Genomic DNA, 144179 nt, shown 5'->3' with positions numbered 1-144179 from the left:
AGAATAGAACAGAGCAGAACAGAACAGAGCAGACTAGAACAGAGCAGAATAGAACAGAGCAGACTACAACAGAGCAGACTAGAAAAGAACAGAGCAGACTAGAACAGAGCAGACTAGAACAGAGCAGACTGGAACAGAGCAGACTAGGACAGAGAAGACTATAACAAAGCAGACAACAACAGAACAGAGCAGACTAGAACAGAGCAGAAGAGACTAGAACAGAGCAGATTAGAACAGAACAGAGCAGACTAGAACAGAGCAGAGCAGAGCAGACTAGAAAATAACAGAGCAGACTAGAAAATAACAGAGCAGACTAGAACAGAGCAGACTAGAACAGAGCAGACTAGAACAGAGCAGACTAGAAAAAACAGAGCAGACTAGAATAGAACAGATTAGAACAGAGCAGACTAGAACAGAGCAGACTAGAACAGAGCAGAGTAGAACAGAGCAGACTAGAACAGAGAAGACTATAACAAAGCAGACTACAACAGAGCAGAGCAGACTAGAACAGAGCAGATTAAAACAGAATAGAGTAGACTAGAACAGAGCAGAGCAGAGCAGACTAGAACAGAGCAGAATAGAACAGAGCAGACTAGAACAGAGCAGACTAGAACTGAACAGACTAGAGCAGACTAGAACAGAGCAGACTAGAACAGAACAGACTAGAACAGAGCAGACTAGAACAGAGAAGAACAAAGCAGAGCAGACTAGAACAGAGCTAGTTACACCAGGAACGCACAATTCCTCCATCAGTGCTCAGACTGTCCGCAGTAGGCTGAGAGAGGCTGGACTGGGGGCTTGTAGGCCTGTTGTAAGGCAGGTCCTCACCAGACATCACTGGCAGCAGATGGGCACAAACCCACCGTCGCTGGACCAGACAGGACTGGCAAAAAGTGCTCTTCACTGACGAGTTGTGTTTTTTTTCTCACCAGGGTTGATGGTCGGATTCGCGTTTATCGTCAAAGGAATGAGCGTTACACCGAGGCCTGTACTCTGGAGCGGGATCAATTTGAAGGTGGAGGGTCCGTCATGGTCTGGGGCAGTGTGTCACAGCATCATCGGACTGAGCTTGTTATCATTGCCTGCAATCTCAAAGCTGTGCATTACATGTCATCCTGACATGACCCTCCAGCATGACAATGCCACCAGAAATCTGTATTAAGAATATTGGTAGCAGTAATAGTTTGTCATAAATTATTTATTGTGACTGGATTTCCTGAATCAGAAATGCCATAAACTAAACTGTTGTTCTGGTCTCTCCTCTATGGCGAAAGTGACCACAGATGGTGTCTAGATGCATGGAAGGTATAATTTGACCAAGAACAGTGTGAACCCCCCCCCTCCAACCAGCTGAAGCAATGACGTTCAGGATGGTCCTTCACCACTTCTACCGTGAGACCGTAGTCCGAGCCAGCATGTACACAGCATCCAGTCGAAGCTATCAACTGCCTTTTCTCTCAGGAGTGAGACATGGGTCCACGTGGAGTGAGCATGGAGAAATATCCCATCCAAACTTGCTGGTGTGTACTTGTAGGAAAATGGACAAGACTGTAAAGGACACTGGCGGCTCAGGTGAGAGACATTATCAAGGTCCATCCACTTTGAACACGTGCCATTGGGAGGACAGTTATTTGGATTTTTAAGAATTTCCTTTGAAAGACAGGGTCCTGAAAAAGGGATGTTTCTTTTTTTGCTGAGTTTAGATACTTTTGTACCTGTTTCCTCCAGCATCTTCACAAGTTCCTTTGCTGTTGTTCTGGGATTGATTTGCAAATTTCGCACCAATGTACGTTCATCTCTAGGAGACAGAACGCGTCTCCTTCCTGAGCGGTTTGATGGCTGCGTGGTCCCATGGTGTTTATACTTGTGTACTATTGTTGACTTCTGACCCACTGGAAGTGTAATACAGTGAATTATAAGTGAAATAATCTGTCTGTAAACAATTTTTGGAAAAATGACTTGTGTCATGCACAAAGAAGATGTCCTAACCGACTTGCCAAAACTATAGTTTGTTAACAAGAAATTTGTGGAGTGGTTGAAAAATGAGTTTTAATGACTCCAACCTAAGTGTATGTAAACTTCTGACTTCAACTGTATGTGTCCTATTTCACACATGTACAGGTGTGTATCGTACGCATGCATGAATTGGAAATGTGTTTTTTGCAGATCACAACTCTCCCCGAGGCACCCTCGGAAAGTGGGGCACGGCCAGGGTCTCTCTCTCTCTCTCTCTCTCTCTACCTTGTTGTTTCTCATGCTCCTTCTTTCAACCCTTCTCTCCCTTCTCTCTGTCCAGGGTATGTGTTATAATTGGTCTCCCCCGTGTGTCTCCTAGAGTTCTTCATCTGGAACATTCCCTGGTCTCATTGGGAAGTTTTTCTCCCGACTACTGGACACTCCAATAACAGAGGAAGTAGGGGGCACATTTGGGTAACTGGGGGGCCCTGTCTTGTTTGGGTAATTGATTAATAAAAATAAAAAAATTAACTGCATAATAAATAAATGTGACTGGTCAATTGTGTGAGTCAGGTGCTAGGCCCGGACACACAATTGACTCACAAATATTTTTTATACAACCATAGTTTCCAGCTCTCAATGTTCAAAATACACCAGAAAGCATAATTTAGCCACAGATCAATAATTTCAAAAAAATTACATTACATTACATTTTATCACAAGTATTCAGGTAACTGCCAAAATAAAGGAAATCTTTCCTGCACTGGCAGTCAAATGACCAAAGCGCCCCCTAGTGGCCTCATGGGTGGAACGTAATGCATCTTTTTCATCATTTCATAATTAGGAAACATTATTATTTTAAAAAGCAGAAAATCTGGTTTCTCTGTAAAATGGTTTTGTTATACTTGCGTCTTCTGAGATGTATATAAAGTGTAAAATTGGGGTGCAAACTCAAAATTGAATATATTTCAACTCTATATCTGACATGGTACATGTGTCTTCTTTTTTGTGCTCCCATAACCATGTGTGTGAGGTGTAAACTTTTTTTCAACGTAGATTTGTTTAAGACTACCAATAAAAATGGTGTTTGACCCTGGTTTAGCCAACTGCAGTAAAAAAAATTGAAAAGGGTGTTTGGCCACCACAAGCTGCCAGAACAGCTTCAATGCACCTTGGCATAGATTCTACAAGTGGACTTATGCCAGGAAAATGCACCCTACACCATAACATTTTATTTGTTTCCCCCATTTACTTAAGTGTTTCCTTTATTTTGGCAGTCACCAGTTGCCTGCTGTTGGCAGTGGTAGAAAAAGTACCCAACTGTCATATTTGAGTAAAAGTAAAGGTACCTTAACAGAAAAGTCACCCAGTAAAATTCTACTTGAGTAAAAGTCTAAAAGTATTTGGTTTAAAACATACTTAAGTATCAAAAGTAAAAATAATAAATCATTTCAAATTCCTTATATTAAGCAAACCAGATGGCACCATTTTCTAGTTTTTTTAATTTAGGGAAAGCCACAGACACACTCCAACATTCAGACATAATTTACAAACAAAGCATGTGTGTTTAGTGAGTCCGCCAGATAGAGGCAGTAGGGATGACCAGGGATGTTCAGTTGATAAGTTTGTGAATTGGACTATTTTCCTGTCCTGATAAGCATTCAAAATGTAACGAGTACTTTCGGGTGTCAAGGAAAATGTATGGAGTAAAAAGTACAATATTTTCTTAGGGGAATGTAGTGAAGTAAAAGTAAAAGTAGTCAAAAATATAAATAGTAAAGTAAAGTACAGATACCCCAAAAAACGACTTAAGTAGTACTTTAAAGTATTTTTACTTAAGTACTTTACACCACTGACAGTTGGTAAGGCCGCAATTTGGCCAACATGCACGCCAAATATACAGCTTGTTGAACTGTGGCCGTAGACATATTATCCATAGAAGGGTTATGAAACATCTTACCCTGACAACTCCCATTTCTTTTGCGAACAGCAGCACTGTTTTTCAAAGGGGCTCATCTTGAGATAGTCTATTGCCAAGACGCATGCATCAGCCAACACGGTGAGTAGTAGCCTATGGCTTCATCTTCATCATTAGGTGAGTCAGTGTGCCACTGGAAATATTATTTAGTAGCCTGCTGTTGCCTATAATATACAGTACCAGACAAAAGTTTGGCGTTTTCAATGGGTTTTCTTTATTTTTACTCTTTTCTACATTGTAGAATAATAGTGAAGACATCAAAACAATGAAATAACACAAATGGAATAATTTAGTAACCCAAAAAGTGTTAAACAAATCAAAATATATTTTATGCTTGAGATTCTTCAAAGTAGCCACCCTTTGCCTTGATTACAGCTTTGCACACTCTTGGCATTCTCTCAACCAGCTTCATGAGGCAGTCACCTGGAATGCATTTCAATTAACAGTATGCCTTGTTAAAAGTTAATTTGTGGAATTTCTTTCTTAATGCGTTTGCGCCAATCAGTTGTGTTGTGACAAGGTAGAGTAGTATACAGAAGATACAGAAGATAGAATTCATGCCAACGTTTTGACGGGATGTCTTGTTCTGAGGGATAATCCTGTGTGGAGAATGAAGGATGATATTTTTGTTTTCGGCAATAAACACTCCAGATAAGGTTTGAATGACAGTCAACAGAAACCCAGGAGATAGGGTTTGGCACAGAGGCATGTGGATAACAGTGACAAATAACACTTCATATACTGTAGATGGTATTATCGGTTGACGCTTTATGGCTGACTGACATTGGTGATGGGCCTCTCTACCTAGAACTCTTAAAGCCTTGTGAATAGAAAGAATAGAAAGCCACATTTCTGACGTCAAAGGATGCAGCCTGAAAACCCCGTTGAGCTTTCATTTCCAGGATGAGAAGTATTCAGAGGAATCTTCAAAAGGACAGAAGGGCTTAATAAAACATGAGTAAACAGAACTGGGGGGAATCTGAATAGAATCTGCTGCTTCAGTACAGAACAGCACATCAGGGTACACAGGCCACAGAGGAAACAGCAGAAGAGGTGGGGAGGGGGGGGGGGGGGGGTGTAATCTCACAGAAATGTACCTGTGCATAGACATACATATCATAATCACACACAAGTCTCTCTCACTGCGTTGATCGCCTTCTCTTCTCACTCACTCACTCTCTCTTTCTGCCGTTCTCTCGCTCTATCTTGTGGAAGGAGCACCAGCTGCGGTGCATCACCTCATATGGTTTTCCTAGCTACAGTATGGTTCTTCTCTATATGCTATTCAGTAGAAAGATGCCCAGACAGCTCTTACAGACTATGTCTCCTCTCTCCCTCCAAGGCCTCTTGCATTAACAGGGCCTGCTCCCATGCTAACAAGAGCCCTCCTCAATTACACTCCATCAAGCAACAGTCTGCACTAACCACTGAGCTCTCCCCTCACCACCACCCTGACGCTTTATTATTTAAAACACGAGGATCCGAGTTGCCATAGAGGCCCCTTGGTCGTCACGGCTACAAACAACTGCGTAGATGTAAGGAGCAGGAGGACGGGTGAGGAGGTGCTTGAGGGCCTCGGAGAGAGGTTAACCTCTGCAGGGCTGAACTTTCCATCTTCATAAAGAGGTCACTGGCCTCTGAATAAGAGGTTAAAGAAGAGAGGTCAGCTTTAAATGTTGTTTAAAAGACACTGGAAGGTCAAACTGTAATGTCAGAAGCAGTGATAAGGGTTAAGATGAACATTTCTGTCATTCTAGCTGCACGTCTCCTTCCGAAGTCACTGGTCTCTAAGAGACAGGCCAGGTCAGAACCTTGGACAGGGCTATGTGCTTTGCTGGACTCAGCGGAGCCACCAAGACCAGAATGTATCCTCTCTGTTTTTCTACAGCAATTGAAGTGACTGAAGACTATGCTTCGATGTGCAGGCTTGAAGGCCAAAGGGTGATTTACATAGGACAGATAAGTCTACAGTTCTACCAAGGAACAACACAAGCTGACTAAATTACTGAGGAGACTCCAAAGTAGATCCCCTCTATCCCATGGCCACATCGATAGAATCTTGCAGATCTATTCCAAAGTCCTAATTCTATAAAGCATTCCAGTCAACCCATGATTCCTCTCACTACTGCACTGCGCTGCAAATTATCTGATCATTGCAGCTGACCTGACCTGAGTTGAGCTGAGGTGAGTTAAGGGAAAATATCGATCCATTATATGGCTGTTTCCTGTGATCTAGGATCAGTGTCCCTGATAAAGACGGGGTTGTTCCTGCCCTGCAGCGGAAGCAGAGGAGGATCTAACACCGGATCACTGATCAATACTGGATCGATAGCTGTGATCTGATGCTGGAAACCGTGTTTTAACCCTAAATCGGAGGGAAGGGAGAAGCTGGTGGTTAAAGAGAGAATGTGTCCTGATAGCTCTTTGTCCTTCATTGGACAAGTAGGGTCCTATCAACCATTCATGGATTTTAAAAAGAGAAACAAACCGAGCACCTACATTTCATGTACAGTGCTAGAAAAAGGATACTGTGATTCAGATTAGGTTTGGAAGATGATGGAAGCAATTCCTGCCTGTTACATTTTTGCTGATGACAAGGTACACCACCCATTGAAAACACACTTTCCATATAAAATAGCTAATAGCCCCATCTGGTGGTCAAATGTTCCATAGCAACATCTCTGTGTGTGTGTGTGTGTGTGTGTGTGTGTGTGTGTGTGTGTGTGTGTGTGTGTGTGTGTGTAGGTGGCCATGGCTTACCTCCAGAACTCAGCTCTCTAGCCTGCAGTGAGTAAGGTGCATTAACACAAACTGTACTAAAAGCTTTCAGTTCTAATTAAATGTTTCACTTTGCCAATGTTTAAGTGACTCATAATAGGGAAGCTGTATCTCTCTGCCTCTGTCTCCAACCTCCTCATCTCTCTCTCTGGTTAAAAACTGTAAAATAACCTCTTCTTATCACATTTTCACCATGCAGTAAGCCAACCTCTCAGTCTATATTCCCTCTCTCCCACTGTGTACTCAGGGTAAAAGCTATAGTCTAGGAGTTGTGACCCTATGATTAGTTTCCTGTACGGTAGGTTGGTAGCTGCCCACTGGTTCTGAGTCCGCTCTGTGTGAGTACGTGCGTGCGTGTGAGTACTCTCCATAGATCCGCTGAATGGCCTGGGCTAAACTGTGGGGTGACTGACCACCATCACTCTCTTCACACTGTTAAATGCGCCTGACACTTGGTTCACTGCATCCCACAGCATTAGCATGGACAGGTGCCATAAACCAAGAGAGTGTGGGAGAGAGAAAGGGGGAGGGGATAGAGAGATAAACAAACGGGAAGTAGAAACAGATTGACTGAGATAGAGAAACTACAATATCTATTGGGTGAAATACCACCGTGTGCAATCACAGCAGCAAGATTTGTGACCTGTTGCCACATGAAAAGGGGAAAGGGGAACTGAGTGTCAATTGACACGGTGACGTGTAAGTCAGGCCAGAAGTGTGCCAGCATTTGTGCCATTGTACCCCTGTAAAGGGGAGCGTCTAACCCTGTATGCTCCAATCAGGAAGCATTGCCTGGCAACCACTTTCATTCCTCTCCGGTGTCGGGGGGTTTATTGCAGTGTGTGTGTCCGCATACAGTATCTATTTTTGTGGTTGTAGCTAGTTCTGAATGTGTGTGTCTTCAGGAATGAGCCAGGCTGAGTTACACTCTGGTCACTCCCTCAGGAGCTGTTATGGTGCAACAGCTGAAGTCAGGGCTGCTTAAAGACACAAACATGCACGGACGCACACACACACACACACACACACGCACGCAATTCCACACAGCTGCTGAGTGAGAGCTGCAGTCCTTTCCTCAGACGGGCACAGTACTCCTGCTACCTGCCGTCCACCAGCCGCGTCAAGGACACCGAGGAGAACCAGGCAGGGGGTCCTACACACACTTCCCTCCCAAGGACACGGCACTCCTTCCAGGGGACAGCCAGCAGGGACCCTCCCTTACACCTCCAGACAGACTTACAACCAGACTTCAGACGTCTCCTTGACTAAACTGACAGCAGAGCAAGGTGTCACTACTGCACCCCTCGAACCCTCAGCACCCCCCCCCCCTCAACGTGCCGGACCCCCCTAGGGTGAGGTAGTGACATGGAGCTACCCTGCCTGCCCACCGAAACCCCCACCACAGCCAGCTCCTGCTCCACCGACCCCCTGTACGACAACTGTCTACCCCATGCCGGGAGAGGGAGGGATAGAGGGTTTAGGGAGATGGAGAGAAAAAGGGAAAGTGGGGGACTTTGCAACCCTGCTGTAACCGGAATCCTTCACCCCTCCTCCCTCCCTGGCCTGGCCCCAGCTGCAGCTGTGGTTCCCACACTGGGAATGGGGAGAGATGGAAGAGGAGGGGAGAGAGGGGCTGGCGTGCTGCCAGCTCACAGTCACTGCAGCTGGGGAGGCCTGGGAAGGCAGGGCTGGGACATGGGGACAAACAGAGGAGAGAGAGGACGAGGGAATAAGGGAGTGCAGGAGGTGGAGAGCGTTCGGCATCAGCAGAGCCCCAGCCCGAGCCACAGCGACACACACGAGAGCGCTCTTTCCGTCTACGACAACCTTCACGCTGTGACCCCTACCGAGGACGCTGCCATGGAAACCACTGTGACCTTCCCCACGCCCCAGCGCTTCCTGAGGGCCCCGGTGCCGGTCTCGGGGTTGATGGAGGATGGAGGGGTCAGCGGGGAGAGTAGCTCCTGGTCTTCCTGTGAAATCCTCCTTGCAGGGAGCAGTGCCAGCAATGTACCAGACCAGTACCAAGACCTTGACCCAGAACCAGAACTGGACTTTAACCAGGACGAGCCCATGTTCCAACTCCAGCCATTGATCCAACCACAACCCCATCGACCAGATAACTTCTCCCATCTCCAGCCCCTTGTCCCACCTCTACAGGCTTCTGCCGCCCATCCAGTAGAGCCTCTCCAGCCTTCTGGTCCTATCACTGTACCTGTCCCTGGGGCCCGGGTTCCCCCTCCCCTGCCCTTGGCAGACCCCTCAGCCAGCGCCCTCCGCAGCCTCCTCACCAGCCTCCAGCAGCAGATAGCCAGGCAGAGAGAGGAGTATGAGGAACGCATACACAGGTAAGAACATCATCATCTAATGTGCACACACTAATAATAATAATAATAAACATGTTGACAAGCACATTTTGGCTTGCTTTTGGAGTGACATGGTTTCTCTGTGTACTTTCAGTGATAAAGGAGTTGCAAAGCTTTTCTATCCAGACGTGTGTGTCCACTCTGCTGTTTCCCGTGAACCCCCCCACCCCCCCCCCCCATCCTGTTTACTGACAGATATCAGTCATGGAATATTCCACAAGCACTTTTCCTGCCTTCTCTTCGATATTTATTTGACATGTCATTTATTACGCACACAAGGAATGAATGCCATGACTGGCATATTAAACACCGGAATTCAAAAACCGACAATTACACACTTCATGAAATTGTTTTCTTCGGGTGGAGTAATATTATGCCTAAAAACATAGAAATAGTGTTTGTGTCGCGGTGGATGGAAAAAAAAGAGCTATATAAAAGGGTCTGTGCTAACCTAGACACTGACACATACCTCACTACTACTGATACAGACAGGGGATGCCTGGTCAGATTGAGACTAACTGGCCATACAGCTAAAATTAGGAGCATACAGCACACAGGGACAATGATGTCGGACTGTCACATAGGCTAATTCACCATCAATAACCCTAACCGATGGATGCCCCCAAAAAGGGTACTCGATCGAAGTGTTGGCTCAGGACCTCTCGCTCTTCCTTACCCTTTTCGCTCTCCTCCTTCTCACTCTGTCCCCCTTACCCACTCTCTCCTTCGAGCACTTAAGGAAATGCAATTGTGATTCTCCCTGATTCCTCCCCTCCCTTTTTTACTACGGGAGAGGACGCAATGAACCAAGGAAAATGCAATTGAGATTCTCACCAACAGTCTGGAACAGAGGAGCGAGGTCCTACAGGGAGAGGTGTTTGACCTGAGGGCTAACCCGGCTCAGCAGTTACTGTGCCCCCCCCCCCCCCCATTTTCCTAACCTCTCTCTCTCTCTCCCACCACCCTTTTTCCCCCCCCCTCCCCCTCTTTCCCAGTCTGGAAGAGAGGAACGAGGCTCTCCAGGTAGAGGTGTTTGACCTCAGGGCCAGCCTGGCTCAGCAGAGGCGGTGGTACTCTGTGGTCCAGGCTAAGATCTTGGAGTCAGAGAGGGGCCGTGCTGCAGCAGACCTCCGAAACGCAGCCCTGCAGAGGGAGATGGAGCAGTTCTTTGACACCTTCGGAGAGCTCAACAACGAGGCCAAGAAGACGGAGAAAATTGTCAGGAGTTTCTGAGACTGACCTTTGGCCGAGGGGTGTGTACTGTATGTGCTGAGGAAGTGAAGTATGTATGATGAGATTGGAAGTGATAAGACACTGTCTTTGAACTAAGACTATTTACACAATCTTTAAGGCCAGCTGGAGAGGAACCATTTGAGTATGAAGCGCTGAAGCCTTCAGGAATTCTAATGGATTATGGAAAGGTTAATTATCAGAAATGTGCATATTCATGAGCTACAGTATATTGTCCATGGATTCAGACCACGGGCTCATACACCTTTATCTTGCGTCATGTTTACCTCATCTTTGATGATTATACCACACCTCTATTAGCACTTTCTAGTGCTGGGTCGGGATCTGGAACAGCCGATTTGCCAGTTCGGTGGGGAAGCGCAAGAGGCGCTCACACACATCTAGAAGGTTCTGAACTGGTATCGATGTACAGCACCCTCTGCATTCACAGCAATTAACATCACATTCTTTGAGTTGTCCACTTTTAATTGATGGAGAAGGACAACATGAAAGCAAAGTGGTATTGTGAAAGAGCATGTCATTGCAGACAATACATTATAAAAATGACAAAATAAAAGGAAATGAACAAGATAAAACATGAGATGTACAGTTTGTACACAGTGAATGTTTTAAACATGGTACACACACACCTCAGTCCTAAAGAAATAGGATGTAAAGAGTGAGCCAGACACTCCTCCGGTCGTTTAAGGCATGATGAATGAATAAGGCCGTCATGGTTTGAAAGGAAAACAAACATGGGGTACAGTCCTCCTCTGACTACATTATGTCTGCTTGTGCATATCCATCATTCAACAGAGTTACTTTTCGTCAAAATCTGTTTAGTTCTAAGGTTCTATCTATGCTCAGAGTTCTGCTCCAGAATCACACGCTCCAGAATCACACTAGGCATTGTACAGTTATGTGACATGTCCACATTCCAAACCAACAGCCGTGCTCCACCACTGTGTGACTGTCCTGCCGTCCATAGGCATTAACCTACCGATGTGGTTGTCCTCGTCTTGAAGAAGCTAAATCCATTAGAGGAGCGATGAGAGGACAGCATGGTAGCGATATAGCACACACACACACGAGACAAGTACAGTGTATGCACCACCATGCAAGTTGAACAACAATTGTTAAGTTGCTACATCTCTAGATCCTCAATTACAATATATGTTTTATGTCATGATTTCTCCCAAAGGATTTCCAGTACTGATGGAATGGTTTAGAATAAGATGCCCCGTGCATTTGATCATCAATAAAAACGTTTCACAAGGGTCTTGTTTTGTATGGGTCAAACGTCGTCAGTGGTGTGCAACATTTAGCAAAGAATTCAAACTCATGGACCTTTTTTTGTACTCAAATGTACAGGATAATGATATTTCAATATACACATTGTACCTTATGGCATATGGGTTGATTGTACTATAAGAAGATGTTTCTATGGGTACATTGAATGTCTAACAAACAAATATGCCTAGCTACATATCTACGTGCATTATCAGAGCTTTAGCTTGATACTATTACATACAGTACATTTATAAGGAAATAAAACCTCAACATTGCAACCACAGCCACCCCTGGAGGTCAGGAGGAGTAACAGCTCCAAACCACATCACTCAAGACAATTAAAACACTATACTCAAAGCAGGCACCACTCTCACTTGTTCTCAACACTGCTACCTAACTAAAACAATCTAAAAATGTGATTAGTGGTTGATCATCAGATGAACATTTGATTATGTGATTAGAGTTTGTCGCTGTAGCATGCAGAAAGCAGCTGTTCAAATCTAATGATACTCCTGTCTTTAGGTTAAAATCTTTATAACCTTAATTGAAAACAAAAACAATAAAATAAAAAAAAGGTAGGCAAAGTAAATATTAAGTCCCTTGCCAAGATTTCTCACGACAGATATTCAAAATGGAAGAATATATTACAGAATACTTTAAATACTAATAAAAAGGCTATTAACCCAATATAGATATTGTAACTTGCACCTCTTACACACAGTCAGAAAAATAAGGCTTAGGATAGAAGTGAAACACTGCTCTGGGGTTACAGCTAAACTATACGTGTCCAAGATCGCACAATTCTTCTTTAGAAAAATAGACCTATGCATGGAAGTTAGAGAAAAAAAAGGAGATGGAAAGAAATATAAAGGAGGTAAGCGAGACAAAGTAAGCTAGAATAGAGAGAAACATATACACTTCCTGGTGTGATCTCATTGGCTCTCGTCCAGGTGTCCAGTGAGTGTGTCAATGCTGCTGCTGTCAGTGTCTGAGGCCAGGGTTTGCTCTGTTGACATGGACGAGATGTCATTGGCCGAGGACGACTGGGAGGCCAACCCCCTCACTGCATCTATCACAAAGACGGACAGACAGCAAGAGAGAGAGAAAATATAATAGGGTTTATACTGTATATGTCTAATGCAGTGGTCACCTTTTCCGAGTCAAGATCACTTTTGCAGTCAAATCAAGCCGAGATCTACTGTTCAGCTTAAAAAAAAAAAAAAAAAAAAAAAAAAGCTTACATTTTTTTTTAAACTACCTAATAAAAACAGTTCTGTAGGAACAGTAGGCCTAATACATCACAACATATTGGCTAAATGCTTAGCAATATTGTTCTTCTCAGACCATATTATATTTCAAAACTCAAGCTTTGATAATAAAATAGATCAGTTGTTGGAGCACTTGCGAGGCACAGCTGAGCATTGATTGAAATAATTTGCTTTTTTAGTTTACTGGGGGGGGGGGGGGGGGGGGGGGGGGGGCGCAAATTACGACGTCAGTGATCTTCAGGCCGGAGCTCTAGAAAAGATGCCCGAGTTTCCGAATTGAAATTCAGAGTTGGATGACCGTTCAAAACTATTTTTCCCCAGATGGATCAGATTATTTTCCCCGGCTTCCCAATTGTCTTGAATGCACTGAAGTCAGAAGTAGGAGATTTCCGAGTTCCCAGTTGTTTTGAACACATCATTAGTCTCAGCGGAGGGAGGGAGAGAGCAGCAGAGGGTCCGCCTCTCACGGTCCCTGCTCTCTCCTTCCTTTCCTCTGGTGAGACAGACCAGAGAGAGGGGACACAGTCTTCCACCTGATGGCGAAACTCGAGTCGCACCTCATGTGACAAACATTTTATTTGATCTGCCTCATGCACAAATTCATGTTGTTCCTATGAGCAGAGAAAGTGAAATATTCCTCGATATAAAAATAGACACGACGAGCTGCTAATAATAATTTTTAAAAGCATGGCTATCGATAGACTTGGCTAATAATTCATTGCAGCTGCAGCGCGAGTGGACATAGGGAGAAGCGCATTTTATGTTTTGTAATAGTGTTGAATAAAAACTTAAAGACATTAACTGACAAAAAAAACAAATTGACAGTCTCTCTCTGGTCATGGTTTTAAAAGTCATGAAATGTCACTTAGGCTAGTATCAAACTTTGTGGCTGGGGAAGCTGTTGGCACGGTGATTTAAGCTATCCGATTGGCCAGCGCAGTAGGCGTACTCGCTTTAGCCGGTCCACTGGGAAGGCGGAGTTTGTCTTTTTAGACAAATGAAATCGTTCCAAATGGGTAAACTTTGCCTACCCAGTGTGCAGGGCTTCTGAATCAAGTACACCTACCGCCAAAAGCACAACATAAAATAAATAAAAGAACGCAACCTTTTGTCTTTGGCTTTTCTACAGAAATGTTTGGTGATCGATGAGGAATGCCTTGAAGAGCAACGAGTCGATCGCGATCCACCGGTTAGTGACCACTGGTCTACTATATACACACACCAGGTAGGGATGGACATTTTTAAAATATCACTATTCAAATAATACCATGAGCCAATTTTTTTTAAAATCGAAAATAAGTTAGACTCTAGACCAATCAGAATGACGCATAATGCCACAACAGCAGTTGATTTCAGGGTGCTATTCTCCAGTGTTTTTGGCTAACAGTAGCCTAGGCTAACAGCAACAGTGAAAGAGAAGTCTGATGTTCACCATAATAGAACGGATTCTGTTTCAAAAGGTGTTTTGCATTGATCTGTGTCAGGTCTTCTGTTGGTGCGCGACTATAGGCTAACTGCTATTTGAAGTGAGGAAAATAGCATACCATTGTCAGAGCCAACCAGTGGGCTAAATGCACTATGATAGTAAAATGCTTTTTCATGTAAATGCAACCCATAGCCCATGAGAGAAAATTTGCTTTAAATTCAAACAAAATAATTTTATGCATCCTCAGAACTGTAGGCTACATTTACCGGTCGCAACGGTAGACAATTTACTTTCAAAACCATCTGAAACAGCAGTAGCTCAATGCATGTACATAAAGAAGTTTGTGGTTATATTTAATTAAGATTTTCAAATGTCATTGTATATCCTTGTGTGTAACAATTTTTCATTGTTAAAATAGGCCCAATTTTTTTGATGTTTTGAATACTAACATTCATTTGGATATTAGAATATGCGAATCACCATGCCCATCCCTAATACCTGGCAGGGTCCACCAAGGGTTGGGGTCAAACCCATTTTAATTTGAAATTTCAATTCAATTCTTGAAGTGGAGAAGTTACGTTGAATTCAAATTTGAATTTCAACAACCTTCACGTTACGGAATTTAATTGGAATTAGACTGTTAGAATTTCGAATTTTTTGATCTTGGAATTCAATATTTGTACATTTCCCAGTTGATGGAATCAACGTAATTAGCATTAAAAAAAATGGACAGCAGGATTGGTTTAAAAAATTAAATTGTATTTCCATTATAGCTAGGCTGGCTGAACAGTGACATGATCAGCCTGAAAGCCTGAGGGATTTGAATTCTAATTGGAATTATTGGGGATAATTTTGAATTGGGAATGTCATTCTTGGAATTTACTTAACATTAGAATTGAGAGGAGTTAAATTCTCTCTGAATTCAAAGACTGAACTGGAATTTGAATTACAAATCGAATTTGTGCAATTAACCCCAACCCTGGGGCCCGGTCCACTAACATTCACCACTGTGTCACAGACACAACAGACCTAGAGGACTTGTTATCACATCTTAATGTACTATATCTTGTAGCTGTGTATTGTGTAAAGAGTTACCGGACTCTTCTTTCATCACTCCATTCTTGTTCCTCTCCTCCCAGTCTATCAATTCTTCATAAATGAGCTCTGAGGAGAAAGAGTGATTCATTTCATCCCTGTACAGTCATCTACACTGTGTGTGTGTGTGGTAATGTACTGTATCAGAACAGGTGAGAGAGTGCTGTCCCTAGAGGGAGCCACCCCCTACCTTTCCACTGTTCGATGCTGTGCTCTCTCTCCTCTAGCTGCTTGTCACAGATCTGTGGGGGAGGCTATTAGATACGACATAGACAACACAGTGACGCACATATCAGACCAAACAAATGTGTTCCCCATACATACATACACATTAACCAAATACATTTAAACTCAGTTCGCATTTAATCCTAGTAAAAATTCCCCGTCTTAAGTCAGTTAGGATCACCACTTTATTTTAAGAATATGAAATGTCAGAATAATAGTACAGCAAATTATTTATTTCATCACATTCCCAGTGGGTCAGACGTTTACAGACTCAATAAGTATTTGGTAGCATTGCCTTTAAATTGTTTAACTTGGATCAAACGTTACAGGTAGCCTTCCACATTCCTTTTGGCCCATTCCTCCTGACAGAGCTGGTGTAACTGAGTCAGGTTTGTAGGCCTCCTTGCTCACACACACTTTTTCAGTTCTGCCCACAAATGTTCTATATGATTGAGCTCAGGGATTGTGATGGCCACTCCAATACCTTGACTTTGTTGTGCTTAAGCCATTTTGCCACAACTTTGGAAGTATGCTTGGGGTCATTGTCCATTTTGAAGACCCATTTACGACCAAGCTTTAACTTCCTGACTGATGTCTTGAGATGTTGCTTCAATATATCCACATAATTTTCCTGCCTCATGATGCCATCTATTTTGTGAAGTGGACCAGTCCCTCCTGCAGCAAAGCACCATCACAACATGATGCTGCCACCCCCGTGCTTCACAGTTGGGATGGTGTTCTTCAGCTTGCAAGCCTCTCCCTTTTTCCTCCAAACACAACGATGGTCATTATGGCCAAACAGTTCTATTTTGTTTCATCAGACCAGAGGACATTCCTCCAAAAAGTACAATCTTTGTCCTCATGTGCAGTTGCAAACCGTAGCCTGGCTTTAAGGCGGTTTTGAAGCAGTAGCTTCTTCCTTGCTGAGCGGCCTTTCAGGTTATGTCGATATGGGACTTGTTTTACTGTGGATATAGATACTGTTGTACCCGTTTCCTCCAGCATCTTCACAAGGTCCTTTGCTGTTGTTCTGGGATTGATTTGCACTTTTCGCACCACAGTATGTTCATCTCTAGGAGACAGAACACGTCTCCTTCCTGAGCGGTATGACGGCTGTGTGATCCCATGGTGTTTGTACTTGCGTACTATTGTTTGTACAGATGAACTTGGTACCTTCAGGCATTTGGAAATTGCTCCCAAGGATGAACCAGACTTGTGGAGGTCTACATTTTTTTCTCTGAGGTCTTTGCTGATTTCTTTTGATTTTCCCATGATGTCACGCAAAGAGGCACTGAGTTTGAAGGTAGGCCTTGAAATACATCCACAGGTACACCAATTGACTCAAATTATGTCAATCAGAACTTCTAAAGCCATTACATTGTTTTGGGGAATTTTCCAAGCTGTTTAAAGGCACAGTCAACTTAGTGTATGTAAACTTCTGACCCACTGGAATTGTGATACAGTATAAGTGAAATAATCTGTCTGTAAACAATTGTTGGAAAAATTACTTGCGTCATGCACAAAGTAGATGTCCTAACCGACTTGCCAAAACTATTGTTTGTTAACAAGACATTTCTGGAGTGGTTGAAAAACAAGTTAATGACTCCAACCTAAGTGTATGTAAATTTCCGACTTCAACTGTTATACATCTCCTCTCTCAAAAATGTGGAACAGTCCACTCACCGCATCTGCCTCTCCTGGATCGTACCACACATGGATATACGGGTGATTCAGGGCCTCTTCCACTGAGATGCGGCTCTCGGGATCGATCACCAGCATTTTGGACAGCAGGTCCCGAGCTTGACCCGCTGTCATGGAAATGAGAGAATGGCACATTCACTGCACTGTTTCTACAGCAACCAAGACTATCTTGACATCATTTCATTAAGATAGACCCCACGGGGTCTATGGGACCGCTTAAGCCCACACAAGGTGTTAGATAAGAATACTGATCCAGCTTTCAACTAGATCGATTTGATACAGCAACACACATATTGCTGGATAGTGTTCTTCACTCCTGCTCTACAATGTGAGCGAGATTTTATTCCAGCCCAGCACAAACACACCGGCTTCAGCGCATTCATTCATCACTATGGCCTTGGTCAGCTGAATCTGGTGTCTCAGTGATGGGCTAGAGCAAAAGCCTGCGATACTAGAGCCGTCCAGGACCAAGAACTAAAAGAAAAGTCAAAACAACGAGGTCAGAGGGGAGATATCTTACTCTTGAGTCTGTCGTGTTCGGAATCAGAGGGGAAGGCCCAGTCAGGAAATAGTTCAGCGAAGTTGACCCCTGGGTATTGAGGCTTGTTCATCACATAGTTCCTCACAGTCTCCATCAGCCGGTTCATAAACTCCATGGAGGGAGTACCCAGCACCTCAATCACCTTGTTCCACTGGTCTATGTCTGGACGGGCACCACAGTTAAGGAGAACATGGGTGTGTGTATTACATCAATTAAAAATGTGTGAAGAAAATACAGTCTGTCCGAAAGAGAGAGGGGGGGAGAAAGGGCCCATTCCCATTAGAAAAGGTGAAACAGGCAGCCAGTATAAATGCTAAATCGGAGTCATCCCGGTTCTTTTTCAATGGATGTGACGTATACTGGTTGGAGGAAAAACACAATGAGGTAGTCTCAATCGTCCATGTGGATCTAACCAAACAGCAAGCCAAAGTATAAATACTTATGGAGACAATGGCAGAATCAAGTGTCAGAGAGAAGTGGAGATGGAGGGATGAGGAAAGGGATGAGGAGTGAGATATTGAAAAAAAAGAGTGGGAGAGAGAGGTGGATGAAGGATACGGTCGGTGCCCTGGAAGATAACGTTGCCCTTCACCATTTCTCCCATGATGCACCCCACTGACCAGATGTCCACTGGGAACAGGAAGAAAACGAAAAACACAATGTTCAAACATATGGTTGGTTGTCTTTATAAACACAAATCATCAAAATCATAGAAAGACATATGGCAGTGGTTAAATTATTATATGTTAATGGCAGAATAATGCGTTAGAGTTATGAAATGTTTCAAATGCAGAATTAGGGACGTACTCCAGGCTGTTTCCAGTCAGAGAGCACTCATTAGGATGGGAAGGACAGACTAACTAACTTCAAACACAGCCTTTCAGGCTCCTCTCACATGCTTAGGAGCGCCGCTTATCAGTTTACACAGCCGTTTTCGGTTTCTCGATTTGCAAGTCGAGGATGCAATAACGCGCGTCCTTACTGGACACTTTGAAGATGTTAGAATAACGGTCCACGTTTACTTTTCCTCAGCCAACAAGACGAGTAACGAACAGCAAAATCACCAGCCTGTGCATAGGCGGCGTTTGAGTTTCAGCACATTTTTACCAGAAAAATGCACCTTTATAATAAAGCATTGAATGCATCGTCGCATTTACAGACTTATGTAAGATATCTACTCATCACATTATGCATAGTAGGCTTGGACAATCATAATTTAGGCTAATAATATAACTCGGTCACAGTTCGCAAAAAAAAAAAAAAATGCACGTGTATATCGGCGAGTCCTGGGTTACAGGCTATATCAGATACGTTTATTCTTTCTTTGCAAGGGAAAAACACATTTCATGCAATTCCACTACACTTTATATAACTGGAGACATAAGCAGAATCTTTTTTAATACAACAAATTACAGGGTAGCCTACTCTGCTGACACTGAAACGGATAAATGAAAACAACGTTGTCCATATAATAAGGTCTATGAGAAGGGGGAGACGCAAATAGAACATGACGTCCATCTAAACCGGAGGAGGAAATTATTGTCCAAAAACAAACTGAAGTGGCGCTGACCGAACAACGATAAAGAGTGAACATGCGCAGTGCGCGCTCTCCGCTGGTGCTAATAAGATAAGCTATAGGCCTACTGTTCAATTAGGTTGAGAATTTGGTTACTAAAAGACAGATGTTCATTGTCTTCCCTTTACAGCAATAGCCTTTTGTTATCCAAACTATGTTTTATTTCGGTATAGACAGGAGTAGGCTAATTAGGCTATATAATTTAAGTTACTTAGGGAAAGCGTCGATTCCCCTAGCCTTATGGATGTGTCACCTATGAGCCATGTCAATCTACTATTCCCCATAGTAGAAAAGTTTACTATGTTGTGGGAAGATAGATCCCAAATTCATACAACCAGTAGGCCTAGGCTACATAAAAAAATAATGTTGAAAAGCAATGAATAGATGAAACAGATCATAACGTTTAGCTTAAAATGTAAAGTATTATTTCTTAACATAATTAGCGTCGTAATGTGCACAAGGCATTTGGCTACCGGACAATGAAAGGAAATTTAAAACCAATAGAACATGATAGACTTCTGGTTTCAATGGCATATGCCCATGCTAATTTGAAGTAAGGTAAAACATGCCTCATAATATGTAGTAAAATGTTAAGGTTTTAAACAATTAAGTAGCTATACATTTTCAAAATGCATACGGATTCCAGCTCATTGCAAAGTGGTGTGTGACGCGTTGATGAGGCCTGACTTCCGTTGCCGATGCATTTAAATAGTGAATGGGAAGCGCGCTTCAATTACCAGTTGAGGACTAAAAATAGCTATTTTTAAATCGTGGCCAAAACTATTTTTAACACATGACTGCTTTTAGAATTGTTAGCAATAATTGGGATAATAAAAGTGCTGTCCGACAGATTTTCCGCTCAAAGGCCCTGTATCTATAACGAATATACAAATGTGCCAATTAAATTATGCAAATTAACCCATAGACCGATAAGCATGACTGGTCAAATGTATTTACATCAAATAGGCAGTGGCGTAAAGTACTTAAGTAGTACTTTAAAGTATTTTTAGTTAAGTCGTTTTTTTTTTTTTTACTTTACTATTTATATTTTTTGACAACTTTTACTTCACTACATTATTTTCTTTAGTAATGTACTTTTTACTCCACACATTTTCCCTGGCACCCAAAAGTACTCGTTACATTATGAACACAGGAAAATGGTGCAATTCACACACATCAAGAGAACCATCCCTACTGCATCTTATCTGACATACTCACCGAACACAAATGCTTCGTTTGTAAATTATGTCTGAGTGTTGGAGTGTGCCCCTGACTATCCGTAAATGAATATGTTTGGTTAGCTTAATATAAGGAATGTAAAATGATTTATATATTTTTGATACTTAAGTATATTTTAGCAATAACATTTACTTTTGATACTTGAGTAAAAGTATTTGGTTTTAAATATACTTAAGTAATGTTCTATTAAGGCATCTTTACTTTTACTCAAGTATGACAATTGTGTACTTTTCCCACCACAGCGAATAAGCAAAAAAATAAATAAAAATGCATTCTTTCGCAATTAGATTTTTTTCTCCCAGACAATAGCCTGGCGCCAATTGTGATTACCATTTTTTATTTATTTAAATAAAATTCAAAAAGGCCAAAAGCCAGATATTTCTGGCTAACGCAAACCTCGCTGTGTACGAGTGTGTGTGTGTGTGTAGCTGGTACAATAGGATGTGATCAGGGCGTGGATAGTATTTGCTTTAGACTGTGTGCCTTTAACAAATGTTCTTAAACCCCTCCCCTTTCCTGTATTTCAGCCCTGATGACGACTTAGAGGTATTTTCCTTTGATCAAAGGCCAATTGGAAACTTTTAATGCACTGGAAAAATGTGCCTTAACTTCCTACACAGGAAGTAGGTTCGACTACTATACATCGATAACAAAAACATAAATGGAATACCATTCACTACGTAACACTGCTACATACAAATTCTCATATCAGAGTGATGTGTCATAAGTGGAACGAACACGCACGCACAAAGGATACAGTCTTTTCCAGGGAAGAGGATTTTGTGTGCAATCATCTCAGCCATGATGCAGCCAACAGACCACAGGTCAACTGCAGAGCAGCACAGAACCATCAGCATTCAACAACCATCATCAATATAAACATGATCAAGCAGTATGATCAGAACGGCATGATCAGTCACTGTTCGTTCTCTAACCTTGATCAGCCACCACAATAGTTTAGTAGAATCACTAACTATGGTCAATTAAAAAGATTCATCCAACCCTTCAAGGTCCTTGGATACACCAAACATGACCAACAGCACTCCATTTTAAAACCAACCCACTGATGGACATTTTTTATGTTTGTTCTTTTTTAATATCCAATTTCTGTGTTCATGCAAGTGACTGATTGAACAAATCCTCACTATCAGTATCTGCAATTTGGCAGTACACCCAGAACCTTGTTTTACAGAAAGGGATCTCTCAGTTTCAAGGTCTCAGCTTAGAGAGAAGCAGCCTTGTGAGGTTTTGGTCTGTCACATGCATGACCCAGTATTGGTCGTCACATGAATGAAGCAAACATTAATTATGAATAAGCTAAATCATGCAAATATAACTTGTCAGTATATACGGGAACTAAATGGGACTGCCCAGTTAATGCACCAAGTACACATGTCGATTAGGAGCTCTAAGTTTCTTGGAACATCTCCAGCGCGCTGATAATAAACAATGATTCATTTAAAGATTGACTTAGTGTCTGTGTAAGAATTTCCAGTGGGGGTCTGCGAGGCAAACCGGTGGCGCATTTTAAGAAGCCTGAGGGTAAATTCCCATTTGACCAAAAGATGACCCGCCCAGACCCTTACTGTGAGCTACCCAGGAGACATCAGCGAACAAATGAGGGACGGCAACTGATTTCAGTAAGTCCATTTAAATGAATCTGAATAAAAATATGATGAAAATTAAAATCAAGGTGAGTAACGCATAAAAAAGGTACCCATAGTCTTAGAGAGAAGGATATTCACTAGTTTTATGAGAAGACTAGCGTGAGGGCATAACGGTACCATGGAAAGCCCCGCTGACAGCTGTCTTTCGGCATTTATAAGAAAATTCTACGTGGTCTGCAGCCACTACAAATAACATGGTGTTTTTGAATAAGTGGTGTTATTAAATATGTACGGAAGATACATATGGTGCAAAGCAAGTAAAAAGAGAATCGTTGAAGATGTACAAGAGTAAATACGCAAATTGATTTTCTTCACATGCCTGTCTGTAAAAAGGGAAAAAAGATGTTGGAAATGGTTGACAGTTAACCTCAATCCGTTTGGATTTTCCCCACATCAAGTGATCTGTATTGCTGTTGTCTTCATTGTTTTCGTCTTGCGTCAATAACACATATCACCAGATTGGGTCTGTTGGATGGTTGGGATTTCTCCCTTAGGATTAGCCCTGTGCTGCCATCCTGTTAGAAGGTAACAGATAATTTTATTACAATGGTTAAGATGGATTTTCATTGTGTTCCATGGTGTTACTCGCCCCCTAGTGGAGCTTTCTGGTACTTAGAAAGACTGTACGCAAACAGGAAGTAGAGAATTCGTTCCGCACGCATAGAAGCAGCTAAAAACAACGCTACGGTGCAGGTCTTTCAGTGTAGTTATTTCTTGTCACGCTTCAACCTCGGAATTTTTTTTTTGTAAGTTCGATTCAAGCATTTAGCTAGTGATAAGCTTGTTATTGATAGAGCTGCTTACCTATCAATGTTGGTTGGTTGCATTTACTCACACAAATTGCCTTGCATGTATGCCGTCAGCTGTATTACTTTGCTCATGCAAACTATTTGTAAAATACACAACACTGTAGTTTTGTTTCTAGTGTAAAATGCTTTGTTATTCTACAGAGATGGTTGTACATTATTAGGGTAATGAAAGGAGTTAGCCAATTACCATATGAGTAACAATTAGCTATATGGTTTGGCGTCATGCCAGATGCATGGTACCTTGGCACGTGCTTTGTATTTTCATGCAACTTGAAAGGTATAATGTACAGCTACAATATGTCGATTGGAATACTAAAGTATATCCTTTTCTGTATTTTGCAGTTTCACAACAAACATTTTCAATATATTCATTCAAGAAAAGTCACGCTTTGGGAGTTTTATTGAAGATTTAGTTGTTGGCCATCTGTCTGATTTTGCATGGGAACGCAATTCAAGGGCAGAATAAGCCCTCTAACTCCCTGACCTGTAACTCTGCAGTGAGTTCGCCAAGATGATAGGGGAGTATAAGCCAATTTAAAAACATATAACTCAACAAAAAAAACGCAAAAAAAGAAAACGTTCTCTCACCGTCAACTGCGTTTATTTTCAGCAAACTTAACATGTGTAAATATTTGTATGAACATAACATTCAAGAACTGAGACAAACTGAACAAGTTCCACAGATATGTGACTAACAGAAATGGAATAATGTGTCCCTGAACAAAGGGAGGATCAAAATCAAAAGTAACAGTCAGTATCTGGTGTGGCCACCAGCTGCATTAAGTGCATCTCCTCCTCATGGACTGCACCAGATTTGCCAGTTCTTGCTGTGAGATGTTACCCCACTATTCCACCAAGGCACCTGCGAGTTCCCAGACATTACTGGGGGGAATGGCCTTAGCCCTCACCCTCCGATCCAACAGGTCCCAGACATGCTCAATGGGATTGAGATCCGGGCTCTTTGCTGGCCATGGCAGAACACCGACATTCCTGTCTTGCAGGAAATCAGCCATACTGCTCGTTCTGTGCGTGGTGGCATTGTCATGCTGGAGGGTCATGTCGGGATGAGCCTGCAGGAAGGGTAACACATGAGGGAGGAGGTCTTCCCTGTAACGCACAGCATTGAGATAGCAGGTAATGGCAACAAGCTCAGTCCGACGATGCTGTGACACACCGCCCCAGACCATGACGGACCCTCCAACTCCAACCCGTTCCAGAGTACATGCCTCAGCGTAACGCTCATTCCGTCGACGATAAACGCGAATCCAACCATCACCCTTGGTGAGACAAAACCGCAACTAGTCAGTGAAGAGCACTTTTTGCCAGTCCTGTCTGGTCCAGCGACGGTGGGTTTGTGCCCATAGACGACGTTGTTGCCGGTGATGTCTGGTGAGGACCTGCCTTACAACAGGCCTACAAGCCCTCAGTCCAGCCTCTCTCAGCCTACTGCGGACAGTCTGAGCACTGATGTAGGGATTGTGCATTCCTGGTGTAACTCAGGCAGTTGTTGCCATCCTGTACCTGTCCTGCAGGTGTGATGTTCGGATGTACCAATCCTGTGCAGCCGTTACACGTGTTCTGCCACTGCGAGGATGATCAGCTGTCCGCCCTGTAGCAATGTCTTAGGCGTCTCATAGTACAGACATTGCAATTTCTTGCCATGGCCACATCTGCAGTCCTCAATGCCTCCTTGCAGCATGCCTAAGGCATGTTCACGCAGATGAGCAGGGACCCTGGGAATCTTTCTTTGTGTTTTTCAGAGTCAGTAGAAAGGTTTCTTTAGTGTCCTAAGTTTTCATAACTGTGACCTTAATTGCCTACCGTCTAAGCTGTTAGTGTCTTAACGACTGTTCCACAGGTGCATGTTCATTAATTATGGTTCATTGAACAAGCATGGGAAACAGTGTTTAAACTCTTTACAATTAAGATCTGTAAAGTTATTTGGATTTTTACAAATTATCTTTGAAAGACAGGGTCGTTTCTTTTTTTGCTGATATATATAAAAAATAATGGTTTCAACTGTGTTGTTATTCTCTAACATTTGTTTTAGAAATCTGTATTAAGAATATTGGTAGCAGTAATAGTTTGTCATACAATAAATAAATTTGTCTGGATTTCCTGAATCAGAAATGCCCTGAACTAAAAACTGTTGTTCTGGTCTCTCCTCTATGGCAAAAGTGACCACAGATGGTGTCTAGATGCATGGAAGGGATAATTTGACCAAGAATAGTGTGAACTAAATTGAGGGTCTTAAATTAAAGGGATAGTGCTTCAAGTTGATTCTAAGGACTGCCATTCGAAATTTGGGTTGGACAATTAATCAATAGTTATAATTATGGTTTGGAAAGTCGAGGCTTCTAGAGACAGAGCTATACACCTAAAATGTGAGGAGAGCCACTAGATTGGGGCAAGGTTAGCCCAAGCTGCAATCTCATTCTTATCAAGGTTGGTGTGAAACTGTTATAACATGTTCTCTCTCTTCCCTGTGAAAGTCAATATGCATGTACCCTAGACCAAATATGGGAGATCTCTAGAGACGTAGAGAAAATTGGCAATGCCTAAAGAATTGCGTAAATTGGCTCTGCAAACAGAGAGGCTCCTGACTATCTCTTGGTAGGTCAAGGAGGCACTTGTGCAATCATTTGTATTTATTATGGATCCCCATTAGCTGCTGTTACTCTTCCTGGAGTCCAGCAAAATTAAGGCAGTTTATACAATTTAAAAAACATTACAATAGATTCACAACACACTGTGTGCCCTCAGGCCCCTACTCCACCACTACCGTACTAAATCCATGTGCATGTATAGTGCGTTCGTGTGTATATCGGCGATGAATGTTGTACTTTTGTCCCAGATCACTCTTCTAATATGACTGATCTCGCCGAACACATTGCCACTGTTGCTAAGAATAATTCCCCACAACCAGAGGGGACGCCTGCAACTTGGTTGGAATCCCTGTTTGGAAGTTGGGGATCCCAAATTGCCAAAATGTGCTGCAGCAAGTTCTCTTTTCTTAGTTTGTCTAAATTGGGGTTATTGAACATGCTGTGTATGTTTGATAAATGAATTGCCGTTAATAGAAGTATAACCTTTATTATGATGATAATATTACCATACTAATTAGATTGTATAATACAGAACGAAGGGCTTGAAGTGTCTGGTTTTATGTGTCGACTTCCCTTACTTTAAAATTCAAAAGGCACTCGCACATCTGAGCAAACTTTTTGCAGGTGCATGGCAACAGTTGAATAAGATGAATGAAGAAGGAAACCGCACACTGCTCTTGATAGTATCACTGATCTTTAATAAGCTTTACGTATCGCCTCACGGCCTTCAGAGCTTTCCCTTAATTTAAGAGAAATATGATAGAGAAGAAAACTAAATGCAATGATTATCATCACACAGGTGATAAGATGAATGTGATGGACATTTAACGTTTGTTCTTTTCTAATAACCAATTTCTGTGTGTGCTTTTCTCTAAACCAATTTCTGTGTTCATGCAAGTGACTGATTGAACGAATCCTCACTATCAGCATCTGCAATTTGGCAGTACACCCAGAACCTTGTTTAGAGAAGGGGATCTCAGTTTCAAGGTCTCAGCTTAGAGAGAAGAAGTCTTGTGATGTTTTGGTCCGTCACATGCATGACCCAGTATTGGTCGTCACATGAATGAGCAAACATTATGAATAAGCTAAATCATGCAAATATAATTTGTCAGTATATAAAGGGAACTAACGGGACTGCCAAGTTAGAGCTCCTAATCGACATGTGTACTTGATGCATTAACTTGGTTGGAACCTCTCCAGCACGCTGATTATAAACCATTATTAATTTAAGATTAAATTCAAGTGGGCCCGTGTAAGAATTTCCACGACACTCCTTTCAAATTCTTATGCAATTTGTTATTGCAGGTTGTAACCAGGCACTGAGGAATTCCAATCACTCTAACACATCAGTACCTTTTGGAATGGGACAACTCTGTTCAGTGGTACACAATACACACAGAACCTAGGACTTGTTAGTGGGTTAGTCAGATTAGTAGCATGCAGACACAAAAATATACTGTATATTAGGCTGTGTCCTAATTGACACCATTTCCCAAGTTCAATACTTTTAACCAAAAACAGAGTGTCAAGGGTAGTGCATTACAGGGGAATTAGGGTGTGGTTTGAGACACAACAATAGCCTTGTTCCAACTTACCATTCTCCTTGTACTTCATGCCCAGGATGACCTCTGGGGCCCTGTAGTACCTAGTCACCACATAAGGGGTCATCATGAAGTTGGTGCAGGCCGTTCTGGCCAATCCAAAGTCCAGGATCTTCAGAGTACAGTCTGACTTGACCACTATGTTACTGGGCTTCAGATCCTATAGGGAGAGAGGGATAGAGCATACAGCGCATTCGGAAAGTATACAATTTTAAAATGGTCATATACACATGGTTAGCAGATGTTAACGCGAGTGTAGCGGAATGCGACACTCGCATTCAGACCCCTTGACTTATTCCACATCGTTACAGCCCTATTCTAAAATTGATTAAATTAACCCCCCCATCAATCTACACACAATACCACATAATGACAAAGTAAAAACAAGTTTGACATTTTTTGCAAATGTATTCAAAATAAAATACTGAAATATCACATTTACTTAAGTATTCAGAACCTTTACTCAGTACTTTGGTGAAGCACCATTGGCAGCGATTACACCCTCAAGTCTTCTTGGGTATGACGCTACAAGCTTGGCACACCTGTATTTGGGGAGTTCCTCTTCATTCTTCACTGCAGATCCTCTCAAGCTCTGTCGCGTTGGAGAACATAGCTGCACAGCTATTTTCAGGTCTTTCCAGAGATGTTCGATCGGGTTCAAGTCCAGGCTATGGCAGGGCCACTCAAGGACATTCAGAGACTTGTCCCGAAGCCACTCTTGCATTCTTGGCTGTGTGCTTAGGGTCATTGTCCTGTTGGAAGGTGAACCCTCGCCCCAGTCTGAGTTCCTGAGCAGGTTTTCATCAAGGATCTCTGTACTTTGCTCCGTACACCTTTTCCTCAATCCTGACTAGTCTCCCAGTCACTGCCGCTGAAAACCCATCCCCACAGCACGATGCTGTCCCGACCATGCTTCACCGTAGGGATGGTGCCAGGTTTCCTCCAGACATGATGCTTGGCATTCAGGCCAAAGAGTTCAATCTTGTTTCTCATGGTCTGAGAATCCTTTAGGTGCCTTTTGGCAAACTCCAAGCGAGCTGTCATGTGCCTTTTACTGAAGAGTGGCTTCCGTCTGGCCACTAACATAAAGGCCTGATTGGTGGAGTGCTGCAGAGATGGTTGTCCTTCTGGAAGGTTCTTCCATCTCCACAGAGGAACTCTGGAGCTCTGTCAGAGTGACCATCAGGTTCTTGGTTACCTCCCTAACCAAGGACCTTCTCCCCCGATTGCGCAGTTTGGCACGCTCTAGGAAGAGTCTTGGTGGTTCCAAATTTCATCCATTTAAGAATGGAGGATTCTGTGCTTTTGGGGACCTTCAATGCTGCAGAAATGTTTTGGTACCCTTCCCCAGATCTGTGCCTCGGAGCTGTACGGACAACTCCTTCGACCTCATGGCTTGGTTTTTGCTCTGACATGAACTGTCAACTGTAGAACCTTATATAGACAGGTGTGTGCCTTTCCAAATCATGTCCAATCAATTGAATTTACCACAAGTGGACTAAAATCAAGTTGCAGAAACATCTCAAGGATGATCAATGGAAACAGGATACACCGGAGATCAATTGAGTCTCATAGCAAAGGGTCTGAAAATGTAAATAAGGTATTTCGTTTTTTTCTATTTGTTATAAATTATCAAAAAAAAAACATTTTCGCTTTGTCATTATGGGGTATTGAGTTTAGTTTGCTGAGAAAATAAATATTTAATCAATTTTAGAAATAGGCTGCAACGTAACAAAATGTGGAAAAAGTCAAGGTGTCTGAATACTATCTGAAGGCACTGTATGTAGTCAGTGTTTATGCTGATGTGTGCACACGTGCTGCATTCATGCAGGTGTGTGAGCGTGCGCAGGTGTGTGTGTGTGCTCCTCACCCTGTGGATGATGCCAGCGGAGTGCAGGTGTCTGATGCCACAGAGGATCTGGTAGAGCAGGTAGGACATCCTCTCATGGTCCAGGTCCATGTGGATCACCTGGCACAGACTGGCATCCATTAGCTCCATCACTAAGTAGCTGGCACAGAGACCGGGAGAGGAAAGGAGAAGGACATAAGAACAAGCAGAGATTGATACAGTGATACCCATAGGTTTGCTGATAGACGTTCTCGCCAATCTTTTACTATTCAAACTGGATTTGAGTTGAAGACTAGGGCCCTGTTTCAATGTCCACACTCGTAGAGTACATGTAGAATTACGTCACGCATTGGAATGTAGCGCAGAACTACTCAACAATAAAAGAAAGATCACAGGTACAAGAAGACTCACAGGTCCTGAAACTCCTCCAGTGACTTCTGAGGCGTGAACACATTGATCAACCTGATAATCTGGAGGACAGACAAACGCCACTCATCAGCTGAACAGATTATTAATAGAATATAGGTTATAAACAGGTAATATCAAGGTATTGCTTTATTGTATCTATTAGGTCATTCTTTTTGCATCATACGGCATGTGTCAGTTTAAAATAGACAATCAGCTCAGTAGGCAGGGCAGAGGGCATTCAAACAGTAGCTTGTTAACAATCGGGTGCCATACGTTTTTGTGGTCGACACATTTGAGCAGCACCAGTTCCCTGTAGGCCCGCTTGGCATGAGTCTGGTTCTGGAATGGCCGACACAGCTTCTTTACTGCCACGGGAAAACCTAACACTGAGTCTAGAGCAGAGCTGGAGAGAAAGAGAAGGGTGAAAAAGGAAGAAAGAGTGGTGGGGGTAAAGGGAGGATGGAGAGAAAAATATGTGCCATGACTCATGCTAGAGCAAGGCTAAGAGACACTCATAGAACCTTTCATTCTTGTAGAATAGAGAACAGTAGCTAGCCTAGTTCTAGGACTACCCAACCTATGGCCCAATCCCAAATGGAATGCACTTGTGGAGATACGAGGATTTGACTGGTATAAAAAATTAAGTGAAACTCACTGAACCTATTAGAGGGCATATTTCTCGTCTACATAACGGTCGTCTTACCAGACAATGCCCTGTGCCCCGGAGCCGATGGCCCTGAGCTCCTGGTAGCGCTTCAGAACAGTGAAGGTGGAGTCACCCACCTGCACACTGTAGAACTGGCCCTCACCCACACTCATACTGCTGCTGCCTCAGTCAGAGGCCTCTGTGCTGCCTCAGGGTCCGGAACCAGTCTAGGAGACAGAGATCGATATAGTAAGACTTGTTTTAATATAATTCATAATGTATGTCTCAAGTGAAGTTTGCAAAGCATCCTTCCAGCCATCCAAGTCCTGTTAATCTAAGCAGAGTGTGTGTGTGTGTGTGTTTAAATGCAGTAGAGGACAGAAGCAGTGAGAGGCTAGCTGACAGATTGGGAGAGCCTAGGGCCTTTGTCTAAACACTGCTGTGCCTGCTCTAACCCAGTTACACAACATTACTCCCTTGCAACCTCTGGCAAAACAAATGCAGCGTGACGCATACATTTTTGGAGGGATCTGACCAAATTCACATAGAAATTAGTCATTCGCATGGCGCACATGCTTTCAATTTCTATGCTTCGTTCTTGCGTCTTTTCCTTTTGAACACCGGTATCAAGCAGCTGAAAACACAATATTTTTGGTTATGGGAAATATATTTCACAATGGTTTAGATGGTACAATGATTCTCTATATTATACGTGTTTTGTCAAACTGAAATTAGCCTATTAGAATTTTAGCAACCAGGAAATGGCGGATCAATTTCTGCATAGTGCATCTTAAAAAAAAAAAAAAAGCATGTATACATAAACTGACAAAACGGTTAATCCATGCTAATGGAGATCCATGTCTGCCTGTTAGTGTGGTGTGTGTTTCAGGACCTCAGAGATAATGTGTGGGCATGCTATAGCTGATGCTTCTGGCAGGAAGAAAGAGGAATGTTATTATTGGCTGTGTATGTGGGGGAGGCGTGTTTGTGTCTGATTGCAGATGCCCACACTGTTGTAGCAGTGTGTGGGTACCATGACAAATCCCCACAGGGGAATTGGACTAGGCTACATTACAGGCTTTCAGTCAGGCAAATTTCCAAAAGAAAGAAGGCAAGGTACAGGGGAGATCATATCCCTTTATTAAAAATAAATAAAAACCTCACTGTGACAGCACTCAGACAATGACACTAAACACAGAGGAAGACATGCACTCATGTTATGCATCTACAATCACATGTGAAACCACAGGAGCTGTTGGCGCACACACACACGCGTTGTGCGTGCGCACATACAAGGTTAGGGAGAAACGGATTACATGTTTCAGAGTAACAGATTATAAAAATAGTTACGTTACCAGCTAAAATATTGTAATCAGATGACAGATACTTTTGAATTAAAATAAAGACACCGTTCTACACAGAACAAAAATATAAAAACGCAATGTGAAGTGTTGGTCCCATGTTTCAGGAGTTGAAATAAAAGATCAAAAAAAATGTCCATATACACAAGCATTTCTCCTTTGCCAAGATAATCCAACAAGAGCTGTTGCCAGAGAATTGAATGTTCATTTCTCTACCAATGTCGTTTTAGAGAATTTGGCAGTACGTCCAATCGGCCTCACAACCGTAGACCATGTATAACCACGCCAGCCCAGGACCTCCACATCCGGCTTCTTCACCTGCAGGATCGTCTGAGACCAGCCAGCCAGACAGCTGATGATCTGTGGGTTTGCACAACAAAATAATTTCTGCACAAACTGTCAGAAACAGTTTCAGGGAAGCTCATCTGCGTGCTCAGCATCCTCACCAAGGTCTTGACCGGACTAGTTTGGCAGGTAGCCTAGTGGTTAGGGCGTTGGACTAGTAACCGAAAGTTTGCAAGATCGAATCCCCGAGGTGACTAGGTTAAAAAAAATAAAAAAAGTCATTCTGCCCCTGAACAAGGCAGTTAACTTTTTAGGGGTAGGGGGCAGCAATTTCACTTTGGATGAATCACGTGCCGAGTGTGAACTGCCTCCTACTCTGTCCCAGATGCTAATATATGCATAGTATTATTCCTATTGGATAGAAAACACTCTGAAGTTTCTAAAATTGTTTGAATTATGTCTGTGAGTACAACAGAACTCATATGGCAGGCAAACTTCCAAACAGGAAGTGGAAATTCTGGGGCTGGTTAATGTTAAACTCATCGTCTATTCACATCCCAGTAAGATATGGATGTTCGCACTTCCTACGCCTTCCACTAGATGTCAACAGTCAGTAGAACGTGGAATGAAGCCTCTAGTGTGATGTGGGGCCAGATGGCAGCTATTTGAGTCAGTGGTCTGGCAGAATGCTAGTTCCTGGTCACGCGCGCTAGTCATGATATGGCCATGTGTTCCATTACTCTGTAGACAAAAACAAATGCTCCGGTTGGAACGTTATTGGATATTTATGATAACATCCTGAAGATTAATTCTCTACTTAATTTGACCAGTTTATTCGACCTGGAATATAACTTTGAAGTTTGTCCGGCGCCAGCCTTTGGACATGTGAACTAAACGTGCTAGCAAAAGTAGCTAATTGGACATTATCGAACAAAACGATTTATTGTGGAACTAGGATTCCTGGCACTGCATTCTGATGAAAGATCAAAGGTAAGGGAATACTTATGATGTAATTTCGCATTTCTGTTGACTCCAACATGGCGGAGAAATGTTGTGTATTTGAGCGCCGTCTCAGATTGCATGGTATGCTTTTTCCGTAAAGTTTATGACACAGCGGTTGCATTAAGAACAAGTGTATCTTTAATTATATATGTAAAACATGTATCTTTCATCAAAGTTTATGATGAGTATTTCTGTTATTTGACGTGGCTCTAATTACTCCGGATATTTTGGAGGCATTTCTGAACATGGCGCCAATGTAAACCGAGATTTGTGGATATAAATATGCACATTATCGAACAAAACAAATGTATTGTGTAACAAGATGTCCTATGAGTGTCATCTGATGAAGATTATCAAAGGTTAGTGATTTTCTCTATTTCTGCTTCTGACTATCTTTGGCTGGGAAAAATGGCTGTGTGTTTTTGGGATTTGGTGGTGATCTAACATAAATATATGTTGTGTTTTCGCTGTAAAACATTATTATTTTTATTAAATCGGACACAATGGGTAGATTAACAAGATGTTTAGCTTTCATTTGCTGTATTGGACTTGTTAATGTGTGAAAGTTACATATTTCAAAAAAATATTTTTGAATTTCGCACGCTGCCTTTTCAGAGGAATGTTGTGCTCGCCAGAGGTAGCCTGACTGCCAATAGGTACCGAGATGAGATCCTCAGACCCCTTGTGAGACCATATGCTGACACATGCACATTTGTGGCCTGCTGGAGGTCATTTTGCAGGGCGCTGGCAGTGCACCTCCTTGCACAAAGGCGGAGGTAGCGGTCCTGCTGCTGGGTTGTTGCCCTCCTACGGCCTCCTCCACGTCTCCTGATGTACTGGCCTGTCTCCTGGTAGCGCCTCCATGCTCTGGACACTACGCTGACAGACACAGCAAACCTTTTTGCCACAGCTCGCATTGATGTGCCATCCTGGATGAACTGCACTACCTGAGCCACTTGTGTGGGTTGTAGACTCCGTCTCATGCTACCACTAGAGTGAAAGCACCGCCAGCATTCAAAAGTGACCAAAACATCAGCCAGGAAGCATAGGAACTGAGAAGTGGTCTGTGATCACCACCTGCAGAATCACTCCTTTTTTGGGGGTGTCTTGCTAATTGCCTATAATTTCCACCTTTTGTCTATTCCATTTGCACAACAGCATGTGAAATTTATTGTCAATCAGTGTTGCTTCCTAAGTGGACAGTTTGATTTCACAGAAGTGTGATTGACTTGGAGTTACATTGTGTTGTTTAAGTGTTCCCTTTATTTTTTTGAGCAGTGTATATATATTAGCCACCCTTTGCACTCTCAACCAGCTTCACCTGGGATGCTTTTCCAACAGTCTTGAAGGAGTTCCCACATATGCTGAGCACTTGTTGGCTGCTTTTCCTTCACTCTGCGGTCCAACTCATCCCAAACCATCTAAACTGGGTTGAGGTCGGGTGATATGATGCAGCACTCCATCACTCTCCATCTTGGTCAAATAGCCCTTACACAGCCTGGAGGTGTGTTGGGTCATTGTCCTGTTGACAAACGACCATCCCATCTGGTTGGCACTCAGTGGGACTGCAGAATGCTGTGGTAGCCATGCTGGTTAAGTGTGCCTTGAATTCTAAATAACTCACTGACAGTGTCACCAGCAAAGCACCCCCACACCATCTCTTCCATGCTTCAGTGGGAACCACACATCCCTTCACCTACTCTGCGTCTCACAAAGGCACGGCAGTTGAAACCAAAAATATTAAATTTGGACTCATCAGAACAGACTTCCACCGGTCTAATGTCCATTACTCTGGTTTCTTCGCCCAAGCCTCTTCTTTTTATTGGTGTCCTTTAGTGGTTTCTTTGCAGCAATTGGATCAGAGGAGACTGCGTGAGTCAGGCCTTCACGAACAGTTGATGTTGAGATGTGTCTGTTACTTGAACTCTGAAGCATTTATTGGGGCTGCAATCTGAGGTGCAGTTAACTAATGGAACTTATCCTCTGCAGCAGAGGTAACTGTGCGTATTCCTTTGCTGTGGTGGTCCTCATGAAACAGTTATCATAGCGATTGATGGTTTTTGCGACTTTCCGGATTGACTGCCCTTCAAGTTTTAAAGTAATGGACTGCCGTTTCTCTTTAACTATTTGAGCTGTTCTTGACGTAATATGGACTTGGTCTTATACCAAATAGTGCTATGTATACCACCCTTACCTTGTCACAACACAACTGATTGGCTCAAACGCATTGAGGAAAGAAATCCACGATTTCTCTTTTAACAAGGCACACCTGTTAATTTAAATGGATTCCAGGTGACTACCTCATGAAACTGGTTGAGAGAATGCCAAGCATGTGCAAAGCTGTCATCAAGGCAAAGGGTGGGTACTTCGAAGAATATTGTTTAACACCTTTTTGGTTGCAACGTGATTCCAGGTTTTATTTCATAGTTTTGAAGTCTTCACTATTATTCTACAATGTATAAAATAGTAAAAATAAAGTAGCCCTTGAATGTCCAAACTTGACTGGTACAGTATGTGTGTACTTTAACCCAATAATAGTTGAATTGAAGAAGTAAAACTGCCTATGAATCATCATTTACTACCAGTGGACAGCCAGTAAAAAAGCAATATTTTGTTTTCCACTCCCTTTCTCTCCCCGATATCCAATTACGATCTTGTCTCATCGCTGCAACTCCCCAATGGGGTCGGAAGAGGCAAAGGTTGAGTCATGCATCCTCGGAAACATGATCTGCCAACCTCGCTTCTTAACACCGGCTCACTTAACCCGGAAGCCAGCTGCACAAATGTGTCAGGGGAAACACCGCTCAACTGATGACCGAAGTCAGCCTGCTGGCGCCTGGCCCACCACAAGGAATCGCTTGAGCGAGATGAGCCAAGTAACGCCACCCCGGCCAATCGCTCCCCTAACCCGGACGACGCTGGGCCAATTGTGGGATCGAACCCCAGGCTGTAGCGACACCTCAACACTGCGATGCAGTGCCTATGACCGCTGCGCCACTCGGGAGGCCCGAAAAATGCACTCTTGCAACAGCTGCATAGTGCAGATCCCAGCTTATGGAATACAAGTTTGAGAGAGTTCTTACATTCTAAACTCCTCAGTGGTATTGTGCTCCATACTGTCAAAAAAACTAGTTTAATTCATGAAATTCACGTGGTCTTTTATTGCTCAATTTAAATCATGCTGATAAAAAAAATTATCCATAGGCCTTAACACACATTATCAAACTCGCCCATGTTAGATTGCCCCTTAAGTCTATCAATTTTTGAACTTATAAATGAATGATACATTTATTGAAGAATAACTTATAAATGCTCAACTGTCACACCCCATGAGAACCCAACATATACAGTTGAAGTCAGAAGTTCACAGATTTGAGCCATTAAAACTCATTTTTTAACCACTTCACACATTTCTTGTGAACAAACTATAGTTTGGCAAGTCGGTTAGGACATCTACCATTGTGCATGACAAGTCATTTTTCCAACAATTGTTTACAGACAGATTATTTCACTATCACAATTCCTGTGGGTCAGAAGTTTACATACACTAAGTTGACTGTGTCTTTAAACAGCTTGGAAAATTGTCATGTTTTTAATATTTTTTTTATTTAACCAGAACCAGGTAGGCCAGTTGAGAACAAGTTCTCATTTACAACTGTGACCTGGCCAAGATAAAGCAAAGAAGTGCGACAAAAAAACAGAGTTACACATGGGATAAACAAACGTACAGTCAATAACACAATAGAAAAATCTATATACAGTGTGTGCAAATGGAGTAAGGAGGTAAGGCAATAAATAAGCCAATAGTAGCGAAGTAATTACAATTTAGCAAATTAACACTGGAGTGATAGATGTGCAAGTAGAAATACTGGTGTGCAAAAGAACAAAAAAAATTAAACAATATGGGGATGAGGTAGGTAGTTGGATGGGCTATTTACAGATGGGCTGAGTACAGCTGCAGCGGTCGGTAAGCTGCTCTGACAGCTGACGCTTAAAGTTAGTGAGGGAGATAAGTCTCCAACTTTAGGGATTTTTTGCAATTCGTTCCAGTCATTGGCAGCAGAGAACTGGAAGGAAAGGCGGCCAAAGGGGGTGTTGGCTTTGGGGATGACCAGTGAGATAAACCTGCTGGAGTGCGTGCTACGGGTGGGTGTTGTTATGGTGACCAGTAAGCTGAGGTGGAGCTTTACCTAGCAAAGACTTAGATGGCCTGGAGCCAGTGGGTTTGGCGACGAATATGTAGCGAGGGCCAGCCGACGAGAGCATACATGTCGCAGTGGTGGGTAGTATATGGTGCTTTGGTGACAAAATGGATGACACTGTGATAGCAAACTGGATGCAGTCTGAGTAGTGTTGGAGGTTATTTTGTATATGACGTCGCCGAAGTCGAGGATCGGTAGGATAGTCAGTTTTACGAGGGTGTTTGGCAGCGTGAATGAAGGAGGCTTTGTTGCGAAACCAATTCTAGATTTAATTTTGGATTGGAGATGCTTAATATGAATCTGGAAGGAGAGTTCAGTCTAGCCAGACACCTAGATATTTGTAGTTGTCCACATATTCTAAGTCAGAACCGTCCAGAGTAGTGATGCTAGTCGGGCGGGCAGCGATCGGTTGAAGAGCATGCATTTGGGCCTCCCGGGTGGCACAGTGGTCTAGGGCACTGCATCGCAGTGCTAACTGCGCCACCAGAGTCTCTGGGTTCGCGCCCAGGCTCTGTCGCAGCCGGCCGCGACCGGGAGGTCCGTGGGGCGACGCACAATTGGCATAGCGTCGTCCGGGTTAGGGAGGGTTTGGCCGGTAGGGATATCCTTGTCTCATCGCGCTCCAGCGACTCCTGTGGCGGGCCGGGCGCAGTGCGCGCCAGCCAAGGGGGCCAGGTACACGGTGTTTCCTCCGACACATTGGTGCGGCTGGCTTCCGGGTTGGAGGCGCGCTGTGTTAAGAAGCAGTACGGCTGGTTGGGTTGTGCTTCGGAGGACGCATGGCTTTCGACCTTCGTCTCTCCCGAGCCCGTACGGGAGTTGTAGCGATGAGACAAGGTAGTAATTACTAGCGATTGGATACCACGAAAATTGGGGAGAAAATGGGATAAAATAAAAAAAATTAAAATAAAAAAAGAAGAGCATGCATTTAGTTTTACTAGCATTTAAAAGCAGTTGGAGGCCACGGAAGGAGAGTTGTATGGCATTGAAGCTCATCTGGAGGTTTGTTAACCTTTCTGGCGCAGGCGTTTCGCTAGCGACCCACCTCGACAACATCCGGTGAAATTGCAGAGCGCCAAAGTCAAAACACAGAAATAGTCATAATAAACTTTCATAAAAATACAAGTGTTATACATCAGCTTAAAGATGAACTTCTTGTTAATCCAGCAGCTTTGTCAGATTTCAAAAAGGCTTTACGATGAAAGCATACCATGCGATTATCTGAGGACAGTATCCCAAAAACAATGACCCAACACACCCCTCCAGGCTGTGTAAGGGCTATTTGACCAAGGAGGAGCGTGATGGAGTGCTGCATCATATCACCCGACCTCAACCAATTTTGGTGGTTTGAAATGAGTTGGACCGCAGAGTGAAGGAAAAGCAGCCAACAAGTGCTCAGCATGTGGGAACTCCTTCAAGACTGTTGAAAAAGCATCCCAGGTGAAGCTGGTTGAGAGAATGCCAAGAGTGTGCAAAGCTGTCAAGGCAAAGGGTGGCTAATTAAACAAATCAAAACATATTTTAGATTCTTCTAAGTAGCCACCCTTTGCCTTGACAGCTTTGCACACTCTTGGCATTCTCTCAACCTGGAGGTGTGTGTTGGGTCATTGTCCTGTTGACAAACAAATTAATAGTCCCACTAAGTGCAAACCAGATGGGATGGCATATCGCTGCAGAATGCTGTGGTAGCCATGCTGGTTAAGTGTGCCTTGAATTCTAAATAACTCACTGACAGTGTCACCAGCAAAGCACCCCATCGCTTCACGGTGGGAACCACACGTGTAGACCTGTTCACCTACTCTGCGTCTCACAAAAACACAGCGGTTGGAACCAAAAATCTCAAATTTGGACTCATCCGACCAAAAGACAGTGCTCGTGTTCCTTGGCCTAAGCAAGTCTCTTCTTATTGGTGTCCTTAAGTGGTGGTTTATTTGCTGAAATGCAATCATTTATTTGAGCTGTTCTTGATGTAATATGGACTTGGTCTATCTTCTTTATACCTTCCCGACCATGTCAAAACACAACTGATTGGCTCAAACGCATTAAGGAAATTTCAAATTAACAAGGCACCCAAGGTTAATTGAAATGCATTCCAGTTTACTATTTCATGAAGCTGGTTGAGAGAATGCCAAGAGTGTGCAAAGCTGTCATCAAGGCAAAGGATGGCTACTTCGAAGAACATCAAATATATTTTGATTACTACATGATTCCATGTGTGTTATTTCATAGTTTGTCTACGATGTAGAAAATAGTAAAATAAAGAAAAAAAAACTGGAATGAGTAGGTGTGTGCCCCCTGTATGGAGAGAGTCTTATAAAAAGGAGTCACAACACCAAGAGAGGATGGACACTCGTCATGGTTTGAAATAAAATCTATTGACTAAATGAGCAGTGAAACAGGTTATAAGTGAACAGTGCTGGAATGACTATTGGTGGTGCATAGAAGGCCTGGCACCCACCTAGCCTAAATCATACCCTAAAAAGGTGAGTGGGTTCAGAAAAAAACTGGATTATGCAGAGAATGTGGTAGTGAAGCATCTAAAACAGTGCATCTTCTTCTGCACTAATGTTAGGCTAGACTATATACACACACACCAAACAAATTATAAAACGCAGCATGCAACAATTTAACAGTTCATAAGGAAATCCCAAACATGGGTGGTGAAATGTCTGGTGAGTATGCAGGCCATTGAAAAATGGGACATTTTCAGCTTCCAGGAATTGTGTACAGATCCTGAAGACATGGGCCGTGCATTATGATTTAACATGAGGTGACGGCGGCGGATGAATTGCACGACTATTGGCCTCAGGTGCTCGTCAAAGTATCACTGTGCATTCAAATTGCCATCGATAAAATGCAATTGTGTTCGTAGCATATGCCTGCCCATTCCATAACCCCACCATGGGGCACTCTGTTCACAACATTGACATCAGCAAACCGCTTGCACACATGACGCCAGGCACAGTCTGTCATCTGCCCAGTACAGTTGAAACCGGGATTCATCTGTGAAAAGCACACTTTTCCAGGGTGCCAGTAGCCATCAAAGGTGAGCATTTTCCCAATGAAGTCGGTTACGACACCGAATTGCAGTCAGGTCAAGACCCTGGTGAGGACGACGAGCATGCAAATTAGCTTCCCTGAGACGGTTTCTGCTGTACTTCTTCAGTTGTGCAAACAGTTTTGTCAGTAAGTCTAAGCCAGAGTGTCCTGGGCTGGCGTGGTTACATGTGGCCTGAAGTTCTGAGGCCGGTTGGACTTAGTGACAAATTCTCTAAACACGACATTGGTAATGGTAGAGAAATTAACATTCAATTATTTGGCAACAGCTCTGGTGGACATTCCTCCAGTCAGTATGCCAATTGCACACTTCCTAGTGTTATGCAAGACAACTGCACATTTTAAAGGGACCTTTTGTGCCCAGCACAAGGTGAACCTGTGTAACAATCATGCTGTTTAATCAGCTTCTTGATGTGCCACACCTGTCAGGTGGATGGATTAATGAGGTGAAAGGTGAAATGCTCACTAACATTGATGTAAACAAGTTTGTGCATTTTTTGTTGTTGAAATAAGCTTTTAATGCATATGGAACATTTCTGGGATCTTTTATTTCAGCTAATGAAACATGGGACCAACACTACGTGTTACTTTTATATTTTTGTTCAGTATATGATATTCTCCTGAGAGAATAAATGAAAGCTATGGCTTCTCTCAACAATAAATTAAAAAAAATAAACACCACACACGCACGATATTGCATCATTCAGAACCTAAAGCAAGTGGAAAACGACAATCTTTTAAAAAGTACAAATGAATGAACCTCAAATGCAGTCATTGATTTGGCTCAAGAAAGCGTGAATAATTTAATCTCATTCCATGTAGTCTACAAAATTGACATAAGACAAAAATAAGCGATAGAATAGGAGATCGTCCGGAAACACTGAAACGCCCTATAGCATAGCCTACTTCCCCCAAGCGTTAACCCCGCTATTTCGTTCCTATTCAATTCCTAGCTGGTAAACTGAGCTGGCACACACAAACCGGTTGAATGATGAAGTCATCGCCCATCTTCTCCTCGACCCCCGGTTTATGACACCGCATACCATCGGCAATCCGCTATACCCTACTCTAATGTCAATCATCAGAGGTTTGTTAAAACTCACGTTTTCTGGTGTGCCACACTTATTATTCGCCAAGGCCCTGGCTCTTCCGTTTCTATCACTCCGGGTTGACAATGCGGTAGCAGGAATGGAAAACGGACGGACAGCGGGCAGAATCATACGACTTCTCCCTTCGCTTCTCCTATGTCACTCCCGTGCATGGAAATGACCCGATACCAGCTCATCTCCCTCCTTGGGAATATCGGGAATTAAGTAAAGTTATGAAGACCAGTTTTCCTAATTGCCAATAGAAATGGGAAAATGCTTCGAGTTTGAAACCAAAATTACAAACTCCTGCACTATGAGGCGGAGGAGGGTGTCGGGTTCAAGTGCTTGTCGAAACTCGAAAATGTCTGACTTGCTAATTGGTTGTAGTTGAACACGTGCCACTTTCAACCAGTTAGCAAGTCGGAAAAGTCCGTGTTTCCTAGTTCCGACTAGTACTTGAACGCGGCAGTAGTCTCAACGCAACAAGTGAATGACGTAATCACGTTGGACTCCTGAAAGTTTGTGACAAACTTTTTGTATTGTCGAAAGAAACATTACATACGTTTCCATTCTACTGGCGACAGATTTTAAGCGAATATTCTAAATCCGCATAAAGAAAATATTTTCCTACCAGTAACCACGTTTCCATGCGAGTAAAGTCATACCGTATTTAAAAAAAAATGGAAACAGGAAGTTTTGGTACAATTTAATACATGCAGACAGATAATTTGTTCGTTCTACATGGTGGCATCTTTTTGTATCGGTAAAATGTATTATGCGAGAAATGGCGGTGGAAACGCCTTTATGCGCAAGTATTGATATAATAACCATCATATCGAAGTAAACTTGGAGTCACGTGATGATATGTCTCGGGAAACCATGCCATTTGAATTAGGCTACAGGAAATAAATTAGGATGAACGTCACAGGGTGGTGAAAGTGCATTTTTTCCAATAAATGCCGATGATTTTATTCTGGTGACATGATCATCGATGCTTGACTGACGTTGACAAATACAAACATTATCGCTCTTATACATTGTCTCATCATGTAAACTTGCCTACCCACACTGTATCTGCAAGCTGTTGGCTAGAGTGCATGTGCCAAGACCAGAGTAGGCACATTTGCTATTTAACGCAACAGTTGTGACAAAACTATCGGTAGAGTCGGTGCGAATTACTGGGGAATGAGACCGTAGCTCCCATAAATGCAACAAGTGTAAATAATGCTAATTTAACCATTCTCATCTTTCTTTAAAATGTAATGGTAAATATGTTTTATAGTGGTAAATATGAAAATAAAAGCTTACAAAGGAAAATAACACCCCACGTCTCTGTTATGGTTTAAACCATTTATTTCTACGTGGCAGTGCTGTCCACTCAGTAGTGCTGAATTTCGGCCTCAGCCGAGCTCCTTTATGCATGTTTGCCATACATTCTTGATTAAAAAATGTACTTATGCCTTTATTCCAATGCATTAGATTTATCCATTGATTTATAATTGTTTGCTTTCGTCAGTCAGCTGTTTAGAGCTCTCATTGCTTTGTTTTTCAAGTGCACAGCTGGTTCTCCCTGACATCCTTGGCCAAAAGTAGTACACCATTTATTTACCTTTATTTTCTATCAATATTTGTTTTCTTACCTGGATCAGCTGATGAGGTCGACAGCGTTGTACGAGATCTTCAGTTTCTTGGCAATTTCTCGCATGGAATAGCCTTCATTTCTCAGATCAAGAATAGACTGACGAGTTGAAGACAGTTCTTTGTTTCTGGCCATTTTGCGCCTGTACTCGAACTCACAAATGCTGATGCTCTAGATACTCAACTAGTCTAAAGAAGGCCAGTTTTATTGCTTCTTTAATCAGGACAACAGTTTTCAGCTGTGATATAATTGCAAAAGGGTTTTCTAATGATCAATTAGCCTTTTAAAATGATAAACTTGGATTAGCTAACGCAACGTGCCATTGGAACACAGGAGTGATATTTGCTGATAATGGGCCTCTGTACGCCTATGTAGATATTCCATAAAAAATCTGCCATTTCCAGCAACAATAGTCATTTACAACATTAACAATGTCTACACTTTCTGATCAATTTGATGTTTTTTAAAGGACCATTTTTTTTGCATTTCTTTCAAAAACAAGGACATTTCTAAGTGACCTCAAACTTTTGAACGGTAGTGTATATGGGGGATACAACCTTCCCAGCTCTGCAGATTTTGCTGCGAAGAGACAGAGTCATTAGATAATTTATTTTGGTACTGTCCATATGTAGCTTGTTTTTGGTCACAGGTCCAGGAATGGCTGAAGAATTGCAACATTTACCTGGAGCTAACTCTGCAGATAGCACTACTGGGAGATTTGAAAAGACATAGTCAATCGATCAATAATATAATAATACTATGAGAATAGAAAGGTTCAGAACTTTTGTGAAACATCACAGCACAGTTGAAAAATATATGGCAAAGAAATACAATATGGATGGTGTTAAGAGATAGATGGGAGGGTTTGAATGGAGATGAAGGGTGTGACATAGTATGTATAAGCTGGATGTAGAAGCATTTGTGTTGTTGTTCATTAGTTTACTCCAATTAGGGAAGGGATGGTAGGGTTAGTGGAAATAATAAAGGAAAATACATTCAAAAAATATTTGTATGTACAGTATATAGAACCAGTCAAAAGTTTGGACATAACTACTCATTCCAGGGGTTCTCTTTATTTTTTACTATTTTCTACACTGTAGAACAATAGTGAAGACATCAAAACTATGAAATAACACATATGGAATCATGTTGTAACCAAAAAAGGGTTAAATGAATCAAAATATATTTTATATTTGAGATTCTTCAAAGTAGCCACTCTTTGCCTTGATGACAGCTTTGCACACTCTTGGCATTCTCTCAAGCAGTTTCATGAGGTAGTCACCTGGAATGCATTTAAATTAACAGGTGTGCCTTGTTAACAATTCATTTGTGTAATATCTTTCCTTCTTGTTGCGTTTGAGCCAATCAGTTGTGTTGTGACAAGGTAGGGTTGGTATACAGAAGATAGCCCTATTTGCTAAAAGACAAGTCCATATTATGGCAAGAACAGCTCAAATAAGCAAAGAGAAACGACAGTCCATCATTACTTTAAGACATGAAGATCAGTCAATCCAGAAAATTTCAATTTTGCAATTGCAAAAACCATCAAGCGCTTTGATGAAACTAGACCCAGAGTTACCTCTGCCTCAGAGGATAAGTTCATTATAATTACCAGCCTCAGAAATCGGCAATTAACTGCACCTCAGATTGCAGCCCAAATGAATGCTTTACAGAGTTCAAGTAACAGACAACTCTCAACATCAACTGTTCAGAGGAGATTTCATGAATCAGGCCTTCATGGTCTAATTGCTGCAAAGAAACCACAACTAAAGTAAACCAGTAATAAGAAGAGACTTGCTTGGGCCAAGAAACACGAGCAATGGGTATTAGAGTGGTGGAAATCTGTCCTTTGGTCTGATGAGTCCAAATGTGAGATTTTTGGTTCACTGTTTTTGTGAGACGCAGGGTAGCTGAACAGATGATCTCCGCATGTGTGGTTCCCACCGTGAAGCATGGAGGAGGTGTGATGGTGTGGGGGTGCTTTGCTAGTGACACTGTCAGTGATTTATTTAGAATTCAAGGCACACTTATCCAGCATGGCTACCACAGCATTTTGCAGCGATACGGCATCCCATTCGGTTTGCTGTTATTGGGACTGTCATTTGTTTTTCAACAGGACAATGAACCAACACACCTCCAGGCTGTGTAAGGGTTATTTGTGACTCACAACCTGGATTCGGTCTTATGTAGCAAGATGTGAAATGTTGTTTTTTACATTGGATAAAAGTAGATACTCAGAGCTACAAAATGGTATATCATACACTGTATTTGAGGGACAATGGGAAAGTAATTCTGCTTTGAAAGTTGATCAACTTGTAAATTCACTTTTGAGAAAATCGCCTTCTAGTGAAGCTCTCTTTGTCTACACCCATTCAGCATCGTTCACACCCTCTTAAGCTTTAGCCCCACCCATCTCATTTCGCTCTCGGAGCGCGCACTTGACGCTCTGACCGATGATTTGTTTACCTATGGATAACATGAAAACAACCTAACCAGCTCTGCTGGCAACAAATTCATTACACTTTTTTGCAGACGTTTACTGACACCGGCCATATTCAACGGGTGTTGTACACACGTCACGTAATGTTAGCTAACGAGCCAGCCAGCTAACGTTGGCTAGTTAAACAACAGTGAACGAAGTGCCAACAATGCCTAACATTGGGCTCTAACTAGAAAAGCAAACAGCTCTGGGAAACAAATAATAAAGTCCGCTAGGGAGACAGCCAGCAAACTTTAGCTAGCTAGTTAACAGTACACTTTAGCTTAAGACATATAGCTAGTTAACGTAAACTCACCCCATTCCGTACAAATGTGCTCAACCGCAACATTCAAACGAGGCTACAAAGAAAACTAATGGGACTGTAGCGACTGTTGACTTCAAAATCGGGGGTGTGAACTAGGTTTCTATTCAAGCGTTGATCGACATGGTAATGGCTCTATAGTATTGGAGAAAAGTTGAAAAAAATGGAACCTCCATTACATCGTGTCATGTCGTAACGTACAGCACGCATAAAGCAACTATTTCTGTCTTACAATCTCTCTCCACCAGGTGTAGCACTTCTCTCGTTGTTTAAAAACAAGAAATGGACAGTGACGGGGGTAAGGGGGGGATACCTAGTCATTTTTTGCGTCATCATTGCATGCGATCATCATTCTCAAAGCCGCTGTTTACTTCTAAGATCACTTTAGCACCGCCCTAAAAACCCGATTCAAATTCGACACAAACCTTCAAATAGGTATGTAATGACACATTATATAAACCCTTTATATAGTGTTTTATTTACATTTTAGAGGCGATAAGGTGATAAATTGGACAGATCGGTTGAAAAAAAAGCAATTTTCCCACAACATCTCTCCTTCTCACTATCACGCATTAATTTCGCTTCCCCACCCGCCATTTTTAAAAAGACCCGACGGGGCTCATTGCCTGCTTGAATTATGCAGATACGGGCAGCGTTTAGGTCATGTAATTGATCATGTTGGAATGGGGAGAAATTGTGCTTTACAATGGTATTGACATTACAGTTGATCTGGAAGTATTACGTTTTTGGGGCGCTAAAATAAGGGCAATTGTACGGACCAAGGCGATGTACGAGTTTACGTGAGTTTACGTTAGCAAGGTAAACAATCAACCTAGCTAGATAAACAATGTTTAAGATCACACACGTCACGTAACGTTAGCTAAAAGAGTCAGCCAGCTAACGTTAGCTAGTTAAAACAACAATTAACAAAGTGCCAACAATGCCATAGTGCTGGGAGCTAACCAACCAGGTCCAATGTTAGCTAGCTAACATTTGTCTCTAACTAGAAAAGAAAACGGCTCCGGGAAACATTATAATAATAGTCGGCTAGGGAGCAAGTCAATTAACGTTAGCTAGCTAACAGTACGCTTTAGCTTGAAATGAAATCACTTTGTCAAAATTAGAAACGTGTAATTTCTGAAAATGTAGCTAGCTAACGCTAGACTATCTTACCTGTATACATCATCATGCATGATGGACGCGTCTCCCTGTCGGGAATGCCATACCATGGTTGCCATTAGTTTGAAGATGTAATCAGGAGACAGGTGTTTCCTCCATCTCTTTAGCTATCATACTCTAATTCCACTGATTTCAAAACTTGATCTTCTAGAAATTGAAGAGCAACACTTATGCAGCTCAACTACACAATAAAAAAATGTAAAGGCCGCATTCGACAGGATTACCAACACAGACTGACGAGCTCAAATAGATAGCAGCCGTCAATATGGCAGACCAATCTGAACTCCTCTCCCGGCATGTCCAGCCCATCCATTATCTCAGCCAATCATCTTTTTCTGTGGCTTAACCAACAAGGCTTGTAATTTAACAATTTTATTCATATTTACAGATGGCATACAAGTTTGTTATTAAGGCACATGAAAGGTCACATGTTCACATGTTTGATAAAAAAATATTTTTTACATTCAAACGGCTCTCCTGTGAATTCATGACTTGCGACATACACCTAGTTTCCTGAATCGGATCACATTTGACCAAGAAGGAGAGTGATGGAGTGTTGCATCAGATGACCTGGCCTCCACAATCACCTGACCTCAACCCAATTGAGATGGTTTGTGATGAGTTGGACCGCAGAGTGAAGGAAAAGCAGCCAACAAGTGCTCAGCATATGTGGGAACTCCTTCAAGACTGTTGGAAAAGCATTCCAGGTGACTACCTCATGAAGCTGGTTGAGAGAATGCCAAGAGTGTGCAAAGCTGTCATCAAGACAAAGGGTGGCTACTTTGAAGAATCTAAAATCTAAAATCTATTCTGATTTGTTTAACACTTTTTTGGTTAACATGATTCCATATGTGTTATTTCATAGTTTTGAAGAAAAATAAAACCTTGAATGAGTAGGTGTGTCCACATTTTTGACTGGTACTGTATATTTACAAAAATATATGGGGGATTGGAAATGATACAAACAATTACAATGATGGAAGCTAATCTATCTGCAATATTAAAGCTGATCTACCAACTAAACAAATAAAATAATAATAATATGTTTTTATTATAATCAAAATAAAAATAAAAAATTGGTCCAGACCAGCAGTTGGCTGTCTCAGAAGAGGTCAATGAGCTAGTACATACCTTAAGTCACTCCATCCCCTGGGCACGGCACATGGTAAAGCACAAAACCACAGACCACATTATTTTCCAATGGCCAGGCTTATAGGCTGACGTTTGTGAATTCTGCAGGAATTGTCCTCGGTGCCAACAGACTTCACACAGATGCAAAATCAAAGTACCTTTGCAACCCTTACCTGTCATCAGTCAGATCTGAAACATGTATTAATGATCAGGACAGTGGAGGAGGAATTGGAAGAGCAATACTTAACTGGTCAGACCCCCTCCAGTTCTATCTTGAATCTCAGCCACCTCTCAGAATACCAGCAGGCCCAGGTGAGAGCCCTTTGTGATCCAGTCATTTTCCAAGAAGTCCCCAGGCACACAGACCTGGTTGAGCATGACATAATGCTGAAAGAACATGCTCTTGCCAGATGTATGAGCTACTGTATCCCAGAGCGCCTCCTGGTGGCGCTGAAGAAAGAAATTGACAGAGTGAGTGCTGCAGTCCTGTGGCGCTGGTGCCAAAGAAGGATGGCACTCTCAGGTTCTGCATTGACTTCCGGTACTTGAACTCAGTGTCGAAGTTTGACTCCTATCCAAACCCTCGCATTGACGACCTCATCGAATGCTTGGGTAAGGCCAAATTCCTGAATACCATTGACTTGTGTAAAGGCTACTGGCAAGTTTCCTTGAGTTCCAGGTCCAAAGAGCTGACGGTGTTCAGGAGCTGCCGGCAACCTTCCAGCAGCTCATGGATCAGGTACTATCTGGTCTGTTTGATTTTGCTTCTGCCTACCTCGATGATTTTATCATCCACAGCTCCATCTGGGAAGAGCATCTGCAGCATCTGAAGGTGGTCTATGGGATTCAGGCAGCCGCCAATCAATTCATGCAAATGTGCCTTCGTCAAGACAGAGACCGAATACCTTGGGTATGTGATCGGGAATGGTGTCATCAGGCGATAGGTGATGAAGGTCATTGAGACGTCCTCTTCCTCAGACCAAGAGCCAGGTCTGATTGTTTTTGGGATGGCAGGTTGGTACCGTAGGTTGGTACTGCCGTCCTTACAGATCTGACCAAGAAGACCTGTCCAAACATGATCCAGTGGACAAAAGGGGCGGAGAACACCTTCGAGGATTTCAAGAAAGCTCTAAGTAAGCAACCTGTGTTATACAGTCCAGATTTTGACAATAGTTTTACCGTGCAAACTGATGCCTCTGAGTGTTGTGTAAGAGCTGTTCTTCTGCAGGGTGAGCCAGGGGACTACCATCCTATTGCCTACATTAGCCAGAAGCTGTTCCCAAGAGAGGCTCGGAATTCGACAGTTGAGAAGGAGTGCCTGGCAGTCAAGTGGGCTCTGGATTCATTCAGGTACTATCTCCTTGGCAGAGAGTTCTTAATGGAGATGGGCCACTGGCTCTGCAGTGGATGGACAGGGTGAAAGACTCCAATGCCTGCATCCCCCACTGGTACCTTTCCATGCAGCCCTACAGGTTCACCATCAGCTATGTCCCGGGCAAGTACAATGCCACAGCTGACTCCTTTTCCCACTGGCCCGCCAGTTGGAAACCAGAGGAGGGGTGTGTGGGACTGCCGCACTGTGGGCAGCACAGTAAAAACTCCTGCCTAACAAATATCCTTTTCATTTTATGCACGTTAACACTGTCGTGACGTGACTATCATTAATGTGATGACTGCTATTCTTTGAATATATACCTACTATGTTTAATTATTACTCAATTAAATGAACCATGTAACAATTAACTCATTCGGAATTTGGGGCACCACAGGAAAAGTTTATTTAATGAGTTACCGATTCCCGAATTAACTCAAGAATATATCGATATCATACCAGTCATCAATTAATAATTTCCTCATATCAGTCTCATTCTGAACGTCGTTGACTTTGTAAATCTGCACGAACCTAAACCTAAGTGATGAATCAGCAATACACAAATTGGCTTAATTATTTATTTACTAACTAACTAAATAATCATACAGAAATACATAAACACACACACACATGGTATAGGTTATTGATTACTAACATAATGCAATGAAAAGTCCCTAGTGGACTAACCCGATATGATGGCTTGTTACACAATGGAAAGGGGGTGGGGAAAGAGTGGGAGAGACAAAGAGAGTGGAATTATCGTACATACATTTGGAAACTACGCTCACCGGATTAGAAATGCAACATATATTTAAGCGTAGATGTCCTTCTCTGTCATCTCTCTGTTGAAACCACTCGAACCGTCTATGGGAAGTAGTTTGATCCAAGTCTCAGGTTGTCCACCAGAGGTCACAATGTCCTTCTTAGTTGTAGGCTTCTTTTGTTCTGGAATGGATACATCAGATGTACCACACGGTGGTGAGAGAGAACTGTTCTTCCCTCCTGTCTTGGGTTAATTGTCCTAGACTACTTTACATGCAGAGCTGCAGACTGTGCATGTTTTGGTCTAGTCTTCACCTTCTTCACTCGTTGAGAGTTTCAGAGGGTCTTACCATTTTCTGATCTTGTAGTTTTAACCATTTCAACGTGTGGACCACGTCCTCACGTTCTCTGGTCTGTATTTAAATTCTCATGAGGTCTTTTTAAGCACTCTGGCCTCATTAGGAGCGTGGCTTAGATAGTGTGCAACAGACATGAACAACCATTATCTCATTAGAAGACTAAACTCACATTTCTATCTTTTCGAACATAGTTTCATTGTTCTTCATATTGTATGAACATCCTATAGGGTGGAAACTTTACAGCTAGAATGTGTTCCTTCCTAAATTACAGTATTTCCGTTATACAGTCTTTCTGATCATTTTAATGACATAACAAAATAGACATACATTTTCTATATTCCATCCCTCATCATCCCCAACATTTGAATGTTGAAATATATTGTCCCAATGTCTGTTGTTTGATGTTGAAGTTTTGGCAAGAGTCTCTCTCTAGACACAGCACATTTCTTTGTTCAATACTGCAGGGCAAGCGAGAGAAAGTTTATGGCCGGCGTTATGTCAGAAAACCGTCCCAACTCCCCCCTTCCTCTCTGGTGGGAGAGAGAGAGAGGGGGGGGGGGGTCTGGCTATCTGGCAGCCCTGTGCAGATCTGATCTGGCGCCTTTGATCCTCACCAAGGATAGAGAGCCATGACAACATTCACTTTGCACTTTGCACTATACACATGGCGATACACATAATATATACTGAACAAAAATATAAAGGTAAAATGCAAGATTTTACTGAGTTACAGTTCAAATAAGGAAATCAGTCAATTGAAATTCATTAACTGGGCCCTAATCTAAGGATTTCACATGACTGGAAATACAGATATGCATCTGTTGGTCACAGTTACCTTTTTAAAAGGTAGGGACGTGGATCCGAAAACCAGTCAGTATCTGGCAGTGGTGTAAAGTACTTTAAAGTAAAAATACTTCAAAGTACTACTTAAGTCGTTTTTTGGGGGTATCTGTACTTTACTGTACTATTTATATTTTTGATGACTTTTACTTTTACTTCACTACATTCCTAATGAAAATAATGCACTTTTTACTCCATACATTTTCCCTGACACCCAAAAGTACTCATTACATTTTGAATGCTTAGCAGGACAGGAAAATTGTCATCCCTATTGCATCTGATCTGGTGGACTCATTAAACACAAATGCTTTGTTTGTAAATTTTGTGTGTGTTGTAGTGTGTTGGAGTGTTGGAGTGTGCCCCTGGCTATCCGTAAATTAAAAAAACAAGAAAATTGTGCCGTCTGGTTTGCTTAATATAAGGAATTTGAAATGATTTATACTTGTACTATTACTTTTGATATTTAAGTATATTATAGCAATGACATTTACATTTGATACTTAAGTATCTGTAAAACCAAATACTTTTTAACTTTTACTCAAGCAGGATTTTACTGTGTGACTTTCAATTTTACTTGTGTCATTTTCTATGTATCTTCACTTTTACTCAAGCATGACAATTGGGTACTCTTTCCACCACTGGTATCGGGTGTGACCACCATTTGCCTCATGCAGCGCAACACATCTCTTTCACATAAAGTCACACTGTTGATTGTGGCCTGTGGAATGCTGTCCCACTCCTCTTCAATGGCTGTGCCAAGTTGCTGGATATAACTGAAACACGCTGTCTTACATGTAGATCCAGAGCATCCCAATGGGTGACAGGTCTGGTGATTATGCAGACCATGGAGGAACTGGGACATTTTCAGCTTCTAGGAATTGTGTATAGATCCTTGCGACATGGGGCTGTGCATTATCATGCTGAAACATGAGGTGATGGTGAGGGATGAATGGCACGGCAATATGCCTAAGGATCACATCACGGTATCTCTGTATATTCAAATTGCCATAGATAAAATGCAATTGTGTTCGTTGTCCGTAGCTTATGTCTGCCCATACCATAACCCCACTATAACCATGGGGCACTCTGTTCACAATGTTGACATCAGCAAACCGCTCGCCCACACGTCTGCCATCTGCCCAGTACAGTTGAAACCAGGATTCATCCGTGAAGAGCACAATTTTTCAGTGTGCCAGTGGCCATCGAAAGTGAGCATTTGCCCACTGTATGAAAATGGTGCCGAAAGATAGGGTTGCCGTGCTTCTAGCTCTTCGGAAACTTTGCAGTATTTTGTTTTATTCTGTGTTATTTCTTAGATTATTAGCACAGGATTTATTTTGTGTTATTTCAAACAGCCGGGAAGAACTCTTGGATATTAGAGAAGCGGTAACTCACCAGCATTACCAGCATTAAGACCAGGAATACAACTTTTCCGAATCTGATTCTTTGTTCGTACCCCCCAGGGCAATTTAATTGATTCCAGAGGCTGATCCAAAACACCGCCTGCAGAAAAGAGGTACTCGGAGTAGACTTCTTGTCCGGCTCAGGAGGCGCACACACCACCCACCGTTTCAGAGTATATTACTTGCTAATGTTCAGTATCTGGATAATAAAGTTGACATCAGGGAATGTAACATACTCTGTTTCATGGAAACATGGCTCCCTCTGGATATACTGCCTGAGTACGTACAGCCAGTTGGGTTCTCAGTTCATCTCGCAGACAGGAATAAATCTCTCCGGGAAGAAGAAGGGCGGGGTGCATGTTTCGTGATTAACTACTCATGGTGTGATTGTGATAACATACAGGAACTCAAGTCCTTTTGTTCACCTAGAATACCTCACAATCAAATGCCGACCATATTACCTCCCAAGAAAATTATCTTCGGTTATAGTCACAGCCGTGTATATTCCTTCTCAAGCCGATACCATGACAGCCTTCAAAGAACTTCACTGGACATTATGCAAACTGGAAACCACATTTCCTAAGGCCACATGTATTGTAGCTGGGGATTTTAACAAAGCAAATTTGAGAAAAATGCTACTGAAGTTCTATCAACACATTGACTGTAGTACTCACGCTGCTAAAACACTCGACCACTGCTACTCCAACATCCGGGATGTCTACAAGGCCCTCCCCTGCCCTCCCTTCGGCAAATCTGATCATGACTATATTTTGCTCTTCCCTTCCTATAGGCAGAAACTGAAACAGGAAGTACCCGTGCTAAGGACTATTCAAAGCTGATCTGACCAATCGGAATCCATGCTTCAAGATTGTTTGGATCACGTGGAATGGGATATGTTCCGGTTAGCCTCCGAGAGCAACATAGACGAATACACTGATATGGTGACTGAGTTGATCAGGAAGTGTATAGGAGATGTTGTACTCACTGTGACTAATACAACCTACCCTAACCAGAAACCGTGGATAGATGGCAGCATTCGCGCTAAACTGAAAGCGCGACCCATCGCATTTAACCATGGAAAGGTGACTGGGAATATGGCCGAATACAAACAGTGTAGTTATTCCCTCCGTAAGGCAATCAAACAGGCAAAACGTCAGTATAGAGACAAAGTGGAGTCGCAATTCAACAGCTCAGTTACAAGACGTATCTGGCAGACAATCACAGACTACAAAGGGAAAACCAGCCACGTCGTCTTGCTTCCGGGCAAGCTGAACACCTTCTTCGCCCGCTTTGAGGATAACACAGTGCCATCTACGAGGCCCGCTCCCAAGTACTGTGGGCTCTCTTTCTCTGTGAACGACATGAGTAAGACATTTAAGCGTTAACCCTCACAAGGCTACCGGCCCAGACGGCATCCCTAGCCGCGTGCTCAGAGCATGCGCAGACCAGCTGGCTGGAGTGTTTACGGACATATTCGATCTCTCCCTATCCCAGTCTGCTGTCCACACATGCTTCAAGATGTCCACCATTGTTCCTGTGCCCAAGAAAACAAAGGTAACTGAACTAAATGACTATTGCCCCAGAGCACTCACTTCTGTCATCATGAAGTGCTTTGAGAGACTCGTCAAGGATTATATCACCTCTACCTTACCTGACACCCTAGACCCATTTAAATTTGCTTACCGCCCCAATAGATCCACAGATGATGCAATCGCCATTGCACTGCACACTGCCCTATCCCATCTGAACAAGAGGAATACCTATGTAATAATGCTGTTCATTGACTATAGCTCAGCATTCAACACCACAGTACCCTCCAAGCTCATCATTAAGCTTGAGGCCTTGGGTCTGAACCCCGCACTGTGCAACTGGGTCCTGGACTTCCTGACGGGCCGCCCCCCAGGTGGTGAAGGTAGGAAACAACACCTCCACTTTGCTGATCCTCCACACAGGGGCCCCACAAAGATGCGTGTTCCGCCCCCTCCTGTACTCCCTGTTCACCCATGACTGCGTGGCCACGCACACCTCCAAACCAATCATCAAGTTTGCAGATGACACAGCAGTAGTAGGCCTGATTACCAACAATGATGAGACAGCCTACAGGGAGGAGGTGAGTGCCCTGGGAGTGGGGTGCCAGGAAAATAACCTCTCACTCAACGTCAACAAAACAAAGGAGATGATCGTGGACTTCAGGAAACAGTAGAGGGAGCACCCCCCATCCACATCGTCGGGCCGCAGTGGAGAAGGTGGAAAGCTTCAAGTTCCTCGGCGTACACTTCACTGACAAACTGAAATGGTCCACCCACACAGACAGTGTGGTGAAGAAGGCGCAACAGCACAATGTCAACCTCAGGAGGCTGAAGAAATTTGTCTTGGCACCTAAAACCCTCACAAACTTTTACAGATGCACAATTAAGAGCATCCTGTCAGGCTGTATCACCACCTGGTACGGCAACTGCACCGCCCGCAACCGCCGGGCTCTCCAGAGGGTGGTGTGGTCTGCCCAACGCATCACTGGGGGCAAACTACCTGCCCTCCAGGACACCAACAGCACCTGATGTCACAGGAAGGCCAAAAAGGTCATCAAGGACAACAACCACCCGAGCCACTGCCTGTTCACCCCGTTGTCATCCAGAAGGTGAGGTCAGTACAGGTGCATCAAAGCTGGGACCGAGAGACTGAAAAACAGCTTCTATCTCAAGGCCATCAGACTGCTAAATAGCCATCACCAGCACATTAGAGGCTGCTGCCCTATATACACAGACTTGAAATCCCTGGCCACTTTAATAATGGAACACTAATTACTTTAATAATGTTTACATATTTTGCATTACTCATATACTGTATATACTGCGTGTATTGTTGTGAAATTGTTAGATATTACTTGTCAGATATTACTGCACCGTTGGAGTTAGAAACACAAGCATTTCACTACACCCGCAATAACATCTGCTAAACACGTGTATGTGACAAATACCATTTTGGACCAAAACCATTTGGATTTGGTTTGAAGTCAGTTACGACGCCGAACTGCAGTCAGGTCAAGACCCTGGTGAGGATGACTAGCATGCAGATGAGCTTCCCTGAGACTGTTTCTGACAGTTTGTGTGGAAATTATTCGGTTGTGCAAACCCACAGTTTCATCAGCTGTCCGGGTGGCTGGCTGCCTAATAGCTGCCGGCCATGCTGTCTGATAACACATTCTGAGTTCATTGAGTGAGTGTTGGAAAAAGATCTTGGTTCCTTTTTAAATATAGCAATGTGAATGCAAAGAGGACTCGGACCACAAAATAGGTGAAGTGAACTGGCAAAAGAGTTGAGTCCTTATTCAATGGCAAGGGCAGTGTGAATACAAAGAGAACAAAGTTATTTTGCTTGTTTTTTACCCCCGAGTTCACTTAATAAGTATAATAAGTACTGGGATCTGTTATTTTATGTGAAAACACCCAAAGAGAGCTTCATAAGCTGTTTATTTGCCTGTGTGGTTTGAATAGTGTGAAAAGAAAACATATTTGGTGAGAATCACGATATAGGGTACAAAATCGATTCTAGCTCTTAAAGGGGCGGTAGCCTACATTGGTGTAAAATTGTCAATTAAAGCATTATTTAATGTAGTTATTCTTCTGCTATTTGCTGTTACCAATAATATTAATGGTATCTTCTGATTTATTATTATGTCTCACCATTTTGAGGGCACCCGAGTGGTGCTGCGGTCTAAGGCCCTGCATCTCAGTGCTAGAGTCGTCACTACAGACCCTGGTTCGATCCCGGGCTGTATCACAACCGGCTGTGATCAGGAGTCCTATAGGGCGGTGCACAATTGAGACAGCGTCGTCCGGGTTAGGGGACGGTTTGGCTGGGGTAGGCCATCATTACTGATTTGCCTATTTAAATAAAGATTAAGTAAGACATTCAAATAAAATCTTTTTACTAAATGCAATCTATTAGCTTCCAAAATGTAAGTAGGTATATATACTGTAGCTGTCTGATTCACATTCTGATGGAATGGCTTTTCCTGCACAATGTAAAAACATTGTAAAAACCCAACATAGCAATGTGAATGCAAAGAGGAGTCGGACCACAAAATAGGTGGAGTGAACTGGCAAATAGAGTTGAGTCCTCATTCCTGAAAGTCATCCATTCGTAGAAACGATCAGCAGTCTCCTGTCGCCAAGCACTTCCCAGAATTCAATCAGGACATTACAACACTCAAGTTCATTGCGATAGAGAAGGTTCACATGCTCCTTAGTGGTGGGGACATTGATAACCTCCTACTAAAACTTAAATGCTTCTGTATCCACTACCTAGACACTGTCTTCCCGTGGGGGGGATTAATGAGGAACTCGATCTCAGACATTTTTTTTTGTATCATGGCCATGTCTTGATTTATTTTTATCCATATTGTATTGCCTTTTCACAAGTAATGGGAGCATTGCTTTGAAAAAAAATGTGCCCTATCTATAACATGTTGACCTATGATTCTGTCTAAATGTATTGTCTAATATGTACAGCGCCTTGCAAAAGTATTCAGCCCCTTTGGCGTTTTTCTATTTTGTTGCATTACAACCTGTAAATGGATTTTTATTTGGATTTCATGTAATGGACATACTCAAAATAGTCCAAATTGGTGAAGTGAAATGAAAATATTACTTGTTTCAAATATGTATGTTTTGCTATGAAGCCCCTAAATAAGACCTGGTGCAACCAATTACCTTCAGAAGTCACATAATTCGTTAAATAATGTCCACCTGTGTGCAATCTAAGTGTCACATGATTTGTCACATGATCTCAGTATATATACACCTGTTCTGAAAGGCCCCAGAGTCTGCAACACCACTAAGCAAGGGGCACCACCAAGCAAGCGGCACCATGAAACCAAGGAGCGCTCCAAACAGGTCAGGGACAAAGTTGTGGAGAAGTACAGATCAGGGTTGGATTATGAAAAAAATATCTGAAACTTTGAACATCCCACCGAGCACCATTAAATCAATTATTAAAAATTGGAAAGAATATGGCACCACAACAAACCTGCCAAGAGAGGGCCGCCCACCAAAACTCACGGACCAGGCAATGAGGGCGTTAATGAGAGAGGCAACAAAGAGACCAAAGATAACCCTGAAGGAGCTGCAAAGCTCCACAGCGGAGATTGGAGTATCTGTCCATAGGACCACTTTAAGCCGTACACTCCACAGAGCTGGGCTTTAAGGAAGAGTTGCCAGAAGAAAAGCCATTGCTAAAAGAAAAAAATAAGCAAACACGTTTGGTGTTCACCAAAAGGCACGTGGGAGACTCCCCAAACATATGGAAGAAGGTACTCTGGTCAGATGAGAAAAAATGTTAGCTTTTTGGCCATCAAGGAAAACACTATGTCTGGCGCAAACCCAACACCTCTCATCACCTCGAGAATACCATCCCAGCATCATGCTGTGGGGATGTTTTTAATCGGCAGGGACTGGGAAACTGGTCAGAATTGAAGGAATGATGGATGGCGCTAAATACAGGGAAATTCTTGAGGGAAACCTGTTTCAGTCTTCAGAGATTTGAGACTGGGACGGAGGTTCACCTTCCAGCAGGACAATGACCCTAAGCATACAGCTAAAGCAACACTTGAGTGGTTTAAGGGGAAACATTTAAATGTCTTGGAATGGCCTAGTCAAAGCCCAGACCTCAATCCAATTGAGAATCTGTGGTATGACTTAAAGATTGCTGTACACCAGCAGAGCCCATCCAACTTGAAGGAGCTGGAGCAGTTTTGCCTTGAAGAATGGGCAAAAATCCCAGTGGCTAGATGTGCCAAGCTTCGAGAGACATACCCCAAGAGACTTGCAGCTGTAATTGCTGTAAAAGGTGTCTCTACAAAGTATTGACTTTGGGGGGGTGAATAGTTATGCACGCTCAAGTTTTCAGTTTTTTTGTCTTATTTCTTGTTTGTTTCATAATAAAAAATATTTTGCATCTACAAAGCGGTAGGCATATTGTGTAAATCAAATGATACAACCCCCCCAAAAATCCATTTTAATTCCAGGTTGTAAGGCAACAAAATAGGAAAAATGCCAAGGGGGTGAATACTTTCGCAAGCCACTGTATCCATAAAAATGATGCCAGCTGATTCATGATTTCAACTGGCTGAGAAATGCTGGCCTTCTAGGCAGAGTCGCAAAGAAAAAGCCATATCTTAGACTGACTAATAAAAATAAAAGATTAAGATGGTCAAAATAGCACAGACACTGGACAGAGGAACTCTGCCTCAAAAGCCAGCATCCCATAGTCACCTCTTCTCTATTGACGTTGAGACTGATGTTTTGCGGGTACTATTTAATGAAGCTGCCAGTTGAGGACTTGTGAAGCGTCTGTTTCTCAAACTAGACACTCTAATGTACTTGTCCTCTTGTTCAGTTGTGCACCGGGGCCTCCCACTCCTCTTTCTACTCTGGTTATAGAGCCAACTTGCGCTGTTCTGTGAAGGGAGTAGTACACAGCGTTGTACGAGATCTTCAGTTTCTTGGCAATTTCTCGCATGGAATAGCCTTCATTTCTCAGAACAAGAATAGTCTGACAAGTTTCAGAAGAAGAAAGGTCTTTGTTTCTGGCCATTTTGAGCCTGTAATCGAACTCATAAATGCTGATGCTCCAGATACTCAACTAGTCTAAGGGACAGTTTTATTGCTTTTTTAATCAGGAAACAGTTTTCAGCTGTGCTAACATAATTGCAAAAGGGTTTTCTAATGATCAATTAGCCTTTTAAAATGATTAACTTGGATTAGCTAACACTATGTGCCATTGGGACAGAGGAGTGATGGTTGCTGATAATGGGCCTCTGTACGCCTATGTCGATATTCCATCAAAAATCTGCCTTTTCCAGCTACATTAGACATTTACAACATTAACAATGTCTACACTGTATTTCTGATCAATTTGATGTTATTTTAATGGACAAAAATGTGCTTTTCTTATAAAAACAAGGACATTTCTAAGTGACCCCAAACCTTTGAACTGTAGCGCCCTTGCTGTCTCTGCCTGGCCGGTTCCCCTCTTTCCACTGGGATTCTCTGCCTCTAACCCTATTACAGGGGCTGAGTCACTGGCTTACTGGTATTCTTCCATGCCGTCCCTAGGAGGGGTGCGTCACTTGAGTGGTTTGAGTCACTGACGTGGTCTTCCTGTCTGGGTTGGCGCCCCCCCTTGGGTTCTGCCGTGAAGGAGATCTTTATGGGCTATACTCGGCCTTGTCTCAGGATGGTAAGTTGGTGGTTGAAGATATCCCTCTAGTGGTGTGGGGGTTGTGCTTTGGCAAAGTGGGTGGGGTTATATCCTGCCTGTTTGGCCCTGTCCGGGGGTATCATCGGATGGTGCCAGTGTCTCCTGACCCCTCCTGTCTCAGCCTCCAGTATTTATGCTGCAGTAGTTTATGTGTCGGGGGGCTAGGGTCAGTCTGTTATATCTGGAGTATTTCCCCTGTCTTATCCAGTGTCCTGTGTGAATTTAAGTATGCTCTCTCTAATTCTCTCTTTCTTTCTTTCTCTCTCTCGCAGGACCATACCTCAGGACTACCTGGCATGATGACTCCTTGTTGTCCCCAGTCCACCTGGCCGTGCTGCTGCTCCAGTTTCAACTGTTCTGCCTGCGGCTATGGAACCCTGACTTGTTCACTGTGATTACTATTATTTGATCATGCTGGTCATTTATGAACATTTGAACATCTTGGCCATGTTCTGTTATAATCTCCACCCGGCACTGCCAGAAGAGGCCTGGCAACCCCTCATAGCCTGGTTCCTCTCTAGGTTTCTTCCTAGGTTAGGGCCTTTCTAGGGAGTTTTTCCTAGCCACCGTGCTTCTACACCTGCATTGCTTGCTGTTTGTGGTTTTAAGCTGGGTTTCTGTACAGCACTTTGATATATCAGCTGATGTAAGAAGGGCTATATAAATACATTTGATTTGATTAGTGTATATTATAAAATACAATCATAGTTTGTGATAAACCAGCCCAACTTTCTTTAACCCCCATAAAAAACAGATAAATACATTAACTACAGTACATCTCAATATAACATGTTTTACCCTATACAGTACAAAACTACAATTCATATCACTTTATGCATATCAGTCTTATATTGAGATGTCAAGGGAAGTGCCTCACATTTTCGAGAACAAGAGTTAGGGCATGTCAATATTGCCATTGTGGATAACACTCTGGGAGATTAAATCCACTATAAAAGTAAGTGCAACCAATTGGTCTTCATACATAAATAAGCCAATGGACCCCCAAACAGTCTTCATAGAATAGGACAGAGATGTCTCTCACAGCGCTGCATGACAGAGAACATAATATGATTGCAATGATGAACGCCATACAATGACTAAACAGAGAATAATGATTCATGAAAGGGTAGTAAATGAAAGGAAGTATAATTCTTATAGTATCTCACAAGCCTGTAGCAGTGTCATCCGGCCCTTTTCAACAGATTGGAGTGTAGATGATGAACAGTAATCCCCTCATGAGTAAAATCATATTAGATTCACTCTGACAAAGGAGTGATAAATAAAGTGCCCCTTGATTATGGGACCACAAGGAATGCATTTTTGTGTACAGTACACCAAAGCAATGTGTGTAGGCCCTACATCACAAGTGTTATGTCCCAATAGCCTACATAGAGCTTTTCAGAATAGTTCCCTACAATATGCTAGCTATTGGCTCCGCAGGATAACAGAATGCTATAGAATAGCCTACACTCCCCAAGATGCAAAGCTAATAAACTCCCACGGGACAGAGAACCCATTTAACAACGATTATCGAAAACATTCACAATGCCTCCCATATTGCACAATTGTAAGCACTTCAATACACCAACTAAATGCATTACTCCTACAATATGTATTTTTGGCTCAACTGTTTGTGGACAAGGCACACATTTGGTATAAGTCACAGTGTGCACAGTACTGTATAGTGAAAGGATCTTGCTTTGGAGGCATTATTGGAGATAATGCTGATTTGACAGATGGTCAAAGTTGTGTGAGATTTGCTCTCTCTCTCTACAAGGCCCAAAAGGTCAATGGCACCGCCTCAACAGTGTGTCAATAGGACTTGTGTGTCAATAGGATTTCTATGCTTTAAAAATGTCACGTCCCTCTATTCACACACATGCATGCACGCACGCACGTTTTAATATCCTTGTGGGTACCATAAAATTGATTTCCATTCAAAATTATATCTCATGTCCTCCCACTTTCTCCAGACCGGTAAAAGGTGCAACACAGAAACAGGGTAGAAAGTTGCAATAGGCCCGTGCAACCCAAGGTTTGATACCAATATAAAAATAAACCCTCTTAAACCTAAACCTAACCCCTAAGCCTAAAATAGCCTTTTTCCTTGTGTTGATCGGCAAAATGTCCCCCCTTATCCCAATTTGCCTTGTTTTACTATTAACTATCCTTGTTTTACTTCTAGCCCCCACAAGGATGGTCAAACCAAAAACACACACAAACACCTTCTACACACATAATTGCACTTTGATGGCTTCGCCTCCTCTGTCTCTCTCCTCAGCAGAGCAGTGATGTGGCCTCTACTGCCTTCTGCCTGTCTGTCTGGTTCTACTCCACTGTGACAGACTTGGCCAGGTTCCTGGGACAGTCCACCTACAACCAGAGGAAAGAGAGAGACAGCCATTAAACCAGCTCAAAACTGAGGAGTAAAGGAAACAACACAAGACTAGATAAACATACAGCATAGTTGATTTTGTGAGTAACTGTCGATTTTAATGCTTGTTGTAATGAAATCGAAATAAAATTGAGAGTAAATACTGGGAATGAAAAGGTACAGTAATGGGTGTCTGTGAGCAAAGGAAAAGATTGCAGTAAGACACGGTAATTTGTAGTGGTAGACTCACGTCGTATCCTCGCAGCACGGCCAGGTGAAAGGACAAGAGTTGCAGAGGGATGACACTGAGGATGCCCTGGAGACAGTCCACTGTCTGAGGCAGCTCAATGGTCTTATACGCATTCTTAGACACCTCTGGGTCATCCTGGCAACACAGGATAATCGGCCGCCCCTGAGGGTGAAAGAGATTATTCAAGGCTTTTTGATAGTTAGGCTGTGTGTGCGCCTGTGGTTGTTTGTATGTTTGTCTTGGTGCAATTCCATGGTAACAGAATGATGCTGAGACTCAGATGTTTCACTTTAAAAGTACGATAAACAAAAAACCATTAATTGCAAAGTTCAACAAACCATACAACTCTATGCACAATGACTACTTTTAACAATTCCCACAGAAAATTTGACAAAACACATTTACTCGAAGAACAGTGCAGATGTAACGTTTGGTAACAGAATGAAGGTCAAATCTCCCTCAGTTCTTTATGTGACCACATTTTCCAAAAACCTTGTGTTGTAAAAAAATATATTTTGGTGGTTGAACTACAGTTAGTGAAGAAGATTAACACCCGGTAACAGAATGATGGTAACAGAATGACATCATGGGTCCCTGATCTGTTCTATACAGAAATGCATAATAATGAATGTCCCAATGTTTTTCTAGAAAGGTAGAACATTTCCTATCCTCCTTTGCATGTTTGGGTATTTTTCTACACACTGGCAATTATTCGAATGAGCTCCATCCTCAAACAAGACCACATTTGGTTGATCCAGGCCGGAACAAATCTGTACCAATCATAGATGTCTATGTTTCACAAGTTTGGACATCACAGTACAGCAAAGCACAACAAAGTTGAGTGCAGTACTATACAGTATAGTTCAATACAGTAGAGTACAGTAGAGTTTAGTACAGTACAGTACAGTAGAGTATAGTTCAATACAGTACAGTAAAGTACAGTGCAATATAGTCAATTATATTGTCGTCTACGCTAGTGTGCTGTACTTTGCTGTACTTTAATGTACTAAACTTTACTATAATCTACAGTAGAGTACTGTATTGTACTGACCTACAATCTAATCTAATTTTCTTTACCGATTTGGTAACAGAATGAAGCGTTTTAATCACTTAATAAATCCTAAACAAATTGTTATCAGTAAAAACACTATAACTAATTGGCAGGTTAACCTTCACTTGTTACTTCTGTGAACTTTCATTATCCTCCCTCATGAGAGAAATTTGAAAATATCTTCAAGATATGTGGGGTTTTTAAAAATGAATGATAAGACACTAGGCAATATTTCTTAAACTTACAGAAGGCAAATAATTTCAACAAAACTAAATATAAATGTTGATATTAGTTGGCTGGGGTCTTTACTTCAACATTATTGTGTTTTGATGTATTTCTGATACCTTTTTAAGACGTTTTCTAAGGCCCCTTTTCCATCTGTTTGACCAGAAATCAAAGCCTTTGCCTTTCCCACATTTTTATGATGGAAAATGGTTGAATTTCTTTTTACATATGCCTTAATTAATGGGGGTGGCAGGTAGCCTAGTGGTTAGACAGTTGGGCCAGTAACTGAAAGGTTGCTAGATCAAATCCCCGAGCTGACAAGGGTAAAAATCTGTCGTTCTGCCCCTGAACAAGGCAGTTAACCCACTGTTCTTAGGCCGTCAATGAAAATAAGAATTTGTACTTGCCTAGTTAAATAAAAAAAATCATGAATCAAAAAAATAGACCCTTAGCTTAAATTTGACACCAAATGTGATGTGCTCCTATGAACTTTACATGTTAGTACTCATGGGACTTTTTACATTTAAATGCCCCTACTGAGCAAGTTTCAGTTGTGGGTGTGTGTGTTTAGTTGTGTGTATATGTGAATAAGGTTGCGTTGATAGACAGGCAGCCAAATTCGGATAATTGGTCTCCAGCGCTGAAAAAAATCTGATGTCAAAAAGATCTGATGTGATTGGTCAAAAGACCAATTCATTTGGCTGCCTTTCTAAATGCAGCCTATGTGAGTGAGTAATGTGACGTACCGATCTGGCTGTGACTTGCTGCAGTGCGTTCTGACACTTGGTGTAGCAGGCGTCTCTCATGATGATCATGATGACCGGCATGTGCTTGTCAATCAGAGCCAGAGGACCGTGCTTCAGCTCCCCAGCCAGGATGCCCTCTGAATGCATGTAGGTGATTTCCTTGATTTTCTGTACGGGAAGAATCAATCAGTTAAATGACATAATAATCAGTATTATCATGTCAAAGTGTGCATATATTGTGTGTGTATATATAGAGGTTTAATGGTATATAAAGAACTGGAAAAGAGGAGAAAATGCCAAACATTGCCCCTAGATGGACGCTGACCCAAGGTCAGTTTTTCATGGTTCCTATAAAGGTTGTGGGTTAGTATTTGGGGTGGGTAAGCTAATGCTAGATCTGTTCTCACCAGTGCCCCCTCTAGACAGGTAGCATAGTTGAAGCCTCGGCCCATGACCAGCAAAGACCTCTGTTCATATAGCTCATCTGCTATGGACTTGATGTTCTTATCCAGAGACAACACCTTCTTGATCAACTCTGAGAGGGGGAGGGGAGGAGAGCGATAGGGGGTGAAAAAGTTTAGTAAAGTAAAGTTTAGTAAGGTTTAGTAAAAACAACAAAGTGGTGTTTTTGCTGGTGAGATCAGGCAGTATATTGGTTAAAGTGTGTTAGTCATAGTGATATCATGCTGGTTACAGTGAGAAGGTTATAATGGGTTAAACATTATCATAGTGGGTGTTGTGGTTTATAGACTCACCTGGGAGTATCCTGAGTCCATTGATGATCTCCAGCCTCCTTGTCTGCAGGGAGATCCTGTCCTCACTCATCATCAGACCAAACATGATGAGAGCCACAAACTGGCTGGTGTAGGCCTTGGTGCTGGCAACCCCTATCTCTGGCCCAGCATTGATGTGCACCCCGCAGTCTGTGTCTCTGGAGATGGAGGAGCCCACTGTGTTGGTGACCCCCACCGTCAGAGCACCTCTATCCTTACAGTACCTCAGAGCCATCAGGGTGTCTGCCGTCTCACCTGAGGGGAGGAAGGAGCAGAGGACAGAGACAACTTAGCATTCATACAAACACTAGAATTCTCCCCTGTCCAACAGATTATAGTCTCTGTACTAGCATTCTCTTTTATCAGAGTATCCAGTCTCCACCGTAGAGAGTGAAATAACAAAAACACTAGCGTTTTATGAAACACTAGCAATAAAATATAAATAGCAGTCTACCCACCAACGCAGTATGGCATTACCTGATTGGCTGATGTAGAAGCAGACGTCGTCTCTGAAGACGGGCGTGTTGCGATCTAGGAAGTCGCTAGCCAGCTCCACCATGACAGGAAGCTCTGTCAGCTCCTCCAGAACTTGTCTGGTCTGAGAGGTGAAGGGGAGAGGGGAAGAAAAGAAGTCATCACCATCATCATCATCTTTCCTTTCTCCTTCTCAATCGCACTTCTGGTTGGTTCACTTACAGCCACGGCAGCATGGAAGCTGGTTCCACAGCCAATCATGATGAGGCGTCTGCAGCGTTTGATCTCCTTCAGGTGGTCCTTCAATCCCCCCAGGATCACTGAGGACAAGACAGGACAGAAGAGAGGAGATATTGTTCAGATATTTAGGGGTTTTAGGTGAATATGTTGGAATTGCGTTGACAATGTTTTTATTTGTCCAAAGCTGTTTATTCCACCTTTTTGCTTTAACATATAATAATAATAATTTTAAAAAGATTATAAAAAATAAATATCTGAGGCTTGGGAATAAGTTACACTAACAACAAATGAATTAATCTCAATCAGGTAAATATAAATCATAAAGGTACGTACCTAATATTTCATAATTTACATTCATATTTAATATATTTACACAAATGTACATGGAGTTCGGTATGTTCAGTCTTTTATACAAACATGTCCAAATCGGCTCTAACAGGGGGTCACATAGTAAGTGGGTGTTGGTATTGGTTTATAAATAAATGTTTTGCAGTTGTGGCACGTCTCCAGTCGTACAGCACAGTAGGCCTATACGTCCACATAGTAACTGTTAATTATTGTCGCGTAGGCTTTGGTTAAAGCTCAATGTTAAATTCCCTATCATCATCATCATATCTAACCCAATATGATACCAATGTCGATGAAAATGGTGAAGGGGAGAGTGCAAACCACCTTGAATGTGCAAATCACCTTGATTGGAGGCACACAACACATTCCTTGCCTCTCGTCATGAACCGTCAGGCTGTTACCGAGAACCGCATACCGGATAAGAACAAGACCACAGGTCCACAACGTGACTATTACACTTGCTACCTTTCTGACTGAATACGTTTGTACGGGCAACAGTTTTGATTACATTTATAAGTTATCGCTCTCACGTGCCAAAAGAGAACCAACGAGGTGCTACCTTTTTGGCTGAGCTAAGACCTTCAAAAGTCAATCGGAGTTAAAACGTTGCTTTGAATGGGAAGTCATTTTACAATGTAAGACTGTCCCAATCTAGTTAGTTCAAAACTGATTTTAGAGGGCAACCAGCGGACCAGCGTTTAAACCAGCAACCCTTGCAGTTATGGAAGCACACCACCTATGCCACTAAGGTCCAGACGTTTTGTCAGGGGCCGCATTACAGGTTAGAACAGCATTGCCAATGACAGCCTTTTGGTTGCTAAAAAAATCTGCATTTGTGTGTGGAAATGTTGTATATTTCCCCATAAAATCACCTTCCAGTGTAAAAAAACAATGTTTTAAGTGAGAAGTTGACATTGGTCTGAAGCCGAAAAATAGTGGAAATGTCGGAGCACCACAATGCCTACTTAAACCATGCTCTACTAAGATTTTCCAGCACACAGCTTTGACCTACTACAGTAACTATTCTGGTTATTGTACTTAAAACAATGTGTAGGCATGTTGCTTGGGATTCAAACCTTCTCAAACAGCCTAATCTATATAAGGTCCCACAGTTGAGAATGCCGTGTCAGAGCAAAAACCAAGCCATGAGGTCGAAAGAATTGTCAGTAGATCTCCGAGACAAGATTTGGTCGAGGCACAGATGTGGGGAAGGGTACCAAAAAATGTCTGCATCATTGAAGGTCCACAAGAACACAGTGGCCTTCATCATTCTTACATGGAAGAAGTTTTGAACCACCAATACTCTTTGTAGAGCTGGCCGCCCGGCCAAACTGAACAATCGGTGGAGAAGGGCCTTGGTCGGGGAGGTGACCAAACCCCGATGGTCACTCTGACAGAGCAACAGAGTTCCTCTGTGGAGATGAGAGAACCTTCCAAAAGGACAACCATCTCTGCAGCACTCCACCAATCAGGCCTTTATGGTAGAGTGGCCAGACGGAAGCCACTCCTCAGTAAAAGGCACATGACAGCCCGCTTGTAGTTTTCCAAAAGGAGCCTAAAGACTCTCATACCATGAGAAACAAGATTCTCTGGTCTGATGAAACCAAGATTGACCTCTTTGGCCTGAATGCCAAGCATCACGTCTGGAGGAAACCTGGCACCATCCCTACAGTGAAGCACGGTGGTGGCAGCATCATGCTGTGGGATGTTTTTCAGCAGCAGGGACTGGAAGACTAGTCAGGATCGAGGGAAAGATGAACGGAGAGATCCTTGATGAAAACCTGCTCCAGAGCGCTCAGGATCTCAGATTGGGGCGAAGGTTCACCTTCCAACAGGACAACGACCAAAAGCACACAGCCAAGACAACGCAGGAGTGGCTTCATGCCAAGTCTCTGAATGTACTTGAGTGGCCCAGACTTGAACCAGATCGAACATCTCTGGAGACCTGAAAATAGCTGTGCAGCAACCCTCCCCATCCAACTTGACAGACCTTGAGAGGATCTGCAGAGAAGAACGGGAAAAATTCCCCAAATACAGGTGTGCCAAGCTTGTAGCGTCATACCCAAGAAGACTCAATGCTGTAATCGCTGCCAAAGGTGTTTCAACAAAGTACTGAGTAAAGGGTCTGAATACTTTCGTAAATGTCATATTTCCGATTTATTATTTGGAATAAATTTGGAAACATTTCTAAAAACGAGTTTTTGCTTTGTCATATTGTGTGCAGATGTCGGAAAAAAACTATGAATCAATTTTAGAATAAGGCTGTAATGTAACAAAATGTGGAAAAGTCAAGGGGTCTGAGTACTTTCCAAAGACACTGTATACAGTACCAGTGAAAAGTTGTTGAATGAGGGGGTTGAATGAGTAGGTGTGTCCAAACTGTTGACTGGTACTGCATGTACTGTATATATATATATATATATATATATATATATATACACTGCTCAAAAAAATAAAGGGAACACTTAAACAACACAATGTAACTCCAAGTAAATCACACTTCTGTGAAATCAAACTGTCCACTTAGGAAGCAACACTGATTGACAATAAATTTCACATGCTGTTGTGCAAATGGAATAGACAAAAGGTGGAAATTATAGGCAATTAGCAAGACACCCCCAAAAAAGGAGTGATTCTGCAGGTGGTGACCACAGACCACTTCTCAGTTCCTATGCTTCCTGGCTGATGTTTTGGTCACTTTTGAATGCTGGCGGTGCTCTCACTCTAGTGGTAGCATGAGACGGAGTCTACAACCCACACAAGTGGCTCAGGTAGTGCAGTTTATCCAGGATGGCACATCAATGCGAGCTGTGGCAAAAAGGTTTGCTGTGTCTGTCAGCGTAGTGTCCAGAGCATGGAGGCGCTACCAGGAGACAGGCCAGTACATCAGGAGACGTGGAGGAGGCCGTAGGAGGGCAACAACCCAGCAGCAGGACCGCTACCTCCGCCTTTGTGCAAGGAGGTGCACTGCCAGAGCCCTGCAAAATGACCTCCAGCAGGCCACAAATGTGCATGTGTCAGCATATGGTCTCACAAGGGGTCTGAGGATCTCATCTCGGTACCTATTGGCAGTCAGGCTACCTCTGGCTAGCACATGGAGGGCTGTGCGGCCCCACAAAGAAATGCCACCCCACACCATGACTGACCCATCGCCAAACCGGTCATGCTGGAGGATGTTGCAGGCAGCAGAACGTTCTCCACGGCGTCTCCAGACTCTGTCACGTCTGTCACATATGCTCATGTGCTCAGTGTGAACCTGCTTTCATCTGTGAAGAGCACAGGGCGCCAGTGGCGAATTTGCCAATCTTGGTGTTCTCTGGCAAATGCCAAACGTCCTGCACGGTGTTGGGCTGTAAGCACAACCCCCACCTGTGGACGTCGGGCCCTCATACCACCCTCATGGAGTCTGTTTCTGACCGTTTGAGCAGACACATGCACATTTGTGGCCTGCTGGAGGTCATTTTGCAGGGCGCTGGCAGTGCACCTCCTTGCACAAAGGTGGAGGTAGCGGTCCTGCTGCTGGGTTGTTGCCCTCCTACGGCCTCCTCCACGTCTCCTGATGTACTGGCCTGTCTCCTGGTAGCGCCTCCATGCTCTGGACACTACACTGACAGACACAGCAAACCTTTTTGCCACAGCTCGCATTGATGTGCCATCCTGGATGAACTGCACTACCTGAGCCACTTGTGTGGGTTGTAGACTCCGTCTCATGCTACCACTAGAGTGAGAGCACCGCCAGCATTCAAAAGTGACCAAAACATCAGCCAGGAAGCATAGGAACTGAGAAGTGGTCTGTGATCACCACCTGCAGAATCACTCCTTTTTTGGGGGTGTCTTGCTAATTGCCTATAATTTCCACCTTTTGTCTATTCCATTTGCACAACAGCATGTGAAATTTATTGTCAATCAGTGTTGCTTCCTAAGTGGACAGTTTGATTTCACAGAAGTGTGATTGACTTGGAGTTACATTGTGTTGTTTAAGTGTTCCCTTTATTTTTTTGAGCAGTGTATATATATATATATATATATCATTAGGCTGAATGTATTTTTTGATATAGGCCTATTGTAAATGTCTATTATTGTAGTGTCACCATCTTTATTGCAAAAATAAATACAAATACTTTGGACTACATATTCACTGCCCATTGATCAGCACAGCAATTGGTAAAACAGGACCATGTATGCAAAACAAGTGGTTGTGAGCATATGACAATATTACACAGGTAAACGGTTACAGAAATCAAGAATGCAGACAGGCTCTATAGACCTCTATATCTACAGTATATGAGTGACATGTTGTTATGTAGGACACCTACTGACCAAAAAAAAATGAAATATTTTGCTAAAAAAAATATTTCATTAAATCCCAGTAGGCACCACATTACTACAACACAAAACAGCTCACTCTATCAAGCCTGATGATCTTGTAAGTATAAAAGCTTGCTGTCATATAAACAAATAAACCTTGAAAAGGTAGTGGAATGGGATAATGTCTTAGTGTGGTGTGTGAAGAATCCAATCATTTACCTTGTATGCAGTACAAGTCACATTATTGTGGGTGCACCTCATCTTAAGACTGTGAATTCGGCTGTTTGAGAAGGTTTGAATCCTAAGCAACCTGCCTACACATTGTTTGAAGTACAATAGACCAACATAGCTACAGTAGTAGGTCAAAGCTATGTGCTGGAAAACCTTGGTAGACGTTGAAGTAGGCATTGTGGTGCTCATGTGAATTTCCTTTCTTTTTTGGCTTCAGACCAATGCCTACTTCTCACATAGAACATAGCTGTTGTTTTAAATAACGTATGCCTCCGTGAATTGCTGTGCTAATATTGATTGAGCCTAGGGCACTGTGCCATCAACATCCTGGAAGAATAGAGAGGGACCGGATCAGGATGTGACATTGTCATGGTAAGCTACCTTTGTTGGTGTCGAAGCAGATCCGCCCCCTCATGGTGTTGAACACGGACTCTGGCTGTTCAAAGATCTCCTTTTGCATGAACGCCTCAAAGTTACCTGCACACAAAAGATAAGGACACAATAGGGACAGTGGTTGAGTCACAGGTGTAGTTACTCACTAACGTCAGCAGAGGGAGATCTTATTCTAGTGTTCTTAGAGTTATAGCAGCTTCAATACAGTATCTGTGGCCAAATAAGGATGTGTTCTCTGTGTAAAATCAGACTACATTTCACTAGTATGACATTAGACCTTATCTTTGACATGCGTTTGTGAATGGGAAGGTATCGATACTGACCGGCTCTAGGTTTAAGGTCCCCTTAGGTACATACCGAGAATCAGCTTTCCCTCCTCAAATCCTAAATATTGCACCTTAACCTTGCACAGAACTGACCCTATGTCAGTGTGTAGGGCCTGGGACCCTCTAACCTACTCCTAATTAACATTTAGGTTTCCATGGTGACGAGCCCTATGACCGCTAACCTCTGACCTTTCATGATCTCCTGCAATTTCATCTGGAGGGTCTGGATGGCCCGGACAGGAACCTCCCCTGCCTGGCGGTTCAGCCTATGGAGGGACAGCTTCCCCCCTACAACCGCTGCTATATCATCATCCTCCAGGTAGATCACCTTGTTGGTGTGCTCTATGATGGCACTGGGCAGGGAGAGCGAGAGGAGGAAGAAAAAAGGATCACGAGACAAGCACAAATACATGCGCCACACACACACCGTGCACGTATTCACACACACACACACACACACACACACCTAGGGCTTTCAGCTCACCTAGCGTCAGAAGCAAAGTAGTACTCCACAGCCTTGCCGTCTTCAGCGGAATTCACAGCATTGGAGATATCTGGCCGGTTATGGCTGTTCTTTTCCTGGATCCCCTCTTTGAACATAGCTACTCGACAAAGGGCAACGGGTATAGGGCAGGGGTTAGGGTTCATGGTTCAAACTGAGCACTGGAACAACCAGAGATGGGTCACTGAAATCAACACTTCTGCTTTACTTGAACTCTCCACCTAAAATATTTTGTAATTTTTCATAAACTGGTAACAGCTGTTTTAACCCAATGATTGCAAACCAAAACAAGTTCATGATTGTGATTGACAAACAACAGAGCTCGAGAGGAGCCATCTGAGCCAAGGGTCCTTTGACCATAGGTTAACATGCTAATCATCTGGTTACATTGCTTCAGAAGATTCTGGAATTAATAATCAGGTGGAGGTTCAAACTGCCATCCGTATTGATTTGACACATATTATTTATAAGGTGACTGAACGGAGCCGAGGGACGTTTGCCCTTTTGCACAGTTACAGTAGAGCACTGCAGTCATGATGGGGCCACTATTAGCCCCCAATAGCGATAAATGACCTTGTTCTCTCCTCGTCTCTTTCCCTTCATCTGTACTCCACGGGTGAATTTACAGTAGGCATCCCACTATGTTGCTTTCACCTATCCTGTTTTTTAAAAGAGATGAGGGAAAGGAGCAGATAAAAGGAAGCCACTTTATAGTATTGAGAAAAGCAACCCATTATCTACTTCTCTTCCTCATTCCTTTCTCATTGGACTTTCGACCTGACCCCAGTCTCCATCTAGAAACTGCAATAATAAATCTGAGCGAGGTTAAGTAAACAGATGAAGACCCAGTCAACATACCTATAGGGTGTTCTGTCTCCAGATTGTTGATACACACAAAGAGAACATAACACACCAAACCCATGACTGTTATTAACTGAATGGCTAGGTAAGGGGCAGATTTATTGTGACACACGTCAAGAAACATATTTTAAATGTATAATTTGGAAAAGGCTATGATATCCCATAGAGGTTCAACATAGTATTGGCATTTCCACAAGGAGCAAGAGTGATTTCTCAAACACATACAGTACCAGTCAAAGGTTTGGACACACCTACTCATTCCAGGGTTTTTCGTTTATTTTTACTATTTTCTACATTGTAGAATAATAGTGAAGACATCAAAACTATGAAATAACACATATGGAATAATGTAGTAACCAAAAAAGTGTTAAACAAAGCAAAATATATGTTATATCATCAACGCAAAGGGTGGCTACTTTGAAGAATCTAAAATATATGTTTAACACTTTTTTGGTTACTACATGATTCCATATGTATTATGTAATAGTTTTGATGTCTTCACAATTAATCTACAATGTAGAAAATAGTAAAAACAAAGAAAAAAAATCCGAATGAGTACGTGTGTCCAAACCTTTGACTGGTACTGTATATATTTTTTAAATATGAATCTTGTCATTTTTGCACTGGACTCTTTGGAGAGTCGTTTCATGCAATCAGGCAACAGTTGATTCATTGGAGACATTAGTCTGATTTAAGGGTATCTGATTGTTGTGAGTCATGCAATTCTTAATAGGTGGTTCAATCAAATGTTATTAGTAAAGTACACATATTTTGCAGATGTTATCAGGTGCAGCGAAATGCTCATGTTTTGAGCTCCAACAGTGCAGTAATCTGAACACGAAATCAGAGATCAAGCCACAACACCCAAGTGTTTATTGGGTAGTTGGCGCACATATGGGCTCAGCGGCCCTCTGTCCCTCTGGGACCACTGGATTAACTGCACAGTCCCACGGGACAGAGTAGTACGGAGCTACGGACAAAACGGGATTAGGCTTAGATTATGACATGTTATCACACACAGGAGAACAGGCTTTCATAACCATTAGTCTGGATCAGATGGTAAGTACTGCAACTGTTAGTGTTAGGACACAGATACAGATACTGCTCACAAACACAGATAGCTCTGACGGGCGTTAGCTTGGAACAACTCCATTACATTAGCTGACTGGTTGGTTGGTTAGCTTATGCGTTGGTTAGTTAATTAGTTAATTTATGGGTGTTTCATATTGACCTGAATCGGGAATTGAACTACAGACATATAACTGAACTTTTCATGCAAATCTCACGCATCTTTATGCGTCAGTTCGAGTTACGCCCTCGTAACTCAAATTAAGAGATCGGTGCGTGAAGATAATGTAACCGAATGTGTTGAGATGTGGTTTGATTGAAATACAATATGTTTAAGGTTGATAACACAGTCAAATGTCTGTGGGAACAGTGACTGAGAGGTTTAAGAACACTGTAAAGTGATCATAGAGGGGAACAGAGCTCACCAGTGTTGTACTGGATTGGAATGTGCTCTGCAGACAGCTCATACTTGCTCCGCACACCAATGAGCAGAGGACTTCCTCTCCTGAAGGATATTGACAGAGAAAGGGGGATGGATAGAGGGATAGGGAGAAAGGGGGAAAGAGAGGGCGAGCATGAGAAAGACAGAGGGGTTCGGAGATAAATAGTTAGATTTGTGTGAGAGAACAAACACAAATGCACGTGCACACACACACACACACACACACACTGTGGAACACAGTTTAGGTCTTTATGTGTCATGTTAATGTTAAATTACATGCTCCCGAGTGGCGCAGTGGTCTAAGGCACTGCATCTCAGTGCAAGAGATGTCACTACAGTACCTGATTCGAATCCAGGCTGTATCACATCCGGCTGTGATTGAGTAGGCCATCATTGTAAATAAGAATTTGTTCTTAACTGACTTGCCTAGTTAAATTTAAAAAAATAACACTATTTGACTCGTGAAATAAGCTTGTTGACCAAGCAGGACCTGAATATGACTGCACGTCACATAATAATTTAACACGTTCATACATTTTTTACGTAGTTATTACACATTGAATACACTATCACTCGTATTTCATTTGACACAACGATTCACCGATTCGTATGCTATGATGCTGGTAAAGTTTTGTCTCGCGCACTTGCCCCAGCCGTACGAGCGCAGACAATTCCCCAAACTCTGGACAGTGCTGGTCATAAAAAAAAGCTAGCTAGCTGATGGATGCAAACAATGTTCTTCCCCAAAAATATAGCAAAACAACATAATCTGTTTCAGTAGCTACAGTTAGCTAGCTAACTATCTAGCTAGGTGTCATCATCTAAAATACCTCTAATTTATAAGACAGATCTTATTTGATTAATGGGCGGACCCACCTATGTGAAGCTGGCCACAATAAGGAGTAGCCACAATAGTGGAACGTGCGGTTCGCCATCAAAATAAAAGTCTGTCATTGACAGTGATGCAAATGAATACGCATAGTGGAATTATGCCATAATTGAATAGATCATGCCAAACTAGGTTGGAATGTTAAAGAAATTCAACAAAAGACAATAATTTGACAAAAATCTGTTGTAATCACAATGGATGTATTAGACTTTAGAATTGCATATGGATTGTGGATCAATGACTTGGGGTATCAGTCCACTCAGTGACACCCAGAGAACATTAGCGTCATAGCTCTTATTGCGGGACTCTGAAACCACTGAATTGAGTCACATTTATAGTACCAGTCAACTTACTATGTGTATTGAACACTACTCCAGAGGAAAAACAATACAACGTGGATGATTTGGAGTCTGAGAACTCTGAGGACGTTGGGAAAAAAGCACTAGGGTACTGAGTAGACTGATAGACCATTTAATTAATCCCCAATCCTTAAGTAAGGCTGTACACTGGAATATGATTGTCAGTACACACAATATCAAATCAAATCAAATTTTATTTGTCACATACACATGGTTAGCAGATGTTAATGCGAGTGTAGCGAAATGCTTGTGCTTCTAGTTTCGACAATGCAGTAATAACCAAAGAGGAATCTAACCTAACAATTCCGCAACTACTACCTTATACACACAAGTGTAAAGAGATAAAGAATATGTACATAAAGATATATGAATGAGTGATGGTACAGAACGGCATAGGCAAGATGCAGTAGATGGTATCGAGTACAGTATATACAGTGGGGCAAAAAAGTATTTAGTCAGCCACCAATTGTGCAAGTTCTCCCACTTAAAAAGATGAGAGAGGCCTGTAATTTTCATCATAGGTACACTTCAACTATGACAGACAAAATGAGAAAAAAAAATCCAGAAAATCACATTGTAGGATTTTTTATGATTTTTTTTGCAAATTATGGTGGAAAATAAGTATTTGGTCAATAACAAAAGTTTATCTCAATACTTTGTTATATACCCTTTGTTGGCAATGACAGAGGTCAAACGTTTTCTGTAAGTCTTCACAAGGTTTTCACACACTGTTGCTGGTATTTTGGCCCATTCCTCCATGCAGATCTCCTCTAGAGCAGTGATGTTTTGGGGCTGTTGCTGGGCAACACGGACTTTCAACTCCCTCCAAAGATTTTCTATGGTGTTGAGATCTGGAGACTGGCTAGGCCACTCCAGGACCTTGAAATGCTTCTTACGAAGCCACTCCTTCGTTGCCCGGGCGGTGTGTTTGGGATCATTGTCATGCTGAAAGACCCAGCCACGTTTCATCTTCAATGCCCTTGCTGATGGTAGGCTTTGTTACTTTGGTCCCAGCTCTCTGCAGGTCATTCACTAGGTCCCCCCGTGTGGTTCTGGGATTTTTGCTCACCGTTCTTGTGATCATTTTGACCCCACGAGGTGAGATCTTGCGTGGAGCCCCAGATCGAGGGAGATTATCAGTGGTCTTGTATGTCTTCCATTTCCTAATATTTGCTCCCACAGTTGATTTCTTCAAAGCAAGCTGCTTACCTATTGTAGATTCAGTCTTCCCAGCCTGGTGCAGGTCTACAATTTTGTTTCTGGTGTCCTTTGACAGCTCTTTGGTCTTGGCCATAGTGGAGTTTGGAGTGTGACTGTTTGAGGTTGTGGACAGGTGTCTTTTATACTGATAACAAGTTCAAACAGGTGCCATTTAATACAGGTAACGAGTGGAGGACAGAGGAGCCTCTTAAAGAAGAAGTTACAGGTCTGTGAGCCAGAAATCTTGCTTGTTTGTAGGTGACCAAATACTTATTTTCCACCATATTTTGCAAATAAATTCATTAAAAATCCTACAATGTGATTTTCTGGAATTTTTTTTCTAATTTTGTCTGTCATAGTTGAAGTGTACCTATGATGACAATTACAGGCCTCTCATCTTTTTAAGTGGGAGAACTTGCACAATTGGTGGCTGACTAAATACTTTTTTGCCCCACTGTACATATGAGATGAGTAATGTAGGGTATATAAACATAAAAGTGCATAGTTTAAAGTGGCTAGTGATACATGTATTACATAAAGATGGCAAGATGCAGTAGATGATATAGAGTACAGTATATACATATACATTTTATTAAGTGGCATTGTTTAAAGTGGCTAGTGATACATTTTTGATCAATTTCCATCATTAAAGTGAGCTGGAGTTGAGTCAGTATGTTGGCAGCAGCCACTCGATGTTAGTGGTGGCTGTTTAACAGTCTGATGGCCTTGAGATATAAGCTGTTTTTCAGTCTCTCGGTTCCTGCTTTGATGCACCTGTACTGACCTCGCCTTCTGGATGATAGTGGGGTGAACAGGCAGTGGCTCGGGTGGTTGTTGTCCTTGATGATCTTTATGGCCTTCCTGTGACATCGGGTGGTGTAGGTGTCCTGGCAGGTAGTTTGCCCCCAGTGATGCGTTGTGCAGACTTCACTACCCTCTGGAGAGCCTTACGGTTGTGGGCGGAGCAGTTGCCGTACCAGGCGGTGATACAGCCCGACAGGATGCTCTCGATTGTGTATCTGTAGAAGTTTGTGAGTGCTTTTGGTGACAAGCCGAATTTCTTCAGCCTCCTGAGGTTGAAGAGGCGCTGCTGTGCCTTCTTCACAACGCTGTCTGTGTGGGTGGACCAATTCAGTTTGTCTGTGATGTGTACGCCGAGGAACTTAAAACTTACTACCCTCTCCACTACTGTCCCGTCGATGTGGATAGGGGGGTGCTCCCCCTGCTGTTTCCTGAAGTCAACAAGCATCTCCTTTGTTTTGTTGACGTTGAGTGTGAGGTTATTTTCCTGACACCACACTCCGAGGGCCCTCACCTCCTCCCTGTAGGCCGTCTCGTCGTTGTTGGTAATCAAGCCTACCACTGTAGTGTCGTCCGCAAACTTGATGATTGAATTGGAGGCGTGCATGGCCACGCAGTCGTGGGTGAACAGGGAGTACAGGAGAGGGCTCAGAACGCACCCTTGTGGGGCCCCAGTGTTGAGGATCAGCGGGGTGGAGATGTTGTTACCTACCCTCACCACCTGGGGGCGGCCCGTCAGGAAGTCCAGTATCCAGTTGCACAGGGCGGGGTCGAGACCCAGGGTCTCGAGCTTGATGACGAGTTTGGAGGGTACTATGGTGTTAAATGCTGAGCTGTAGTCGATGAACAGCATTCTCACATAGGTATTCATCTTGTCCAGATGGGTTAGGGCAGTGTGCAGTGTGGTTGCGATTGCGTCGTCTGTGGACCTATTGGGGCGGTAAGCAAATTGGAGTGGGTCTAGGGTGTCAGGTAGGGTGGAGGTGATATGGTCCTTGACTAGTCTCTCAAAGCACTTCATGATGACGGAAGTGAGTGCTACGGGGGCGGTAGTCGTTTAGCTCATTTACCTTAGCTTTCTAAGGGAACAGGAACAATGGTGGCCCTCTTGACGCATGTGGGAACAGGAGACTGGAATAAGGATTGATTGAATATGTCCGTAAACATAGGCTGACTTGGGAGGTGATTTCCCTCAATCAAAGTCCCCGATAAGAGCTATGATTGCTAATATTTGCATAAACTCTTCACAGTTGTGTTCTGTGGGTGTCACTGATACCCCATTTCATTGCTCCAAATTACAACACTCCAACCTTGTTTTAACATTATCTAGTCTAAATATTGCGTCTTTCAAAGAGGGACTTTTATTTTGAACGCAATTTCCACTATTGTGGCTAGCTTCACAACACATAACACGGTCCGGTCAAGCTTCACTGCTTATTTTATTTTATTTAACTAGGCAAGTCAGTCAAGAACAAATTCTTATGTACAATGACTGCCTACCCCAGCCAAACCATAACCCGGACGACGCTGGGCCAATTGTGCACCGCCCTATGGGACTCCCAATTACGGCCGTTTGTGATACAGCCTGGAATCGAACCATGGTCTGTAGTGACACCTCTAACACTGAATGCAATGCCTTAGACCGATGCGCCACTCGGGAGCCTTATGGCGTTAGCTTTGGGCAACAAATGCTAGCCATCTTTTGAATATTCATATCTTAATTTAAAAATATTTTTATAAATAGATTCGGCTCCTCTGATATGCGAGGCGGCTCTGACTCGTTCGCGAACGACCCATCACTACTGGACGCTCTGGCGGAGGAGTAGAGGTGATCCCAGCGTTCAACGGCAGTCAAGCACACAAGCAAACTGGCTAACGTTGGCTAGCTACTTCCAGACACAAATGAGAGAACACCTCACTCTGACCATTTCTCTCGCCCTAGCATAGCTGGTTAGGCTGTTTTAATGTGATCCAGAGCATTGGTGAATGTAACTGTGCTGCTGGCAACAATTTAATTACGCTTTTTGTGCCGACGTTTACCGACACTGGCCATATTCAACCGGTGTTGAGCGTTAGTAAATTCATCAGTTATTCGGCGCTCTGCCACTCAGATGAGAGTGCTATTAACCATTGAAACGCACACGACTACACCACTTAACTAAGCATGATATGAATAATCAAGTCAATAAACGTTGGGTAGTTAATTAGATAGCAGATAGTTAATATACTGCCTGGAAAGTTCGATGTATTAGTAGCCGACTACGTTAAGTTAGGTAACTAGCTAAAATACCGGTACATACTGCTGTAATGCTATGCGGTTCGTAAGGATAGCGTAGCTAACAAATTGTCAGCCAACATAACGTGTAACTTATTTGAAAATGCATTACTTTATACTTTGCTCAATATTTTCTTAACATTTGTCAAAATTAGTTTAAGAAATTAATTTGTATCCGCTCTCGTTGGACTTCGGCCTCATATTTCCGCCATTTTCTTAAACTCTGAAAACGTTGTGAAGCACGCACACTTTCTGAAGAATTGCATTATGGGCCTTGAAAGTAGGGAAATAGTGTCCACTGCATGTATACTTCGTATTTTGGCTAATTAACGCTTCGAACACACCGACTGCGTCATTGCGTTTCGAAACACCAGAAGTACATTCATTTCCAATGGAACGCTGCATTTGCCTTGCAGCATTGCGTTGCAGAGGCAGTTGCAGTGCGTTCTGTGTGGTGCATACGTTCGATAAATCGAACGTATGCATCAAATTGTATGAGTGGACTTGACAGAAAGTAGCAAAATATGAATGTAGATTTTTTTTTTGCACACATTCAGTAAAAATTTGGGATTACATAACAGTTTGATTGCATAATTTCTTTACATTTTTTATTTATTTATTTGCCAAGTATATTATTTATTCGATGACATCCTCAAATTAATTGTGAGAGCCTATAATATAATTTCCCTCAAATGCAGTTTTGGAGCGAAATGCAATAATAAATTGTCAAGATAGGCAGAGTAGGCTCTTTCAACAATGAGACCAACCTTGAGGAAGGTGGTATGACTATTTCTTTCACACACACCTCATTGGCTAGGTTAGCTAGCTAACGCTAACTAGCCACATCTAGCACAAGCTCACTACTAAACTGACCTGGCAATCCTACTATCGTGGACACTTGTCTCCAAGCAGCATTTTTTGTGTTTATGTCCCTGTAGCTGTCAGCAGTTGTGTCAAAAAGACACGGTTTTGAGGATACTGCGAAAATGATTCTCTCTTCCATGTGTCCAACCGCATGCGACCATTTGCAAAAGGTACCTGCATCAGTATAGTTGCCTAGCTGCGCAAAATGTTATGCAGCAGTGATGCAATGACGCAGTCGGTGTGTTCGAAGCGTATGTAGTGATGGGTCGTTCGCGAACGAGTCTGTCACACCTGCTTCCACTCTTTCCCGGGCTGCCCTGCATTACGCACTCCTGCCACCATAATTTACGCACCTGCCTTCCCTCGTCACGCGCTTCAGCGATATTGGACTCACTCAATCACCTGTTTATTACCTCCCCTATATTTATCAGTTCCTCAGCTCTGTTCCCTGCTGCTGCATTGTTTGTCGTCTGTCTTTGTGTTTCCCAGTTCTGACGCTGTTCCTGTCCTGTTGCATGTCCGTTCCTAATTAAATGTCAACTCCCCATACCAGCTTCTATTCTCCAGCGTCATTCCTTACAGAGTCGGCTCTAAGACCCGGCTCGCATATCAGAAGAGCCGAATCTATTTATAAAAACATTTTTAAAATAAGATATGAATAATCAAAAGATTTAAATGAATAGAATTAACTAACTCAAAGCACTTTGTTTATATACATTAAAAAGTTATACTTTAAATGGAAATGTTTAATAGGATTATTTTTCATAACAAACCAATGCATTTTTAAATACATTGTGGTTAAGGTAGAGTATGATTTTATTTAATAATTTAATTCGATTTGATTTAACACCAATCATAGTCAAACTATCGCAAACTGTTTGACTAAAAAAATATGTATTGTATTTTTTCAAAAGAGCCGTTTGGGAGCCAAAAGAGCCGTCTCTTTTTGGTGAGCTGAGCCGAAGGAGCCAGCTCACTGAAAAGAGCCAGAATGCCCATCACTAGCGTCCAGTGTGCACGCTGTGAGCAAAACGCTCTGATTTATGAACTGACAATCTGACAATGATCTGGTTAACCTAGGTCGTACTCTGGCCCTCCAGATTAAATTTAATAACACACTTGTCATAAAATGTCTAGCTAGTAATTTGTTACGCTAACAAGCTAGCAAGAGCATCAATTTCCGGTAGACCAGCGTAGCTCTAGTATGCTCAACTGAAATTATACCGTTCGTTTACAGTATACTAAAATGACCTAATAGTATGTTAGTATGGGTATTCGAACACAGCTTTGCTGTCTCTCTTCTTTTCTAGCACTTTCTTGCTCCTTTTCCACCCTCTCCCCTACAGTTGGATGAGTTCAGTTCCTGCTCATGTTTCTAGCCTTCTCATCTCCATTACTCTATGTGTGCTTCTCTGATTGGCTGATGCAGGTGCAGATGGGTGTGACAGCAACAGGTGAGGGGAGAGGGTGTGGCAAAAATAACCTGAATATAGCTCAAGCCTTTATTCCTATAGTGTCAAATAGGACCTATGACGGGTGTGTACACAAAGCACCTGATAAAAATACTCAGACATACATAACACTCCCATCAAAAAAAAATGACAATCATAAATCTCTAAGTCACTGTGCTTGACAGCTTACACCTGGCTGGGGTAATTCCCACCCGAGGCTTAAAGAAAACAGGCACGTTTCTCATTTACGCTCTTTTCTTTCCCTCTGTTTACTGTATCCTTCTCTTCTCTGACAGTTATTTACGTTGCGCAGGGAGCTGTAGCTAGGGAAGAGTGATGTCATCATACATGACACATTAATTAGATGGAATAGAAGCTTGGCAGAGACACAGTCTGAAGATCAATATAGGGCTATATAGAGTCACGCTGTTATTGCTTTATTGTGGCAATAGCTGAGACGACGAGTCAATGCCAATGGCTGTTGATCCTTTCAAATCAAATTTTGCACACAAACTTCGCAGATGTTATCGCGGGTGTAGCAAATGCTTATGTTCCCAACAGTGCATTAATACCGCACAATACAAAACGATACACGCAAAACCAATACAAATAAATGAATTAAGAAATATAGAAATATTAGAATGGGCAATATAAATATATACTGTATGTATATATAGACAGACTTATGTGAGGTCATGGCATAGGCCAGACAGGCAGAGACATGTGAGCGGACATGGATACTGACCTGGTGGCTACCGCCTCTCCGGGGAAATAACTGCTTTTAAACATCAGAGCGAAGGCCCCCTCCTAAGACAGGATGACAAAGAGGAGAGAATACAAACATGTCTGTTAGGGTCCATGATGATGATGACGAAGATGACGAGGAAGAGGAGAAGGTTGAAAATGAGAAGGAATTGTAAAAAGAAAAAAATACAGCGAAGGAAAATGTAGAGGACAGTTTCAGTCGAACAGACCGACAGTGACCTTACAAAACAACATTCAAATTTCCTATTTCTTTTTGAAGACAGTCTTTCCATCTGTTTCCCCTCGTGGGGCGTAGTAGTGGGAATGTGTGGAAGGGATGGGGGGGGGGGGGGTCAATGTTCAGGGAAGTTAGGAGGAATAAGACCTCTATTGTATAAAACCAGCTCTGTTTCCAACACACTGCCAGCACTCTCACCAAGGGTGGGAGAGAGATGGGGGAGACGAGGGGGAGGAGCAGTGGTCATTAGGATGTAAGGGGTCTGTTCTGGTCTGGTTCCTATTAGCCCAAACCCACTGAAGCTGTACATTTTATCCTCTGTGTTCTTCTCAGACCTTTTACAGTGAGCCAAGGAGAGGGGAGATGTGGCTGAGACAGGACTGGCTCCAATAAGACCAAACTCAACAACAAGAGTGTGTGAAGAACTGAGCGAGACAGAGCGAAAGAGAGAGAAAATGACTGAGCAATCTAGTTGGTGCAAAAGGGATTGAAAAAGTGTCTCGCTCCTGTTCACCAGATAAAAATTGCGATGTCACTAAAGATGGTGTTGGGGTGGTTGCCATGGTGACAGTTTCGGTGATGACGTAACACTATTAATGGGACGGCCAAATTTGAGGCCAGACTGGACAGTGCGATGATGACATCATCAAGGGGAACTGAGGGAGATTGTTGCTCTGTTGTTGAAAACACTCCCTTACAATGCTGTTTCAGAGATGGAATTCATCATAGGGCCAGATGGGATCTGAGGGGATGTTTTGTCATTTTTGTGAAGCGATTCCTTCTTGTTTCGTAGTAGTAGCAGAAGCAGCCGCAGTAGTAGTCGCCGTCGTCATAGTAGTTCTTGAAGAGTACTTTAAATAAATCTCACGGCGCCTCCGACACCCCTCCCCCAAACATAAAATAAAAAACATAAACACTTATTTTCCCACAAGCACTGACTTTGCTGATAAATACTTTGTTGAGGGAAAATGTACTTGAAACGATTGTGATATGTTGTCTCGCCTAGCTATCTTAAGATTAATGCACTAATTGTAAGTCGCTCTGGATAAGAGTTTCTGCTAAATAACTAAAATCAAGTAGTAGTAGCAGCAGTAGTACTATAGTAATAACATAGTACAACAGTAGGTGTTGGCAAAGTGGGTGGGGTTATATCCTGCCTGGTTGGCCCTGTCCAGTGGTATCATTGGGCGGGGCCGCAGTGAGCCCCTACCCCCCCGTCTCAGCTTCCAGTATCTATGCTGCAATAGTCTATGTGCCGGGGGGCTAGGGTCAGACTGTCCTATCTGGTGTATTTCTCGTGTCTTATCTGGTGTCCTTTGTGAACTTAAGTATGCTCCCTCTAATTCTCGTATCTCTCTCTCTATCTCTCTACTCCCGGAGAACCTGAGCCCTAGGACAATGCCTCAGGACTACCTGGCCTGATGACTCCCGCTCTCCCCGTCCCTAGTCCACCTGGTCGTGCTGCTGATCCAGTTTTTGCTGTTTTGCCTGTGGCAATGGAATCCTGACCTGCATTGCTTGCTGTTTGGAGTTTTAGGCTTGGTTTCTGAATAATCACTTTGTGACATCTGCTGATGTAAAAAGGGCTTTATAAATAAATTGTATTGACTGATTGAGGTGTCCCGGTACTCACCAGCTGTTGAATGACCCTCTCCACCAGGGTAGAGAAGGACAGGTCTTCTCTCTCTCGGTTGTCGTAAATGTATTTGATCAGTTTAGGGATGACCTCTGTATCCGTCTCTGACTCAAACTCATAGCCCTTGGAGTTCTGAAAGAGGGTGGGGATCAGAATGAATGTCACAAGCTTAGCACCATTGGTTCCTTGGAAGTTGTGCGAACTAATGTTTTTGGTTTCACATTGGTTGTGGGATCGAAGCCATAAGTTTCCTGACCAGTAAAACAGAACGTTTTTTAAACGTTCTAAGAACAGAAGTGAACATTTTGCCGGTTCTGGGAAAGTTTATTTTTAAGTTGCAGGCAGGTTCTGAGAACATTTTACTCTGGTTCCTTTCAAAGTTTTCCTGGGAGGATTTATTAATGCTTTGAGAATGGAAATTATAGGTTATTTGGAAGGTTTTGAAAAACTTAAGTCTTTTACTAACACTGCTAGCTTATTTGGGGTAAACTTTTTGTACCAAGCACAGATAGGATACATTCATTTCCTTAGGCATTAATCATGTGAACACATTTATTTTTTATTGTGACACGGCATCAGTAAGATTCAAACCTATGATCTTCTGTTCTCTACCCATGGAAGTCCACTGCACCACCAGGATGGAGATAGCATGCCATGTTCTTTTACGCATAGGAAGCTGTTTATTTTTGTCTACTCAAACAGACCCATTTTCAAAGGAAACAAGAACTCATTAAGATCAGATGTGACCAAATAGTTGGTGCGCCGACACACCTAAACACACTTAAGATGATTGAGGATAGAGAGATTTTGTTTGATGCTGAGAACCAAATGTATATGTTTTTAAATAACATTTTTAGAACGTTCTCTGAATGTTACAACATTTTTCTTGTGTTTTTTATGGAAAGTCTTCTTAATGTTCTGAGAAAATAATGCAGAGTTTATTGATGTTAATGTGTACAATTTCCTTCTTTTTGTTTTACATTCCCAGAATATTGCCAAAAGAGTACCATACGTTATCTGAACGTTCTAAGAACATCGCTAAAGTCACACCATTTTTATAGTAAATATAGTAAAATATGACATGAAATAGAACCACACGGGAACTTGTGTGAAATGTTCTGTGAAAGTACTGAAATTCACACAGAAATCAAATCAAATCAAATTGTATTGGTCACATACACACATTTAGCAGATGTTATTGCGGGTGTAGTTAAAAGCTTGTGTTCCTAGCTCCAACAGTGCAGTAATATCTAACAATTCACAACAATACACACAAATCTAAAAGTAAAAAAATTGAATTAAGAAATATATAAATATTAGGATGAGCAATGTCAGAATAGCATTGACTAAAATACAGTAGAATAGAATACAGTATATACACTACCATTCAAAAGTTTTGGGTCACTTAGAAATGTCCTTGTTTTTGAAAGAAAAGCTATTTTATTGTCCAGTAAAATAACATCAAATTGATCAGAAATACAGTGAAGACATTGTTAATGTTGTAAATTACTATTGTAGCTGGAAACGGCAGATTATTTTATGGAATATCTGCATAGGCATACAGAGGCCCATTATCAGCAACCATCACTCCTGTGTTCCAATGGCACAAAATGTTAGCTTATCCTAGTTTATCATTTTAAAAGGCTAATTGATTATTAGAAAACCCTTTTGCAATTATGTTAGCACAGCTGAACTGTTGTTCTGATTAAAGAAGCAATAAAACTGGCCTTCTTTAGACTAGTTGAGTATCTGGAGCATCAGCATTTGTGGGTTCGATTACAGGCTCAAAATGCCAGAAACAAAGTGGCTTAAGGACAACAAAGGTATAGGTATTGGAGTGGCCATCACAAAGCCCTGACCTCAATCCTATAGAAAATATGTGGGCAGAACTGAAAAAGTGTGTGCGAGCAAGGAGGCCTACAAACCTGACTCAGTTACACCAGCTCTGTCAGGAGGAATGGGCCAAAATTCACCCAAATTATTGTGGGAAGCTTGTGGAAGGCTACCCAAAACGTTTGACCCAAGTTAAACAATTTATAGGCAATGCTACCAAATACTAATTGAGTGTATGTAAACTTCTGACCCACTGGGAATGTGATGAAAGAAATAAAAGCTGAAATAAATACTTCTCTCAACTATAAATCTGACATTTCACATTCTTAAAATAAAGTGGTGATCCTAACTGCCCTAAGACAGGGAATTTTTACTAGGATTAAATGTCAGGAATTGTGAACAACTGAGTTGAAAAGTATTTGGCTAAGGTGTATGTAAACTTCTGAGTTCAACTGTAGGTATTCCTCTTGTCCAGGTGGGATAGGGCAGTGTGCAGTGCAATGGCGATTGCATCGTCTGTGGATCTATTGGGGCGGTAAGCAAATTTAAATGGGTCTAGAGTGTCAGGTAAGGGAGAGGTGATATGATCCTTAACGAGCGTCTCAAAGCACTTCATGATGACAGAAGTGAGTGCTACGGGGCGATAGTCATTTAGTTCAGTTACCTTTGCTTTCTTGGGTACAGGAACAATGGTGGCCATCTTGAAGCATGTGGGGACAGCAGAGTGGGATAGGGAGAGATTGAATATGTCCGTAAACATACCAGCCAGCTGGTCTGCGCATGTTCTGTGGACGCGGCTAGGGATGCCGTCTGGGCCGGCAGCCTTGCGAGTGTTAACACGCTTAAATGTCTTACTCACATCAGCCACAGAGAAGAAGAGCCCACAGTCCTTGGGAGCGGGCCGTGTCGATGGCACTGTGTTATCCTCAAAGCGGGCGAAGAAGGTGTTCAGCTTGTCTGGGTGCAAGACGTAGGTGTCCGCGACAATGCTGGTTTTCGCTTTGTAATCCGTGATTGTCTGTAGACCCTGCCTGGGACTCCACTTTGTCTCTGTACTGACGTTTTCACTGTTTGTATTCAACCATATTTCCAGTCACCTTTCCATCGTTAAATGCGGTGGTTCGCGATTTCAGCTTAGCACGAATGCTGCCATCTATCCATGGTTTCTGGTTTGGGTAGGTTTTAGTATTCACCTTGGGAACAAAATCCCATATACACTTCCTGATGAACTCAGTCACCGTGTCCGTGTATACATCAATGCTATTATGCGAGACTACCTGGAACATATCCCAGTCCGCATGATCAAAACAATCTTGAAGCATGGATTCCGATTGGTCAGACCAGCGTTTAATAGACCTTAGCATGGTTACTTCCTGTTTGAGTTTCTGCCTGTAGAAAGGGAGGAGCAAAATGCAGTTGTGATCTGATTTGCCAAAGGGAGGGCGGGGGAGGGCCTTATAGGTATCACGGAAGAGAGAATAGCAGTAGTCGAGTGTTTTCCCTGCACGAGTACTACAGTCATCACTGTGTTGATCAAACTTCGGTAGCATTTTCCTCAAATTTGCTTTGTTAAAATCCCCAGCTACAATAAATGCGGCCTCAGGATATGTTGTTTCTAGTTTGCATAAAGGCTGGGGTAGTTCCTTGAGGGCCGTCGTGGTATTGGCTTGAGGGGGAATATACACGGCTGTGACTATATCTGAAGAGAATTCTCTTGGGAGGTAATATGGTCGGCATTTGATTGTGAGGTATTCTAGTTTGGTGAACAAAAGGACTTGAGTTTCTGTACGTTATCACAATCACACCATGAGTGGTTAACCATGAAACCAACCCCACTGCCCTTCTTCTTCACGGAGAGTTCTTTATTCCTGTCTGCGCGATGTACTGGGAACCCAACTGGCTGTATGGATGGGGACAGTATATCCGGAGAGAGCCATGATTCCGTGAAACAGAGTATGTTACAGCCCCCGATTTCTCTCTGGAAGGAGATCCTCGCCTTGAGCTCGTCTACTTTATTGTCCAGAGACTGAACATTAGCGAGTAATATACTCGGAAGCGGTGGATGGTGTGCCCGCCTCCTGAGTTGGACTAGAAATCCACTCCGAATACCTTTTCTCCGCCGGCGGCATCTTGAAGCAGCCTCTGGGATAAGTTCAATTGCCTTGGGGGGTGCGAACAAAGGATCCAATTCGGGAAAGTCGTATTCCTGGTCATAGTGCTGGTGAGTTAACGCTGCTCTGATATCCAAAAGTTATTTATGGCTGAATGCAATAACACTAAAAAACGTTCTGGGCTAATAGTGTTAGAAATAACACACAAAAAAACAAAATAATGCAAAGTTGCTTAGGAGCTAGAAGCAGAGCTGCCATGTCTGTCGGCGCCATCTTGCTGTAAACGTTGTTTCTTAACGTTCTCGGACAATTTGAGAACATGATTTTAAATAGCACATGAGGAAATGTGTAGGAAACATTATGCTGAAGTACTGAAATTCCCACAGAATAATGTTGTTTCTTAACATTCTCTGAAATATTTGAGATCATTCCTAATGTCAAACCAGTTGGAGAACATTCCTAAAACAATACCAAAATTGAAATTAAATGCAACCATGTTTGAACTTTTAGAGAATCTTCTATTAAAGTAATGAAATACCAAGAAAATAGAATGTTCCAAAGCCAAGCAACTGTCATGCACCATTCCCAGAAAGTTGTGGGAAGGTTGTATGCAAAATAACCATAGGACAACCACGCTCTCACCAAGCTCTAAGAAACATATGGTTCTCAGAACATTATTCAATATGTGCTAGCTGGGCAGAACCAGCAAAACTGGACTGACAAAACAAGACAGACAAAAGGCAAGCTGACTCAGAAGATAAAAGATACGCTGTATGGTTTCCACGTTGGCCTAAGCAAACATTGCCCATTGCTACTTTGTCAATGCCATTTCAATTCACTTGCATTTGTGTAGAACAGTGCAAGAGTCATCGGTCCAAAAGTCCAAAACAAAGGACCCAGGACTAAGATCGTCAAAGGCAATGGATGACAGAGGACTTGAAATCCTATAACCCTTCTGATCATATCTCGGTCCATTACCAAGGGTGTGACCCAAAATAAGATGAACTTTACGGTGGAGTAATTTATACTGAAATAGAGTAGAACTATAGAAATACAGACAGCGGAGTGGAGGGGTAGAGTAGGACTTGTTCTTACCAGGTACTTCTTTAACTCTTTGTAGTTGGTAATGATGCCATTGTGGACGACAACAAACTCTGAGGGAAAATAGAGACAGCAAGAAATCAGTCAGGAAATAGAGACAGTGAGAAATCGGTTAGGAACCTCTTAACATACACTACATGGGCAAAAGCATGTGGACACCCCTTCAAATTAGTGGAATCAGCGATTTCAGCCACACCCATTGCTGATAGGTGTATAAAACCGAGCACACAGCCATGCAATCTCCATAGAAACATTGGCAGTAGAATGGCCTTACTGAAGAGCTCAGTGACTTTCAAAGTGGGACCGTCATAGGATGCCACCTTTACAACAAGTCAGTTAGTCAAATTTCTGCCCTGCTAGAGCTGCCCCGGTCAACTGTAAGTGCTGATATTGTGAAGTGGAAATGTTTAAAAGCAAAATGTTTAAGAGCAACAACAGCCCAGCTGAAGCCTGTCCTCGGTTGAAACACTCACTACCGAGTTCCAAACTGCCTCTGGAAGCAACGCCAGCACAAGAACTGTTAGTCGGGAGCTTCATGAAATGGGTTTTCATGGCCGAGCAGCCGCACACACACAAGCCTAAGATCACCATGCACAATGCCAGGCGTCGGCTGGAGTGGTGTAAAGAAATATTAACGCTACAGCATACAATGACATTCTAGATGATTCTGTGGTTCCAACTTTGTGGCAACAGTTTGGGGAATGCCCTTTCCTGTTTCAGCATGACAATGCTCCTGTGCACAAAGAGAGGTCCGTACACAAATGGTTTGACGAGATCGGCGAGGAAGGACTTGACTGGCCTGCACAGAGCCCTGACCTCAACCCCATCGGACACCTTTGGGATGAATTGGAACGCCGACTGCGAGCCAGGCCAAATCGCCCAACATCAGCGCCTGACATCACTAATGCTCTTGTGGCTGAATGGAAGCAAGTCCCCGCAGCAATGTACCAACATCTAGTGGAAAGCCTTCCCAGAAGAGTGGAAGCTGTTATAGAAGCAAATGGGGGACCAACTCCATATTAATGCCCATGATTTTGGAATGAGATGTTCGACGAGCAGGTGTCCACATACCTTTGGTCATGTAGTGTATCATAACAGCAATTCCTGTAAGTCCTGCCTGACTGCATAGTTAAGGAGTGTATCCTGAGTGCTGAGACATGCACACACCTTTGCATGTGGCGGTCAGAACTAGGAATTTATGCATGTGAAAATGACTCTGAACATAGTTATCTTTAGCACAAAGAACACATATGAAAAGGTGTGCCTGAGGAAGGACATGGCTATGTTTAAAGTCAACTGAACAAGACCCGGGTCTGTCTGTCTGGCTGGCCTCTGTGAAAGGCTGATTCTCTCTGTCCATCTCATGTTCTACGTTTGGACGTGTGTAAATACTCCTTTCACTGAGGCCTCCCACACTCCCCTGGAACTCTCCCTATAAGAGAGAGCTGCGGGGAGGCAAGGGCTGATCACAGAATGTTAGGTGTGTTTTACACATTGATATCTCTGGCCAATCAGTAACCAGAACAAAATTAGCTCACCTGACTGACTGACACCGCCATTCCAGAGAACTTTGTCAAAGCCATGACAGAGCAGTTGGTTGGTGTGTATGTCTGCACTGTATGTTGTGTGTAGGTATGAACTGTGTGTGTGTGTGTGTGTGTGTGTGTGTGTGTGTGTGTGTGTGTGTGTGTGTGTGTGTGTGTGTGTGTGTGTGTGTACACAGGTGAGTGTGTGTGTGTGTGTGTGTGTGTGTGTGAGTGAGTGTGTACACAGGTGAGTGTGTTACCATTGTTCTTGTCGGAGCGGTGGGGATGGCTGTTGAGGGCGCTGGGTTCTCCGTGTGTGGCCCAGCGTGTGTGAGCCATGCCAAAGTGTGTGTCCAACTCCACCTCCAGATCCATGCAGTCTTTCTCTGATCACAAAACACATCAAGCACTGATCAACAATACGAACAAAGGTATTCTATCAATGATTGAACAGTACCATGATACGACTTAACATCATTCAATAATGCCTACAGTGATAGGGTAAAGTTGACAGAGGACTGACTACATTACTCTGGTAATTCAACCGAGCTCAATGTCTTACCATAACCCTTACACCCGTACCATAACCCTACACTGTACCCTCTTTCATTAAAGAGGTATTTGGTTAGGACAGAGCAGAAAGAGAAAGCTTGAGGAGAGATAGAAGAGGGAGAGAAGTGCACTAGAAGGGTCTTGAGGCAGAAAAAAAAGGAGTTACCAAGAAGAAAGAGGAGTCTTTTGAATCATATATCTGATGCTGGAGGAGAGGAATGTGATGGAGGGAACGTGAGAAATGTGTCCATAAGACCTACTGTAGAGCTCTTCATCCAGGGCCTTGACTTTGCCTTTCTTCTTAATGAGAACGATGTTGTTGTTGTTGACGCCATCTGTCGTCGTGTTTTTGTCACCATCCACAGCGATGCCTGAGACCAGGGAGAAAAACTACTGAGGCAAATGTATAGCAATACCAACCCTAAACCAATCATGGTCAATGAAGGCTAAACTTGCTGGCTGGCAGGCTGCAAGGCTAGTCAATGAATCAGTTCAACATCAACTGAGGCAGTGTTAATGTCCAATTTGAGAACTTGTTTGAAAGACTCCAAATCCATCCTACTTCATATGAAACACTCAATTAAAGAGATTGAACAAGATCTGAAGAACAACAAATTCATAACATATTGTACAAATATATATGTTTTTTTGTTTGTTTGCAGGACGTCACATATCATACAAAATGGATGTCATAGTACACCATTTCCGGGGACCTGTTGTGGCTCGTTAGCACTACTTTCAAAACTACTGCCTGAAATAATACAAAACCTTAATAACGGACCTTTCTGAGGAAAGAGCTGATTACTGTGGAATCTCTTGTGAATGTCAACCAGCTCACGTAGGTCACATGTGTGTGTGTGTGTGTGTGTATGTGTGTGTGTGTGTGTGTGTGTGTGTGTGTGTGTGTGTGTGTGTGTGTGTGTGTGTGTGTGTGTGTGTGTGTGTGTGTGTGTGTGTGTCAACGATCTATATTTATTTTTATTTTTTATTAATGGAAAAAAAACAGTAATGTATCTTGATTAGATAAGTATTCAATCCCCTGAGTCAACACATGTTAGAATCACCTTTGGCAGCGATTACAGTTGTGAGTCTTTCTCGGTAAGTCTCTAAGAGCTTTGCACACCTGGACTGTACAATATTTGCCCATTCTTTAAAAAAATGTCAAGCTCTGTCAAGTTGGTTGTTGATCATTGCTAGACAGCCATTTACAAGTTTTGCCATACATTTTCCAAGCCGATTTAAGTCAAAACTGTAGTAACTAGGACAACTGTAACGAGGAACATTCAATGTCGTACTGGTAAGCAACTCCAGTGTATATATGACCTTGTGTTTTAGGTTATTGTCCTGCTGAAAGGTGAATTTGTCTCCCAGTGTTGGAAAGCAGACAGAACCGGGTTATCCTCTAGGATTTTGCCTGTGCTTAGCTCTATTCCGTTTCTTTTTATCCTAAAGAAAAGTCCCTAGTCCTTGCAGATGACAAACTATGAAGATATGAAGACTGGTACTCAGTGATGTGTTGTGTTGGATTTGCACCAAACATAAAGCTTTGTATTCAGAAAGTGACTTTCTTTGCCAAATATTCCTTTAGTACCTTATTTTTATTATGTCGAGGCTTCCTTCTTTTCATTCTGTAATTTATGTTAGTATTGTGGAGGAGCTACAATGTTGTTGAACCATCCTCAGTTATCTCGTATCACAGCCTTTAAACTCTGTAACTGTTTTAAAATCCCCATTGGCCTCATGCTGAAATCCCTGTGCGGTTTCCTTCCTCGCCGGCAACTGATTCAGGAAGGGCACCTGTACCTTTGTCATGACTGGGTGTATTGATACACCATCCACAGTGTAAAATGTATAACTGCACAATGCTCAAAGGATATTAAATGTCAGCTTTTTTTTGTTACCCTTCTACCAATAGGTTCCATTAACATAAGAAAACCTCCCTGGTCTTTGTGGTTGGATCTGTGCTTGAAATTCTATGCTCGACTTAGGGACCTTACAGAAAATTGTTTGTGTGGGGTACAGAGATGCGGTAGTCATTTAAAAATCATGTTAAACATGTGCCAAAGCAATAGTAAATATCAGTGAGGCAGATATCATTGGTGTATGGTGAGGCTCAGAACAGGAATAGGGGCAACAGATTCTCTCCTCACATGTTCAGGACTCTCTACCACCAGGAGCGGTTCTGGGGGGAGGGGGGGCAGGGGGGGCCAGTGCCCCTGTGACAACAATTTTGGACCCCCTTGTGGCCCCCCTAAATGTGGAGTATTAAATAATTTTTACATAACTCATTTTTGCTATCGTTCTTTTTTTTACATCCGTTATTAGACAGTGGCAACGCGGAACACTAATGATTATGAACATGGTCTTTTGCCTGCTAATGCCTGCAATGCAGTGATGAAAACGATATGACAACAATAGCGTCTAATGTAACTGGCCCCTCTAACAGTACAACTAGCCCCAGCTTGGCCCCCCCAGTTGAAACGGTCTAGAACCGCCACTGTCTACCACTGCATTCTTTGCTTTCTGGGTTCACCTCATCTCATTTATCTGAACATCTGAACCGATGCCCTGTTCCAAAATCAACCCCTACAGTGGTTCCTGCTTTAAAAGTTGCGTCATACTGTGGCACACCTTGCGGGCTGCTGCAGCATTCTGTGGCACGTTATCTAAACTCAGCAACAAAAAAACTTCCCTTTTTCAGGACCCTGTCTTTCAAAGATATTTCATAAAAATCCAAATAACTTCACAGATCTTCATTGTAAAAGGTTTAAACACTGTTTCCCATTCTTGTTCAATGAACCATAAATAATTCATGAACATACACCTGTGGCACAGTCGTTAAGACACTAACAGCTTATAGACGGTAGGCAATTAAGGTCACAGCTCTGAAAACTTAGGACACTAAAGAGGCCTTTCTACTGACTCTGAAAAACACCAAAAGAAAGATGCCCACGGTCCCTGCTCATCTGCATGAACATGCCTTAGTTATGCTGCAAGGAGGCATGAGGACTGCAGATGTGGCCAGGGCAATAAATTGCAATGTCTGTACTGTGAGACGCCTAAGACAGCACTACAGGGAGACGGTATGGACAGCTGATCATCCTCGCAGTGGCAGACCATGTGAAACAACACCTGCACAGGATCGGTACATCCGAACATCACAGTATGGACAGGTACAGGATGGCAACAGCAACTGCCCAAGTTACACCAGGAACGTACAATCCCTTCATCAGTGCTCAGACTGTCTGCAATAGGCTGAGAGAGGCTGGACTGAGGGCTTGTAGGCCTGTTGTAAGGCAGATCCTCACCAAACATCACCGGCAACAACGTCGCCTATGGGCACAAACCCACCGTCGCTGGACCAGACAGGACTGGCAAAAAGTGCTCTTCACTGACGAGTCACGGTTTTGTCTGACCAGGGGTGATGGTCGGATTCACGTTTATCGTCGAAGGAATGAGCGTTAAACTGAGGCCTGTACTCTGGAGCGAGGATCAATTTGGAGGTGGATGGTCCGTCATGGTTTGGGGCAGTGTGTCACAGCATCATCGGACTGAGTTTGTTGTCATTGCAGGCAATCTCAACGCTGTGCGTTACAGGGAAGACCTCCTCCTCCCTCATGTGGTACCCTTCCTGCAGGCTCATCCTGACATGACCCTCCAGCATGACAATGCCACCAGCCATACTGCTCGTTTTGTGTGTGATTTACTGCAAGAAAAGAATGTCAGTGTTCTGCCATGGCCAGCGAAGAGCCCGGATCTCAATCCCATTGAGCACGTCTGGGACCTGTTGGATCGGAGGGTGAGGGCTAGGGTCATTCCCCCCAGAAATGTCTGGGAACTTGCAGGTGCCTTGGTGGAAGAGTGGGGTAACATCTCACAGCAAGAACTGGCAAATCTGGTGCAGTCCATGAGGAGGAGATGCACTGCAGTACTTAATGCAGCTGGTGGCCACACCAGATAATGACTGTTACTTTTAATTCTGGCTGCCCCCTTTGTTCAGGGACACATTATTCCATTTTTGTTAGTCACATGTCTGTGGAACTTGTTCAGTTTATGTCTCAGTTGTTGAATCTTGTTATGTTCATACAAATATTTACGCATGTTAAGTTTGCTGAAAATAAACGCAGTTGAAAGTGAGAGGACGTTTCTTTTTTTGCTGAGTTTATTTGTCAGCCACTTTTTCTGTTAGTGCAAGTTATTGCTAGTTTGACCACCAGAGGGCATCTTTGAGAAGCATTTGATAGTCTTCCGTATTGGCATTAACAGAGAATCTAAACCCTTTTTGTAATAACATAGTATATGGATTGATTTTAAGAAATTTGGCTTAATTAATTTGATTAATATTATGGTGTTTCTATTCAGAGAAAAACGAAACCCTCAGGGTTTCCGTTAGGATGGAATGGAAAATATGGCGCTGTACAACGGGAGGAAGGAGTAGGCTGTCATTGTAAATAAGAATTTGTTCTTAACTGACTTGCCTAGTTAAATAAAGGTTACACTAAGATCATAACATTTCTGCACCCTAATTTTCTAAATCTTGTCTAACCAATACCCAAACGGAGATGCAGTGAAAATAATAATATCATTGATTTATCAAGACCAGTCCACATGCTTGCCTCAGAGTAGCGAGAAACGATGCTAAAATAGTTGAAGGCTTTTGCTTCTAACTTCAATATGCTCTTTAAATAAATAAGACCTACACCATTTTTAACAACACATTACTCAACACTAGTGAGACTCATTTTGCCTATGGCAGGCCTACAGTATATCAAAACATATTGTTTGCAATGACGTGACTCTCCACCAATAATTACATTTAGAGGATTGGAGGACTCTAAATTTTCCGTTAGGATCTGTGAGAATATCTGAGAATATCTAAGGGGCTTTTATATACTTATCTAAGGGGCTTTTATATACTTATACGCTTTGTTTAAAAAGTAACAATATTTTGGAGATTTAGAGTGAGCGAGAAAAAGCCAATTCTTGAACATGGGGTGAGACATTATCACCAATTTGTAAACAAAGCCCGTGTGTTATTTCAAATTATTTATTTCTGGTGAAACTTGCTTATATTCATGAAGATGATGAGCAATCGGCAGAGGCAATCTGTAATCTGCTGGCATCACTGCACGACATCAACATCGCTCTAATTACAGTCAGAAGACAGTTGAAGAAACGTGCGTGTTTTAATGACTCCAACCTAAGTGTATGTAAACTTCTGACTTCAACTGTATACAGTTCATTCTGAAAGTATTCAGACCACTTTAGTGTTTCCACATTTTGTGGCCTTATTCTAAAATGGATTAAATTGTTTTTTTTCCCTCTCATCAATCGACACACAATACCCCAGAATGAAAAAGCAAAAACAGCTTTTTAGACATTTTTGGAAATGATTCAAAATAAAAAACTGAAATATCACAACTGTATATATACACAGACTTAGGCTGGAGTCATTAAAACTCGTTTTTCAACCACTCCACAAATTTCTTGTTAACAAACTATAGTTTTGGCAAGTCAGTTAGGACATCTACTTTTTGCATGACCCAGGTCATTTTCCAACAATTGTTTACAGTCAGATTATTTCACTTACAATTCACTGTATCACAATTCCATTGGGTCAGAAGTTTACATACACTAAGTTGACTGTGCCTTTAAACAGCTTGGACAATTCCAGAAAATTAGGTCTTGGCTTTAGAAGCTTCTGATAGGCTAATTGACATCATTTGGGTCAATTGGAGGTGCACCTGTGGATGTATTTCAAGGCCTACCTTCAAACTCAGTGCCTCTTTGCTTGACATAATGGGAAAATCAAAAAAAATCTGCCAAGACCTCAGAAAAAAATTGTAGACCTCCACAAGTCTGGTTCATCCTTGGGAGCAATTTCCAAATGCCTGAAGGTACCACGTTCATCTGTACAAACAATAGTACGCAAGTATAAACACCATGGGACCACGCAGCCGTCATACCGCTCAGGAAGGAGACGCGTTCTGTCTCCTAGAGATTAATGTATTTCAGTGCGAAAAGTGCAAATCAATACCAGAACAACAGCAAAGGACCTTGTGAAGATGCTGGAGGATACAAAATATCTATATCCACAGTAAAACGAGTCCTACATCGACATAACCTGAAAGGCCGCTCAGCAAGGAAGAAGCCACTGCTCCAAAACCGCCATAAAAAAGCCAGACTACGGTTGGCAACTGCACATGGGAACAAAGATCGTAATTTTGGAGAAATGTCCTCTGGTCTGATGAAACAAAAATAGAACTGTTTGGCCATAATGACCATCATTATGTTTGGAGGAAAAAGGGGGAGGCTTGCAAGCCAAAGACCACCATCCCAACCGTGAAGCACAGGGGTGGCAGCATCATGTTGTGGGGGTGCTTTGCTGCAGGAGGGACTGGTGCACTTCACAAAATAGATGGCATCATGAGGGAGGAAATTATGTGGATATATTGAAGCAACATCTCAAGACATCAGTCAGGAAGTTAAAGCTTGGTCGCAAATGGGTTTTCCAAATGGACAATGACCCCAAGCATACTTCCAAAGTTGTGGCAAAATGGCTTAAGGACAACAAAGTCAAGGTATTGAGTGACCATCACAAACCCTGAACTCAATCCTATAGAAAATGTGTGGGCAGAACTGAAAAAGAGTGTGCGAGCAAGGAGGCTTACAACCTGACTCGGTTACACCAGCTCTGTCTGGAGGAATGGGCCAAAATTCACCCAACTTATTGTGGGAAGCTTGTGGAAGGCTACCCAAAACTTTTGACCCAAGTTAAACAATTTAAAGGCAATACTACCAAATACTAATTGAGTGTATGTAAACTTCTTGTAACGGCTGTCCTCCTCCTCTTCAGACGAAGAGGAGGAGTAGGGATTGGACCAAAGCGCAGCGTGATAGTTTGACATAATGATGTTTATTAAAGTAAAGACGAAAACACGAAAATACTTAAACAAACTACAAAATAACAAACGAACGTAGACAGACCTGAACTATGAGAACTTACAATATGACGAAGAACGCACGAACAGGTACAGACTACAACAAACGAACGAACAAACCGAAACAGTCCCGTGTGGTGCAACATACACAGACACAGAAGACAATCACCCACAAACAAACAGTGTGAACAGCCTACCTATATATGGTTCTCAATCAGAGGAAACGTCAAACACCTGTCCCTGATTGAGAACCATATAAGGCTAATTACACCTGACCTAAACATAGAAACACAAAACATAGAATGCCCACCCCAACTCACGCCCTGACCAACTAAACACATACAAAAATAACAGAAAACAGGTCAGGAACGTGACACTTCTGACCCACTGGGAATGTGATGAAAGAAATAAAAGCTGAGATAAATCATTTTCTCTACTATTATTCTGACATTTCACATTCTTAAAATAAAGTGGTGATCCTAACTGACCACTAGTTTACCACTCCTAACCCCAGGAGTGGTAAACACTGTTGAAGTGTATAATTGTAATACACACATGCAGACACAGCATCATTCAAAGAATGGAGTTTGATACACCTGGTATGGGATATGACTGAAAAAAAACTTGCTAAATAGCGATTTTCGTAAATTAACTTTATGACAAAAGAATATGCACAATCGTTTGTCTCTACATTCACTAACATATTCCTCTCAATTGTACATGTTTTACTTAACTCGTTATGACGTTATAATTACTTAAATTGGCTTCCACCGTAATGTTTTGTCAGCTGAAGAAAGTCACCAGAGACAGATGGCTCGTGTCAAATTCGTCATTGGAACCACGCAATATGATTGGTCATATAAAAACCTTGGGACCCAAATGCATAATGAGTGCTCTAACTCCCCCTTGCGCTGATCCGGCGCAATGAAGCCATGACGCTGGGTACCTCTGAGACCCGCGGTGTAAGCTCGCAACTTTTAAAGGAGGAACCACTGTAACTATAGCCGAGATCCTACTACCCAATGGATCAGATGGGTGGAAGTAATAAGGTATTAGAGCTACCTTTTACCCACTGGTACGCCAGCTAGATGACATGTCCACACCCAGTTTCAAATGGACCATGTGATAACACGTGTACACCTGCTTCAACAGTACCCTGCATGTCAACATAGCAGGGCAATGCACTCATCGGCATGATAACTGACAGTAACCGGCAGCACTCAACTGTAAGTGATTAGATATCATACCTTCAGTACTACCACACAAAGTCTATGTATCAATATTCTCACTGCTTAACCGCCCTGAAGCACATAGTGAAGGAATAACTAGTTTTGGGGGTTTTACAGTGTAATGACAGTGGTTTTACTAATGTTTGTCATAACTGTGCTTGAAGCCGTATACTGCCTGTGCAGTACCAAAGTAAGACAGGATAAAACATAGTGAAATGCAGTTGCGGGAGTGGTGCTCTGTGGGCTTTAGTGTGAAGGATCTGTTGTGTGTGTGTGTTCAGGGTGATACCCAGGGCCTTACCTGCTGAATCGTAGCCTCTGTACTCCAACCTCTGCAGTCCCTTCACCAATGTCTCAAATATTTCCTTTCTGGTGCGAGGCACACAGTAATTGAGGTAGGCAAAGATCCCTGCAATGAGGTCAAAAAAGAGGGGGAAAAGGGGTGAGGGAGGGGGAGGGAGGGGAGAAAGAACGAGAGAAAGACTATTTACTTATTTCACCCTCTCTTTCGGTCTATCTTTACAGTCAACTTAAGCTGTTTTATGAGTACTTTCACTGAAAGACTTGGGCAGTGTGTAGTTGTAATGTAGACTATCCATCCAGTACTAGACTATGGTATAGAAAACAGTTGAAGAGGCAAGTACTGTACTGCAGTCAGTATCCCAACAGCTTTTGTTCATAATTCTCTATTCCTGTTTTTGGGAATATGATCCTCTATAATGTGTTGTGAACATGGAGGACTAGAGAAATAATGGAATCATATAATCACAGCTTTGGAAATAAAAAAGCCACTTCATGGGAGACTCATAGTGGTGCAATTAATCATCAGTGTTGACGATGCATGAGTGTAATGATGAAAATAGATTCAGTGTGTTCGACACAATGTTTAGCATATTTAAGTTTTTGTGGCACTCAACGTGTGGGTTGATGGTCAATAAACTTGTAATTAATTATTCTCACATCAAATGATAGTGATTGATGCCAGTCAAAGGACACACTGATTATTCACTGTTGTATTGTATGAAGGACATTCTGTGAACACTGATTCTGTAGCAGCTGACAAAGTCACTGCCTTTTTGTTTTGATTTCCTACCAGCATCTCCCGCTGTTGTTTACAGAACATTTGGGTCTGTCTGACTGGGATATAAAGGACCTGTCTCAATGAGCAACCTTACCGACGAGTTAATTCAATATCCATTACAGTGTAGCCTACATAGGTTTCTGATCAAAAGCTAATGACACATAATGCTCTGGAGAGCGCCTCAAATGGTCGTGACGTCTGCAATTAAAGGTCCCAGTGTGTGCACGTCGCTGGAGGGCGTTTGGATTCAGAGCAACACAGGTGGCCTTTTGAGAGGAGCACATTGCGCGCAGTGTTCGCCTCGACCAGGTAGGCTAACTTTAGGCCGGGGCCCGGGGGAGATCCCGGGAGGAAACTAACAGACCTAGATTTACAGTCGGAGATGCCAGGAAGAAACTGGCCGACTTACATTTACAGTTGGCTGTAAAACTTTGCTTGGATTGCTTCACTTCGGGGCAAATAGTTACTATTAAAACCCTAAAGCATTTAAATAGCATACAATCATATATTTTTTGATAATGCAAAATCATATTTAAGCAACATAAATGTGCATAGTGCATAGGCCTAGAGTCCAACGACTCGGATGAGAGTACATATCTTTAAGCATAGCCTAAGTTTCGTTAAATTGAATATTTGAGAATTACGTTACAGGGCTGATGGTATCCTATTGATGTAGTCTATCATCATAATCTGATCATAGTACAATGTTGCCCGACCTGTCATAGCCTACAATGTTGCCAGACCTGTTATTAGTACCCCAAGGAGCTACATTGACACGTAGCAGCTCAGAACATGCCATGAGACTGGCATGTTAATTGTCTAAAGCGGAAGGATTGTCGTCCAACCAAGATATGGACCGCTGCAGAACACTGATAACCTATTTTGTTATTACTAGAAGTAATACAAGTTATATTTATATATAATCTAGGTTTATATTTTAGTAACTGGCCTACGCTGACATGTAAATTGCCTACAAGGATGGCACCTCATTGATACAGTGTCAGAGACACACACACACAACAACTGTTTGCCTTGGTACGGCTCCCAACGGACTGGTTTTAAATTACAATAACAACATAGCTAATACTATTGTACTATTCCAATAGTCTCTACTAGACGAGCCTACTGTAGACCATTGCTTGTTATGCGTAATTTGTCTCCCGATTATCTAGATTAGATGTAATTTAGGCTATCCGTTCTTACCACACATGGTTCTGATTGTCTTGTCCTAACTGGATAGTGTTCAGGGCGACGGTCGGTACCTGGTTGTTTTCCCTGGTACTATACTATGTAGCCTAGTTCAGTGTAAAATCCAAATGAGACTGTGTAAATCCTCGCACTCCAACGACATATTTAAAGGCAGTTTCCGCGAGCGGCGGCCCCACCCCCGTCTCCAAGGCAACTAAAGAAACCACCCCTTCACTGTCTTTAACCTACACAAACTTTATAGCCTATTGTTGATGTGAAACTACTTCCTTGAACTCTAGTTTTACTGTTAACCTGTCCTTACATATTCCAGAGACTTCCATCACCATAATTAGGACATTAATGTGCATTGTATGGAACTAATAATAATTATCAAAAAGAGCCAAAGGCATGTTTCCAGGAAGCATATTTTCCATCATCAGTGATGGTTATGAAGAATCAGGAAATGTAACTTGTGATGAACTGTGAAATGAATTTGATATGGAAAGTCTTTAAACATCCTTATCACCCTCATCTTCATCAGCAGCATTATCATTATTCAATGACCTTGCATATAGACTGGTTTAGCTCAACTGCCTGTTTTACTTGGCAGCCCTAGCAGTCTGGATGACCACCTGGGAGTCAAACCTGGGTTGTCAATACACCTCAAGACCATGTTAGTCCATAGAGCTAAAGGCTCGGGTCTCAGGTCAGATCACTCACCATGTGAGCATAGTTTACTGAACCACTTGTACACAGAGATACAGATAGCATGAGCAACTAGCCCAAGCATGCCAATCTGCCTAGCCAATGGAGTTTATATGTAACACGTAGGATATGAACCCGAGTCTCCCACTGGAGAAACCAACATCTTAGACCATTAGACCAATAGGAAATGTTATGTTGGGTGAGGGCAGACACAAATCTTGAAGTTTGCAGACTAGGTTACCTCATCACATGAACCTTAGCGACTCGTGTTTGTAGTAGAGTTCAGTCCGTATCAATGGGGCACTGAAATCGTCCAATTACTGTAAATTACTGTCAATGGGGCACTGATGTCGTCCATTTCCTGTAAGTTTACAATCTTGACATGGCCAGCATATAACTTTGTAGAGTTTGCCTAGGCAGGACCCACCTTAATTCTATGATAGTGGATCACCAAACAGTTGATGCTCACAAAACCATCGATGGTCACCAAATGGTCGATTGTGATCGACTGGTTGATCTTCAAGGTTGTGTCTACACTTGACACCTACCTGTGACTTCTGCTATCAGACTATGAAGATTGCATTGAAACGCACAAAAGTCGCTTTGTGGTCTAATTGTGTTCAGACCTGGCAGACCACTTCAGGCTGTGGTCAGGGATGCATTGTGTGCGGATTGTTCCTCAGTCTGGACGTAATCAGGCTACCGAAAGCGCATACAGTGTGCGACGTCATCAGCACTCCTCCCACAAGTCTCCAGAAAACGTGTGTTTTTGGGACTGACAGGCACCTTTTCATTATAATGTTGGAGGAAGTGTTTACTGGCCTCATAAAATGCTAGCCCGCTAGCAATATTTAGGAGAAGAATAAGTTGTTTGGTTGGAGTTCTGCTAACCCGTTTGCAATTCCTCTAGCGTTGCTTGCTAGCTTGCTGGCTAGATACAGAGGTTAGCTGGCTAGTTAGCTATAGTAGTTAGCTACTGCCATCAGTTGTTGTTGTGTTATTATCATATCTTGCCTATTACAACGTTTGTGGAATGCATACTGGCATTTGAATATAGTGTGGGAAATGGGATTCCGGGAAACACTGTGGACATGGTAGACACATTTAAATGTAGGTGTAGATGGATGGTGCGCTCTGAATTCCATGATTACAACTCTATGATCAGAATACTAAAGCTGCATGAACTCTCAAGAATAGACACAGCCTCAGATCCCTGTGTCTGACTGCAGCTTCCTAGAGCGCACAGCAAAGTAAGACGATACTGTAATTTCAAAACATCTAAAACCATGACTAAAGAGAGACTGTCAACGAATACAGCAAAGAGCTGCTGTTTTTACGAGTGAGTTCATATTTAAGTTTTATTCATTACTGTCAACACCTTTTTATTCAACACTTTTATAAGCCATGAAATGCACTTCTCCACTCACACTGCAACCAGCACTGGTCATAGAAGTAACAACATGAATTTTGCATGGGGCAGAAATAATGCAGTCTGACTTGAGTTTTGCCATCAGCTTGAAGACAGAGTCCTTTTTTTGGCAGTGGCATGTATTCATGGATTCCCCCAAAAAATTGACCAAGAAAAAAAAGATACAAAATAATTTATCTTTTGTCTCTATGTGTTTCATAAATTTCCAAGAGGCTGAATGTATCTCACCGGAGAAAGCATCTGAGCGAACGAACAGCCCCCTCTGTCTCAGCATGTGTAGTGTATCTATCTGATGGTCAGAAAGAGTATGACATTGTTGTCGCATGTAGCAGTGAATGCAAGGGAAGCCAGCGAGCATTTGGCCTCCCTTGATCATAAAAAATAATAATAATAGCCAATTAGCATTGTGCTAAACTGAGTGAGCTGAGTCCTGACGCACCCCAAAAAAGTGTCAAGGGAAGACAGTTTGGATTTGGCTTCCGAACAATCACATCACAAACGTCATTATTGACAACAAAAAAACTTGAATTGTTGCATCTCGTTGTTGTTGTCCTCCGGTGGCTAGATAGCTAGCTAAAATCAGCCCTGTCCTAAATTAGCCATGGATGGAGATATGACAGCCATAGACCATTTAGGCCATTTAACATGAAAGAGGAAGATAGCATTGGCGTGTCTCTACAAGTAGGGTGAGTCAACAGGTTTTTTCTACTTGCACGCACGCATGTACGCTCACACACACACACACACACACACACACACACACACACACACACACACACACACACACACACACACACACACACACACACACACACACACACACACAAATCAGTACCATGGACAGCCACATCATATTTAGTTTACGTTGATTGGACTAAATTGTTTTTGGTATCTTTTAGTTGTCACTGTACTAGACTAAGCATAGGTGATTAGATGATGTTGAAACGTTGAAGTTGAAATGTTGCTGGGTTAGTGGAGGCAGCTGTTGCTCTCCGGTTATGTGATGATACAAAGGTGTGGTTAAATGTATTTCTGCTACTCTGTCTTCTTAATGTCTCTGCCTTCGGTCGATATATCACGGTTTCAAGGGATATGAACTAAAAGGTTATAGAGCAAACAACGTAATTATCACAACACATAGGTTGTAATATATATTTTGGTCAGTCTTGGCAGAGGGGGGATAGCTGAGAGATGGTACTATGGTGAGAGGCATACCCTCTGATTCTCTCCCTCCACTGAGACTGATCATCAGATTGCAAGCATAATCAGTCCAGTAAAATAAAGAAAGCACATTATTTGAATTTATGCTCACTCAGCTGTGCCTCACAAGTAATACAACAAATGATGATCTATTACCAGTGTGATCATATACCTTAAGTTTTGAAATATAATTTTAAAATGGTCTGAGAAGAATAACATTGGCAGGGCAATTCAAGCATAGCCAATATGCAGTGATAATGTTTTGGGCATATAGCCTACTACAAACATCATTGCTACATGTTTTTAATAGGTTAATGTTGCATAGGCTTACGTCTTTTGACTCAGAAAGTGATCTCGACTCAGAAAAGTTTGAGGACCGCTGATTTAGAGAGACAAAGAGAGACAGAGAAAGTGGGCAGAGAGTGTAAGAATGAGAGAGACTGTAACAAAAGGTCCTTCCTGTCAGCCAATAAGTGTGCCCAAATGGGCATTTGGACTCTGGTCCCTCCCACTCCAGTTTAGAGGGGTTATCGTTGTTGGAAGATGAAGACGCAAGTTGGCAGACGGCATGGTGTAGGATTGTTTAGGGACAAAGTTGTGGGATAGGGTGGTGGATTTTGGGGATAGTGTTTAAGGTGCAGGGTTATAGATGGTTGTGCAATCTAAAAAATGACCTTCTCATTTTCACTTTTTTTTGTGACAAATTTGCAATTGACCTTGCGAAAGGCAACAATACGCAGCACAGCGTCTAGTCTGCCGGAAATTCACACAAACATTTTATGCATATCAATGTGCAGGTCCATTGTTCCTATGTTATGATTCCACTTCCAAATGAGGTTCTAGTTCTTGTTGTACCTCCAGCAGAGGCCTCAGCCCGTCCTTTACTGCTGGGGATCTCCCCTCACCATCTGCTTCATGTTAGGCCTGGAGGCTGGGGGCTGGAGGACCAGACCTGATGGACTCTGCTTCTCAGTGGGAGAGCCTCTCAACTGCAACCCTCCTCTAAAGACAGACCACAGAATCAGAGGTCCATGGCAGGGCTCTAAAGTAATCCTATGACTCTGGAGGTTGTGTGTTCAATTCCATTCGTGGACACAGTTTTTTTATTTTTGGTTTTAACACTATCCCAAACTTTAACCATTTGGACTGAGTGCCTAAACGTAAACCTTAACCCTTACCTTAACTATTCGGAATGAGTGCCTAAACTTAACCCTTAACTTTGAAATGTGATGTTTGGAGAAATGGGACGATACAGAGCAGCAGGAGCAACAAAATCACTTAGAAATTTGACATTTGGAGCAACTTCGAAATGTTACCTTTGGAGAACGTGGATGAACGTCTAATTCTGCATTGAGACTGTGAGAGCTTGTTACCTCATCATCCTATCACATTCACCACAAAGATCAAAGGTTTCCTAATCGCTATGGTGATATGAAATAATGGGTGTCCGTTGTGCACTCACCCATATCAATGAGACTGGGAGGGTTCGCTTAAACATTCTTCTTCATCTTAATTTTGAAGCCTTTTGTCGAGAACATATTTAGCTTTTCTATTAGGGATGGTGTGTGTCTGTGTGTGTGTGTGTTTGTTTGTTTGTGTGTGCATGGATGAGCCATTAACTTGAACTCTGAACCTATTTTGTAGTTCCTCCAACATTGATAACTCTATGTTAGCATTGTAAATATGGATGAACAAATTATTAATCAGGATGAGATTGTCAGTTATAATCAAAACTCAACTCGCCTCGACAAAGTAGGTTTGTCTTTCTGACCATAATTTGTTCCTCACTCTTCCATCGTTCTTTTCCTCTCATCCTCTTCTAACTCTCTCTCTCTTATCTCATAGGTCCCATAGATAGTGACATATCTTAACTCCACTTCTACAGCTCTACACTTCAATAGCTCCAGGTCCATTGTGCCTATGTTATGATTCCACTTCCAAATGAGGTTCTAGTTCTTGTTGTACCTCCAGCAGAGGCCTCAGCCCGTCCTTTACTGCTGGAGATCTCCCCTCACCATCTGCTTCGTGTTAGGCCTGGAGGCTGGGGGCTGGAGGACCTGGCCTGGTGGACTCTGCTTCTCAGTGGGAGAGCTACTCAACTGCACTCCTCCCCTAAAGACAGACCACATAATCAGAGGTCCAGGCAGGGCAGTCTGACCAAGGCTCTAAAGTGTGACAATTTTGGTCACATATGCTCCTAGATATTTTGCTGTGGGACCTGATATTTTATTTTGGGAGCACCAGTGTGACCAGGGAAATAAATAATTGTATTGATAGGCTTCACTGTGCAGTTGTTTCCGAATGACCTTGTGAAAAAAGTGAGCACAGATTCGTTCAATCCAAAGCCTACATGTAAAGAATATTAGTGAATGCATCAGCGATTTGTATTTCTTTCAACTTTCTGAAGACGTAACTGCATGGTAATTCATGAGTCTATCACTTTGTGTAGCCAGTTAGCGATGCGAAACAGTCATTTTAAAGACTTTCCATAAAACCAGGGCCGGCTCCAGGCATAAGTGACAAAATCAGTAGCTTAGGGCCCTCGGCCGCTAGAGGGCCCCTGACCCCCCCCCCCCCCCAGGAACTCAGTCATGTTCTCAACTTATTGTTGAGACTTAGAAAAGTAGAATACACAAAACAAAAAAAACATTGCGTCATGTGTAATGGAAACGGCAGCTACAGTGCCTTGGAAAAGTATTCACCCACCTTGGCGTTTTTCCTATTTTGTTGCATTACAACCTGTAATTAAAATTGATTTTTATTTGGATTTCATGTATTGGACATACACAAAATAGTCCAAATTGGTGAAGTGAAATGGAAAAAAAAAAAAACGAAAAAAAAAAAAAGCGGTGCGTGCATATGTATTCACCCCCTTTGCTATGAAGACCCTAAATAAGATCTGGTGCAACCAATTACCTTCAGAAGTTACATAATTAGTTTAAAAAAGTCTACCTGTGTGCAATCTAAGTGTCACATGATCTGTCACATGATCTCAGTATATATACACCTGTTCTGAAAGGCCCCAGAGTCTGCAACACCACTAAGCAATGGGCACCACCAAGCAAGTGGCACTATAAAGACGAAGGATCACTCCAAACAGGTCAGGGACAAAGTTGTAGAGAAGTACAGATCAGGTTTGGGTTATAAAAAAAATATCAGAAACTTTGAACATCCCACGGAGCACCATTAAATCCATTATTGAAAAATGGAAAGAATACGGCACCACAACAAACCTGCCAAGAGAGGGCCGCCCACCAAAACTCACAGACCAGGAAAGGAGGGCATTAATCAGAGAGGCAACACAGAGACCAAAGATAACCCTGAAGGAGATGCAAAGCTCCACAGCGGAAATTGGAGTATCTGTCCATAGGACCACTTTAAGCCGTACACTCCACAGAGCTGGACTTTACAGAAGAGTGTCCAGAAAAGTTAAGCAAACATGTTTGGTGTTCGCCAAAAGGCATGTGGGAGACTCCCCAAACATATGGAAGAAGGTACTCTGGTCAGATGAGACTAAAACTGTGCTTTTTGGCCATCAAGGAAAACCCTATGTCTGGCGCAAACCCAACACCTCTCATCACCCCGAGAACACCATCCCTACAGTGAAGCATGGTGGAGGCAGCATCATGCTGTGGGGATGTTTTTAATCGGCAGGGACTGGGAAACTGGTCAGAATTGAAGGAACGATGGATGGCGCCAAATACAGGGAAATTTTTGAGGGAAACCTGTTTCAGTCTTCCAGAGATTTGAGACTGGGACGGAGGTTCACCTTCCAGCAGGACAATGACCCTAAGTATACTGCTAAAGCAACACTTGAGTGGTTTAAGGGGAAACATTTAAATGTATTGGAATGGCCTAGTCAAAGCCCAGACCTCAATCCAATTGAGAATCTGTGGTATGACTTAAAGATTGCTGTATATCAGCGGAAACAATCCAACTTGAAGAAGCTGGAGCAGTTTTGCCTTGAAGAATGGGCAAAAATCCCAGTGGCTAGATGTGCCAAGCTTATAGAGACATACCTCAAGAGACTTGCAGCTGTAATTGCTGCAAAAGGTGTCTCTACAAAGTTTTGACTTTGGGGGGGGGGTGAATAGTTATGCACGCTCAAGTTTTCCGTTTTTTTGTCTTATTTCTTGTTCGTTTCACAAAAATAAATTGTGTAAATTAAATGATACAAACCCCCCAAAAATACATTTTAATTCCATGTTTTAAGGCAACAAAATAGGAAAAATTCCAAGGGGGGTGAATACTTTCGCAAGCCACTGAATAGGATACATTTTCTAAAGATTGACAATGTTTTTATCCGTTCGACATTGGTGGATTTTTCTTTTGTTGAACTTTATTGTGACAAATGAGAATGGAAACACTGTTTTTTACAATAAATAATGATTGCTGAATAATTTACGCAGGGCACGAGATGTCATCACATAACTATAAAGCACCACTCCACATTTAATTCTAAATTCCTTCTGCTTACTAAATATATTTTTCAACTATGAAAGTGTTTCATAGAGATCCTGGTTCTAGTCCAGGCTCTGTCGCAGCCGGCTGCGACCGGGAGACCCATGGGGCGGTGCTCAATCGGCCCAGCGTCGTCCTGGTTAGGGGAGAGTTTAGCCGGCAGAGATGTTCTTGTCCCATCGTGCACTAGCGACTCCTGTGGCAGGCCGGGCACAATGCATGCTGACACGGATCGCCAGGCGTACGGTGTTTTCTCCAACACATTGGTGCGGCTGGCTTCAAGGTTAAGCGAGCAGTGTGTCAAGAAGCAGTGCGGCTTGGCTAGGTTGTGTTTCGGAGGACGCACGGCTCTCGACCTTCGCCTCTCCCGAGTCCGTACCGGATTTGCAGCGATCGGACAAGGCTGTAACTACCAATTGGGTACCACGAATTGGGAAGAAAAAGGGGTAAAAAATTATAAAATAATGTTTAATTGCAGTACAAGGATTGTCTTGAATTTAAAGAATGCCTGAATTGCTTCGCCTCGCTTTTCTGGTTGGCTGGATGCAAATCTCACCATCCAATTATTTCAGATCTACAGGAGTGCAAGTCTCACCATGGCATGGACCGTGGCCATACGTTGGCACATGATAATGATTAGAATGTAGGCAAAATCTGTCAATTCTTGCATTTTATCCATGCTGGCTTTTGCGGGCTACCTGAAACATGAAACAGATAGGTGGAAGGGTATAATTAGCCTGGATGATGCGCGACCCACATGACTACACAGCAAGCTGTGACTCACTGGTCTGGAAACTCCGGCTTGTAAATTCTGAGCGACTTTGAGCGACTTTTTGATTCGTTGTTATATGCATGCTATTTGCATGCGCAACGCCCCACTCGCTTCCTCATCGAACCAAGCTAAAGTTAGGTTAGCTGCCTAAAACTGTGGGGAGAAAAACTCTGAAAAGGAGATAAAGCAACAACACTGCCACATAGTAACGACCAACTTAGGGATAAAATTAAAATAGTAGCAACTTGAAGCTTTTCAAGCCTTTGTGTGAGGGTATTGGCAGTCTTGCCAATGGGCTTTGGAGAAAAACCTAATATACCTGTTAGCTAGCTAGTTCTAAGAAGCTAGGAAAACAGCCTCAAATTCTGACAGTCGTGTCCCCGATAAAGGCTGTGGTGGACGGACGACCAAATCCACAAGGCAACAGCCCTGGGTCTCAGAGCGATGGTTGTGGAGGAAGACAAGAACACTATATGGGCGGGTGCATGCAACCTTGTCTTCGGAAGTCCGGAGAGCTGGTTTGGGAAGACCATGAGAGATGTGTTGGCCTCAGTCCTATACAGCTCCAAAATTGTCAGAATTGTTGTTGATTAAGTCCACATGACCTACAAATGGTACAGTATGTACAATGACTTACAACTGTACTTAGATGGTATAGAATGGCACTGAGATGGATACATGTAATGTCAGAATGGAAATGATAGTGATGAAACACCAGTGAATGATTGCTTGAAAGTTTTGTATTTGTACAAACGTAATGAGTAAGAAGTGTTTGTTTGCCTGAAATGTTTGCATGATAGGCCTTTTAGCCATGGAATAGTCTAATTAAAGTGATTGAAATGCAGCATAATGAATGAGGTACTACAGAAAGTACTTTTATTGGATTAAACTGTATGAACCCCCCACATAACATTTTCTTATGTAAGAACTACTAGCGATGAGGAGAAACTGAAATGTTTTTCTGTCCATTGCGTATATCCGTTTATGGAATATTTCGATAAAGCCTGGAATAAAATAAATATACCTATAATTAAATTATACAAATATTTAGCTTCTATATAGCAAATGGCACGTATGTATATAGATTGTGTGTAGGCCTGTCTCCTTCTTGAATCTTCTCTTTGTGCCAGACTGGGTTCAAATGCCTTCTGTTACATATTTCTGTATTTATTTGTCTGTACATGTATGTACAGTTGTGGCCAAAAGTTTTGAGAATGACACAAATATTAGTTTTCACAAATCTGGTGCCTCAATTTGTATGATGGCAATTTGCATATACTCCAGAATGTTATGAAGAGTGATCAGATGAATTGCAATTAATTGCAAAGTCCCTCTTTGCCATGCAAATGAACTGAATCCCCCCAAAACATTTCCACTGCATTTCAGCCCTGCCACAAAAGGACCAGCTGACATCATGTCAGTGATTCTCTCGTTAACACAGGTGTGAGTGTTGACGAGGACAATCCTGGAGATCACTCTGTCATGCTGATTGAGTTCAAATACCAGACTGGAAGCTTCAAAAGAAAGGTGGTGCTTGGAATCATTGTTCTTCCTCTGTCAATCATGGTTACCTGCAAGGAAATAATGTGCCGTCATCATTGCTTTGCACAAAAAGGGCTTCACAGGCAAGGATATTGCTGCCAGTAAGATTGCACCTAAATCAACCATTTATCGGATCATCAAGAACTTCAAGGAGAGCGGTTCAATTGTTGTGAAGAAGACTTCAGGGCGCCCAAGAAAGTCCAGCAAGCGCCAGGACCGCCGCCTAAAGTTGATTCATTCTTTCGATCGGGGCACCACCAGTACATAGCTTGCTCAGGAATGGCAGCAGGCAGGTGTGAGTGCATCTGCACGCACAGTGAGGCGAAGACTTTTGGAGGATGGCCTGGTGTCAATAAGGGCAGCAAAGAAGCCACTTCTCTCCAGGAAAAACATCAGGGACAGACTGATATTCTGCCAAAGGTACAGGGATTGGAATGCTGAGGACTGTGGTAAAGTCATTTTCTCTGATGAATCCCCTTTCCGATTGTTTGGGCCATCCGGAAAAAAGCTTGTCTGGAGAAGACAAGGTCAGCGCTTCCATGTGTCATGCCAACAGTAAAGCATCCTGAGACCATTTATGTGTGGGGTTGCTTCTCAGCCAAGGGAGTGGGCTCACTCACAATTTTGCCTAAGAACACAGCCATGAATAAAGAATGGTACCAACACATCCTCCGAGAGCAACTTCTTCCAACCATCCAGTAACAGTTTGGTGACGAGCAATGCCTTTTCCAGCATAATGGAGCACCTTGCCATGAGGCAAAGTGATAACTAAGTGGCTCGGGGAACAAAACATCGATATTTTGGGTCCATGGCCAGGAAACTCCCCAGATCTTAATCCCATTGAGAACTTGTGGTCAATCCTCAAGTGGCGGGTGGACAAACAAAACCCCACAAATTCTGACAAACTCCAAGCATTGATTATGCAAGAGTCAGGATGTGGCCCAGAAGTTAATTGACAGCATGCTAGGGCGGATTGCAGAGGTCTTGAAAAAGAAGGATCAACACTGCAAATATTGACTCTTTGCATCAACTTCATGTAATAGTCAATAAAAGCCTTTGACACTTATGAAATGCTTGTAATTATACTTCAGTATTCCATAGTAACATCTGACAAAAATATCTAAAGACACTGAAGCAGCAGACTTTGTCACGTTCCTGACCTTGTTTTCCTTTTGTATAGTTGTGTTTAGTGGGTCAGGACGTGAGCTGGGTGGGCAGTCTGTGTTGTTTGTTCTATGTTAAGTGTCAGGTTTAATTGACCTTGTATGGCTCTCAATCAGAGGCAGGTGTTTTACGTTTTCCTCTGATTGAGAACCATATATAGGGAGGTTGTTTCACATTGTTTGTTGTGGGTGGTTGTATCGCGTGTCTGTGTTAGTACCACACGGGACTGTTTGCGGTTTGTCACGTTTGTTGTTTTGTATGTTAAGTGTTCAGTCTATTTTCATTAAATATGAACACTAACCACTCTGCATATTGGTCTGATCCTTCTCGCCTCTCCTCCTCGTCCGAGGAGGAGGATTACGACGATCGTTACAGAACCACCCACCAATCTAGGACCAAGCGGAGTGGAGAAGGGAGGCAACAGCAGTGGGAAAAAACCCAGGACTCCTGGACTTGGGAGGAGATCCTGGACGGCAAAGGACCCTGGGCTCAGCCAGGGGAATATCGCCGTCCCAAGGCGGAGCTGGAGGGAGCGAAGGCAGAGAGGCGGCGCTGGTATGAGGAGGCAGCGCGGCGACGTGGTTGGGAGCCCGAGAGTCAGACCCAAAAATTTCTTGGGGGGGGGGGGGGGGCACACGAGGAGTGTGGCAAAGCCGGGTAGGATACCTGAGCCAACTCCCCGTGCTTACCGTGGAGTGAGAGGGCGTCGTACTGGTCAGACACCGTGTTATGCGGTAAAGCGCACGGTGTCCCCAGTACGCGTGCTTAGCCCAGTGCGGGCTATTCCACCTCGCCGCACTGGTAGGGCTAAGTTGGGCATCGAGCCGGATGTCATGAAGCCGGCCCAACGCATCTGGCCTCCAGTGCGTCTCCTCGGGCCGGCATACATGGCACCAGCCTTACGAATGGTGTCCCCGGTTCGCCAGCATAGGCCAGTACGGGCTATTCCACCTCGCCGCACTGGCAGGGCTACGGGGACCATTCAACCTGGTAAGGTTGGGCAGGCTCGGTGCTCAAGAGCGCGTGTCCTCCTTCACGGTCCGGTATACCCGGTGCCACCTCCACGTACCAGTCCACCGGTGGCAGCCCCCCGCACCAGGCTGTCTCTCCGGGTTCTCTCTCCAGCTGCTCCCACCTCTCCAGCGCTGTCAGAGCTTTCCTCCTCTCCAGCGCAGCCAGTGCCTACACCACGCACCAGGTCTACAGTGCGTCTCAGCCGGCCAGAGTCTGCCGTCTGCCCAGCGGCGCCTGAACTGCCTGCCTGCCCAGCGCTGTTTGAGCTGCCTGCCTTCCCAGCGCTGTCTGAACTGTCTGCCTGCCCAGCGCTGTTCGTCTGTACTGAGCCTTCAGAGCCGTCCAGCCAGGACCAGCCAGAGCCGTCCAGCCAGGACCAGCCAGAGCCGTCCAGCCAGGACCAGCCAGAGCCGTCCAGCCAGGACCAGCCAGAGCCGTCCAGCCAGGACCAGCCAGAGCCGTCCAGCCAGGACCCGCCAGAGCCGTCCAGCCAGGACCCGCCAGAGCCGTCCAGACAGGATCCGCCAGAGCCAGCCAGCCAGGATCCGCCAGAGCCAGCCAGCCAGGATCCGCCAGAGCCAGCCAGCCAGGATCCGCCGTCCCTCAGCCAGGATCCGCCGTCCCTCAGCCCGGAGCTGCCGTCCCTCAGCCCGGAGCTGCCGTCCCTCAGCCCGGAGCTGCCGTCCCTTATCCCGGTGCTGCCCCTTATCCCGGTGATGCCCCTTAATTTAGGTGGGTTTAGTTGGAGGGTGGTCATTGGGAGGGGGATACGGAAGCGGGGAGTGACTATGGTGGTGTGGGGACAGCGTCCGGAGCCGGAGCCGCCACCGTGGACAGATGCCCACCCAAACCCTCCCCTTGAGGTTGAGTTTTGCGGCCGGAGTCCGCATCTTGGGGGGGGGGGTAATGTCACGTTCCTGACCTTGTTTTCCTTTTGTATAGTTGTGTTTAGTGGGTCAGGACGTGAGCTGGGTGGGCAGTCTGTGTTGTTTGTTCTATGTTAAGTGTCAGGTTTAATTGACCTTGTATGGCTCTCAATCAGAGGCAGGTGTTTTACGTTTTCCTCTGATTGAGAACCATATATAGGGAGGTTGTTTCACATTGTTTGTTGTGGGTGGTTGTATCGCGTGTCTGTGTTAGTACCACACGGGACTGTTTGCGGTTTGTCACGTTTGTTGTTTTGTATGTTAAGTGTTCAGTCTATTTTCATTAAATATGAACACTAACCACTCTGCATATTGGTCTGATCCTTCTCGCCTCTCCTCCTCGTCCGAGGAGGAGGATTACGACGATCGTTACAGACTTTGTGTAAATTAATATTTGTGTCATTCTCAAAACGTTTGGCCACGACTGTATGTATGTATATTTTTTACTGCTCTAGGGATATAATTATTGTGGATAACCTTATTTACTATTATGTATAGATTTTTTATTTTGTTGTTGGTTTTGTATATATTTTTCACTCTTTATGCGATGTGCACTGCAGAGAACACCGGAAGAAGAATTATCACTGAATTATCACAGTGAATTATTGTAATGTTTGTTTGTGTCAATTAATCCCGTAAGGGACGGGTTGCCTACTTGCGATTTGACACGAAAATAAAATGTAATTCATTTATTCATTAGCAGAGTAATCAAATGTGCTGCAATATCTTTATATTGTTACCAATTATACATTTATTCTGAATGAGGGTGTGAATTGAGAATCTATAGCCTACTTTTTTTCACAGTCAGCACTCAACAACAGTATCTATCTGTAGGGGTCAGAGCTCAAAATGAAAACCTGCCTTTCGGGAGAGTTTCAGAAAGCAACATTTATTGCCTATTTATTGCCTACCTCCTCATGCCTTTTGCGCACACTGTATATAGACTTTCTTTTTTCTACTGTGTCATTTACCTGTTTAGTGTGGTATTGGCTTGTGTCACGTTCCTGACCTGTTTTCTCTTGTTTTGTATGTGTTTATTGGTCAGGGCGTGAGTTTTGGGTGGGCAGTCTATGTTTTCTATTTCTATGTTGGGATTTTGTGTTCGGCCTGGTATGATTCTCAATCAGAGACAGGTGTCTATCGTTGTCCCTGATTGAGAATCATACTAAGGCAGCCTGGGTTTCACTTGTGTTTTGTGGGTGTTTGTTCCTGTGGAGGTTTTGTTGCCACACAGGACGGTTTCAGGTTAGTCACGTTTGTTGTTTTGTTAATTTGTAGTGTTTGTTGGTTTGCCATTAAATCATGAATACTTACCAATCCGCATCTTGGTCCGATCCATGCTCCTCCTCGTCTGAGGAGGAGAACGACATTGACAGCCGTTACAGCTTGTTTATTGTTTACTCCATGTGTAACTCTGTGTTGTTGTCTGTGTCACACTGCTTTGCTTTATCTTGGCCAGGTCGCAGTTGCAAATGAGAACTTTTTTTTTTTTTAAAGCTTGGAGAACTGCGTTCTTTGGTGAAAGAAGATGAGATAACTATATATGAGCATATGATGTTCAAAAGTAGTATCAGACAACATTATTTGAGTGACAGAGAGAGTTAAACACGAGGAGCTATACCCGGAAGGCATCACTTACACTATAGATTATAGCCCATGTCGACTGCATCCTTTACCAGGGGCCATCGCCATTTTGTATAATTCTCAATGCCAACAAATTATACTGTTGATAAAGGATACCTTCTTAGTGCCAGAGAGAGAGAGAGAGAGACGAAAAGAAGATGAAGAAGGTAGTACCTGCAAGAGGGTGTTGTGGATGAAAGGAAAAGCTCAGAGGACCAAGCCAGCGGTCCGCCACTGACATACGAGGTGTGCCTCAAATAACCTGCCTGGCTAGGCTACCTCTTTTCATCATAAATTATTGACTGAAATTAACCTATCAACATATTGATGACATACACTGTGTGAATAACTTTTGAATTACAGGTGCATACTAGACAATGCACCCTGCATAAAGCAAGCTCAGCCCTATTTGTTCTTTTGTCCAATTGCAGTTGTTCAAATCAAATTGTATTTGTCACATGCGCCGAATACAACAAGTGTAGACCTTACAGTGAAATGCATACTTACAAGCCCTTAAGCAACAATGCAATTTTAAGAAAAATACCTACAAAAAAATGAAATAAAAGTAACAAATAATTAAAGAGCAGCAGTAAAATAATATTAGCGAGGCAATTTACAGGGGGTACCGGTAAAGAGTCAGTGTGCGGGGGCACCGGTTAGTCGAGGTAATTGAGGTAATATGTACATTGTCACGATCGTCTTGCTGTGAGAGATTGGACCAAGGCGCAGCATGTGCAAAATACATCTTCTTTATTATAAGAAGAGAGAAAACAAACAAGAAACGAACAACTATACACGAACTAACAAAATAACAAAACTGACGACCGTGAAGCTATAAATACAGATAGTGCTGACACAAACACTACACATAGACATACCTAGAAACATTCACTCAACACAAACTCATACACTACACCCAACACCCCCTTTACCATATAACCACCCAAAACGACAAAACACAAACCTTACCCATGTCACACCCTGACCTAACTAAAATAATAAAGAAAACAAAGAATACTAAGGCCAGGGCGTGACATTACCCCCCCCTTAAGGTGCGAACTCCGGGCGCACCAGCATAAAGTCTAGGGGAGGGTCTGGGTGGGCGTCTGTCCATGGTGGCGGCTCTGGCACTGGTCGTGGTCCCCACCCCACCATAGTCACTACCCGCTTTCGTAGCCTCCTCCAAATGGCCACCCTCCACATTAACCCCACTGGATTAAGGGGCAGCACCGGACTAAGGGGCAGCACCGGACTAAGGGGCAGCACCGGACTAAGGGGCAGCACCGGACTAAGGGGCAGCACCAGGATAAGGGGCAGCACCAGGATAAGGGGCAGCACCAGGATAAGGGGCAGCACCAGGATAAGGGGCAGCTCCGGACTGAGGGACGGCAGCTCCGGACTGAGGGACGGCAGCTCCGGACTGAGGGACGGCAGCTCCGGACTGAGGGACGGATCCTGGCTGGATGACGGCTCTGGCGGATCCTGGCTGGACGGCTCTGGCGGATCCTGGCTGGACGGCTCATGGCTGGCTGACGGATCTGGCTGCTCATGGCTGGCTGACGGATCTGGCTGCTCATGGCTGGCTGACGGATCTGGCTGCTCATGGCTGGCTGACGGATCTGGCTGCTCATGGCTGGCTGACGGATCTGGCTGCTCATGGCTGGCTGACGGATCTGGCTGCTCATGGCTGGCTGACGGATCTGGACGCTCATGGTTGACTGACGGCTCTGGCAGATCCTGTCTGGTTGGCGGCTCTGGCAGATCCTGTCTGGTTGGCGGCTCTGGCAGATCCTGTCTGGTTGGCGGCTCTGGCAGATTCTGTCTGGTTGGCGGCTCTGGCAGATCCTGTCTGGTTGGCGGCTCTGGCAGATCCTGTCTGGTTGGCGGCTCTGGCAGATCCTGTCTGGTTGGCGGCTCTGGCAGATCCTGTCTGGTTGGCGGCTCTGGCAGATCCTGACTGACGAATGGCTCTAGCGGCTCCTGACTGACTAACGGCTCTGACGGCTCGGGACAGACGGGCGGCTCTAATGGCTCGGGACAGACGGATGGCTCAGACGGCACTGGGCAGACGGATGGCTCAGACGGCACTGGGGAGACGGATGGCTCAGATGGCGCTGGGGAGACGGATGGCTCAGATGGCGCTGGGGAGACGGATGGCTCAGATGGCGCTGGGGAGACGGATGGCTCAGATGACGCTGGGGAGACGGATGGCTCAGATGGCGCTGGGGAGACGGATGGCTCAGATGGCGCTGGGGAGACGGATGGCTCTGGCCGGATGAGGCGCACTGTAGGCCTGGTGCGTGGTGCCGGAACTGGAGGCACCGGGCTAAGGACACGCACCTTCAGGCTAGTGCGGGGAGAAGGAACAGGGCATACTGGACCCTGGGGACGCACATTAGGCCTAGTGCGTGGTGCCGGAACTGGTGGTACCGGGCTGGGGACACGCATCTCAGGGCTAGTGCGGGGAGAAGGAAAAGGGCATACTGGACCCTGGGGACGCACATTAGGCCTAGTGCGTGGTGCCGGCACTGGTGGTACCGGGCTGGGGACACGCATCTCAGGGCTAGTGCGGGGAGCAGCAACATGATGCACAGGAGGCTTGGTGCGTGGTGCCGGAATTGGTGGTACCGGGCTGGAGACACGCACCATAGGGCGAGTGCGTGGAGGAGGAACAGGGCTCTGGAGACACACTGGAAGCCTGTTGCGTGGTGTAGGCACTGGTGGAACTGGACTGGGGCGGGGAGGTGGCGCCGGAAATACCGGACCGTGCAGGCGTACTGGTTCCCTTGAACACCGAGCCTGCCCAACCTTACCTGGTTGAATGCTCCCCGTCGCCCGACCAGTGCGGGGAGGTGGAATAACCCGCACCGGGCTATGTAGGCGAACCGGGGACACCATGCGTAAGGCTGGTGCCATGTATGCCGGCCCGAGGAGACGCACTGGAGACCAGACGCGTTGAGCCGGCATCATGGCACCTGGCTCAATGCCCAATCTAGCCCTACCAGTGCGGGGAGGTGGAATAACCCGCACCGGGCTATGAACACGTACAGGAGACACCGTGCGCTCTACTGCGTAACACGGTGTTCGCCCGTACTCCCGCTCTCCACGGTTAGCCTGTGAAGTGGGCGCAGGTCTCCTACCTGCCCTCGGCCCACTACCTCTAAGCCCCCCCCCAAGAATTTTTTTGGGCTGACTCACAGGCTTCCTACCGCGTCGTCGTGCTGCCTCCATTCGCCGGTATCCCTCCTCGCACTGCGCCAGAGAATCCCAGGCGGGCTCCGGCACTCGCCCTGGGTCGATCGCCCACCTGTCGATCTCCTCCCACGTTGTGTAGTCCAGATTACGCTCCCATTGCCATTCCTCCTTGCGCTGCTCCTGTTGCCGCTTATCACGCTGCTTGATCCTGGATTGGTGGGTAATTCTGTCACGATCGTCTTGCTGTGAGAGATTGGACCAAGGCGCAGCATGTGCAAAATACATCTTCTTTATTATAAGAAGAGAGAAAACAAACAAGAAACGAACAACTATACACGAACTAACAAAATAACAAAACTGACGACCGTGAAGCTATAAATACAGATAGTGCTGACACAATCACTACACATAGACATACCTAGAAACATTCACTCAACACAAACTCATACACTACACCCAACACCCCCTTTACCATATAACCACCCAAAACGACAAAACACAAACCTTACCCATGTCACACCCTGACCTAACTAAAATAATAAAGAAAACAAAGAATACTAAGGCCAGGGCGTGACATACATGTAGGTAGAGTTATTAAAGTGACTATGCATAGATAATGAACAGAGAGGAGCAACAGCATAAAAAGGGGGGGGGGGGCAATGCAAATAGTCTGGGTAGCCATTTGATGAGATGTTCAGGAGTCTTATGGCTTGGGGGTAGAAGCTGTTTGGACCTAGACTTGGCGCTCGGTACCGCTTGCCATGCGGTAGCAGAGAGAAAAATCTATGACTAGGGTGGCTGGAGTCTTTGACAGTTTTTAGGGCCTTCCTCTGACACCGGCTGCTATAGAGGTCCTGGATGGCTTGCGGTCGGAGGTCGAGCAGTTGTCATACCAGGCAGTGATGCAACCAGTCAGGATGCTCTTGATGGTGTAGCTGTAGAACGTTTTGAGAATCTGAGGACCCATGCAAAATCTTTTCAGTCTCCTGCGGGGGAATAGGTTTTGTCGTGCCCTCTACATGACTGTCTTGGTGTGTTTGGACCATGTTAGTGTGTTGATGATGTGGACACCAAGGATCTTGAAACTCTCAACCTGCTCAACTACAGCATCGTCTATGAGAATGGGGGCGTGCTTGGTCCTCCTTTTCCTGTAGTCCACAATCATCTCCTTTGTCTTGATCACATTGAGGGAGAGGTTGTTGTCCTGGCACCACACGGCTAGGTCTCTGATCCCCTCCCTATAGGCTGTCTCATCATTTTCGGTGATCAGGCCTACCACTGTTGTGTCATCGGTAAACTTAAGGATGGTGTTGGAGTCGTGCCTGGCCATGCAGTGATGCGTGAACAGGAAGTACAGGAGGGGACTGAGCAGGCACCCATGAGGGGCCCCCGTGTTGAGGATCAGCGTGGCGGATTTGTTGTAAACTACCCTTACCACCTGGAGGCGGCCCGTCAGGTAGTCCAGGATCCAGTTGCAGAGGGAGGTGTAATCAATGAATAGCATTCTCACATAGGTGTTCCTTTTGTCTAGGTTGAAAGGGCAGTGTGGAGTGCAATAGAGATTGCATCATCTGTGGATCTATTGGGGCGGAATGCAAATTCGATTGAGTCTAGGGTTTCTGGGATAATGGTGGTGATGTGAGCCATGACAGCCTTTCATTGCACTTCATGGCTACAGAGGTGAGTGCTATGGGTCGGTAGTCATTTAGGTAGGTTACCTTAGTGTTCTTGGGCACAGGGACTATGGTGGTCTGCTTGAAACATGTTGGTATTACAGACTCAGACAGGGAGAGGTTGGACATGTCAGTGAAGACACTTGCCAGTTGGTCAGCGCATGCTCGGAGTACACATCCTGGTAATCCGTCTGGCCCTGCGGCCTTGTGAATGTTGACCTGTTTAAAGGTCTTACTCACATTGTCTATGAAAAGCATGATCACACAGTCGTCCGGAACAGCTGATGCTCTCATGCATGTTTCAGTGTTACTTGCCTCGAAGCGAGCATAGAAGTAATTTAGCTCGTCTGGTAGGCTCGTGTCACTGGGCAGCTCGCAGCTGTGCTTCCCTTTGTAGTCTATAATAGTTTGCAAGCCCTGCCACGTCCGACGAGCGTTAGAGCCGGTGTAGTACGACTCGATCTTAGTCCTGTATTGACACTTTGCCTGTTTGATGGTTTGTCGGAGGGCATAGCGGGATTTATTTTTAGCTTCCGGGTTAGAGTGCCATCCTTGAAAGCGGCAGCTCTACCCTTTAGCTCAGTGTGGATATTGCCGGTAATCCATGGCTTCTGGTTGGGGTATGTACGTACAGTCACTGTGGGGGTGACATCATCGATGCACTTATTGATGAAGCCAGTGACTGATGTGGTGTACTCCTCAATGCCATCGGAAGAATCCCTGAACATATTCCAGTCTGTGCTAGAAAAACAGTCCTGTAGTTTAGCATCTGCTTCATCTGACCACTTTTTTATTGAGTTGTTGTGTCTGTGTCTGTGTGTTTTAGTCTCAAACAAGTACAAGGTTGCTGTAGTTTGACAGATCATTCATCCTCCCTAGGGTCTCAAGTTGGAAAAACACATAGGCCACTGTGAATAAATATATTTTATATTTGAGATTCTTCAAAGTAGCAACCCTTTGCCTTGATGACAGCTTTGCACACTCTTGGCATTCTCTCAACCACCTTCACCTGGAATGCTTTTTCAACCCTTGGGGGTAGAAGCTTTTAAGTAACCTTTTGGACCCAGACGTGGCACTCCGGTATCGCTTGCCATAAGGTAGCAGTTAGAACAGTCTACAACTTGGATGGCTGGAGTCTTTGACAATTTTAAGGCATTCCTCTGGGCCTTTCTCTGACACCGCCTCATATAGCTATTTCAATCATATTGAAATAAATGTAATTGTCGTGACTTGACTTTAACATTAATTTGAAGACTTATGTATCTAATTAACAAACTATGTTTAATTGTTACCCGATTAAATTAATTATGTAACAATTAACTCATTGGGATCTGGGGCACTACGAGAGCAGTTCTTTAAAGAGTTACTATCTCCTGAAGAAAACTGTAAAAGTTCTTTACCTATCACATCTATAAACAGCCAACTTATTAATCGTAACCTCGTATCATATCATCATTCTGAACAGTTGTAACCTCCTTGCATCTGCACAAACCCAAGCCTTACTTATGATTCAGTACTACACAAATTGGTTTAATTATTTATTTACTAGCTAATTAAATGGGAACACAGGAAAACATGCACACTTCACAGGTTATTGACTGGAGAATTAATACGCTGAAAACAGGTCCCTAGCGGAATGATAACAACATGGATGCTTGATAAAAAAGAGATGGAGAGGGAGAGAGAGAGAGACAGAGACAGAGACACTTAGCATTGCAACATTCAGAAATTACTATCACCTACAGTAACCATATACTTTGCACACGAACCGCCGCCTGCTTTGAGAAAGAAATCATGGATGTATTTGCGTGAAATGCCTGGGTTCACCAGGGATATTTCGGTGAATCGGGCAGCCTTGGAAATGGGGTTGGGCCTTTTCGCAGCACACTTGTAAGGCACTGATTGTCCAAAATGGTTCCAACAAGTCTTCTACTGTTGTCCTACTTCGTAGTTGTCCGGTATCCGGTGACTTGTCGTGTAGTCCTGAACAGAACTACAGAGTTAATTTTCCTTCCATACGCTCTTGAATATGTTTCTTTGAAGATAAGCTAGCCAGCCGTATCGATGGTTCCCCAGTGGGGTGATGAGAGTCGCATAATACGATGGTTTGAGCAGAGTAACAGGATGGTTCTACTTAAATTCGCTTTCGAAGAAACTTTACTTAGAACAGCTTATCAGACGCACCAATTGTCCTCAAGCTGAGATTCAAAGTTCAAACCATTTTAAATGTGCAGCTGCAGCTTCACATTTTTCTGGTCTAATGTGTTAACTTCTTAACCCATCCTTTATACCTTTTGCTCAAAAGGGGTGGTTCCGGCAGGCTGGCACGCTCCCTGACCTCACTGTGTAAAGTTATGGAAAACAATTAGCTTTTATAACTTCTCAAATCACATCCCTCTCTTAAAAAAAACACTTTCATAATTGTTCATATCACATGCAAAACACATGGTTTGGAAACTTCATATACTGTATGTAGTGGGTATACTTTCCAAGTTACAGTATTTCCTTTATAACATTTTTAATGACATCACAAAATAACAAACAAAATTACATTAGTGTCCTACAGATCGCCTCTGACCATTCCCTACGTTCTACGTTGGAAAAATTGTTCCAGTATTCGCTTTTGAATGTGTTAGTTTCAGCGGGAAAACAGTTTGTTGAGACAAAGCACATTCCTTTAGTGAATTTAGAGAGTGCAGGCCTGGATCTTCTCCCTTGATTTACAACAGGACGTGAGTTGTTAATCCCCACTAGTTCTTTCCTTCCCCCTCTACGGGTGAGAGGGGGTCTGATTGAAGTTACTCATTGCAAACCTGATCTGACCTATTTAGATTCTCGTGGACAGTCATGACATAATGTTAAAAAAATGTAGTTCTAATTTGAGACCAGGCTACTGTCTGTAATTTTTTGCCTCAATATGTTTCATGATGTGTGACAACATGTGTGCAACGATGTGCCCAATCTGTGATTTAGTGCATTATTATTGGGTAAGCATAATAAGCCGCCTCAATAGCCTATTTGCAACCATAGGTGGTACTATCTCTCTAGGAGCTGATCCGTCGCCAGTATTGTAGAATAATTATAATGTTAAGTTAAGATTTGAATGGAGAAAGCTGATCTGAGAGCAGTGCTGCTTTTCTTTTCTTTCGATCCTATCAGTATCGACACATGTTCTAACGACGCACTTAGCGAACGTTCTCTCTACGTGCTTGTTTGGGAAACACTAAAAAAGTTGGCTCGTAAATAACGATGGATCTAGTACAATCATCGTAATGCTTACGTTACATCGCAATTGGGAAACGAGGCCCAGACATTACCTATGGCACAATCTCTAGTTTTATCGTAGCTGACATACCACCAGGTACCTGAAAGTCAGAGCAGTTAAATAAATACTGTTTTCAAGTCAGTTCCACATCCCTGTTCCATTGTTTTCACGTCAGCTAGCAATCCTGACTGAGCCACCTGGCATCAAATAAACTTAATCAAAGAGCTTTATCGTCATGTCATCTGACCAAAGCATTGGTTCCAATCCAAGTGCCTATGCCGTTTAGCGAACTCCAGGCGTTTACATTTGTTGGATGACATGAAAATAGAGCTCTTTGACCACACACACCAGTGGTGGGTTTTGCGTCGAAATGAGAATGCATGAGTAGAAAAGAACCCCATACTTACTGTAAAATATGGTGGTGGATCTTTGATGTTATGGGGCTATTTTGCTTCCACTGGTCTTGGGGCCTTTGTTAAGGTCAACGGCATCATGGACTTGACCCAGTTTATTTTTTATTTTTTATTTTTTATTGAACCTTTATTTAACTAGTACCAGGGCATGTTAGCCAAAAACCTGGTTGCTTCTGCAAGGAGGCTGAAACTTGGCCGCAAGTGGATCTTCCAGCAAGACAATAGCCCCAAGCACAATCTACAAAGAAGTGGATAATTGGCTTAAAAACACATTGAAACTCCAAACCCATTGAAACCCTGTTGTTTGAATTGAAGAGGGCAGTCCATAAGTGCAGATGAAGGATATCAAGGAACTGGAATGATTCTGTAGGGAGGAATGGTTTAAGATCCCTCCCAATGTGTTCTCCAACTCATAAAACATTTGAGAAAAAGGCTCAGTGCCACTGTCCTCGCAATGTGAGGTATTGAAAGTTACCCAGTAAATTTGATTTTAAATATACTTAAGTATCAAAAGTAAACATGTAATTGCTAAAATATACTTAAGTATCAAAAAGTTAAAGTATAAATAATTTCAAATTCCTTATATTAAGCAAACCAGAGGGCACCATTTTTTTATTTTTATTTTTTATATTTAAGGATAGCCAGGGGCACACTCTAACACTTTGACACAATTTACAAATGAATAATTTGTGTTTAGTGAGTCCGCCAGATCAGAGGCAGTAGGGATGACCAGGGATGTTCTCTTGATAAGTGTGTGTATTGGACCATTTTCCTGTCCTGCTAAGCATTCATAATGTAATGAGTACCTTTGGGTGTCAGGGAAAATGTATGGAGTAAAAAGCACATTCTTTTCTTCAGGAATGTAGTGAAGTAACAGTAACAGTTGTCAAAAATATAAAAAGTAAAGTACAGATACCCCCCCCCCCCCCCCAAAATGTTATTTTTACTTAAGTACTTTACAACACTAAGCAAAAGGCACTCTTTTCGTGGAACGACCCTAGTATTGATGCCTGGTTTATGTAGATTATCTCCTATCTGTTTATCACCAAGTCCTGGTGTGAAGACACTAATCACAGGCTACTGGACTAGAACAAAGACTACTGGTTATTGACCTAAACCTACTCTCACCTCCACCTGCCTGGGTAACCAGGTAACACCAACAGCCCTCTCCTATACGGCATGGATACCCATAGAGACATTACTCTTTAGCTCCTTGAGCACACACATTTGGTTAGACAAGTTATTCCATCTATTAAATGGTGCATAGCTGAGACGTGTCATCCATGTGGTGTTGTCTGAGTTAGGCAGGAGCTAAGGGCTTTTGTTGTTGTGTGCTGCAGCCTTATGGTGCTGGCCTGGGTGGTGCTGGCCTTCACACATCTGTGAATGATCTAAACATCTCGTGTGGACCCAGATGTGTGTGATAGGCAGAACGTAATGTTGGAGAAAAAAAAGGGTATTATGTAATGGTTGACCTGGACTGGGACTCCACCCTTTGCTCCCTCTCCCTCTCCCTCTCCCCTCTCCCTCTCTCTCTCTCTCTCTCTCTCTCTCTCTATCTCTCTCTTTAATTCAATTCAAAGGGCTTTATTTGCATGGGAAACATATGTTTTCATTGCCAAAGCAAGTGAAATAGATAAAACACAAAAATGAAATAAACAATCAAAAATGAACAGTAAACATTACACTCACAAGTTTCAAAGGAATAGACACATTTGAAATGTAATATTATGGCTATGTACAGTGTTATAAATAAGTGCAAATAGTTAAAATACAAAAGGGAAAATAAAATAACATAAATATGGGTTGTATTTACAATGGTGTTTGTTCTTCAATGGTGTTTGTTCTACATTTCCCTTTTCTATGGTAGCAGGTCACAAATATTGCTGCTGTGATGGCACACTGTGGTATTTTACCCAATAGATATGGGATTTGATCAAAAATTGATTTGTTTTGGAATTATTTGTGGGTCTGTGTAATCTGGGGGAAATATGTGTCTCTAATATGGTCATATATTTGGCAGGAGGTTAGGAAGTGCAGCTCAAGTTTCCACCTCATTTTGTGGGAAGTGTGCACATAGCCTGTTTTCGCTCTCAATAGCAAGGCCATGCTCACTGAGTCTGTACATAGTCAAAGCATTTCTTCATTTTGTGTCAGTCACAGTGGTCAGGTATTCTGACACTGTGCACTCTCTGTTAAGGGCCAAATAGCATTCCAGATTGCTCTGTTTTTTGGTAAATTCTTTCCAAGGTGTCAAGTAATTATCTTTTTCTTTTCTCATGATTTGGTTGGGTTTAATTGTGTTGCTCTTGCTGTCCTGGTGCTCTGTGGGGTCTGTTTGTGAACAGATCCCCAGGACCTGCTTGCTTATGGGACTCTTCTCTAATATCTCTGTAAGTGATGGCTTTGTTATGGAAGGTTTGGGATGGTTTGTAGAATTTAATGACTCTTTTCTGGATTTTGATAATTAGCGGGTATCCACCGAATTCTGCTCTGCATGCATCTGCTCTGCATCTCTCTCTCTTTCTTTCTTTCTTTCTCATCCTCTCTCTCTGTTTGTCTCCCTCCATCTCTTTTCTGCTTCTTTCTTTGCCTTAGCGTGCTGGTAGTGTGTGTTTAATGTTAGACAGAGTCAACTTTGCACCCCACTTGACTGGGCTGACGTAACTAGGGGAATCCAGCAGTGGTTATAGGCTGAGGCCACAGCTAATTCACAGCTGGATGGAGTTTGTTTTCCTCCAGTGTTGTGGCATTCACCTGTTCCCCACAATAATCTGACGAGTGACAGGAGAGGCCTAAAGCTTCCAACTTTCATCTTCACCACATACCCCATGGTATGGGACATACAGTATGTGTGTGTGCTTGTAAGTATACTGAGTATACAAAACATTAAGAAGACCTGCTCTTTCCTTGACATAGACTGACCAGGTGAATCCAGGTGAAAGCTATGATCCCTTATTGATGTCACTTGTTAAATCCACTTCAATCCGTGTAGATCAAATCAAATCAAATTTATTTATATAGCCCTTCTTACATCAGCTGATATCTCAAAGTGCTGTACAGAAACCCAGCCTAAAACCCCAGACAACAAGCAATGCAGGTGTAGAAGCACGGTGGCTAGGAAAAACTCCCTAGAAAGGCCAAAACCTTGGAAGAAACCTAGAGAGAAACCAGGCTATGAGGGGTGGCCAGTCCTCTTCTGGCTGCGCCGGGTGGAGATTATATCAGAACATGGCCAAGATGTTCAAATGTTCATAAATGACCAGCATGGTCAAATAATAATAATCACAGAAGTTGTCGAGGTTGCAACAGGTCAGCACCTCAGGAGTAAATGTCAGTTGGCTTTTCATAGCCGATTATTAAGAGTATCTCTACTGCTCCTGCTGTCTCTAGAGAGTTGAAAACAGCAGGTCTGGGACATGTAGCACGTCCGGTGAACAGGTCAGGGTTCCATAGCCGCAGGCAGAACAGTTCAAACTGGAGCAGCAGCACGGCCAGGTGGACTGGGGACAGCAAGGAGTCATTATGCCAGGTAGTCCTGAGGCATGGTGCTAGGGCTCAGGTCCTCCAAGAAAGAGAGAAAGAGAGAATTAGAGAGAGCATACTTAAATTCACACAGGACACCGGATAAGACAGGAGAAGTACTCCAGATATAACAGACTGACCCTAGCTCCCAGACACATAAACTACTGCAGCATAAATACTGGAGGCTGAGACAGGAGGGGTCAGGAGACACTGTGGCCCCATCCGATGATACCCCTGGACAGGGCCAAACAGGCAGGATATAACCCCACCCACTTTGCCAAAGCACAGCCCCCACACCACTGGAGGGATAACTTCAACCACCAACTTACCATCCTGAGACAAGGCCGAGTATAGCCCACAAAGATCTCCGCCACGGCACCACCTAAAGGGGGGTGCCAACCCAGACAGGAAGATCACGTCAGTGACTCAACCCACTCAAGTGACGCACCCCTCCTAGGGACGGCATGGAAGAGCACCAGTAAGCCAGTGACTCAGCCCCTGTAATAGGGTTAGATGAAGGGGAGGAGACCGGTTAAAGAATGATGTTTAATCCTTGAGACAATTGAGACATGGATTGTGTATGTGTGCCATTCAGAAGTTGAATGGGCAAGACCAAAAATTTAAGTGGGTGTGTCAAGAACGCCAATGCTGCTGGGTTTTTCACGCTCAACAGTGTCCCGTGTGTATCAAGAATGGTCCACCATCCAAAGGACATCCAGCCAACTTGACACAACTATGGGAAGGATTGAAGTCAAATACTTGGCCACTTAACACCAATATTATATCCCCCTCGCCTGCTGCTCTCCTCTAGCCACATATTACCAAACTGATTACCGCTGCGAATGCGCATAAACAGAATGAAAGCATGCAAAGTTTCCGGATGGTTGTACGAGGTTAGGTCTCCTCCTCCTGTCCTGTCCTCACTTATAGCTAGGCTTAATCACAGGATTTCAGGGCATCCAGGTCTGATTTTTAGGTGGTGCATAGATAGAGAACAGGCATGTACAGGCATGAGTTACAAGCTTAAGTCCAGATTTTGCTGAGTTTAGCCAAGGGCATAAATTGAGGACCAGGAGAGACGGTAGAGAAACTGAAACTCTCTCTCTCAGTTTCTTTACCGTCTCTCCTGGTCCTCAATTTATGCCCTTTGCTAAACTCAGCAAAATCTGGACCTAAGCTTGTAACTCATGCCTGTACATGCCTGTTCTCTATCTATGCACCACCTAAAAATCAGACCTGGATGCCCTGAAATCCTGTGATTAAGCCTAACTATAAGTGGAGGGGGTTGGGAAACTACCTCCAAGCCAATGGCATCGGCCACATCCAAACCGGCAAGGGTCATAGGCAATGTTCCCTCAAATTTATTTGGCACTGAGCAAATTTCAGGTCTGCTGAGCGCAAACTTGAAGGTTGTGAAAATGTTGTGCAACTTCCAACGCGCATTTACTGTGAACACTGACACTGTACCCACTTTAAGTTCATTTTTAACTATTTGATCACAATGTAGGCCTACCGGAGTGGCCTACCATCAAACACACTGGGGAACATATATCCCATAACATTTTATCATGGAATTAGCTGTTCTATCATTCAGCCTACAGTAGCAGCCAATGTGTTGTGTTCAATGTAGGTCTACATTCCATGAGACTTTTGAAAAAAACATGCAGGGCTTGACATTAACCTGTTTATCCACTTGGCTTACTCAAGCCTGTCTCAAAAAACAACACTGCCCCTTTAAGACAAAAAATATATATTTACCTGACTCGCTTTTCAAAGATATCTAGAAATGTACACGTTTTGTGCTCTTGTAGGAAGCAATCACTACCCTACTGCTGACTACAAATGATCTATAACTGGGCTATTATCTCACTAATTTGCAAAGGATATGAACAAAATGTGCAGGTGGCTACATGCAGCTCTCGCCTTGATCTCAGAATAAGTTATTCTACTCATAACCGCTCATGCTATTAAACATAGTCCAGTTCAAAGTAAATTGCACAGATCCATATATCCATCTATATCCATATATCCATCTATTTGCATATAGGCCTACTGCAGCTCTGATTGTTTATGCCCCACTGGTCTGTGTAGAGTACAGACTGAGTCGTGCGTGTCAATGCAATAGAATCCTACTCCAATGCGTTCTGCCTACAACAAAATCTGTCTTGCATAGTTCATTCGTTTCAGTATGTTGCATTGAAAGTGGCTAATATTGCGTTGATTCGATCACAATTGCCACAGTAAAGGGAAACGTTGATGGTGTTAACAGGGAAAACTCTAGAACAGTGGTCACCAACCTTTTCTAAGTTAAGATAATTTTCTAAGTCAAAATGCTAGCTGAGATCTACCGCTCAGATTTTTTTTTAACATGACCTTGAACAATAGCCTATGTAACATCAACCAATTAAAAACAGTACTGTAGAAATGAGGTTTGTGCAGTGTAGGCCCAATACATTATCACCACATTTTGGCTTTGCTTGAATTGCCCTGCCAATGCCTTGTTGTTTAGGACGTTTAAAAATATATATATTTCAAAATGTGAGGTAGGCTATATGATCACACCAGTAATAGAGCCGTTATTGTATTACTTGTGAGGCACAGCTGAGTGAGCATACATTTAACCCTTGTGTGGTGTTCATGTTTTTGTTATTCACCCAATGTTCGCGGGTCTAATGGACCCACAACATTATTGGGTTTTTTAAACAATACAGCCATAACAATTTACATAAATATACTTAACCCTCCTGTTGTGTTCGTTTCATGTTAATTCATTCTGTGTTCCTGGTCCAAAATGACCACCCCATTATAGCTGATTCTAAATCCATAATAATACATATATTATCACCTAATGTTGTGTTAGATCTTTTTATCAACTTAAGTTATTGTGAACATTACAAGGTTTGAACTTCTATTTGCTATTTATGGCCTGTAGGCCTCATTGACCTAAGCTCATACAACTCGTTTTTGAGTAAAAATAGCATAATGTATGGATTATTTTGACTATAACAAATACTCAGATGAAACATATTGTGCTATTTATCACAGACTACTTTGTGTCAAAGTTTAACAAGGACATTTTTAAATAGTGTTTAAATAGTGGCACAAGATAACATCTGTTGTCTTTCCTGGTCAAAACAGACCGGTATGATTTTATTAGTAAAGAAAGGACATAGGCCCAAAACTACACATGAAAAATGTCTGAACACATTAAAGAACAACAGTAACAATAACAGTATTACTAACAATAACAAAAACATTAAAATGTTCACAATCTGTCAATCAATAGTGGTTACATTTTGTGTGTTCTCATGCACATGTTGGACAATACGTGGTGGTTGTTGCATGTGCCTTGCAAATATATGCACTGCTCGTTTTGACATCTCTTTGTGCACACAGATTGTACCTCTTCTTTTTGTACCTTCTGTCTCTGGTGGCCGTAGAGCTTGCTTCTGGCCCTTGTACATCTCTCATCAATCCAGTAGAGGATGGTGTTCGAGGAAGGTGTTGGCGCCTTTGAATGAGGGGTGCCACCATGACTTTCCCCAACTCTTCTAGGAATAGTCTCCTCTTGAAGAATTTCCCTTGCTTCCAGCCTGGATTCACCTCCATCCACACCACAAACACGTTGTAGGCCGACACATCTAGGATGTTGAAGAACACTACCACGGGCCAACGGGCCGTCATCCTCTTATGTGCCAGTAACCTGCAAAAGTGCAACCATCAGTAAATAAAATAATGAGTATATACAAGTGAAACTTCATGTCTTGCATAGTAACGTGAAAAATTGCATCAAAGTGTTGTTTTAATTTATCACATCTAAAACATATTTACACATCAAATGTATAGAAATGACTCCATATTGTTCACAAATTCAATGAGTGTTTCACCAAACAACTACATCTTATTTTTATGGTGCAGATAAAACAATCTGGTAATATAAGAAAAAAATGGCATGAGACTTGAAAGATAAAAAGTAACATACCTTATCAAGGTTGTCAACTCCCCCTTTGTTCCTGTTGTAATGCAGGACAGCGTTGGGCTTCTTGTCCTCCCTGGTACTCACAGCGGCATCCCTGTGCAGAGTTGTCATCAGGAGCACATTCTTCCTTTTTCTTCGGGCAGTAGGACACAAGAATGCGTGTATCGGTGAAGACAAATTTAGAGGAAAAATGATCCCTGTCCTTGGTAGTTAGTAAGGTAGGAGGCATCTCAGGCTTGTTCCTTCTGACCGTCCCCACCATGGTCATTTTTTTTGGAGCAGCTCCTGACCATGAGCATATGAGGTGAATAAATTGTCACGTTATGTTGTGCCCTTGGAGACTTGCAGTCATTTCCAGGACCACCCGCTTCCCCTGGTTCCTTTCGGGAACACCGTCACAAGGTTTCCTAGTGTAAACCTGCATGTTCCAGGCATAACTTGTCCTGGCGTTACATGCTGCCCATATCTTTATTCCATATTTAGACGGTTTGCTCGGCATGTACTGTTTGAATGGGCAGCGTCCCCTAAAAGCGACCAGACGCTCATCCACTGTGATGTTTGGACTTGGGTTATAGATGAGTGGCAGGCGCTCCACCCGCTTGTGCCAAACCTCTTTGATCGCTGCCAGCTTGTCTTGTTGACGGCGGCCTGGTCTTGTATCACGGTTGTCGAAGCGAATCACTCGTGACAACGCGTGAAATGTCTGGAGTGACATAGTGGCACGAAAAATTGCCCGACCAGACTCTGCATCCCATAAACTGGTGGTAGATTTGTTTCTGGATCTGTACACACCAGCCAAAATCAAGAGATTATGCTTGGACGTCTGTCCGGTCTACTTCCTTCCTGTTGTCTTTGTAAATGCGTCTCCCCTCCAAGTTAGTCATGTTTATCACTATAGTTTCGATTGACTCTGTCAGGAACAGTTCGAAGCAGGATTTTATGTCATCAACCCGGGATATGGCGTTTCTCGTTGGCCCTGGGGCCATCCTGATAACATTTTCAGCCGACAGCCGACCTCTCCTCTCAGGTGGGGATGAAGACCAGGACAAATTTCCATTCTTTGACCGGAATGTAACAACAACCTCAGCAGTGATCTCTTCCTCATCACTGGATTGTTCCACATCGGTTGTCTCTTTTTCTGGATCATATTCTGTGTTGTCTTCAACTTCTGACACTTCCTCCTCTAATGCATCTTCACTGTCAGTTTCCTGGCTTCTCTCCTCCTCACCAGTGTCATGATCAAAGATATGATCAAGAGCCTCACATACAGTAAATCGTTTGGTCATTGTGCTGCCACAGAATAAATTACGAGCAAGGCCTCAAAAAAGCTTTATTTAACAGAGCTGCGAGAAAAGTTCAATATATTATTGAAACAATGTTGCGATTGTTTGTGAGAATGCCAACAGGTGTGGTTCCCGTGGGGGAAAGATTCTACTAGGGAAAGGTTCCCGTGGGGTTGCCATGGAAGCCAAGAATGGGAGTGAGGTGTGTGTGTGGGCTCAAACACACATGCATGTGGGGGTCTGGGAGAGGAGTGGGTCCATCTGATGAATGGGCATGTGCCTGAACTCAATTGTATACACTAATTGTAATCTCACCCATTCATTTCTAATGACCGGTCATGACCGGGAACACCACAGGTTTACAAAAGTTAAATAAAACACCCATTTATGAAAATCATCAAAATTAATATTGTGTGTTCAGATGCCCTGTGTGGACAAAGTCATGGAACCTTATGACAATCAGATTAAATGAACTACATTTTTCAGAGATAAAACTTGTAAATCAGTCCAATTCGACCAGAACACAACAGGAGGGTTAATACTTAGATGTTGACTTATATCAATTACAAGCAATATAGACAGCACACATTGTTAATATTTGCCATTTTCTATCAGGAATCAAGGGAAGACCCAAGTGCAGACTGTGTGAAGTAACAATGTTTATTGTAACCACAGGGGCAGGCAAACCACAGGTCAAGGCAGACAGGGGTCGATAATCCAGAGCAGAGGCCAAGGTACAGGACGGCAGGCAGGGTCAGGTCAGTTAGAAGTCAGTAATCCAGAGGTTATAGCAAAGGTACAGGACGGCAGGCAGGCTCAGGGTCAGAGACAGGCAGAGGTCAGGCGGGCAGGTACAGGGTTAGGACAGGCAGAGGTCAAAAACCAGGAGGATGAGAAAAGAGAGACTAGGGACAAACAGGAGCTGAGACAAACTGCTGGTAGGCTTGAACAAACAAGACGAACTGGCAACAGACAGACAGAAAACACAGGTATAAATACACAGGGGATAATGGGGAAGATGGGTGACACCTGGAGGGGGTTGGAGACAAGTACAAGGACAGGTGAAACAGATCAGGGCGTGACATTTACCTCTGCTAGATCACATTTATCAATAAAAGCGCTATTCGTTTTTGAAATTACAATTATAATCAAGACATGGGTGGAATATATCATGTTTATCTTGAACAAATAGAAATGAAACAAGGTTTTCATCACTATTGACGTTTACTGCTTTGAACTGAACAAATTGGAAGGACAAATTTTACATAGTATTTTTTGGAATTGATAAAAATTTGTGTGTGTTGCAAATGTATTTCTTGCACTTGATGCATGTGTACTGTGTCTTCCTGTCCTTCTTGGGTCCACACACATCGCAGCGCTTCTTCTTGTTGCTACCGGCTGCAATCTAGAATGATGAAAACACTTAGTTCAGGAATTTTACTAACATCTCACTCATTCACTCACATATATAGTTTCAGCAGGGCAAGGTAGGAGAGTCAGACACACACATATGCAACAACATCACTCACACTTACTTCCGGTATTGGAGATGTTGGTTCTGTGGGTCGTGCGGATGGGGCACCAGCATCCTCCTCCTGATGCCTGCAGAAGCTGGGATCCTTGGGATATGTTACCTCCTCTGGATTTGAGGTCTTACCTATGCCTCGCCGAGCTCCTCGAGAAAGAGCCGTCTCCTCTGGAGCTTCCCTCTGTTCCAATCTGGATTTAACGCCATCGAGATGACAAACGCGTTGTACAGTACTCCAAGATGTTGAAGAATATCACAAGTGGCCAGCGTAGGGTTCTTCTTTTGCAGCTGTAGCCAGTCAGTTTTCTAAATTGTCCACCCCTCCTTTTGTGGCATTGTAATCCATTATGATTTCTGTTTTTTTGATGTTCCTGGCCACAGATTCTCCCATCCCGCATGAGTACCGCATTTTTGCCTCTCTTTGGCACGTAGGACACTAGGGACGTGTTGGCTGTGAACACAAACTTAAAGGAATTGATAGGCCTGTTCCATGTATTCAACAGCTGAGGTGGGAGCTCTGGCTTGTTTTTTTTGTACTGTTCCTACCATCGTCAGCTTCCTCTTGAGGAGCTCCTGTCCCAGCTTGTGCGAAGTAAAAAAAGTTATTGCATGTGATGTTGTGGCGACGGAGTCCCTGTGTCACGTCCAGGACAACCTGCATCCCTTGGTTCTTCTCAGGGGCTCCTCCATCTGGCTTCCCCATTTACACTTGCAAGTTCCACGCATAGGATGAAGCAGTATCACAGGCAGCCCAGATCTTGATTCCATATTTTGCGGGTTTAGACGGTATGTACTGCCTGCATGGGCAGCGACCCATTAGTGGCATAAGCTGCTCATCAACAGTAACATTGGGCCCAGGGTTGTAAAACAGGTGAAGGCGGTCCGCCCACTTGTCCCACACTGACCTGATTGCAGCTAGCTTGTCTCTCTACACTGACCTGATTGCAGCTAGCTTGTCTCTCTACACTGACCTGATTGCAGCTAGCTTGTCTCTCTACACTGACCTGATTGCAGCTAGCTTGTCTCTCTACACTGACCTGATTGCAGCTAGCTTGTCTCTCTGCACTGACCTGATTGCAGCTAGCTTGTCTCTCTACACTGACCTGATTGCAGCTAGCTTGTCTCTCTACAATGACCTGATTGCAGCTAGCTTGTCTCTCTACACTGACCTGATTGCAGCTAGCTTGTCTCTCTACACTGACCTGATTGCAGCTAGCTTGTCTCTCTGCACTGACCTGATTGCAGCTAGCTTGTCTCTCTACACTGACCTGAGTGCAGCTAGCTTGTCTCTCTACACTGACCTGAGTGCAGCTAGCTTGTCTCTCTACACTGACCTGAGTGCAGCTAGCTTGTCTCTCTGCACTGACCTGAGTGCAGCTAGCTTGTCTCTCTACACTGACCTGATTGCAGCTAGCTTGTCTCTCTACACTGACCTGATTGCAGCTAGCTTGTCTCTCCACACTGACCTGATTGCAGCTAGCTTGTCTCTCTACACTGACCTGATTGCAGCTAGCTTGTCTCTCTACACTGACCTGATTGCAGCTAGCTTGTCTCTCTACACTGACCTGATTGCAGCTAGCTTGTCTCCCTACACTGACCTGATTGCAGCTAGCTTGTCTCTCTACACTGACCTGATTGCAGCTAGCTTGTCTCCCTACACTGACCTGATTGCAGCTAGCTTGTCTCTCTACACTGACCTGATTGCAGCTAACTTGTCTCTCTACACTGACCTGAGTGCAGCTAGCTTGTCTCTCTACACTGACCTGATTGCAGCTAGCTTGTCTCTCTACACTGACCTGAGTGCAGCTAGCTTGTCTCTCTACACTGACCTGATTGCAGCTAGCTTGTCTCTCTACACTGACCTGAGTGCAGCTAGCTTGTCTCTCTACACTGACCTGAGTGCAGCTAGCTTGTCTCTCTACACTGACCTGATTGCAGCTAGCTTGTCTCTCTACACTGACCTGAGTGCAGCTAGCTTGTCTCTCTACACTGACCTGAGTGCAGCTAGCTTGTCTCTCTACACTGACCTGATTGCAGCTAGCTTGTCTCTCTACACTGACCTGATTGCAGCTAGCTTGTCTCTCTGCTGCCGAGCTGGTCTGGTGTCTCGGTTATTGAAGCGGATAATCCTGGAAATAATGTGGAAGTTTTCCAGACACATTGTTGCACGTAAAAATTATCTGCCAGTTTCTGCATCCCACCGGGATTCTGTGGATTCCCCATTGAATCTGAAAACACCAGCAAGGATAAGAACCCCAAAGTACGCATGTACATGAGTTTGGTCCATCTCCTTCCATCTCTCTCCATAAAACACGCCTTCCCTCCAAATTAGTGCAGTCCAGAATTATTTTCTGGATGGTGTCTGGGAAGAACAGTTCAAAAGAAGACTTTATGTCCTGCACATGAGTAAACACCACCCGCATCGGCCCTGGTTGCATCCTTATCACATTAGCAGCCATGCGGTGTGGCTCATTCCTTGGGCAAGAAGAGCATTCAATTTCATAATTTTTTTACATCCATATTTCTCCTCTTGCAGGCTGCTGATGAGCTGGTCCTGATGGTCAATTTCACCCTCTTCTTCCAACTCACTGTCAGACTCCGAATTGACAGAGACATGATCCTCATATTCGGAAAATTCTTAATCTTCCAAAGTGGAAGACGCTCCTTCCACACTAGCCCTCTGAGCAGAGATTATTTTTGCCATACTGATTTATTGTGATAAGGGGCCACACATGCAAAGCTATTTATTTGTTGTTTCCTTCCCCCAATTTGCACCTGGCTGGGGTAGAGTGAAGGAAAATACTGAATATTTTACAATTTATTGAAATAATTTATCGAAATAACATTGTGCAGGTTCCCGCTAGACATTGTGTAGTTTCACACACTACAAAGAGTAAAGAGTTCAAGAAAAGCGGGAGACAGGCAGACAGGCAGGAAGACAGACAGGATATTGGTGCTTTGTTGATACAGCAGGCCCAGGGAGGAGGAAGACAGTGAAGGCACACAGCAAACCTTTTCGTAAATGTTTTACTTGTTTTCACCTACACACACACTTTCCACACTTTTATTACCCTCGGGTCCAGTGGACCCGAACACCACATATGTAATATAAATGTGTAGGGGAGTGCACAGTGTAAACATTGAAAATGGGTCCCAACGACCCGAACACCAGACAAGGGTTAAATAATTTGCTTTTTATTTTATTAGGGTGATGGTGCCTGCATTGGCGGTCTGTCTCAGCTGAGGGAGAGAGCAGCAGACTGAGGGTCCGCCTCTCAACATCACTCAGCTCTCCCTTTCCTCCACTGACCAAAAAGGGACACCGTCTTCCAGCTGATGGCGAAACTCGAGGCGCACCACATTATTTCTGCCTCATGCACAAATTCATGTTGTTACTCCTATGAAAATAGGAAGTGAAATATTCCTCGATATTTAAAAAAAATACCCAAGCCGCGAATAATAACAACAAAGCAAGCCCATAGATACACTTTCCTGCTAATTCATTACTGCTGCAGTGCTTGTTGTAGCGCTGAGTGGAAATAGGAAGAGCAAGCATTTTATGGTTTATAAAAGTGTTGAATACAAAGTGTTGACAGTGCTGAGCAAGAACTTAAACATAAACTCACTCGTAAACACAGCAGCTCTTTGCTGTATTCGTTGACAGTCTCTCTCTAGTCATGGTTTTAAAAGTTTGAAATCTTACGGTATCAACTTCACTGTAGCTTTCTTTTATGCCTGCTATGTTACTGCAGACACGTTAATTAAGCTGAGCCATTTGATTGGCCAGCGATAGGCCTGTAGTGCACTTGATTTGCACTCTGGGCTCGCCAGGAAGGTGGAGTTTGTACCTTCAGACACATAAAATGGTTCAAAATGGCAACAGTTCGCCTACACGGCACAGGCAGCTGGATCGGGTGCACCTACCGCCAACAGCCCAAGACAAATTGACCTGGTGACCACTGGTCTAGAAAGTTGAGTGAAGTTCAATCTCATGCTTCTCTCTTTGGGCTGATATTTACTCTGTGCTGCAGTCCCAGGGGAGCTGTGTGGCAGTCTCGGCTACGTATGTGCGCAGTTTAGAGGGAACATTGCACTATACCCACTAGGTTTTCTGACTGTAACCAGAGCACACCTGCAACCTATTTGTCATTTCAAAGTGTATAAATGCACCAGTCTGACAGGGACACACCCTCCTGTAGTCCATTTCCTTGTGTTAAAGGGCAGAATCCCTTTCCTTCTCAGCCTGACTGAAACATGAGCTATTCTGTTTATTTTTTATTTATTTAACCTTTATTTAACTGGGCAGGTTTATTTTATTTATTTTTACTTCACCTTTATTTAAACAGGTAGGTCAGTTGAGAACAAGTTCTCATTTACAACTGCGACCTGGCCAAGATAAAGCCAAGCAGTGCGACAAAAACAACAACACAGAGTTACACTGTTATGCAGGTGAATGAGGACCCAAAAGCGACGTAATAGAAACAGAGTCTTTATTCCAGTAACAAACAAACAATGATTCTCCTGGATATATCAAAGGTAAATCCAAAACAGGAAACTGAAAACCTCTCGTCAGTAGAGAGGAACGACAGGAGACGCGACCACAGACTGCAGGTCGCTTCAGGAAGGCACAAGCCGTAGCTGACATAGACACCTGCTCACACGCAGCATCTGAAGAAGGCAAAAACACGACAGGGCGGAACAAGGACACAGGAGCAGCAAACATCAAACAAGAATCCGACAAGGACAGAAGCGGAAGACAGAGGGAGAAATAGGGACTCTAATCAGAGGGTAAAATAGGGGACAGGTGTGAAAGAGTAAATGAGGTAGTTAGGAGAATGGGAAACAGCTGGGAGCAGGAACGGAACGATAGAGAGAGAGAGCGAGAGAGGGAGAGAGGGAGGGGGAGAGAGAGGGATAGAAAGAGGGAAAGAACCTAATAAGACCAGCAGAGGGAAGCACAGGGACAAGACATGATGATCAATGACAAAACATGACAGTACCCCCCCACTCACCGAGCGCCTCCTGGCGCACTCGAGGAGGAACCCTGGCGGCAACGGAGGAAATCATCAATCAACGAACGGTCCAGCACGTCCCGAGATGGAACCCAACTCCTCTCCTCAGGACCGTAACCCTCCCAATCCACTAAGTACTGGTGACCACGTCCCCGAGAACGCATGTCCATGATCTTCCGTACCTTGTAAATAGGTGCGCCCTCGACAAGGACGGGGGGGGGGGAGGGAAGACGAACGGGGGCGCGAAGAAAAGGCTTAACACAGGAGACATGGAAGACAGGGTGGACGCGACGAAGATGTCGCGGAAGAAGCAGTCGCACAGCGACAGGATTGACGACCTGAGAGACACGGAACGGACCAATGAACCGCGGAGTCAACTTGCGAGAAGCTGTCGTAAGGGGAAGGTTACGAGTGGAAAGCCACACTCTCTGACCGCGACAATACCTAGGGCTCTTAATCCTACGTTTGTTGGCGGCTCTCACAGTCTGCGCCCTGTAACGGCAAAGTGCAGACCTGACCCTCCTCCAGGTGCGCTCACAACGTTGGACAAAAGCCTGAGCGGAGGGAACGCTGGACTCGGCGAGCTGGGACGAGAACAGAGGAGGCTGGTACCCAAGACTACTCTGAAACGGAGATAGCCCGGTAGCAGACGAAGGAAGCGAGTTGTGAGCGTATTCTGCCCAGGGGAGCTGTTCTGCCCAAGACGCAGGGTTTCGAAAAGAAAGGCTGCGTAATATGCGACCAATCGACTGATTGGCCCTTTCTGCTTGACCGTTAGACTGGGGATGAAACCCGGAAGAGAGACTGACGGAAGCACCAATCAAACGACAGAACTCCCTCCAAAACTGTGACGTGAATTGCGGGCCTCTGTCTGAAACGGCGTCTAACGGGAGGCCATGAATTCTGAACACATTCTCAATGATGATTTGTGCCGTCTCCTTAGCGGAAGGAAGCTTAGCGAGGGGAATGAAATGTGCCGCCTTAGAGAACCTATCGACAACCGTAAGAATCACAGTCTTCCCCGCAGACGAAGGCAGACCGGTAATAAAGTCTAAGGCGATGTGAGACCATGGTCGAGAAGGAATGGGAAGCGGTCTGAGACGACCGGCAGGAGGAGAGTTACCTGACTTAGTCTGCGCGCAGTCCGAACAAGCAGCCACGAAACGGCGCGTGTCACGCTCCTGAGTAGGCCACCAAAACCGCTGGCGAATAGAAGCAAGCGTACCCCGAACGCCGGGGTGGCCAGCTAACTTGGCAGAGTGAGCCCACTGAAGAACAGCCAGACGAGTAGAGACAGGAACGAACAGAAGGTTACTAGGACAAGCGCGCGGCGACGCAGTGTGAGTGAGTGCTTGCTTTACCTGTCTCTCAATTCCCCAGACAGTCAACCCGACAACACGCCCCTCAGGGAGAATCCCCTCGGGGTCGGTAGAAGCCACAGAAGAACTAAAGAGACGGGATAAGGCATCAGGCTTGGTGTTCTTATTTCCCGGGCGATAAGAAATCACGAACTCGAAACGAGCGAAAAACAACGCCCAACGAGCTTGACGTGCATTAAGTCGTTTGGCAGAACGGATGTACTCAAGGTTCTTATGGTCAGTCCAAACGACAAAAGGGACGGTCGCCCCCTCCAACCACTGTCGCCATTCGCCTAGGGCTAAGCGGATGGCGAGCAGTTCGCGGTTACCCACATCATAGTTGCGTTCCGATGGCGATAGGCGATGAGAAAAATAAGCGCAAGGATGGACCTTATCGTCAGACTGGAAGCGCTGGGACAGAATGGCTCCCACGCCCACCTCTGAAGCGTCAACCTCGACAATAAATTGTTTAGTGACGTCAGGAGTAACAAGGATAGGAGCGGATGTAAAACGCTTCTTGAGGAGATCAAAAGCTCCCTGGGCGGAACCGGACCACTTAAAGCACGTCTTGACAGAAGTCAGAGCTGTGAGAGGAGCAGCCACTTGACCGAAATTACGAATGAAACGCCGATAGAAATTAGCGAAACCGAGAAAGCGCTGCAACTCGACACGTGACTTAGGAACGGGCCAATCGCTGACAGCCTGGACCTTAGCGGGATCCATCTGAATGCCTTCAGCGGAAATAACAGAACCGAGAAATGTGACAGAGGAGACATGAAAGGCGCACTTCTCAGCCTTCACGTAGAGACAATTCTCTAAAAGGCGCTGGAGTACACGTCGAACGTGCTGAACATGAATCTCGAGTGACGGTGAAAAAATCAGGATATCGTCAAGGTAAACGAAAACAAAGATGTTCAGCATGTCTCTCAGTACATCATTAACTAATGCCTGAAAGACAGCTGGAGCATTAGCGAGACCGAACGGCAGAACCCGGTATTCAAAATGCCCTAACGGAGTGTTAAACGCCGTTTTCCACTCGTCCCCCTCTCTGATGCGCACGAGATGGTAAGCGTTACGAAGGTCCAACTTAGTAAAGAACCTGGCTCCCTGCAGAATCTCGAAGGCTGACGACATAAGGGGAAGCGGATAACGATTCTTAACCGTTATGTCATTCAACCCTCGATAATCCACGCAGGGGCGCAGAGTACCGTCCTTCTTCTTAACAAAAAAAAACCCCGCTCCGGCGGGAGAGGAAGAAGGCACCACGGTACCGGCGTCGAGAGAAACAGACAGATAATCCTCGAGAGCCTTACGTTCGGGAGCCGACAGAGAGTATAGTCTACCCCGAGGAGGAGTGGTCCCCGGAAGGAGATCAATACAACAATCATACGACCGGTGAGGAGGAAGAGAGTTGGCTCTGGACCGACTGAAGACCGTGCGCAGATCATGATATTCCTCCGGCACTCCTGTCAAATCACCAGGTTC

At 43.4% G+C, this 144179-nt stretch overlaps 3 protein-coding genes and 1 pseudogene across 10 annotated transcripts; 1 reads left to right on the top strand and 3 right to left on the bottom strand.

Annotated features, from left to right (window-relative positions):
• Positions 1 to 4389: 4389 nt before the first annotated feature.
• Positions 4390 to 47023, bottom strand: LOC120048203 (mitogen-activated protein kinase 9-like). 8 transcript variants are annotated; one of them, XM_038993981.1, is made up of 12 exons: positions 41266 to 41601; positions 30313 to 30482; positions 29883 to 30012; positions 29613 to 29671; positions 29223 to 29361; positions 27347 to 27512; positions 18413 to 18484; positions 17834 to 18016; positions 17296 to 17420; positions 15578 to 15641; positions 15388 to 15456; positions 4390 to 4858 (listed from the first exon to the last, which is right to left on the bottom strand). In XM_038993981.1, the coding sequence occupies exons 2-12, from the start codon at positions 30426 to 30428 to the stop codon at positions 4827 to 4829; spliced, it is 1155 nt and encodes a 384-aa protein (XP_038849909.1). In that variant the 5' UTR covers positions 30429 to 30482; positions 41266 to 41601; the 3' UTR covers positions 4390 to 4826. The 8 variants fall into 8 exon arrangements, with proteins under 8 accessions (XP_038849909.1, XP_038849906.1, XP_038849908.1 ...); XM_038993978.1 differs by lacking the exon at positions 4390 to 4858 and adding an exon at positions 10777 to 12667 and having other exon boundaries at positions 15578 to 15629; positions 41266 to 41600; XM_038993975.1 differs by lacking the exons at positions 4390 to 4858; positions 41266 to 41601 and adding exons at positions 12531 to 12667; positions 46864 to 47023.
• LOC120048133 (rho GTPase-activating protein 24-like) lies at positions 8078 to 10370 on the top strand. The gene is made up of 2 exons (XM_038993858.1): positions 8078 to 9060; positions 10074 to 10370. Exons 1-2 carry the CDS (start codon positions 8078 to 8080, stop codon positions 10309 to 10311), a joined length of 1221 nt encoding a protein of 406 aa, XP_038849786.1. The 3' UTR covers positions 10312 to 10370.
• A 13642-nt stretch (positions 47024 to 60665) lies between the features above and the next one.
• On the bottom strand, positions 60666 to 100783 carry LOC120047081 (glutamine--fructose-6-phosphate aminotransferase [isomerizing] 2-like; the record flags this gene model as incomplete). Its single annotated transcript, XM_038992628.1, has 17 exons — positions 60666 to 62369; positions 62621 to 62782; positions 64643 to 64810; positions 65050 to 65177; positions 65398 to 65670; positions 65893 to 66013; positions 66112 to 66209; positions 71398 to 71493; positions 71925 to 72088; positions 72220 to 72337; positions 74592 to 74671; positions 83193 to 83254; positions 85063 to 85197; positions 90105 to 90163; positions 91897 to 92022; positions 92449 to 92559; positions 100660 to 100783. Coding segments are annotated over 17 exons (2070 nt in total), but the record flags the coding sequence as incomplete, so codon positions are not given.
• A 6059-nt stretch (positions 100784 to 106842) lies between these two features.
• Positions 106843 to 134750, bottom strand: LOC120047080 (annotated as a pseudogene).
• Positions 134751 to 144179: the final 9429 nt, after the last annotated feature.

The sequence above is a fragment of the Salvelinus namaycush genome, chromosome 5, assembly GCF_016432855.1.
Source record: "Salvelinus namaycush isolate Seneca chromosome 5, SaNama_1.0, whole genome shotgun sequence".
NCBI classification, from domain to species: domain Eukaryota; kingdom Metazoa; phylum Chordata; class Actinopteri; order Salmoniformes; family Salmonidae; genus Salvelinus; species Salvelinus namaycush.
The sequence above is the reverse complement of the archived record's forward strand: the minus strand, read 5'-3'. Positions and strand labels throughout refer to the sequence as shown.

Coding starts and splice junctions, on each gene's coding strand:
- LOC120048133 (XM_038993858.1), top strand. CDS start 8,078: ATGGAGCTACCCTGCCTGCCCACCGAAACCCCCACCACAGCCAGCTCC. Junction 9,061..10,073: donor TATGAGGAACGCATACACAG/GTAAGAACATCA, acceptor CCTCTTTCCCAG/TCTGGAAGAGAGGAACGAGG.
- LOC120048203 (XM_038993975.1), bottom strand. CDS start 30,428: ATGAGTGTGGGTGAGGGCCAGTTCTACAGTGTGCAGGTGGGTGACTCC. Junction 18,485..27,346: donor CATGAAGTACAAGGAGAATG/GTAAGTTGGAAC, acceptor TCCTGTTCCCAG/TGGACATCTGGTCAGTGGGG. Junction 18,017..18,412: donor TATCTTCCAGGGCACCGACC/GTATCCTTCATC, acceptor GTGCCCGTCCAG/ACATAGACCAGTGGAACAAG.